This window comes from Vipera berus (assembly GCF_964194415.1).
Source record: "Vipera berus genome assembly, contig: HAP1_SCAFFOLD_88, whole genome shotgun sequence".
NCBI lineage: Eukaryota > Metazoa > Chordata > Lepidosauria > Squamata > Viperidae > Vipera > Vipera berus.
Window position 1 is genome coordinate 1 of NW_027673613.1, and position 127,773 is coordinate 127,773.

Here is a 127,773-nt window from a genome sequence, read left to right on the forward strand (position 1 = left end):
GATTACCATGGAAATAAGGTGGCTGTGAAGTGCATCAAAAATGACGCTACCGCGCAAGCCTTCCTAGCTGAAGCTTCGGTGATGACGTGAGTCGCTGCCTTCTTGAGCAGGGGAACTTAATCTGGATTAAGATGGCAGAGAAGAAAGACGTACCTGGTGTTCGGGCATCGTTAATCCAGCTTCTCGCAAAAGCTTTGGCTTAGAAAGCAGTGGAGAATATATTGGCTTGATCCTGAGTTGTCGTTCAGGAGGAGACAAGCTCAAGAGCCCACGGAAGGGACTTTAGGAGCACCACCCCCAAAGTCCGGCTTCTTCTAGATTCCGACATAAACTAGAACCCAAGGACGTTTTTGTGAACTGCTCTTATACTCCAAGGGAAGTTAGGAGAAAAAACCCTCAAAACATTTCGGACACAAACTCTTTAAGGCAGGGGTCTCCAACCTTGGCAACTTTTAAGACTTGTGGACTTCAGCTCCCAGAATTGGCTGGCTGAGGAATTCCGGGAGTTGAAGTCCACAAGTCTTAAAAGTTGCCAAGGTTGGGGACCTCTGCTTTAAGGCATGTCAAGCAAGATTGAGGTGGGACTCCATAGCCACGTGGAGTGGGCTCTTCTTTTGAGGCCAGGGGCAGGTGTGGTGTCCCTTGCATGAAGTCCTTTACTTACAATGGAAAACTCTGGTTGACCCCTCTTTGATCTTCTCCCCATCTGGTTCATCTCATTGCAGACAGCTCCGGCATAGCAATTTGGTCCAGATGTTGGGGGTGATTGTGGAGGAGAAAGGGGGCCTCTACATCGTCACAGAATTTATGGCCAAGGTAAGAACTTTTCTGTCCTTTCCAAGGGAAGGTTGGTCTGGAAGATGGGTGGTGATGAACAGCATAGCAATGGCAGACAGAATTGCCTACAACAAGGAGGATGCCTCCTTAAACTTGGCTTCTACTTTCTGATGATCCTTTGCTGGTTCATAGATTATGGGGCATCTAGTGGTTGTTGACAGACGCGGTGGCTCAGTGGGTTAGGAGGTCAGTAGGTCAGAAGGTCGGCAGTTTGGCGGGTCGAATCCCGAGTGCCGCGTAGCAGAGTGAGCGCCTGTTACTCGTCCCAGCTTCTTCCGACCTAGCAGTTCGAAAGCACGTAAAAAATGCAAGTAGAAAAATAGGGACCAGTACGGTGGGAAGGTAAAGGCGTTCCGTGAGCCTTTGGCGTCTAGTCATGCCGGCCACATGACCACGGAGACGTCCTCGGACAAGCGCTGGCTCTTCGGCTTTGAAACGGAGATGAGCACCGGCCCCTGGAGTTGGAAACGACTAGCACACATGTGCGGGGGAACCTTTACCTTTACCTAGTGGTTGTTGACTCTTCGTCCCCTCGTAGAAAGTTTCTTTCTCCAGGACATTGTGACTTAATCTGGTCCTTCGGGTCTTCTAATGGTGCACTCCTCACCTTTCATCTTGCCGCTGGTCATCCTCTTCCTCCCTCTTTTCCAGCCTCATTCCTTTTCCAGGGAGCTGGGTCTTTCTGTTAATTCATCTTCAGCCTTTAAGTTCTTTGGGACCCAATCCTTTGGAGAAGAAAAGATCATTCAGCATTTTCTTCTCCTCCTCCTCCTCCTCTTCTTGTCGGTTTCCCAGCATTGGAGCAGAAGTTGAAGTTATTTCTGCTTCCCTTTCCACATACAGTGTTTCCACCAGCATTATTTCACTAGAATTCTTTTATTTCTTGTAACACTTCCAAGCAACCCTTAGGGTTAACATCTTCCTCCCTCCCTCCATCTTCCTTCCTTCCCTTCCTTTCTCCTTTCCATTATCTCCTTCCTTCTTCCTTTCCTTTGTCTCTCTCCTTCCTCCCTTCTCTTCCTCCATCTTCTTTTCTTCCCTCCTTTTCTTTCTCCCTTCCATTATCTCCTTCCTTCTCCCTTTGTCGCTCTCCTTCCTTCCTCCTTCAATCCCTCCCTCCCTTCTCTTCCTCTACCTTCCTTCCTTCCTTCCTTCCTTCCTTCCTTCCTTCCTTCCTTCCTTCCTTCCTTCCTTCCTTCCTTCCTTCCTTCCTTCCTTCCTTCCTTCCTTCCTTCCTTCCTTCCTTCCTTCCTTCCTTCCTTCCTTCCTTCCCCCATTTATCTTGAACTGGCCCATCACTTAATGTCCACAGTTAAATGCTATTTACTGCTGAAAACCTATTTGTTTTTTCTTTGCTTCCCTGGATGGGTGTGCAATCTCTTTGTTTGTGTGTGTGTGTGTGTGTGTGTGCGTGTGCGCGCGCACACACTCTTGCTTCCTATGCCGAGAGTGCCATCTACTGGGGAGTGCCACTAACTGCACTCCTGTTCAACCACTCCTTTTTACCCATTTTGCCCATATAAATAGGGTTGCACAGTAGTCAGGGGATGAGTTTAATTCCAGATATGATGGGATTTGAAATCAGATGGTTTTCTTGGATTGCCTTAGATAATTTTGGAGGAAATCTTTGAACTGAGTTCAGGGTATGCTTCCATGTATGTATGTATCTCTATCTATCTATCATATCTATCATCTATCTATCTATCATCTATCTATCATCTATCTATCTATCATCTATCTATCTATCTATCTATCTATCTATCTATCTATCTATCTATCTATCTATCTATCTAAAGCTATCTGTATCTATCGCTGTCTGTCTATCTACCTACCTACCTACCTACCTACCTACCTATCATCTATTTAGTTTCTACACCGTCCATCCCACCTAACTGACTCTGGGCAGTTTACAACAACATAATAAAACACTTTGAACACATGACTAAAAGCACAGTTTAAAACAGAATTAAGAACATGGTTAACATTTACAGGTTCAAAAGGAAAGTCAAAGTTAAAAAAAATTCAAAAGACTGAAAAAGCTAACACACTATTAAAAATAGAGTGTGTGTGTGGGGGGGAACCACTTTTCCATATTGCTTTCTAGATTCTAGGAGATTAATTCCTTTGGGTTTCAGACTGGCCGTCTTGTCACTCCTTGCAGTCTTAATCCTTTCTCTCAATCCTTCTGGCAGGGAAGCTTAGTCGATTATCTTCGCTCGCGAGGAAGGTCTGTGCTGGGGGGCGAATGCTTGCTGAAATTTTCCTTGTAAGTATATCCTTCCCTTGCCTTTCCATGAAGACAATGCTTGGGTGTGTGTGGGGTGTGTGTGTGTGAGCTGTTCCTAGAAAAAAAGGATTGTTGAAGCTCATGATTGAAAGGGGGCGGTTTCTTAGGGGCCTTATGGCGTGGCAGCGGCGTTCCCCCCCTTTTTCTTTTTCTTTTTTTTTTTATTGAAAAGTTTTATCATACATTTTATCTTTGACAGTCCCCCCTACCCCTCCCCTATCCCTCCCTCCTTACCCCTCCCCCCCTCCCCACCCCACCCCCCCGACTTCCCAGAGCTGAGTACAAGGTATAAAAAAGAAAAAAAGAATCATAAACAACCATATGCTAACAACCATAGACTCTAAAATCTATCACTCTCTAGCTCACATAGGATAACTACAAACACTATTAATATAGAATATATAAAAAAAAAACAAAAAAAAATTTCTCCTTATTCTCCTTATAAATCTCTAGCCAAACTGGGCTATGATCAGAAATAGTTCTTGCACATATCTTCACCTTCTTAATCCTTAAAAAAAAAGTCATTAGTCATAATCCTTTTCATACGAATGTCTTTCACACCAAATATCTCGCAGTTCCAAGTCATCCTTCATTTCAAAAGAGGATTTAGGCAGTCGAGCATGACTTGGGACGCGCTTTAAAGCTCCAGCCTTGTCCATCTGAACATCCAAAACACCCCCCCTTTTTCTTGACCCTGACTCCTCGCTTGCTCTTTCCCCTTAGAGATGTTTGCGAAGCCATGGCGTACTTGGAAGCCAACAATTTTGTCCACCGGGACTTGGCGGCGAGGAACGTGTTGGTCTCGGAGGACAATATTGCCAAAGTCAGTGACTTTGGACTGACAAAGGAAGCTTCGTCCACCCAAGACACCGGCAAGCTCCCAGTGAAATGGACATCACCAGAAGCACTTAGAGAAAAGGTGAGGGGGGAACCTGGGAATGGGTGGTGACTAACCCATGGCTGAGCCAGGTAGGACTGGATAAGGTCTACAAGGACACCGTGTTGGGTTCTTCCTTTAAAGCTGAAGTCCTTTTCCTCTTGCGACTTGGTCAGGTTTAGTGTCTTAAGGCCGTAGAGCAGGGGTGTCAAACTGCCGGCCCGCGGGCCAGACGTGTCACCCGGAAGCCGTGCCCACCCCATTGCCGGCAATGGCAAAACTGTCCCAATATGTTGTGTGACATCACGTGAGGTCGCAAGTTTGACATGTCTGCCGTAGAGTCCCAGATTGGATGTAACCATCTCATATAGCCCAATATAGGCCACCCTGTAGCGAAGGTAGAGTCCTTTCCCATAGGGCGAGGAATGGGGCTGGAGGCCCAAGTGCTAGTGGCTTTGGTGGCTGTAAGCCCAAGCAAAGATCAAGCTCAAGCTTTAAGCCCAAGCCAAGGTGATCAGGGATCTGGGGTCTAAATCGTATGATGTACTGCTAAGGGAAGTAGGATTAGGGGAGACACGATAGCTGTCTTCCAATACTTGAGGGGCTGTCACAGGGAAGATGGATGGGCTTATTCTCCGAAGCATTTGAGGGTAGGACAAGAGGCAATGGGTGGAAGCGCCTCCAAAGGAGATCCAGTCTGGAACTAAGGAGGAATTTCCTGGCAGTGAGAATGATTAACCAATTGGAACAGCCTTCCTCCCATCACTGGAGGTCTTCAAGAAGATATTGGATGACCATTTATCCAGGATGGTATAAGAACTTCTGCCTTAGGCAGGGGGCTGAACTAGAAGACCACCCCCTCAAGGTCCCTTCCAGCGCTAGGATTCTATGATTTGACAATCGGTTCTCTACAGAGGAGGCTAAAAGCTGAACAGTGCCTCTTAACTCTGCTGGTGGAACATCTGACCAGCTCGATCCAGGTCTTTTGACAATGTCTATTTGTGCGTCTCTTCTTCTAACCTTGGCAGAAATTTTCAACCAAATCCGATGTGTGGAGTTTTGGAATTCTTCTCTGGGAAATCTATTCCTTTGGGCGAGTGCCTTATCCGAGAATTGTAAGTGAAAGTCTGGGGTGGGGTGGGGGTGTCCCGCAGTTTTTTTGACCCTGACTACGAGCTTATCTGGTAGTTCCCATGCAAAAGCTGCTAGTCTCGGGAGATTCCTGCATTATAGGCGGAAAACAATGAAGTAGTCAGCTTGAACCTTGCCTGTGTGGGTCGACGCTGTCCTTAAAAGCATTGCTTTCCCCCCCCTTTCCCCTCCTCCCCTGCAGCCTCTGAAGGACGTGGTCCCTCGTGTGGAAAAGGGGTACAAGATGGACTCTCCAGATGGTTGCCCCCAGATTGTCTACGAGGTGATGAAAAAATGCTGGACTTTGGATCCCGTCCACCGGCCGTCCTTCCACCAATTACGGGAACAGCTAGAGCATATCAAAGCCAACGAGCTTTACCTGTGAAGCCGACTGGAGGGCGGGGCTTCTCTTTGGACACACCCTCCCTCCCTTCTCCCCTGGGCACAGACCTGAGGGGTGAGGCTGGGTGAAGAAACCTCCCCCCCCCCACACACACACACCACCGAGCGAAGCAGGTTGTTTGTTTTTTCCAGGAATCCAAATTTCTCCACTGTGCTTAGAGAAACGTACGGACGTTGGACCTCTCTCCAGAGGCCCGGTGGGTAGGCGGGGAGCCTGGCTCCCTTCTCCCAAGTCTCTTTCTCAGCTGAATCACCCGAAGATGCCCGTGTGGGAACGATCATGGGAGATGCTCACTTCCCTTTCCTGTCCTTTAGGAAAAAAAATCCGTTTCACCGCTAAGGGTACAATCATACCATGTTTTATTTGCATGTTCTTCAACGTTTTCGAGTCCTTCTTTCTTCTCGTGGATTCCCCCCCCATTTCCTTTAATTCATCTCCGCCTCTCTCCTTCCCCTCCTTCCCACCTTTTTCAGCCTCCCTCTGGAACCAAACACACATGTTCTCGTTTCGTAGGGAAACCTAAGAAGGGCGGACCATGCCAAAAAGAGGAAAAAAAACACACACTAGAAATACAAACCAACAGTGGTAGGGACAGCTACTAAAGGCGCAAATTTTCTCGGGGGGAAAGAGAGTGACTTTTCTTAACTTTCTCAAAAAGACCCCCCTGAGTGCTGGAATTCACGATCCAGTGTCTTCTTCCTTCTGAAGACCAACTTTTTTCCCCCTTTTTTAAAAATAAAAGATCATTGGTTTTTGTTCCTTTTTTAAAAAAAAAATTCTTTTTTTTTAAAAGAAAAAAAAACTATTAACGATTTCAAACTGCACCAGAAATCCGCTGTTTGGCTGGGTTTTAAACTCAAGTTACGAGTCTTTTTATTTTTTCATGTAAGGAATAAAATGGGTTTGGTTTTTTTTTAAAGAAGAAACATCTGCGTGCAACGGGGATATATCTGCCTTACCTGAATCAGGTCCTGACCAAACCAAGGCGGAGTTTTGTTCTCCAGGAACGGGGTTTTGGATGAGTTTTGTTTAGTTCTTGCTTCCGACAGGGATTGCATGCTGCCTCCAGAATCCCTTCCCAGTCGTGTCTTTATGCTCATATTATGCTGCCAACTGTGAGATTAAGCTGCATTAAAAGAAAAGGAAAAACAAAAAAACCACACGACACTCCATAATGAAGATGTAACTTCGTCGTCTCGGCTCTCGATTTTATTTGTCTTGGGTTTGGGTTTGTGAAAAGCACGGAGGCTTTTTTACAAGAAAGTCCTCGACTTAACAAGAGTTCCATTTAGCGACCGAAGTTACAAGGGCACTGTAAAACTGACTGACGGATCACTTTTCACACTTAACAACCTTTGCAGCCTCCCTGGGGTCAAAAGTCAGCCGCCTTGGCAACCGACTCATGACGGTCACCATGTCCTGGGGTCACGTGATCTGCTTTTGCGACCTTCTGACAAGCAAAGTCAAAGGGGGGGGGGGAAATACAGATTCGCTTAATGACCGTGTTACTAACGTAATAACTGCAGTGATTCACTTTTTTTTTAATTTTTTTTTAATTCCATTTATATCCCGCCCTTCTCCGAAGACTCAGGGCGGCTTACAAGCTTAGCAGTAGCCTTCATTCTATGTATATGCCTGCTTATTAGGGCTTTCACACACCCCCCCAAGCGGCATTATTACAAAGTCAGCTTAATTGCCCCCAACAATCTGGGTCCTCATTTTATCTACCTCGGAAGGATGGAAGGCTGAGTCACAAGAAAGATCATAGAATGGGGCAAAACTCACACCTGTCTTGCTTAGCAGCAGAACATTTGGACTCAGTCATGGTAGTAGGTTGAGGACCACCTATAGTTTGGATTTTATTTGAGCCACAGCTTAGGTACGTGTGGAAATGGGAGGGATGAAATCCGGTCCTAAGGAAGGCTGTTGTGTATTTCTGCCCATCATCTTCATTTTCTATTCATCAAACTGTGTCCATGACCCTCCTCTTCGTCCCGTTTCAGCAAAGTCTTGGCAGTTAGAACAGGAGCTCCCGTAAAGTTTGGCAATCTGGAATAAAACGAAATGATCTTTGTGACCCAACAAAGCTTTTTAATAAAAATCTAGTTGGGGAAAAAGGCAAATTCACTGCCTGTAATTCATCTTAGTGCCACTAGATGGCTCTCTGCCCCCAGATTGCTACTAGACCTGCAATTTTTTTTAATTGGGAGTGGGATTACAATTCACATAAATCCCAACCAATCTGCTGGAAATGGTTCGTGGTTCTATGCCCAACACATCCAGAGAGTGGCTAGTAAGGAAAGGCTTGAGATATGGCTAGACCAGGGGTCCCCAACCTGTGGACCGTGGACCTGCATGAGTGGCAGGCCAGCGCACGTGCATCCCCCCTTGTATAAGTGGTGCTCAAAGCTTCTCTGTTGTGTGAGTGGAGTTGAGCATGCAGGTTTCCTGGCCCGCCACTTATGGGGCCCAGTTCCCCTCTACCCACCCACCCCACAGCCGGGCCACCAAGCTGCAAAGGTTGGGGACTGCTGGGTTAGACTGGTCAATTGTTAGATTTGGTATAAGAATTTGGGAAAAATTTCATAAAAGTAAACGCTTCTATGTCTTGCAAAAGATTGCAAACCCACGTCCAGCCATCTCTAGATACAAAGGGTCAAGCCTCTGATATTGGGGTGGGGGGAAAAGCTTAATATTTCTGTCTGAAGCCCTTCAGAGGTTCTGCCCTTCAAGTAGGTAATGCTGACATTTAAACGTTTCAAAAAACATGTAACGAAGGTAAAATAAAGAGGAATACACGTTTCTTAAGCACTTTAGATACCTGGGGTATAAATGGGGTGCATTAATTTGCATTGGCCAGCCTACGCATCAGCATTTGGAATGCCCTGGGTTCAAAAAAGGCTTTTGAGTTGATTGAATGGTCAACCTTAATGTTTTATATTTAGCTTGGTTCAGCTGAGCACCAAAGCTCCACTTTTCCCAAGGATAATGTGGAAGGAAAATTTAGGGTCTTCGTAAATACTTGCATGGAATAGTTAAGATGGCAGTTGCAATTACCCATTGGAGACCCAGTCTTGTCAACACATCAACGTAGATCAAACTAGGAAACTAATAAAGTTATTACTATTTTTATTCTCAAGTAAAACTGAATATGCTCGCCCCCTCCCCTTTTATCTTCAAGGAAAACCAAGGAGGGTTTCTTGAGAAAATTTCTCAAAATTCCATTTCTGGAACCAGATTCAGATTTCTTTTATCTGACTTATCCCAGTTTTGTCTCTTCCTCCTGTGCTTTAAGGTTATCCTTACACAGCCTATGACACACCATGCCTTCAAAAATCGTGGGCGCTCCATCGCTGGAGATTTTTAAGAAGAGACTAGACCAGGGGTAGGCAAACTTGGCTCTTAAATGACTGGTGGACTTCAACTCCCAGAATTCCTGAGCCAGCCATGCTGAGGGGAAAGGGAGAGGTTTCCAAGCTGAGCCATGCTGGCTGAGGAATTCTGGGAGTTGAAGTCCACCAGTCATAAAAGAGCCAAGGTTGCCTACCCCTGGACTAGACAGTCACTTGTCTTAGACAATATAGGTTCTCCTGCTTGAGCAGGGGACTGGACTAGAAGATCTCCAAGGTCCCTTCCAGATTCTATTCTATTCTATTCTATTCTATTCTATTCTATTCTATTCTATTCTATTCTATTCTATTCTATTCTATTCTATTCTATTCTATTCTATTCTATTCTATTCTATTCTATTCTATTCTATTCTATTCTATTCTTCAATCCATTCTATTCTATTCTATTCTATTCTATTCTATTCTATTCTATTCTATTCTATTCTATTCTATTCTATTCTATTCTATTCTATTCTATTCTATTCTATTCTATTCTATTCTATTCTATTCTATTCCAATATGGAAGTTTTGCACACATACAAAGGGCTTTAATCAAACAATTGTGATGATCATCTTGGGGGGCAGGGGTTGGGCTCTCTCTCCCATCTCAAAACAGCTCCTTTTAAAGGATGTCAAGTATCATTTTACAAGACAAATCACCTGCCAGGAGCTTTGCTTATCAAAACAGCTCACAAATCAGCCTCCCATCTCCTGCCCCTCAGGAAAAAAAAAACACGAAATTAATAGTCTGCAATATGGACGTTTTTATTAACTCCCCAGGAACTGAGCTCAGCATGAGGGAGCTGCCCTTATTTATTTATTAGTACTAATATTTTATGCGTTGTCATTAGGTAGCGCAATACTTCACCACTCTTTGTCCCCAATGGCTGAGGTAGATCATCATCAGGCAAAGCCACAGAACTAAATCAACTTTTGTTCCCCATAGTGTGTATTTATTAAAAAAGAAAGAAAGAAAGAAAGAAAGAAAGAAAGAAAGAAAGAAAGAAAGAAAGAAAGAAAGAAAGAAAGAAAGAAAGAAGAAATAAAAAGGGGGAAAGGGAAGTTCAGACTTTCTCTCGTGATGTTCAGTAAAATGAAAGACAATTTTGCCACAAATGAACAGCTCCCACAGACTTGACAACCTTCCTCGGAGAGTTGGAAAAGAGGCCGTGGGTGAAATCTTTGCTCCTTGCAATTTTATACAGCAACGAGAAAGAGGGACAATCTGACTGCCCAGCAAATACCTGGGATAGGAGGTGTACTGGGTATCCTCCAGGTGACCAGTATAGATAGCCCTTGAGTGACGAATCACAATTGCACCTAAAACGCCTGTTGCTAAGTAAGACATTTGTGAAGTGAACTTTGCCTCACTTTACCTCCCTACCTGCCATAGTTGTTCAGCAAAACTTTGCAGTTGTTAAGTTAGTAACGTGGCTTCCCCACTGACTTGGCTTGTTGCAAGTTTGCGGGACGCTTAAAAGACAACTTCAAGATGCGTGGACTTCAACTCTCAAGAGTTCCCCAGCCAGCATTGTTGACTGAGGAATTCTGGGAGTTGAAGTCCACCCGCTCCTAAAGCTCGACAGCATGCTGGTTGTGGAATCGGGAGCTGAAGTTCCATAGGGGAATCCTGGGAAGAGAAGTCCATAAGTCTTACCATTCAGTGGCGGGCAAGCTGGGGGATTCTGGGAATTGCAGCCCACACATCTTAACATTTGCCGAGGTTGGAAGAGACTCCTCTAGGGCAAGCCATTTCAGGGCTGCAGACTCAAGCAGCTGGTTGGGCTGACAGAAAGAGAAGGGCAGAACTGAGAGGCTGAATTTCAGCCAGCATCGGCTGCGTTTTTTCTCAAGATATACCTCAATTTGCCTCTCTGAAGAACATCTCTCGCAAGCCGCCAGAGAAGATGAAAATAGCTCCTTTTCCACTGGAGAGAATTATTCAGCGCAAATCAAATAGTCAGTGACCTAAAGCTCTTCTCTCTCTCTCTCTCTCTCTCTCTCTCTCTCTCTCTCTCTCTCTCTCTCTCTCTCTCTCTCTCTCTCTCTCTCTCTCTCTCTCTCTCTCTCTCTCTCTCTCCCTCCCTCCCTCCCTCCCTCCCTCCCTCCCTCCCTCCCTCTCTCTCTCTCTCTCTCCCTCCCTCTCTCTCTCTCTCTCTCCATCCACACATGAGTTTGTGACAACCCTCCATGGCCAACTCACTGCAGGACAACTCGCCACGGGACAAGGGTTACCCTAATATATCAAAGAAATGGTGGAATAGAATCATTCAAGAAAGGATAGCCAAAGGAGGAACAGAATGAAGTGGGAAGGAGAAAAATTAAAATCACGTTTGAATGATTTTAAATAATGAAAATTGAATGGTTGAATTGTCCCCCAACGAATTGTCCCACAGCGAGCTGGCCGTGGAGGGTTGTCGCACGCCATCCACGCATTTTGGAGGGGCAAAAGGTCAACCATCCCGTGCTTAGCTTCTCCCAAGAGGAGAGCCAGAGGACTAGAGTCAGGTCATGGAGCCGAAGGGCCACGGCTTCTTGGGAAGGAAGCCTGTTCCAGCGACCCATAAATCTCCACCATTCCCGTCTCTTGGATGAGTTTCTGGCTCAGTGTGTGCGGGCTGATCCCAGAAAACAGGGATAATTGAGCGGACTGTTGCTCCCTTAATGACAAGCAAGCAAGCAGTCATGTGAACACAGCCCAGGGAAAGAGCGCAGTCTTCCTCTGAAAGGTTCCCTCATTGAAAATAAGCCCGTTTAAATCCAAAGAAATGTATAGCTAGTTCCCGACGTACAACAGTTCATTTAGCGACCATTCGGAGTTACAAGGGCACCGAAAGAAGCGATTTATGACTTGTTTTCCCCCCATACTTACAAGCCTTGCAGCATCCCCACGGTCACGCGATTTACATTTGGGATGCTTGGCAACTGGTTCATATTTATGACGGTCACAGCGTCACCCCGGGTCACGTGATCCCCTTTTGCGCCCATCTGGCCAGCCGAGTCAATGGGGGGTGGGGTGGGGTGGGGGAAGAAAGCCAGATTCACTTAACGGCCGGGTGACTAACTTAACCCTGGCAGCGATTCGCTTAAACGACTGCGGCAAGAAAAGTCGTAAAACGGGGCAAGACTCCCTCAGCCGACTTCCCACTTAGCCTAAGAGAAAGGATCAGCTATACTGTAGGATAGCTACTCCAGTTTGGGGCAGTGGCTAAGGCAGGTGGTACGGATGCCCTGGACGGTTTCTGTCCAGCAAAGGGAAAGTGCTTTGAAAGCATCATGCAGACAGGACCTCAATCTTCCAATAATGGAAGATTGAAGGACGGTTTATGTATATGGAGAAGAGTTGCAGGATTTGGGTTTGGCTGGTCTGGTGAAAAGAGGCACTGGAGGGGGGCGGGGACATGATAGCAGTGTTCCAGTATTTGAGGTGCTGCCACCAAGAAGAAGAGGGGGTCGACTTATTTTACAAAGCACCGGAAGGCAAGACAAGAAACAACGGGTGGAAACTGATCAAGGAGAGAAACAACCTAGAACTAAGGAGAAACTTCCTAACATTGAGAACAATTAACCAGTGGAACGACCTGCCTCCAGAAGCGGTGAATGCTCCAACACTGGAGGTTTTTAACAGATTGGAGAACCATTTGTCTGAAACGGTATAGGGTCTCTTGCTTGAGCAGGGGGTTGGTCTAGAAGACCTCCAAGGCCCCTTCCAGCTCTATTCTGACACCAGGACAGCTTGTATGTTTAACGCAAGACTAGAATTCCCCAGCTCCTAGTGATTGTGTCCAGGGCCTTCAGGAATCCCATTTAAACACTTCCCCCCTGTAATTTTTTTTTTTTGCTCAGAAAAGGGTTACTTCCTTTTACTTAAACTTACTTAAATTTCCTTTAAGTTTAGCGGCTTAGGAAGATTTTTCAAAATTGCACTCAGTGGCACACAAGCGAAGATTTATATGTTTAAGATGCAAAATATCTGACTGGCATTTTGTTCGGGAGGGGGAGGATTAAAAAAAAAGACAAGCAGCTTTCTTGGTTTCCCCCACCCCCCACCTCGCCACCCCCAGGCTTCTCCACTGCTGTCTTAATTTATTTTCCTGACGTACCTCCAATGCCTTTTGCATCTGCTTTAATTTGTGCTAATTACCTCCTTTACTGGAAGTAACATTTGGAACGTCTTTCAAAAGCTGGAGAAGATCCGTATCTATGCTCAAGGATTAAAGTAGGTCACTTCTTGGTACCTTTCCTGGGCTGCCTCGTCAGTATTTGGAATCTATCAGAACCTCAAGAAAGTTGGACCTGTTGGACCATGGAAGAAAGCTAAAGAACGGGGAATTCTGGGAAGTCCACACATTGCTAGGGGTTGAGAAGTTGGAACCACCGTTCTGGCCAAGGGTTAAGCCACACCATTCTGCAGCTCCTCATTGGGTTCTCCAACACCAACAGTGCCCCCCAGCCACCATTAGAATTTTTGGAAGCTTCAACTCTTTTGGCTTCAAGATATAACAAAATTAATAATATCAAAAGAAGAGAATATTTGTAGCTCAGGGGTTGAACTCTGGGGTCCTTAGTGCGTTCTGAGCTTGGTTGTTCATTTACAGACATTTCATTACCCAACGAGGTAACATCATCAATAATAGAAGGGGGTAGGGTTCGCTCTCTGTTTATATTCAGTGGCTTGCCCTGTTGGCGTGGGTGGGAGCGGTCTCGCTGGTGCCTTGGTTAGGTTGTTGTGTATAATGAGACCTTGGTGCTCTCTGAGCTTGGTTGTTTTCTTGCAGACGTTTCATGACCCAACTAGGTAACATCATCAGGGTTGGAAGGGAGCGCTTTGTGGAGAGGAGGAGGAGGAGGAGATTAAGTGCGGATGATGTTACCTAGGTGGATAATGAAACACCTGCAAGAAAACAGCCAAACTCAGAGAGCAAGGACCACACAAAATCAATAGTAACACTACAGCTTGGTGTAAGGTAGGCGTCTCTCCTTCTCTCCTCTCTCAAGCTGCTGGAGCCCACAATTCAAGGACTGCTAAAACTGTTTCATGGATTCATAAACATGTGATACCCTGAATGTTCAAGTGACCTTCAGCTTCAGGAACAGCAGAAATGGAAGAAAAAGCAGCTGTGAGACAAATGCATTAAAAACAGACCAGCCTGACTCTTCTTCTGATTGGTCAACCTTTGTTCTTTCATGGTTTCTTGGAAGGGAGGGGAGCGTGGAAGCAGATCAAGGCATAGATCAACACCGACTCAATGTGCCAAACATTCACTCAAGACAACCAAGAAATTTGCATATATCCAGACCAGGCACTTGTATCCTGCCTGGGGCCTACCCTTGAAGACATTTTGGAAGTTGTTGTTCCAAAGATGGATGGATGATGGATGAAGAAGGTCTAGATGGTTAATGGAGCAAGTCAGTTGAGGCATATTGTAGAAGGGTCTGGAGCAGGGGTCTCCAAACTTGGCAACTTTAAGATCTGGGGACTTCAACTCCCAGAATTCTGGCTGAGGAGTTCTAGAAGCTGAAGTCCACAAGTCTTAAAGTCCATCACTTGTCCACAGGTGAGGCCCACAAGTCTTAAACTCCACAACTTTTCTACAAGTGAAGTCCGTATGTCTTAAAGTCCACAACCTATGGACTTCAACTCCCAGAATTCTGCGACAAATACAATTCCCCAAGGTATAGAGTAGTAGGTTCTTCCTGGATCTCAGCCTGGTTCCTTTAGGGCGCATAGCTGGCTGAGGAATTCTGGGAGTCAAAGTCCACAAGTTATGGACTTTAGGACTTGTGGACTTCAACTCCTAGCATTCTGGGAGTTGAAGTCCACAGGTCTTTAAAGTTGCCAAGTTTGGAACGCTGGCCTTGAGGAACACAAGCTAGGCATGTAGTCAAGAGCCCGTTTTGCAGAGGGCTCCGTGATCCTCCCATAAAAATGGCTTCTGAAGGACAGCGGTGACATTTCTTAGGAATGAACATTGCCTCTCCATGCATTTGCTGCGTCTCCCCCATCACACCTGCTCCACCTGGATATTTTATAAATAAACTCCTGTAATCCTGACTGAAAACAGCCGCCACAAACGGCAAGCTTTTCTCTTTCTCCAGTTTGTAAATGCATCGTTTGTCTGGCAGAAGAGGAGTAGAAAAATGGAGCCGGGGGTGGGCTGGTTTCCCCCCCACCCCCACCCCAGCCTCCTTCAAAATCCTGTATGCCTCTTCAGCCAAAATGCAAGGCTGTATTTAGAGCAATCAGATCCATGTCTTCCCCAACATCCGTTCCCTTTACAGAAATTCTCCCTCCTATTTCTTTTCTTTTCTTTTAAATCTCTCTCTTTTCTCCTTTCTCTTTTGCCTGCCCTTGGGCTGTGTGCGTCGTCCCTGTCTCAGTTTATGACCTCAGAGAGAGGAAGCAATGATCACAGAGGACACAGCAGGGAAAAAAAATCAACCAATGAATATCTCAAATGTGCCCAGGTTGCAGGAAAGCAAAGCAAAATAAAATAAATCTTGATTTGTACAGCTTTTCTCCCCACCACCACAACAATCCTGTGAGGTGGGTTGGAGAGAGAGAGAGAGAGAGAGAGAGAGAGAGAGAGAGAGAGAGAGAGAGAGAGAGAGAGAGAGAGAGAGAGAGAGAGAGAGAGAGAGAGAGAGAGAGAGAGAGAGAGAGAGAGAGAGAGACTGGCTCAAAGTCACTAAGGTGGCTTTCATACCTAAGGTGGAACTAGAGCTCTCCATCTCCTGGTGATTGGCCGAAAGTCACCTAGCTGGCATCCATGTGTAAGGCAGGACTAGAACTCACAATCTCCTGGTGATTGGCCCAAAGTCACCTAGCTGGTATCCATGTGTAAGGTGGGACTAGAACTCACTGTTTCCTGGTGATTAGCCCAAAGTCACCCAGCCAGCTTTCATACCTAAGGTGAAACTAGAACTCACCGTCTCCCAGTCTCCTGCCCAGCACTTTCACCATTACGACAAACTTTTTCATTCAAATAGGTGTGGCCCTCTTACAAGAGAAGCCCCAGGGCAGAGGACAGGACAGTGGCGAGGAAAACAACAACTTGGTTTTAAGATCTTTGGTGGAAGGTAAGGATTTAAATGCAAACAGGAAACACCGTTGTCAGCGGGGATGATCTAAAATAAGACACAGGCAGGTTGCACCCAAGCCTTGGGCTAAGATAACAAAAACTCTATAAAAATAACCGGCGCTGCGTTCTTGGTCCTTGCCTGGGTGGCAAAAGCTATATTAATTCTCCCGGGACTGGCAAAGTCAGGAGGATTGTGTGTCAAAGAGGAAATGGGAATTTAATCCTCAGTGAAGGGTGAGGGGAAATTGAGTTCCCGGAACAGATTTAGCTGAGCCAGGACATTGACCTCCCTGTTGCTCAGCCTGATTGATCTGCTGCCTCACTGTTTGTGAAGTGATGGGGCTGCCTGCTTAGGAGGAGGACTCTGGGGTCCTTGGTGCTCTCTGATCTTGGTGGTTTTTCTTGCAGACGTTTCATGACCCAACTAGGTAGCATCATCAGTGCTAGAAGGGAGCTGGGTTTTGTGGAGTGAAGAAAAAGAGAGGAGGAGGAGGAGGAGGAGGAGGAGGAGGAGGAGGAGGAGAATTGTGGGATCCTTAATGTTCTCTGAGCTTGGTGGTTTTTTTGCAGATGTTTCATTACCCAACTAGGTAGCATCATCAGTGCTAGAAGTGAGAGGGGTTTGTGGAGAGGAAGTGGAGGAGGACTGTGAGGTCCTTGTTGCTCTCTGAGCTTGGTTTTCTTGCAGATGTTTCATCATCCAAACTAGGAAACATCATCAGTGCTAGAAGGGAGTGGAGTTTGCTTTCATTCACACTTCTTCTTGTACTGATGATGTTACCTAGTTTGGTCATGAAATGTCTGCAAAAAACCTGCCACGCTCAGAGAGTACCAAGGACACCACAGCCCTCCTCCTCCTCCTCCTCCTCCTCCTCCTCCTCCTCCTGCTCCTCCTCTCCATAAAACCCATTCCCTCCTAGCACTGATGGTGTTACCTGGCTTGGATAATGAAATGTCTGAAAGAAAACTAAACAAGTTCAGAGAGTACCAAGGACACCACAGCCCTCCTCCTCCTCCTCCTCCTCCTCCTCCTCCTCCTCCTCCTCCTCCTCCTCCTCCTCCTTTCCATAAAACCCATTCCCTCCTAGCACTGATGGTGTTACCTGGCTTGGATAAGGAAATGTCTGCAAGAAAACTAAGCAAGCTCAGAGAGTTCCAAGGACCCTTCATTTCAACCCGGAGCTACAAATATTCTCCTTTATTGGCACCGAGACCTCCTCGGCTTGAGAACTGGAGGTGACGGAGTGTGTGTGTGGGGGGAAGCAATGAAAAGTTTTCTTCTGGTTCCCTGAAAATCTGCCACTCAAGCCCATCTCAAGTGCCCCCTTGGAGGCCATCCTAGTCAAGTAAACGTCTTTTACTCAATTGGGTGTAATCTGTCCAGATTTGGGCTGCCTGGCTCTAAGGCTACGTCTGAGCATTCCTGCCTCCTTCTGCTGCTTTTTGGTGACCCAGCGATGGGCAGAGCTGTCAACCTCCTCTTTTCACCTGCTTTTCCTAAATTTCTAGGAATGTAAATCCCGAAAAACCCTCTGAAGCGGGAGGAGGAGGAAACGTACACAGAAGCCTTGGTGAGTTTTGTTTACACACAGAGGCCTGCTTCTGAGTTGTTCCTGGCCCAGGGGCAACGGAAAGCACATGCCTTGTCCATGTGCTGATTACCAAGTCTCGTTCTGCAGCGCTGTGGGTCTGTCCATGCGTGTTTGTGTCACGGAAGGGACCTGCATTTCCCCTCTCTGCTCCATGTGTCGGGGGGATGAAGCGTGCGCATTCCTCAGCTTATGACAAGAGGCGGCCGGGATTTTATCCATGCCTGCTTAGAGGGATTTATGTTTGACTCTCTCGCTGCTGATTCAACCCCATGACAGCTTGTCCAGTGCGCTTGGGAAGATCCCCCGGGGCTGAGTGTTCACAGAGAGGCAAGCCAGGCGCATGGCAAGTAGCCACCGAGAGCAGAAGAGTCCTCTCCGAGCATAATTAGCTGCTCCGATTAAGAGTTTCCTTCTTCAGGAAGGGCGAAAAGGACCCCTGTATGGGGTTAGCCGGGGATCAGGGCAGCTGAGTGGGAAGGAAACTTCTCTAAGCAGAAATGGTGTGTGTGTGTGTGTGTGTGTGTGTGTGTGTGTGAAAAGGTGAATCGGGTTAATTAATCGGGTGATTAGAAAAATCAGTGGATTTTCAATCCGTGGATTGAAATAGCTTAATTAATCGGTGGAAAGACTTGCCTCCAGAAGTTATGTGGATGCTCCAACACTGGAGGACTTGAATGGTATATGGGGCTTCCTGCCTGAGCAGGGGGCTGGACTAGAAGACCTCCAAGGTCCCTTCCAACTCTGTAGGTAGAAGAGGATGTCCCAAAGGGGCTTTTTTTTTTTACAAAAGGCAACTGGACTTCCTTGGTTTTTTTCTCTGAAAACGCTTCTCATTCAAGAAGTTTCTTCAGCCAAGCTTCTTGGATGAGAAGCAAAAAGATTTCAAAGAAAAACAACAACAAGAAAGTCCAGTTGTTTCTTCCCCAAAAAAATGCACCTTTGGGACAGCCATAGCCTGGATGATTGAGAAACTGCACAGACATATAGAAGAGGATGCCACACCATGGAAAGGATGAGATACATCAGTCCAGGGACTTAGTTCTGGAATGTTCCTAGTCTAAAACCCCAACCAGTTTTATGTAAGTCGAAGCAGGGATTGCATGAAGACCAAGCTAAAAGGTAGTGCTTATTATCCCCTAGTCAATCAAACCTATCACTCAAAAATAATCATCTAAACAAGACTGCATCCAATCATGGCAAAAGCACACAGACTGGAGAAGTTGAGATATTGGATTAAACCAGGTTTGCTTCAATTTCTGGCTTAGTGCAACCAGGAAGCCTATCTTCCTATTTTGGAGAAGGAAGCAAAATTGTAATAAGGTGACAAAAGGTAAACAATGATTGTGGGGTATATTACCAAGGGTTAGGGATGTCCTTAGAAGACACAACCAAGCCAGTTGTCAGCCACAGCCCGTGTATGCAAAGCCCCATCTTTGTTTACTACATATATACACGTGTTGCAATCGAACAATGGGAACCTCCATCTTGAATTTTTTTTTAAATTAATCTCTACAGATTAATTTCTCTCTGGCAAAATAAAACCTGCAGTTCTGGCCTTCTGAACCACACTAAATTTGAGGACCTGGAGGTTACTTGATGGAGTGTGAGAAAAGTGAAGAAATGGTAGTGCTGAATAGTGCTAAAATTCACGAGAAGTCTTTTATTTGTAGGAAAAGCAGGCCGCTTCAGCAAAAAGACATCCTGTTTGAAAGGAATCCCCATTTCTGAAGCACACATATTCGTCCTGTTGATCCGAAAATCAGTTTCCTGTTGTTACAGGTGCAAACCACAATGGTTTTGTGTGCTAAGCTGTGCTTCGGTTCTATAGATTTTTATCTCTGAGGTTTTATGATCTTGGGGGGAAAAAACAAAACAGGTAGAAACGGATTCCTCCCCATCCCTGTTATAAAAAAATATTGACTGGAAGGCAGCCAGAAGGAAGAAAGGTATGAAAGACAATGTCCACCAGGCACCAAAGCACCTGAAGGCAGGATGAGAAGCGATGGGTGGAAAATAATCAAGCAGAGAACCAAGCTAGAAATGAAGGAGGAATTTCCTGACAGTGAGAACAATCAACCAGTGGAACGACTTGCCTCCAGAGGTTGTGGGTGCTCCATCACCGGAAGCTGTCAAGAAGAGGCTAGACAGCCATTTGTACAGAGGAGGCAGGATATTGGGTTCCCACAAGATGGCATTGTTTGATGGAAGACACCTGGAGCGTGCCCTCCCAGCTTGACCCGGAGGGGCAAGCCGAAACGGTGGGAAGACAGGCAGTCCCACAAATAGCCCTATTTTTAGTAAATGTGCTCCAGTTGGCAAGCTAAGCCAAAAAAAAAGGATGTCTAGATTCCCCCAATGGGCTCCACCACCAATTACTCAACTTTGTTTCACCTTGACCTAATGTATTTTGTGAACGTAAGCAACGGGTCCCACTAGAATTTAAAGCACTTGCTGTGGTCTCAGTTAGATGGCCAGCAGAAACAATTTCGGTTAACCTCTGCACAAAAAAAGCAGCATCTGGGTTATTTACGTGCAAAAATAGGAGGAGGTTTTTTTTTAAATCCATTTGTTCATTTGTAATAGCAATATCTATTATACTACGTTATATTCCTACTTTAGGAGCTTAGCTGCTCCTAATGGGCATTATCCATTCAAACCAGAAGCTTTGTAGCTGAGCTGTTCCTATGCTCTTTCATTCTCTTTTAAATTTTCCCATTCCCCCCATTGCAATTTCTAGGGAATCCGTTTGCCTCCTTCCTCTTTCCCTTTTCTCCTCTTTTCCCTTCCTTCCTTCCTTCCTTCCTTCCTTCCTTCCTTCCTTCCTCCCTCCCTCCCCTCCCTCCCTCTATTCCTTCCTTCCTTCCCTCTATTCCTTCCCTCCCTCCCTCCCTCCCTCCCTCCCTCCCTCCCTCCCTCCTTCCTTCCTTCCTTCCCTCTATTCCTTCCTTCCTTCTCTCCCTCCTTCCTTCATTCCTTCCTTTCCTTCCTCTCTCTATTCCTTCCTTCCTTCCCTCCCTCCCTCCTTCCTTCCCTCCCTCCTTCCTTCCCTTCCCTTATGCCAGAACTTAAAATCCCTAATGTTCCAGCCATTATTACCAAGGTCTAAAATAGCCTTGCAATCACAAACTTGCTAATGCTATGGTGTTTGATTTTAATTGCTCTACAAGTCACTTTTCGGAGTGAAAAGCGACAGGGTAAATAAAGAACTAGATCCAGTGAGACTCGATTTTGATGGGTGGGTGTGTTTGCATCAGCTGTGAATTTCAAAACGATCAGCTAGACTTTGCCCAGCCAAGTTGTGCAAACACAACTGTGAGATTAGTTTACCGACTCCTGCTCAGGCAGATCCGGAAATTTGGATTGAGTAAACACGCAGTTCAAAGACAGCTATAAAATGGAAGCTTATAGCTCATTAAACCAGCCTTTAAGAGACTAGAAACCTCTTTATGGGGCGTGTAGAAATTTAATAACTCTAGAAGATAAATATAGATTTTTTTTAATAGGCAAAGAACAAAAGGAAAAGCATGCCAGTCTAAAGAGGTAAAAATCAATCTTTTTGACCTAGTTTTCCAGAAAAGTCTTCCCACTTTACTGCCCATCACATCTGTATTTGCGTGCAGACAACAGTCTTCTTCACTTGGAAGTCCTCCAGATGTGTTGGACACAATTCCCCTAACTCTGACCCAAGGGAACGATAGGATTTGCCATCCGGCCCATCCGGTGCCAAAGCTGGTGAACACACCGGGGCCCTTACTCCCAACTCTCCTCCAATCGGATGGATTCAGACGCTGCCATCCAGAATAGCTGCTTGAGTGACAGACTTGTCTCTCCCGCACGTCCATTTTCTTTCCTTTTTTCCCTTTTTTTTTAAAAAAAATAATAAAAGTAAAGAGGAAGGTGGGGCTGGGAAGCCAGAAGGGAGGGCTCAGGGGGCGGAGTAAACTTGTCACGCGTGGAGAGTCGAGGTTAGACCAACTTAAGAGGGCTGGGGCTCCGAAGGACGGCCCTCCGCGGCGGGAGGGGAGTCTTTCTCCCGGATCAGCCCCGTCGGCACGTCGGCTCCGCAAACGCCCATCGACGGCAGTCGCTGTCCGAGCGCCGTGGTGCTGAAACGAGCGCGCCAGCCCGCGATTCTGTGAGAATCGGACCGGGGGCGCGCTGCTTCGGAGCTGTCCGCGGACACCAGGTGCTGAACTTTCGCTTGGACTCGGGTCTACTCTTCCCCTCCTGAGCCTCAATGGGAAACAACAAGGGGACGCTTCCTCCACAAGAGACAAGATGCTGATCTAAACCCGAGTCGGCAGCTGAGCTTTAAGAAGCCAGCCTACTCCACGACCCAGCTGAGCTTCTTCGGGCCATCTCCAGGGACTGCTAACTCCGCTAACTCCACTCCTGTGTCTGCTGCCGCTGCTCTTCATTCTGCCTAACTATGGCTTTCATGGTGAAGTCTATGGTCGGTGGCCAACTGAAGAATCTCACTGGCGGGTTGGGAGGAGAAGACAAAGGAGAAGGGGACAAATCCCCAGCAGAAGCCCAAGGAATGACCAGGGAAGAACATGAAGAGTATCAGAAGCAGCTGCTGGAAGAAAAGTAAGTGTCTGATATTGCATGAGACGGTGTATAAATGTAATTAATAAATAAATACTGGAAGGGAGACCTCTTTCCCTACCTCTTCCTTCGTCTTTGCTTTTCAACATGTCTTATGATAAATACAGTCCTTGTGGTGTGTCATCAGGCTAGACTTTCCCAGCTTGCTGCTGTTCAGGTGTTCTGATTTACAATGGCGTCATAGGCTGGCTGAGAATGATGACATCATAGTTCAGAACACCTGACAGGCCATCCCGATGTAGTTTAGCAATCCAGGTCATCAGGAGACTCTCTGGAGGAATGTAGCCATGTTATATACCTGAGACAGAAATGGGGGCCTGCTTGAAAAAAACCTTGATGAACTTGAGTCAAGTTTCTCCATTAATTTTTGCCCTCACTGCCGATACCTCCAGATACTCACTTGCTGTGTAGTCTTCTTGAAGTTCAATTCATCTTCTTGAAGTTCCAAAAATAATCTGGTAACAGATTTTCGCCTTTTGCAACTAAGAGTACAGCCTGTATTAACAATAGTAATGTCAAAAACATCAATTGCTCAGAAATGTATCTTGCACGTTGAGGAACAATAATAGTGCCGCAAAATATCAACTGCTCAAAGCTGTACTTTGCTGATGATGGAGGATAAAAACTGGATTCCAATACATCTCATGAGGAACAGTCTAGAAAAGTTTAGCAGTTGGTTGACAAGTACACGGTAGCCTGAGCATTATTAGATAAGAGTCCACTTCATTAATTGAACTAGACATGTCTTGTTACTGTTCGTCTTCTGAATGCCTCCTCCACAGGCCTATGCTTGAGTGCCTCTCTGGAAGATTAATAGGAAGGAGCCGGAGGACCACAACCCTTCACTCCTTTTTAATCAGAATAATCAAATAAGATGTGATGATTTCGATTTACTTAATACGAATGATAGTTCATTGTATAACAGCTCCGATCATTCAGCCCTCCATCAGGTGGTTGAGGTACATGACATTTATCGTTTAAACGAACATGGCAGGAAAGGAAGCAACTGCTCAGTCTGAACATAGATAGGGCTGTTGGCTCAAGTCTAACATGACTTATTGGTTTAGAGTGACTGAATCAATGGGAAGACAAGTACATGCACACAGAGTGAAGATTTCTCCCCTGTGATGTCCTAGGCTGAATAAAATCTTGAACTTGTTCATCCAATCAGAAATACATTCTGAGATCCATACCTTCAAAGCTAAATAAAATAAGTAGGAATTCCGGGGAAAAAAAGAGAAGCTATTTGGAAGCTCCAGATCAGGATGTTTTTAGATGGATTCTGGCAAAACGTTGGAAGGGGCTGAGCTTACACCATAAAAATAGAGCAAATTTGTGAGCTAAATTAAAAATAGCTCTCAGGAATATCTGCGCAGAAATAAATCCTTTGCTCTAAGCAGTTTTTATGCAAAGTTTGACCTCAAACCCTTCGCTCTCTAAATGCAAATGCAGGAATTCAAGGCTGTAGAACGCAGATTGTAGAAGCTGATCTTTCATTTAAGCGGTGACTGAATTAACGGGATCCTGCACCTGTTTCAGTTTTTCCTAATATGCAGAGGAGGAAACTCAGAAAGGGAACCAGGATATTCCATTTGTTACAGAGAGCAGGGAATGTCAGTAATGTATTTTCATGAAACCCTAATCTTTTAATCCTCTTTTGCTTTCAAGAGATGGGATTGTTTTCCCAGGAAGAGAAAAAAAAAACCCCACTATGTCTCATTACAGATGTATTTATATTCTGAATTATTTCTAATTTGGGGAAGAAGGAATAGACACATTATTTAAAGCTGCTTTTAGTACATAATACATTGTTCTTCTTTGGAATTACTCACTTTCTGCACTCAGCGCTCAGAGTTTTATAATACCTTAGCTACTCACTCTCACACCCCATCCCTCCCAAGCTTGATCATGAGTAAGCACCTCTGCCTGACTTTTATTATCTTTGCAGAAAGCACGGAGGAGCTACAGTCTGTATCAAAAAGATAGTCACTTAAAGCTTAAAGGTAGATTAAGGATTTGGGATAGATTTCCACCTGATTTTTATTATTATTATTATGACACTGTGTTGCAGAGAGGAGCACCGGTTCCTGAAGAGTTTTGCATAGAAATAATTTTGATAACAACTTTTCCAGACAAATAGAAGAACATCAGTGGCATGGGGAGTAAGCTCAGAAACATAAATGATGGAATTGCTTAGAGATGGCCCTTAATCTTAGCTTTTTAGCTGAAGAACTAAGGCAGCCAAAATCCTATTTCTTATCTTTGACCTATAAAAAGAATTTAATTTAATAGACCAGTTCCTGGTTTACCTGACGGTACTTAATTTTCCTCGCCCCCGAAATCTGTAAAGGCTGTCCTAACCCTCACGCTCATTTAAACTCCATCACAGAATTGTAGAATTACACCACTGAAAGGTAAATTCATCTTGCCGGACGCAAAAACTGCAAAATTGCCTCAACTTTGAAAGGCGGTGTGAGAGCTAGATCCAACAAGATTAGGAACAATCAGCTTAGACTAAACTAATCCGTTACAGTCACGAGACCCATGTATCAATGGCTCCGTGCACCGAGAACTCTTTCGTAGACCTACAAAAACAGGGGAAAAAAGAGCAGAAGAATTAAGCCTAGTTATATGACATTATAAGTAGAGTTTGGGTTTTGCACATAGTAGTGGCTGGAATTTTTTTTTCCCCTTAGTAGTTTTCTCAATTTTTGCAACCTGCATACCAAGTGTCCTCAGCTTACAGCCTCAAATGAGCCCGACGTTTCTGTTTCTAAGCGAGGCATTCGTTCGGTGAATTTTGCCACATCTTACGTCCTTTCTTGCCACGGTTTGCTAAACGAATCACTGCAGCTGTTAAGAGGGTCACACGGCTGTTCGGCTTCCCCACTGATTTGGCTGGTCAGAAGGTTCACAGAAGGGGATTCATGTGATCCCCCCGGCAGGCTGCGACTGTCATAAATACGAGTCAGTTGCCCAGCGTCCGGATTGCTATCGCAGGACCCTGAAGATAGTGCGACAGTCGTAATTGGGAAAATTTTAATTTATTGCACAGATGACTTTAATTTTAATTTTATCTTAATTTCTGTACTTACTATACGTTATTGTTGTTAGCCGCCCTGAGTCCTTCGGGAGATAGGGCGGGATATAAGTCCCATTAATAAATAAATAAAATAAATAAAAACAGTCATAAGTCACCTTTTTTCAGTGACGTTGTAACTTTGAACGGTCGCTAAACGAAGCCCAGGACTACCTGCACTTATCAGAGGGTGGGTGTCCTTGATTCACCACCTGGGATGCATTTAGTTGTAGTCCTGGCTGGAGGAAGCCTGACAGATGGCTCTCCAGCCTCTGCTTAAATACCCAGCATTTAAGGACTCCGTATTTCTTTTGTCAGTCCTGCAGTCTAACAGCTTGTGTCCCCAGCAGCTTTTGTTTAAATTTTTCCAGGACGGAGAATTAATTGAGCCACAGGACTTGGAATAAGAGTTACTTAGTTATACCGCTGAAAGGAGATATAATGGAGCCAATTAAGATGACTCTGACGTTGGGGCAAGGAGAGAATATAAGAAATTAAAGTTTTTTCTCCCCCTGTCTTATACACCACTGGAGAACAAGAATAGTATCCTAACTCCCGATCCTGGATGGCTGTGTTCACCTAACAGGATAATTTTGTGTACTAAATGAAGCCATTTTCAGGATAATATTTGCCTAGCAAATTCATCACCTTAACTGTGGGGGTAAAGGCAGACACCCACTCAGTTAATCAAGGTCATGAAGTTGTACGGTATGACTGCAACCATTGGATTTTTTAGCCTTGAGAAAGTTGTGTGAACCAAGCCTTTTTTTTTCCTAACCGCTTGGATCAAACCCATCTTAGTCCAAGCAGATTAAGGGAAGTTACAAGGATTCATTCAGATATTCTAGGATACCAACGACTAACCCTGGGTTATTCTAGGATGGCAAAAAATAAAAAACCCAGGAATTTGGGAAACCTTTTTCACTAAGTTTATTAAAATTTCACTTAAGGTTTCACATCTACTAAAGTCTTGCCTCTTTATTTCTTCATGGTTCCGTTCTACAAACTTGGGACTTTGCTCTCCATTTCTATGAAGGTTTGTTAGGGATGTGATCGTTGTACCATGTAAAAGCCCGGAGTGATGAATGAACCTCATGTGAGGTTAGATTTTCTGGATTACATAATACACAAACTGGGATTCCGTCCTGTGCATTGATAATAAGAACTGATCCTTACAATATCAGCCGAGTGGAGATTATGTAAAAATGATAGCAGTAAGCTCTTTTACAAGCAAGGTTGGATCATACCCACGTGCACGCACATTTTGACATATGTATGCAATGTGCAACACACCCATTTTCCTCCAACAATTATTGGATATAGGTAGAGAAAGAGCAGAGGCAATTATTTCACAGTAACCAAGCCAGGTTTTGTTGCTTAATTAATGTGACTTGGTCCGTATCTTTTGATTAACTTCGCACTGGCCTGGATAACCGTCTCCTTTGGGAAATTTTCTGTCTTTCTGTTCCCATGTTGTCATCCTCTGGCAATTTCGGCTTAGCTTGCCAACTGGAGCACATTTACTAATAATAGGGCCAACCTATTTGTGGGACTGCCTGTCGCCCCATCGTTTTGGCTTGCCCCTCCAGATCAAGCAGGGAGGGCACGCTCCAGGTGTCTTCCATTAAGCAATGCCATCGCATTGGAACCCAAATCCTGCCTCCTCTGGTCCAACTGTCCAGGCAGCAGGATGGCTCTGACCCTATTAGTCTCCCATAAGGCTTTAGAGACCATAGAACAGAGCAGAATAACAGAGTTTGAAGAGACCTCAGAGGTCATCTAGTCCAACCTTCTGCTCAGGCAGGAAAACGTATACCATTTCAGACAAATGGCTGTCTAGTCTCTTCTTCAAAGCCTCCAGTGATGGGGCACCCACAACGTCTGAAGGCAAGCCGTTCCACTGATTAATTGTTCTGCCTGTCTCAGTCGTTCTAATTTCTCCTTATTTCTAGGTTGAATCTCTCCTTGATCATTTTCCATCCATTAGTTCTTGTCTGGCCTCATGGTGCTTTGGAGAAGAGCTTGACTGCCTCTTCATTGTGGCAGCCCCTGAGATATTGGAAGACTGCTCTCATGTCATTCCTAGTCTTTCTTTGAATTAAACTAGACATAGTCAATTCCTGCAACCGTCCTTCATATATTTTCGCCTCCAGTCTCCTAATCATCTTTGTTGCTCTTCTCTGCACTCTTTCTAGAATCTCCATATCTTTTTTATATCATGGTGGCCAAAACTTGATGCAGTATTCCAAGTGTGGCCTTACTGTTTAGACCTGACGGTTCCTCCCGGCTTTGAGGCGATGTGTTTAGGTGAGGTTAATATGCCAGTTAATAGGCTGAGGTTATTCTTCAGCTGAATCCTGTTGATGGCCTTGGCTATTGGGGTCTATGAAGCTTGTCTCGTAGTGTTAACCCTTCTAGGCTGCCTAGAGTCAGTTTGGACAGATGAGCAGACCTATTCATGGTTGAAATCAATTTCTTTCTCCTTATGACTTTGGCAGGATGGAGCGTGATGCCCAGTTTGCCCAGAAGAAGGCTGAACGTGCTACACTGCGGACTCACTTCCGAGACAAATACAAGCTGCCCAAGGTATGGAGTGGGGCCTTCATAGAACTCAGTCTGGTTTCTTTAGGGAATTTCTCTGCCTCAGGGGCCTCCAACCTTGGGAATGTTAAGGCTTGTTGCCTTCAACTCCCAGAATTGGGAGAAATTCTAGAAACCGAAGTCCACAAGTCTTAAAGTTCCGAAGGTTGGAGATCCCTGCTCTACACAACTCTATTCTAGTGAAGCTTCACAATCAAAGTGAAGAAAGCTACTTTATGCTACAGGAGAATAGATTTCCAGCAGGTAAACAGAGTTCATCATTCCCTCCCCTCATCCTGCTCCCTCCCTCCCCATCTTTTAGTTAGGGTTGGATATTTGGGATTGCTATAGCATTTATACTGTCTGCAGATTTTGTATAGTTTTATATTTTTAATATTGTAAGCCGCCCAGAGTTACCCCATGGTAAGATGGGCAGCCAATTAATAATAATAATAATAATAATAATAATAATAATAATAATAATAATAATAATAATAACAACAACAACAACAACAACAACAACAACAACAACTGGAAAAGATAACAAAATACAAAGACCTACAAATAGAAATAGAAAGACTGTGGCAAAGGCAAGCAAGGGTAGTACCAATAGTAATAGGCGCCTTGGGTGCAATCCCAAAACAACTGGAGCACCACTTGAACACCATCATCGGCACTGACAAATTCGCCATCAGTCAATTGCAAAAGGCGGCCGTACTAGGAACTGCTTCCATCCTGCGACGATATCTGTAATACCATCAAACATCCACATCTGCCTATCCCAGGTCCTTGTTAAGGACTCGATAGGTAGACAAAAATGCCAAATCTAGTCTGAACATCTGGCTGACTGTGCGATGATCAATAATAACAATAATAATGCCCAAAATTGTTTATAGAGAACACTGACTCCAAGTTAGACCCTGCAGAAACTTCCAATTAATGCCATCCCCATCTTTTTTGTTTAAAGTTTAGACCAGTTTTTCAACCTTGGCAATTTTAAGATGTGTGGACTTCAACTCCCAGAATTTTCCAGCCATCCGGTCACCCTAAACGAATGACTTTAAGTCAAGTATTGGGACTGATTCAAAGACACTTGATTCTATTCAATAATTTGAACTGAAGGACTAATTCAGCCCAACTGCTATTGAATCAAATCATCAACCTGGCGCATTCATGGATCTCCTTTTAGAAGTTTCCCACCATTACACTTCCTTCTCTGGTTTCTTTTGATTTAATTCTGCTGGGACCCTTCAGGGGCATTTTTGCTGCTTGACTTTGATTTGGATATTAGGTGGTTTTAATTTACGCTGCAGAACACCAGAAGAAAGTCATGTTGCATGGTTTTAATTTGTCCCACAGAGCACCAAAAACGTCCTTCTTAAGTACTCTGCAAATATTGGAAATAAGTAAACAGAAATAAACACAACTTCCCAGTTCCCCAAAGCAAGTTGAAGTGGGCGTCCTCTACTGTCAGTTGAAGACAGAAAGAGGACAAGATCTTTACGAATCCCTACGCCTTACGAAGACGTCAACCAGCCAGCCACTTGCAAGAGGAATACCTTTTTTTTTTACAAAGACAGCAGCACAAGTCTCTGCAAGGGGACAAGAGGGTGGGTGCACCAACACCCATCAACACCCTGTCCCTTGGAAAACTGTAGGTCTTGGACGTGGTCCGAAGCCTCCAAAGAGATAAGAGCTTTATTGTGTAGAGATAGCTCGATGCCCCTGAACCAATAGCGTCTATTCAATAGGTTGGGTGTTGCTTGGGAATTCTGGGAAAAACACTAGGGAAATGTTTCTCCAACTTGGCCATTTGAAGACCGGTGGACTTCAACTCCCAGAAGTCCCCAGTCATTTAAGGTCATAGAGTTACCAAGTTTGAGAAACACAGTCTTGAGAACGTCTATGGAGATTCTCAGTCATCCAGGTCATAGCTGTCTCAAAAGTGTGTTTTTTTAAAAATTTAAAATAAAAGGCAAGTGGATTGTTTTTTTGAGGAGGAAGAAGAATAAGAATGTTGGGACTGGATGTTGGGGAGATGGAAGGATGGATATCCTTCCATCTCCCCACCATCCAGCCCCAACTGATGCAGCTTCTTGGATAAGAAGCGAAACGTATCCTAGGGAATCCTTCCGGCTGAACTGACCTGGTGATTTCTTCCAGTTCAAACCAGTTACATTTCTGAGGCTGCCCAATGAGTGAGAAACAGAAGTTGAGCATAGTTGGGCCATCCAGAGATTAGCCGTGAGCTACAACGTATTCAATTGTCTCCGCTGGAATCCTTTCTAGTTGAATCCGAGACCCAATATTCTGCCCGTTTGCAGACTTTTTAAGGCCAGGCATAATTAGGACAAACCAATTATGTTCAGAATTCTCTTCCTAACTGGTCCTCTTCAAATCGATGAAGCTTATGATGAATGCAGTTTGGTTCCACTCTACTTGTTTCCACTGGGATGTGGCTAACAGTATTTATTGGGTTTTTGCCCCAAGGCCGAAATCTGACAAAATGCCCTATTTTTATACCTGGCATTTAGTCATTCATCTGCAACCCTACATCTGACATTTGCAAGCATATCTTACATCATTTTCTAGGATGGCAGCAAGCTTAACCAGATCCTGGAAGTGTCCCACGTCCAAATTTGCCCAGGGGCACTAAGCCATAGAGAAGATGAAGCCTAACCAACTTGGCTGGTTGCGTGAATGCTGTCATTAAAACTTTAGCCCACTTGGTTAGCACGGCTGCGTGAATGCAGCTAATATGATTATCAATAGACCATCCAGATCCCAAAATCTGAATAATCTGAATAAGAAGAGACTGGATCGCCACCTGTCTGAAATGGTAGATAGGCTCTCCTCCTGAAGCAGGAAGTTGGACTAGAACAGATGTCCCCAAACCTTTGGGCACCGGGGACCGGTTCCGTGGAGAGAGGTTTTTCCACGAACCAGAGGGGGCGTGGTTTTATGTGCTGCCTGCATCCCACAGATGGGGCTTTGCTTGTTTGTGTGGACCAGGTATGGGTGATGGTTGCAGCATCCCGGGATCAGCTGATTGCCACTTGCAACGTTCCCAGTCAGCTGCTGACAAGCAAAGTCAACGAGGGGATCTGGATTCACTTCATGACCACGGTGATCTGCTTAATGATCCTGGCAGAAAAGGTCATCAGGCGTGACTCACATAGTGACAGACGTTTTTCGTCTCTGTTATGGCCCTAAGTCAAGACCTACCAGTATTGCCTCTTGTTTGCCGCCACTGAAATCAATGGGATATGTCCCAAAGGTTCTTTTTCAGGAGGCAACTGGACTTCCTTTGCTCTTCTTTGGAGACGTTTCGCTTCTCCTCCAAGAAGCTTCTTCAGCTCTGACTGGATGGTGGGGAGAAGAAGCGAAACGTCTTCAAAGAAGAACAAGAAAGCCCAGTTGCCTCCTGAAAAAGCACCTTTGGGACAACCAGGACCTGGATGAGGAAGAATCTCCACAGTCAATGGGATTTGCTTCTCTTAAGTCAAACCAATCGATTAACCTTCTTCTCTTTAGAATGAAACTGATGACAGCCAGATCCAACTAGCCGGGGGTGATGTGGAACTGCCTAAGGAGCTGGCCAAGATGATAGAGCAAGACAATGAGGAGGAAGAGGAAAAGGACTCTGTAATCGGACAGCTGACCAACATCCAGAACATAGACCTAGATTCCTTGAAGGACAAAGCCCAAGCCACCATAGATGATCTGAAGCAGTCTGCTGAGAAATGCACCATCATGTGACTCCATGTGCCTCTTGACCGGCACCAGATCCCAGTGGTCAATTTGGGACCCGTGTGAGTGGAGTGGGGTGGGGTGTCTGTGAGAGTGCAAGCCTGACCCTAGTTGATGAGAAGGACCCAACAGACACCCGATGAGTTTGTCTTCCTTGTTTGTGTGTGTGTGAGCTGAGTATTTTTTTTGAAGCCCAAGTCCCCTCTCTTGTAAGGTATCTTCCTTCTTCTGGCCCTCTTCAGTGGACATGAGATGTGCATACCTGTCTCAGGTTAGAATCATCAATTGTTTGACACAAGCACCCCTTCCCTCACCATGATCCACCTTGAAGTTCTACCTCTCTTCAACCTTCTCCCTTTCCTGATATATCTAGACAAACTATCTTCCATCCACCGCTTGGTGGAGAAGGATAAGAGCCATTTACTATCCCAGGAGTCATCCTGGCTGTGTAGTGAAATGAACGTGCATCACACAAACACACACACATGCACACCTACACACAACCCTCTTTACAGAAACACAATTTGAAGAGGGGACTTCTTGTAGAAAAAATGCAAAGGGTATCGTTGCCAAGAGAAGTTCCGAGCCTTGTCAAATTAGGTGGTTCGGCCACTTGTATGTCTTCCAGTTCAAGGCTTGGGGGCAAGAGGAGACTTCCCCCTCCACCTCTGCCCTAGTTTCCTACTATTAAACAGAACTTCCAGAACCTCAGAAAGCCCAAAGGCATCATCCCCATATTACAGGTCGAGAAAGCACAGCGTGGCCCCTCGTTCTATCCCCGAAGCCATACAAGGATGAAAGTCTCTCTGGTTGGTGCTTAATCAACCATAATCCCGTAGGCGTTTTGTGCTCTGTTTCAATGTCTAACAATACATCCTGGGACCTCTCACTGTCATGTTTTGAACAAGTAGCGGGAAGGGTATAATTACCTGTGTAACAAACGTGGCAATCTTTATGTTGTAATGTGACTATGCAGTATTCTTTCACCCTCGACCTTCAATGCTCCCCTTCTTTTTTTTTCCATGGTACTGTTCAATTTGGTGGAATAAAGACCAAGCTTCTATGCATTCCTTTGTCCTGTTATTCTCTTTCAGAAAAGATCAACCGTGTTGCGTATCTGGTGTCTAAACACAGGCTGTTTCTTCTCTTAGTGGCAGGGCACTACACTTGATTCCTCACTATTGACTGATGAAATTACGGTGGAATCCTATAGGCAGAAAATCTTCCCTCTGTCTCCATGTCATCAAGTGTCAGGCAGGCACAACCAGACCGTAGGTTTAGAGTTCAAACTACCTACTTTATTGTTTTCTGCCTATAATACAGGAATCTCCCCAGACTGGCAGCTTTTGCCTGGGAAAGATCAGCTAAGGCTCCAAGACGTTCAAGGTCGGGTCAGACCTTGCCTCTTGTGTTTATGGAATGAGTCCAGACTAATTCCCTACTTGACCCCTTCTCCCAACTGGGATGGCTGCTCTCCAACATCAAGTTATTGGCTATATACACCTTGCAGTAAAGAACATTGTCTTGCCCCTGAAGATCCTAGCAGAGCATAATGGGAGATATTGTGGAAAGTTTTGATATCTAGACTTCGACTCTGCATCATGAGCTTCTTGAATCTTCTCAAGCTACGCAGGGTCCAAAAATCTGGCTTCTTGCTCTTCCTCGGTGCTAACGAGTTGGTTGCCAACAGATGCTCATTTCACTGTCCTCTGAGAATGCCTTTCTTGCTTAGTGCACTAAACATAGAAATCAAATCCAGATGATGTCCTGAAAGCAACGATTAAGTTGATGGAAGGTTTATAAAACAGCTGCAAGCCTTCCCATGCAAGATGATTAATAACCCAAAGGGGAAAAGATGAAAGTCGAGTGGAAAAAAACCAAGGGGATGTGTAAAATCAGGCCTATATTGGCTTATTATAGAGAGCCAGCTTGCGGTAGTGGTGAAGGCACCAGGCTACAAACTGGGAGACCGTGAGTTCTAGTCCTGCCTTAGGCACTAAGTCAGCTGGGCCAGTCACTCTTTCTCAGCCCCAAAAAGGAGGCAAGGCCAAACCTAAAAAAAAAAATCCACAAAGTCAAACTCAATTGAACAGAAGAAAAAAAACACCCCAGGTTATAGTCTTAGATGCATCTCAAAGTTAGCAGATTCCCCAGATGAAAATAATCTAAACATTAGCAGCTGTCTTTGATATTCCCAAAGATTGGGGAAAATCTGTTTTTTTTTCTACTTTTCCTAGCAAGGACTGGAAAAATCCTTGACCCACCCCAGCACCCTTAAACACTCCTGTTTGCAAGGATGGTAAATCTTGTAATGCATTATTTAAGATTAATCTGGCCCCAGTAGGGGTTTTTTTAAGCAACCATATGCCTCCTTCCCCCCCCCCCACAACCCTGTTCCTGGATTTACAACAATCTTGCTCGATGAAATATTTCCAAGACTGCAGAGATTCTGTAAACCTGGATTTGACCCAATAAAAGTAGTACCTCGAGACAGATCTGGTGATTTTTTTTCTTTTTAATTTGTGTGTGTGTGTGTGTCTTTGTGTGTGTCTTTGTCATGATCAAGGCAGCTGCTTTGGCTCTGCGTTTTGTACAAGCCGTGCAAAGGACCTGAGGGATGCTGAGAATTCGTCTGCTCTAAAAATAAAAGTGCTACCACTTCCTGATATGAATCACTCCCAGAGCAAGTGACGGAACAAACTTGATCTGTTTTTCCTTGATCTTCCCCCCCACACACACACACTGGGCCAGATAAGGAACTCTGAGCCTCTTTTAAGATCATTCCTCCCTCCCACGAAATTGCTTTTATACATCAACCTCATGGAAACAATTCCGGTGGAAATGCAAAATCTAAAGCAAAACGATCCAGGATTGGGAACTAGCAGGATCATACTAAAGGGACAATTCATTATTACTGTTATTATTTTTGGAAGAAAGTGATATGAGTCTCCTTTTAGAAATCTTAATTTGACATATTACTTTTTGCAGAAGGCCGCCCCGTAACTCTGCTTGTCAGTGCTAGCAAAACAAGCTGGCAGAGTTTTTAAATTAATTGGGGTTGTTGTTTTTTCCTTTTTTCCAAATGAGGGGGAAAAGAAAAAGTAGCTGAAAATACTCCGGGCACCCTCTTCTAGTGCTGACATATATTTTTGATTGGTCGGTTTTTAAGATCATTCTCAGATGGGGTCTGCGGGGCAAAGGATCTCGTGGCAAGAAGGCTTGATGGGTGATAAGAGAACTTTCAAGGGAAAAGCTTAGAATGGCAAATCGGAAGGAATGGAAAGAAGACTTTTCCAAAGCCATACCCAGAAAAAGAAAAAATGATCTGGTTTGATAGCTGGTGGCTAGGTTTGCGTGACATAAAGGACCCAATCATCTACGGCCCCATTTGTTTTTTAATCAACCAGAATAGAGTTGGAGGGGAACTTGGAGGTCTTCTAGACCAGCCCCCTGCTCAGGCAGGAAACCCTATACCATTTCAGACAAATGGCTGTCTAGTCTCTTCTTAAAAAACTCCAGTGATGGAGCACCCACAACTTCTGGTGGCAAGCCGTTCCACTGGTTAATTGTCCTCACTGTTAGGAAGTTTCTCCTTAATTCCAGGTTGCTTCTCTCCTTGATTAGTTTGCATCCATTGTTTCTAATCTTGCCTTCTGGTGCTTTGGAAAATAAGTTGACCCCCCCCCTCCTCTTTGTGGCAGCCCCTCAAATACTGCAATACTGCTATATGCTACTTAATGATATCAATCCTGCCTTTGTCTCTATCTCAGAAGCATGAAGAGCTTATTAAGTTCTAGCAAGCATTCACACAACCTGGGCAACAGGAGAAAGCTCAAGTCCACTTCCCCGGAGTTAACTCTTGCCATTAAATTAACAAAAGTTAGGAAGCTTGCATGATACAACCGTCCTATCATTGGCCCATTGAAGTGTCTTCTTATGAATTGTGCACCACCGCTAAGCTAAAGGCATCTTTTACAAACCTTTTACCGGGCTTGATACGCCAGCCAGGTCAGGCCAAACGCAAAGAAAACGCACCTGACGGCGAGATATTTTTACAAACCGAACTCCTAACTTGGCATCCCTGCTGAAAAGTGAGGCAGTTATATATAAGGCAGGTGGTTCTCGGCTTACGGCCACAGCTGAGCCCAAAATTTCTGTTGCTAAGCAAGACATGGGTTGAGTGAGTTTTGCCCCATTTTAATGACCTTTCTTGTCAGTTGTCGTTAAGTGAATCGCTGCAGGTTTTAAGTTAGTAACACGGTCGTGAAGTGACTCTGGCTTTCCCCACTGACTTTGCTTGTCAGAAGGACACAAAAGGGGATCAGGTGACACCGCCCCCCAGGGACGCTGCAACGGTAATAAATATGCTTCAGCTGCCAAGTTGCAACTGTCCTAAGGGTGAAAAATGCTCATATTTTTTCAATCACATCATAACTTCGAAAGGTCAATAAACTGTTACATATGTTGAAGAGTACTTGTATTATATATGATGGTGATGACCTATAAAGCCCTAAATGGCATGGGTCCAGATTATTTACGGGAGTACCTTTTGCTGGCGTTAACTTCCCATCGTCCTGTGCGCTCCCACAGAGAGGGCCTCCTCAGGGTGCCGTCGGTCAGGGAATGCCGACTGGCGGCCCCCAGGGGGAGAGCATTCTCTGTGGGCGCGCCTGCCCTCTGGAACCAGCTCCTGGTTGAGCTCCGGATGGCTCCCGACCTTCGCTCTTTCTGCCGCGACCTGAAGACTTGGCTATTTGAACTTGCCGGCCTGGACTGAGGGACTGGGATTTTAGATTTTAAATTTTAAATTTTACATTTTAGAACGTGTTTTATTGTTTAGGGCTACTTGGTTTAATTTATTTTAATTTTTGTATATGTGTTGTATATAGTTTTAATTGCCCTGTACACCGCCCCGAGTCCTTCGGGAGAGGGGCGGTATATAAATCCAAATAATAAATAAATAAATATATGATATAGTGGAATTTTCCTACAATGGGATTTTCCCATGTATTTTACCAGGAAAGATAGATAGGGCAGGCTAGAAAAGTCAGTGCCCTCCTAACCAAACCCAAGCACTCCGAGTTTGTTGGCGATGTCCATTTTCCCCTCCGAGTTCATGGTGACCTAATCCTAACCCTATCCCTAAGTGGAATTTTCCTCCAAAAGGATTTTCCAAGGTATTTTAACAGTAAACATAGATAGGGCAGCCTAGAAAACTAAGTGCCCTCCTAACCATACCCAAGCACTCCGGGTTTGTTAGCTAAGTCCATTTTCCTGTACAAGTTCATGGTGACCAAATCCTAACCTTAAGTGGAATTTTCTTCCAATGAGATTTTCCCATGTATTTTACCAGGAAACAGATAGAAAGGTAAGTGCCCTCCTAACCATACCCAAACAGTCCGAATAACTTGGTGAAGTCCATTTTCCTGTATGAGTTCATGGTGACCTAACCCTAACCCTAAGTGGAATTTTCCTCCAATGGGATTTTCCCATGTATTTTACCAGGAAACACAGAAAGGTAAGTGCCCTCCTAACCATACCCAAGCACTCCGAGTTTGTTGGCGATGTCCATTTTGCTCTCCGAGTTCATGGTGACAGAACACTAACCCAATACATTATATTTTTCCTACTCCAGGCCAGAATCTGCCCAGACGTATGTATGAAGTCATTACTTAAACCACCCTGTTGGTTTTAGTGCTATAGATTTTGTAGTGTTTTTAACTGATCCCCACCAAGAGTCATGACTGATTGGGCAGGTGAGGTGGCCATATAAATTGAAACCAAACAAATAATGATAATGTTTTCAGCACAGTCTGAGAATTTATTTATTTATTTATTTATTTTTATTTTAATTCCATTTATATCCCGCCCTTCTCCGAAGACTCAGGGCGGCTTACAAGCTTAGCAGTAGCCTTCATTCTATGTATATGACTGCTTATTAGGGCTTTCACACACACCCCCAAGCGGCATTATTACAAAGTCAGCTTAATTGCCCCCAACAATCTGGGTCCTCATTTTACCTACCTCGGAAGGATGGGAGGCTGAGTCAACCTTGAGCCTGGTGGGATGCGAACCTGCACTAATTGCAGGCAGCTGGTGTTACTTAAGGAGGCATTAGCCCACTGCTCCACCAATGGCCAACTTCTCACCCTTAAATGATTGGTATATTTAACTGGGCAATCAACAAATTGTGAACTTGTCCAACCGTTCTGCCAAAAGCCTCTATTGTTCGAAAGAATAGCAAAGACAAATACATTAATAACAAAATCTACATAAAAACCGGAAGGACAGGAAAGCATTTTAATGAGCTCTAATAAAGTTTCGACTTTTTTTAAAACTTTTTTTTTACTCCCCCACCCTTTCTTCATTTCCTTTATTTGGCGTCCAAGTGCTCATTTAAAAACCAGATGCTTTATTCATAAAACAGGATTCCTAATAACTTGGACAAAGCCGATCCCGTTCATTAGTGGCCTATTCTTGAGAAGTTGGTGAACCAGCTGTTTGGCACGGGGGACGAGGAGGGTGGCTGGGTACGGCAGCCTCGCCGGTGCCAAAAATGGACTTGGGAATCCAATTATGAAAGGACTCAAGCCCTCGCTTTGAACACGTCGATTGTTTGGCCTTCCTCGTCCGCGATGCTCCTAAATTGGTAGTTTTCTAATTCCCCTTCCTGCTTTCTCCCCCTGATGGTTTGCAACTCCTGTGGAGTCTTTTTTTTTTAGTTATTTAGGCTCTTCTCTTCCCGAGCATCTTCCCCCCCCCCCTGCCGTTTCTGTTCACTCCCTCCCTTTTGACAACCTTGCTGCAGAGATCATGTGATGTTCCCCTGGTTTATTTTAGGAGCCAACATGACCTCAGGTTGTAAGGAAAGGAAGGCTGCACATGTTCTTCGGTCTGGAAAGATAATCTGCCCCATGGAGGCTCTCTTGCCAGCCGGGTGGCATGATCAGATGAGGCCAGCTGCAAAGGAAGCGCGCGCCTCCCCTGTCACAGCCTGCGTTTTCATGCAAGAGCTGGCAGAGAAAAACGGAGGAGACAGGCCACCAAATAGGCCAGGATCATCCCAGTTCTGCCAGGCCAGAGTGGATGTGTTGCCTCTAACCGTGATTTGAAGACAGCAGGGACCAAGACCCGGGGGGACCCCACTCCAGTCAAGGTGAACTTCACCGAAATGAAAAGAAGCATGGAATTTGGGGATTTCTCCCCTCTCGTTCTGCCTCATTCACATTGGCGAATGGGTGACGGTTCACAGAGTCAGCAGGTCGACACGTGCAACGTGGGCTCTTAAATCTGAATAATGAATAATGAAACGTCTACAAGAAAACAACCAAAGTCAGAGAGCACCAAGGATCTACCTCAAAGGTAGATTTGGGATGCAGGAGGAAACAACCTGACCCTCTGAGAATCACACCGCTGTAGTCTCACACACACACACACAAAGGGTGACTGCCCTTGGAAGACAATTCTGCAACCTGGCGCTTTTTTCCTGGTGGATGGAGGGGAAAAAAAATCAAACCTTAACAGTTTCTCAGGTCACGAATCTGAGAAATTGAAGTCCAGTCTCTTCGTTCGTCTGCTGCTTCCTGCGTTTTTTCAGACTACTGATTGCAGGAAGAGGGCAAACATTAGGCCCAGCTGTCCGTTCCAACAACCAACAACGCAGGCGAGCTATTCTTTTCCCTAACATTCAGACAATCAAGGAAGGTGACAGTCAAATGGCCTCTGAAAAGTTCAGCTCCGATTGTAACCGGAGAAGGAACGTGATGCGAAAGATTCCGTTTCAGCCCCTTGTCCCAAAAGAAGAAAGACTTAATTTCACCTTGTCCATTTTATTATCCTTCATTCAGTTATGTAACTGGAACAAACACACGTTATAATTCCAAGAGATTACAGATAGGAGAGAGAGAGAAAGAAAAAGAGAGATGGAGAGAGAGAGAGAGAGAAAGAGAAAAAGAAAGAGATGGAGAGAGAGAGAGAAAGAGAAAAAGAAAGAGATGGAGAGAGAGAGAGAGACATCGTTTTGTACAATTTAGGGATGGTATAATCCTATTTCCTTTGTTTTTTCCACTGATTGGCAGGTTAGAAGGCAGATCAGAGTAGCTATCTTGCCTTTTTTGACCTCTCTGCCCTCATCCCTTAAAGCAGGGGTCTTCAAACTTGGCCCTTTTATGACTTGTGGACTTCAACTCCCAGAATTCCTCAGCCAGCGTGCCTGGCTGAGGAATTCTGGGAGTTGAAGTCCACAAGTCATAAAAGGGCCAAGTTTGAAGACCCCTGCCTTAAAGGGCCACTGGATCACAGAAGGAAATGGAGGAAACCAAAGGCATACCGTAGTTGTCTTGAAAGTGCTTTAAGAGAAAGAAGCTTTTAAATGCTCAGTATCTGGCTATAAGATGCATACATTCTTTTATATACAAAAAATAAAAACAACTGTGGCCAAATCAGCCTCCTGCCTGGCCCCACCATAAGCTGCCTAAATGAAGATTCTGAGTTTGCAGGCTCTCTGCGTTGGGGAAAAAAAATGATTTCAAGTCCTTAACTTGCTGCTTGAAGATACGGTGATTGGTTTGCTTTGGTTCATAAGTTGCGCTAAGGCTGTGGCGTGAACCAGGCTAGATTGTAAACCCTGGTTAATGGCCATGGTGCCCTATGGCTCCAGAAAACTATGATTTAAATCATAAACAAAAACCCAATCAGGTCTTGATGCAGTGATTCTCAAACTTGGCAACTGTTAAGATGGCTGGACTTTGACTCCCAGAATTCCCCAACTAGTTTTGCACCTGGCCGGCCTTGGACACCCCCTAGTTGGTGACCCCTGCCTGATTGGGGCCTTTCCCAGTAGTGAAAGGGGGGGAGGGCTGTGCCAGCCCCCACTTCCAATGCCAATCAGATGCCCACCGTTGTATTGAATGGCACTCCTAACACACTCCCCGAGCTAATGTGGGCTGCTTGAGCCTTTGCTTCAAGCCTTGGTTTATGGAGGAACGCCACGGAGAGCATCGCTGATGGGGGAGAAGAGAGGGAGGACCACACATTGTCTCACCGTCACAGCTGAGACCGCAAGAACTTTGCAAAATAAAACTGGGGTGGCTCAGGAGTAGGGGACAAACTCTTTGTCTTACTGTGGTTGAATGGGACAGGACAGAGTGGAGCATAATTGGGGGAGGGGGGGGAATCCAGGTAGTTTTTGCATTAGTGGAACATAACCCATCTTCTACTTGGTCTAAATCAGTTTAAACATCCGAATTCAAATTTTTCCGACAGTGGGAACCAAGGGAACAGCTTGGCTCCTGGGTGCTCCATTGCTGGAGGTTTTCAAGAAAAAAAAAATTGGACAGCCATTATTATAGTCCAGGATATGATAAGGTCTCCTGCCTTGGTCAAAGGTTTGGACTAGACCAGACATGTCAAACACAAGGCCCGGGGGCCGGATCCGGCCCGTGAAGTGGTTTCATGTGGCCCGTGAAGCCATCCTGGAAACAGGGAGGGAACGGTCCCCACTGCCTTGGCCCTGGCCCAGAGACCCTCCTTCTGCCAGAGACCCTCAGATCTGTCCCACTCCTGCCCAGGCCCCCATAGGCACCCTTGATGCGAACGATGTAGAGGTGGCCACGCCCACCCAGTTGGCCATACGCACTCTGGCCACGCCCACCCAGGCCACGCCCACCCTGGCCATACCCACCCGGCCCCCTGAGGGCAACCGCAATGCTGATGCGGCCCTCAATGAAATTGAGTTTGACACCCCTGGACTAGACCAGGGGTAGGCAACCTTGGCTCTTTTATGACTCATGGACTTCAACTCCCAGAATTCCTGAGCCAGCATCCACAAGTCATAAAAGAGCCAAGGTTGCCTACCCCTGGACTGGACCTTTGAGAAGGTCCCTTCAATCTGTAGGATTCTATGGTTTGCCTTCTACCACACAGATTTTCTGAACTGGTTCAAACCTCCAGGTTGCTTTCCAAATGGATTCAAAATTTCAAACGGAATTGCTTTCCAAAACCAGTGATATGGGTTCGTTTCCGCCCCCCCCCCCGCCCCCAATGATAAATAAAAGGAACAGAATAAACACCAACTCTCTTGTAGGTGTTAGAAAATAAATTTATGAAGACATCTCCCTATAAGTTTCTCCATCTTTCCTCAGTGGGGATAATACCCAGGAGATTCATCCTGGCATCACCCACTTGTAAACATCTCGGATTGTGTACTACTGTACACAACATACCTTCAGCAAAAGTACCCTGAGCTTATTCCCTGCCCATTAAAATGCCTGGTAGCCTCTAAGGTTACTCACTTAAATTCAAGTTTTGCCAACTGGAAAAATAAATCACGCCAGGCCAAGATTGACAGCCTACAAAACCTCACGTTCCCTAGAGCATCCGCCCGCCTGAATCTGCAGCGGGACACAGCTCTATATCGGCAACAATTAGTCCCAGTCCCAAAAACAACGGGGTGTAAATTCGGATTGTCCACGGCTCGCTGGTGGAGGTATGGAAAGGCCCCAGGCCGGCTCCTGGCAACGGGTCACTGTAAAGTACAGGCTGAAAAAGGGGAGAAAGGGAAGAAAGCAATTTAGATTAAGCCTGAAATGAATCCATTAAAAAAAAAGGTAAGAGAGAGAGAGAGAGAGAGAGAGAGAGAGTGAGAGAGAGAGAGAAAAGCAATTTGGATTAAGCCTAAAATGAAATCATTAAAAAAATAACCCCAACAATGCTATTTTCAAATTAGTTTTAGCAAAGTTTAAACCTGACGTTCTAAATAGCTGGCTCAAAATTGATCTCTTGGAATCAATTTTTTCTCTCCTGGCAACAGCCTGGATCAGTCGCTAAGTTTTCTTGGCAAGGTCATTTGGAAGCGGCTTGCCTTCTTCGCTCTAAGGCAGCGAGAGGGGCTGGGCCAAGGTCGCCCAGGGGCTTCGTGCTTAAGGAGGGGCTAGAAGCCACGATCTCCCGATTCCTAGCCTGGTGCCTTCACTGCTACACCAACCTGGTTCTCTACGTCAACACTTATCCAATGTAGGGCACGGTATGGAAGGAAGGAAGGAAGGAAGGAAGGAAGGAAGGAAGGAAGGAAGGAAGGAAGGAAAAAGGGAAGGAAGGAGGGAGGGAGGGAGGGAGGGAGGGAGGGAGGGAGGGAGGGAGGAAAAAGAAACAGAAAGGAAAACGGGAAGGAAGGAGAAAGGGAGACAGTGAGAAGGGAGGGAAGGAGGGAAGAAGGAAGGAAGGAAGGAAGAGAGAAAGGAAAGAAAGAGAGAGAGAGAGAGAGAGAGAAAGGAGGGAAGAAGGAAGGAAGGAACAGAAAAGAAAAGGGGAAGGAAGGAAAAAGGGAGACAGTGAGAGAGGAAGAAAGTTGGGAGGGAGGGAGGGAAGGAGAGGGAAGGGAAGAAGGAAGGAAGGAAGGAAGGAAGGAAGGAAGGAAGGAAGGAAGGGAAGGGAAGGGAAGGGAAGGGACCAGACTTACAGTTTTTTACAGAATCCGAAAGGCCCTCATTTCCAATGGACTCAGCTTCCCACTGGGATTCCTTGATCTACAAGGAAAAGAGAGCCGGGCGTTTCCTAAGATTCCTGGCAGCTACAATCTGCCCTCCCGGGGCCTCCCCTAGTCCTCAATGCCATCATGACAGCTCGGCTAGCCCAACGGAAAGCTCCTCCTGGCAGAGCAGATGAAATTCCGGGCATCCCCAGAAAGAAGCCACAAAGGCAACGGAGCAGCCTCCGACGTCCTGCCGTCCCTTTCGGGTACCAACATTCACACGCGCACCCTTAGCCAAGCATGGGAGATAGCTAGGATTTGAATCCAGAAGCCAAAGGGAGGTGCAAGGGCCATTTCCCAGAATGCAAAGGGAGGCAAGGGATTTAACCTCAAAGGGGCGGGGGGGGGGAGAAATTCCTTAGACAGGAGAATTTACTTAGGAGCTGAGTTCAGGCCTTCCCATGTTTAAGCTCCCACACTCTTCCTTAGGCTTAGACTCCCGTGTACCACCGCACCTATTCCCACAATCGCCTCTGCTCAATGTTTGGAGGCGTCTCTTACTTTGCAGGTCGACAGAAGCCAGCTCTCTTTCCCCTCCTCGTTCTCCCCTCCCCCAACCTCTCCTACCTTGATCTGTCCTTTCAGATACTCTGCTCGGGCCATCAGTGTCTGGATCTGCCAAGACAAACACAATCTCAGGTTTTGCAATTGCCGTTTTCATGGAGTGCAAATCCTTTGGGACAGCAGGAAGGGTCCTTGAATGGTCGTCCATTCATCAGTCCTAATAGGACACCAGAAGAATCTTGTGGGACCAACCTCTGGGTCCATCAAGACAGCCCTGTCCATCTCTCAATGGCCAAGGAGCACTTGGGAAGCCCATCGGCCTGGCGTGGATGCGATTTGAGACACTTCCATTGCTAAACACATACACAAGACACGATGTCTGCGGTATCGATCATCCAGGTCATGGTTGCCCCCAAAGTGCTTTTTCCAAAAGGTTTTTCACTTTGAAAACATTTCGCTGCTCGTCTAAGCTTCTTCAGTTCTAACTAACCGGTGGGGAATGGAAGGATTTATATTCCTTGCAGTCAGCCGACATTAGCACCTTAATGACCAATTATAACGACCTGCTGACTGGAAAGAATATAAATCAGAATAACACAATTGGAAGGGACCTTGGAGGTCTTCTAGTCCAACCCCCTGCTCAAGCAGGAAGCCCTACACCCATGGTGGCGAACCTATGGCAGGCATAGCCCTTTCTGTGGGCACGCGCACTGTCGCCCCAGTCCTAGGCCTTCAGCTGGGTTTTATAAAACCTTTTTGCTTTTGGCCTCCGCCGCCGTGTGCAAAAAAAAATCAATCAATGTCAAGTTTTCACAGGAAAAAAAATCTCGCAAAGTTGGAATTGATTGAAATTTTTAGTCCCACCCAGTCTGCCGTTACCACCGCAGCCACGCCCACCCAGCATCTGACAGTACATAAGTGGGTTTTGGGTTGCAGTTTGGGCACTCGGTTTCCAAAAGGTTCGCCATCACTGCCCTACACCATTTCAGACAAGTGGCTGTCCAGTCTCTTCTTAAAACTTCCAGTGTTGGAGCATTCACCACTTCTGGAGGCAAGTAGTTCCACTGGTTAATTGTTCTCACTGTCAGGAAATTCCTCCTTAGTTCTAGGTTGCTTCTCTCCTGGATTAGTTTTCATCCATCACTCCCAATTCTCCCTTTAGGCCTTCCCATTCCTCACCAGTTAATTGGAACCGAAGAAGCTTCCTGGATGACAAGCAAAATGTTTTCAAAGAAAGAACAAACAAAAAAAATCCAGCTGCCTTTTCACAAAAGCAACTTCGCTACATGCAAGGTTTTCTTCATTCTACGGTGCGCATTCAGACGTTTGACGCCTCCCTGTTCAACCAACGATAGCAAAAGCCAGGTTTGTGCTCTTGGAAGTGTGGTTCTCCTGACTCAGAAGTTTTCCCTCGGAGGAAACAGCCCTTCCTGTTCTCTGGGACCCAGATTCCACTCCAAGGAGAGAGCCATACTCTACCTCAGCGTGTAGCAATTCCCGTCTTCTTCCGGCAGGTTCCGCTGAATTTAGGGTGTGGGGGGGGGGAAAGAGAATAAAGAGTATTTGATTGCTTAAGAAATAAAAAAAGATAATGAGTCGTAAAAGAGCCAAGGTTGCCTACCCCTGTCCTAGACCATTTCAGACAAACAGCCATTGGTCTGAAATGGTAGTCCTATGCGCTAAGATCAAGTCTGACCTCACCGCTAAGCCGATGTGCAGCAGAAGGGACGGCTGGCCACCTTCAACCCTTTTCTCCTGTCCTCCAGCCTCTTCCTGGCGTCCCTCAGCGAACTTTTCACTCACCAGCCAGCATCAGAAGCAGTTCGCCCAAGCTCTGCTGATACAACTCCAGTGTTTCACTGTCCTCCTTTCCTTCTTCTTCCTGGAGACGAGAGATAACAAGCTGAATCCCTGATGGATGCAAGGACTTCTTCAACCCCGGGTTACAAATATTCCCTCCCAGCTCTATATGAATCGACACACACACACACACACACACACCGCTTCCACTTTTAATCAAAGTAGAGGCCAGAAAATGACCCACACGGGGAGGAAGGTATGGAGAAAGAAAAATTTTCTTCCCTTCCTCACCTCTTTCCCCCCTGCCCCTCCCCTCCCCTCCCCTCCGGGAAAAATATGGGGTCATCGGATAAAATGAAAGCCAGGCGATTTTAGGAAGCGGAAAAAATAGGATCTCTTCATGCGCTGAATGCTGAGTTTACGGGGAGCGGATTCCTTTCTGAATGCAATTGAACACACTGGCACTCGAGCGGACTGCAAAGGCAAACAGGCTCTGTGTGTACATGTGTGTGTGAGCGTGTGTGTGTGTGTTGCACGGACTTGGCTGGACAGGATTGAGAGTGGAAAGAAAAAAAAAAAGTCCCGCTGAAACTCTTCTCCCATCCCAAGTGTGGTTTAGCACATCCTTCAGAGCCCTTACAATATTTGGTCCTTATTTGGCTTTTGGGACGGAGGGCCGTTTAAGGGGCTTAATTAAGGGTTAGGGTTATTCTCCAAAACGCCCGAAGGCAGGAAACTAGAAATAAGGAGAAACGTCCTGACAGTGAAAACAGTGAATCAATGGGAAGCCTTGGCTCCAGAGGTTGTGGGGACTCCGTCGCTGGAGGTTTTTGAGAAAAGACTGGACAGCCATTTGTCTGGAATGGTATAGGGTCTTCTGCCTAAGCAGGGGGTTGGACTAGAAGACCTCTGAGATCCCTTCCAACTCTGTTATCTTTCTTTCTTTCTTTCTTTCTTTCTTTCTTTCTTTCTTTCTTTCTTTCTTTCTTTCTTTCTTTCTTTCTTTCTCTCTTTCTTTCTTTCTTTCCTTTCTTTCTTTTTCTTTCTTTCTCTTCCTTCCTTCCTTTCTTTCCTTTCACTTCTTTCCTTTTTTCTTTCTCTCTTGCTTCCCCCTCTTCTCCTTTCTTTCTTTCTTTTTCTTTCTCTCTTGCTTTTTCCTCCTTTCTTTTTCTTTCTTTTCCTTCCTTTCCTGTTTCCTTTTTCTTTCTTTCTCTCTCGCTCTCTCTTTTTCTTTCTCTCTCTACTTCTTTCTTTTCCTTCCTGCCTGCCTGCCCCCTTTATCGTTAAGAGGTTTTTATGAAGAGACTGGACAGCCGCTTCTCTGAAATGGGATCAGGTTTCCTGCTTGAGGAGGGTTGGACTAGAAGACCTCCCAGGTCCTTTCCAGCTCTGTCATTCTGCTAACTCTCCCCCAGCCTTCCACAATCTCCCAGAAGTCACCACCCTGCTTGTTTGGGACTGCAGCTCGTTCTCTGCCTTCGAGCGCAGAGTCCCTGCGTGCTCCCTGGTTCAACCACGGCAACCCTCCCTGACCCCCCGCCCCCAGCAGCTGACCTTCGCCACAGCGGCAGAGGCGACCTCCAGAGCAGCATAAAGCCGAGGCTTCTTCTTGGACATCTCTGGAACAACAGAGGAAGACAAGTTTTGCAGCTGAGTAAACGTTAAGATAAAGTTCCCAGGATGCCAAGGTTGAACGGCTAGGATGCCTGCTAACTTCTACCGCTAATCAGCTTGCCATAGAAACAGGGGGGAGGGGGAGGGAGGAAAGGGGATCCCAAAGGGGACCCCAAGAAGCCGTTCAGGGAGAGGGAGAGCCCGCATGAACGCCAAAGTCGCTAAAACAGGTGCTTGGCGGAGAAGTGGACCGTTCCCATAATAAAACGAAGTTCGATGATTGGACAATGGGAACACCCGGTGGGAGCGGGTAAGGGGAAGCTATGGCTGAACTCGGGCAATTTTTCACACGGGAAAACCGGAGCCGGTTTTGCTTCTTCAATTCCGAGATGTTGTATTCAATAAAGCTTATATTTTATGGCATTCCAAAGCCTTGGAAGATTCCTTTTTAGGGTTTCGCTAGTCCAGGGGTTCCCAACCGGGGGTGCGAGACGATATTCTAGGAGGTGGGAAAACTTGGCTATTCAAAATTATGGTGTGCATGTACAATTCGTCATCATTATTTCGAACCTTTATAAGGGGTGCGAGAATATATCAGAAGCGTTCTAAGGGCGCGGGGTATAGAAAAGGTCGGGAGCCGCTGTACTAGTCGGACAGTTGACAGAGGGCAAGGTTTTCGTATGCAGGTAATTCTCGACTTATGACTGTAGCTAGGACCAGAATTTCCATTGCTAAACAAGGCGGTCATTAAGCAAGCCACGCTTGATTGTACCACCTTTTTTTGCCAAAGAAAAGATTCTTGGGCAACCACAACACACACACACACCCTAAAAAAACCCTGACCGCTGTCTTGGAAACCTACAGCAATGTAGGTAAACACAATATGCTCTTCCTTTTGCCAGCTCTGTGCAAAAATAGTATAAATAGTATAAAGCTCAGGGGGAAATATCTGGATTTTGGAGAAAGGGAAGCTGTGGAGCAGCACCCTCTGGTGGCTGACGACACTCCTGCAGGATTGGCACCCGGCATCATTTTGCAGCAGATCCTTGTTTTATCATAGAGGCATGGCGCTGGAAGGGACCTTGGGAGGTCTTCCTAGTCCAACCTTCGGCCGCTTTAAGAGAGCTGGACTTCAACTCCCAGAATTCCTCACGGCTGGCTGGGGAATTCTGGGAGTTGAAGTCCCCAAGTCTTAAAGTGGCCAAGGTTGGAGAGCCTGACTTAAGCCTTATCAACAATACGCTATTTCAGGCATTTCATGGTCTTACCTTCTTTGGCTTCTCTCCCTTAGAAATTTACCTTTTAAAATGTCCCGTGCAGGGCAGCCTTTTTGCAAAAGGGCTTTGTTGTCCGATGCTACCAGCGCCTTGAGCTGCTCGGCACGTGAGATGTAATCGCTCACCTGGGCAAGAGGGGAAACAGGACACAAAGACAAAACATCTGACGCCGACTAGGAAGCAGAAGCAGAATATATATAAAAAAATAACAATAAAAATAAAAAAGGAGAGCTTTTATGGCTTTGCACCAAAGTAGGCACCTCGCAAATGAATGGTGCCTGTTTCGCTTCTTGAAATAAAGCAATAAACTGGGGCTCGGCACAGCCAAAGGGCCCTTGAGGTGAAACACTGCTAATAAGATAGGCTGTTTCTGAGATTGACACATTGGTAAACTGCAGTGGGATCCTCGGTTTCTTAACTGTGGAGGCTTTTAAGACAGGCGGACTTCAACTCCCAGCACTCTCCAGCCAGCCATGAGGGATTATGGGAGTTGAAGTCCACCTGTCTTAAAGATGCTGAGGCTGAGAAACCTGGATTTTGGCATTGCTAAAAGCTGAAGAGGAATGAGGGGAAACTGTTGCTCCGAGTTATTCCCAGCTGGATTTAATTCTGACTACTTTGCCCGAATAAATGTGTTTGCTGTATTTTTTTGACGACTGGGGCTCCTTTATCAGTAAGACAGAATACGCATTTCCCCAAAAAAACGAATATTGGTGTGCTTATCAGGATAGCAAACTAGCCTATATTTTATTAGGAGTTTGCCTAGCAGTAAAATTTATTTTGCTGACCCTGAGTTCGCTTTCAAGGCTAACTGCTTTTCAGACATGGCTTCCCAAGAGAGGCCTATTGGGAAAAAATGCTGGTGGGTCCCACCTATCTTCTTTGCCTAAGGCAGAAATCCTGGCCTAACCCTGTTTGCAAAGGAGCACTTTCACCTACCCCAAAAGTCTGCCTGAAAAATTAGCCATCAGGTCAGTTGGAACCTGGACATTCGACTAACCTTGGATCGGATCGCTTCCTTCCGCTGGGCGTCTTGTTCATCTGAAGACAATAAGGGAGATGGAAGAAGTGGGCAAGGCAGGCTGCGTTATTACACTGAGAGGCAAAGCGGACGAAGCCTTACCATAATTTGAATACTTGCGACCGTAATGGAGCCTGCCAATCGTGACGGTCACAAAACGGGCCAATCATGCAAAAGATCTGGTTTTACAACCTGTTTTTGCAGTGCTCATTAAGGACAGGCGGCAGTCGTTAAGCGAGCCGAGGGTTTGCTAGGGAGGGGGTCTGCTGAAAACCGGACGTCAGTGCCCCCTTTTTTGGGAAAACACCTTATAAGACACAGTCACATGACCCTGGGATGCTAAACAATGGGCATAAATGTGGCCTGGTTGTGAAGCACCTGACGTTTGGTCATGTGACTCCCAGAGAGGTGTGTGTGTGTGTGTGACTGGCAGGACTTTGAATCTCGGTCGTAAGTAGCTTCCAGTAGCTCATAAGTCAAGGGCTACCTTTTGATGGCTTTGCCAGCCCCTTTTAAGGGTGGTTTTGCCAGCCAGCGTCGAAACAAGCAAAGAAGCGGATTCTGGGAAAATGAAAATCAGGTGGAGACGGACAAAATCTTGGGAGAATATGTTTGGGCAGCAAGAAATGAACAAAGTCGGGAAGAGGCTGGTCCCAAGTGAAAATAAATTGATTCCCCCAGACCCAAATTCAGGTCTTCATAGAACAAAGAATCAGAGCTGGAAGGGACCTTAAAGGTCTTCTAGTCCAATTCTCTGCCCAAGGCAGGAGATCCTATACCAGGGGTAGGCAACCTCAGCTCTTTGATGACTTGTGGACTTCAACTCCCAGAATTCCTGAGCCAGCATGAGGGAACTATGGCCCCTTCATGACTGGTGGACTTCAACTCCCAGAATTCCTGAGCCCGCATGGCTCAGCATGGAAACCTCTCCCTTTCCCCTCAGCACGGCTGGCTCAGGAATTCTGGGAGTTGAAGTCCACGAGTCATAAAAGAGCCGAGGTTGCCTACCCCTGTCCTATACCATCCTGGCCAAACGGTTGTCCAATCTCATCTTTAAACCCTCCAGTGATGGAGCACCCACAACTTCTCATTGTCAGGAAATTTCTCCTCAATTCTAGGTTTAGATGTTTTTTTTTTCATAAGCTTCCACCCATTATTTCTTGTCCTGCCCTCCGGAGCACTTTGTTTTTACTCAGAGTGGGTTGACTTACTCTAGAGGAAAGAAGGAAGGGGAAAGCAAAGAACAACTGGGCTACTCACAACGTAAGGCAGGGACAAAGTACTCCAGAGCTTTGGAGTAGAGCGAAAGGGCGCTGGTCATGTCACCTTCTTGGTCCTTCTTGACCGCCTCCGTGACAAGCTTGGTCTGTAAAGAAACAACGTTAAGAGAAGAGATTGTGGGCCAAGGGGGTCCAACCTTGGCAACTTTAAGATCTGTGGACTTCAACTCCCAGAATGCCCCAGCCAGATAACCTCTGGAGGTGGCTCAGAGGGAGGCCTCCAAAATTCACTGAACTGTGAGGAAGAGGAAGAATTGATTTTTATACTCTACGAGGGGGGGGGGCTAGTAAATAGAGACCCATCTAGATTCTGCTGTAATAGTAAGCCATCTGCCAATGCTGAACTACACCTCTCCCTCCTTCCTTCCTTCCCTTTATTTCATTCCTTCCTTCCTTCCTCTTTTCTTTCCTTCCTTCCCTCCCTCCCCTTTTCCTTCCTTCCTTCTCCTTCCTTTCCTTCCTTCCTCTTTTCCTTCCTTCCTTCCTTCCTGCTCCTTCCTTCCTTCTTTCCTTCCTTCCTCTTCCTTCCTTCCCTCCCCCCTTCCTTCCTTCCTTCCTGCTCCTTCCTTCTTTCCTTCCTTCCTTCCCTCCCCCCTTCCTTCCTTCCTTCCTTCCTTCCTTCCTTCCCTCCCTCCCTCCGTCCCCTTTCCTTCCCTTCATTCGTACACACACAAACACCACCCCCCCCCGCATACTTGGCCCTTTGCCACTACTCACTGCTTTCCCCAGACTGTCCGCACTGGGCATGTGCTCCATGTCCACAAACGGGTGTGCAAAGAAGGCCTGGAAGGAGATCCTCTGCTGGGGGTCCCTTTGCAGAAGACGCTGCAGGAGATCCCGGCACTCCGGGGAGAGTCGGGGGCGGCTGGGAAGCTGGGAAGGAAAGGTAGAAGAATCAGGGGAAGGCTTAAAGGTACCCCACTTCTAATCAGGAAGATTTTCGGTCACTCAGTGGGTAGCGTAGCTGATGAGATGTTCCGTGAAGTGGTGTGGATGGAAAGTTGTGCTTTGGGTCCCTTTGAGAATCCGGGGGAACCCGTGGATCTCTTCTCAGAAAAAAAAAATGCAGGGAGGAAGGGGTGGGAATTGAAAGCAGCTTGCAAACCCCTGCGGTAAAACTCACAGGACAACCGACAAAGTCATCCCCACCTGCGGCCTTGCAGGGTTACCTCAACAGGCTGGCTGCTCCGGATCTTCTCCTCCAGCTCAGCAAAGGATTTGGAGGCGAAAGGAGGTCGGCCAAAGAGAGCCTCTAAAAGGGGTGGTGATGGAAAAAAGGTAACCTGGTTAAGGATCGGAGGTCTTGTGGAGACGTCTGAAGGAATCCTGCAGAAGCTGCAGGGAACGAAGCCACAACCCCTGCTTTCAAATCACTTTTCCTCCACTCTGCAAGCCCCACTCCCTTCTTAGCACTGAGGATGTCCCCTAGTTGGGTAATGAAACATCCGCAAGAACACCACCTAGTCCAGACAGCATCAAAAAGCTCACAATTCTACGATCTTTAGCCGAGAGAGTTCCAATTTGCCTGGTTTTTGTGGCCTGAGCTTGCAATTCCGTTATGAAATATAGACCGTGGTGGGAAGACTGGATTAATAACACTCCCCTGTCACTGAAGATGAACTTAACAAATAACAAATGTTGGAAGGGACCCTGGAGGTCTTCTAGTCCAACCCCCTGCTCAGTCAGGAAACCCTAGACCGTTTCAGACAAATGGTTGTCCAATCTCTTCTTCAAAACTTCCAGTGTTGAAGCACCCACAACTTCTGGAGGCAAAGCTGTTCCACTGGTTAATTGTTCTAACTCTCAGGAAGTTTCTCCTTAGTTCTAGGTGACTTGTCTCCTTGACTAGTTTCCATCCGTTACTGCTTGTCTTGCCTTCAGGGGCTTTGGAGAATAGGTTGACACCCCCTTTATGGTAGCCCCTCAAATATATATATATATATATATATATATATATATATATATATATATATATATATATATATATATATATATATATATATATATATATATATATATATATATATATATATATATATATATATATATATATATATATATATATATATATATATATATATATATATATATATATATATGTTTCATTTTTAACGTGTGCCAGTGTGTCCACAGAACAAAGTGACAATACAGGTTATCTTATCTAATCATCTTATCCTTATCCTTATCTTATCTATCTTACCACATCATCTTATCTATCCTATCCTATCCTCTCATCTTATCATCTATCTTATCTATCTCATCTATATTTTCTTATCATCTATCCTCTCCTCCCATCCCATCCCATCTTATCCCATCCTATCTTACCTTATCTTATTTATCCTCTCCTCTCCTGTTCCTCTCCTGTTCCTCTCTCCTCTCCTCTCCTCTCCTCTCCTAATCATTCTATTATCCTATCCCAGTGATGGCGAACCTTCTAGAGACCGAGTGCCCAAACTGCAACCCAAAACCCACCTGTGTATCGTCGGGTGCTGGGTGGGCGTGGCCCATTGGGTGGGTGTGGCCCATTGGGTGGGCGTGGCTGCAGTGGTAATGGCAGACTGGGTGGGACTAAAAAGTTCAATCCATCAATTCCAACTTTGCGAGATCTTTTTTTCCCCGCGGAAAGTTGAAATTGATTGATTGATTGAATCTTTTTTTTTGTACACGGTGATGGAGGCCTAAAGCGAAAAGATTTTATAAAACCCAGCTGAAGGCCTAGGACTGGGGTGATGGCACACGTACCCACAGAGAGAGCTGTGCGTGCCACCTGTGGCACGGGTGCCATAGATTCGCCACCACAGTCCTATCCTATCCTCTTATTTTATCATCTTATCTTACCATAGAGGATCACGCCCACTGACCACAGGTCTACCCGAGCATCGTATTGCCGACTGCACACCATTTCTGGCGCCATATAAAGAGGCGAACCTCGCAGCACGTGCTTCTCGTCCCTGGGGGACATGTGCTGTGCAAATCCAAAATCTAGGGAGAAAGAGGGAGCGTTGATTAAATGTCTCCAAAGCAGGATTCATCCCTGCATCCCGGGGAAATCATGATGTGCGTGTGGACCTCAAGGTATGGTCATTCATTTGCCAATCATTTGGGGACTCTCGAAAAAGTGCTTTATGGCTGCTCCTCGCGTTTACGACCGACATGGTAAAGTCAAACCCTACCGATTTTGTTGCTTGTGAGCAAAATCCACGTTAAGGGATGTTAATAAGAAATTGAGCAGAGCCTTAGGCGGATGTTCCGGCCCTTCCCCCACCTGCCAGCTTGAGGTGAGATTTCTCCAAGGAACTCAATAGGATATTCTGAGGTTTGAGGTCCAGATGGCAGATATTCTTATCGTGAAGGAATTTCAAGGCACAAGCTGCTTTGAACAAAAAAGAAAGAAAATGCACTCCGTCACCGTCCATATCCTTGAGGACTAGATGCCTAAGCCAGTGCTTCTCAACTTCAGGCAACTTTCAGAGGGGTGGACTTCAGCTCCCAGAATTCCCCAGCCAGCAAGTTGAAGTTCAACCCTCTTAAAGAAACACTGCTCTAAACCAGAAGTATCCAACTTTGGCCACCTTAAGACATGTGGACTTCAACTCCCAGAATTCCCCAGCCAGCCACAGGCAATTCTGGGAGTTGAAGTCCACAAGTTTCTCTCCGTATTCCTCACCCAGTTGTTGTAGAAATATACAAGCCACCTTTTCGGGAAGAATCCTCCGGCTACGGATGAAACGGGACAGGTCACCTCCAGCACAATATTCCATGATTAAGTAGATGTATTCCTTGTCCCACTAAAAAAGAGGGGAAAAATCCATCGAGTTTATCAAAAGCACATCTACTTTCCCATTCCCATTGAGCCAACCTCTCCCCCCCCCAAGTTTCTAGTCCTTATGGAGGCAATTTGGGCGATACCTAGCCCCAGTGGGAGTTATTGCTGAGAATTGCACCGCCAGTCTTAGGAGGTGGTGCTCTAATTAACTGGGTCAAGGAAATGCCTGCAGAGCCTTAGCTAGTAGTCCTCAACTTATAACAACCGTTCCAAGTTACAACGGCACTGGAAAAAAGAGACTTACGACTAGTCCTCACACCAAAAGCCCCCCCCCTTTCTGATTTGCACCTGGAAGTCCTTTAACTCCACAATGTGAGGGTGCCGGATGTTTTTGAGGATTTCGATTTCGGTCAGCAGGTTTTCGACAGAGGCCTTGTTGAGATTCTTCTTACTCACGCATTTGATGGCCACCACTTCCCGGGAGTTTTTCTAACAAGGCAGAAAAGGGAAAGAGTTTGGAATTTTCTAGTAAGGTTTTTATTTTATATTTTTTTAGCTTTTTAAAATGCTTTTTTTTTAATTGAAAAGTTTTTCAATACATTTTATCTTTAACAACCCCTCCCCCCCTTGGGTATTTTATATTTTATATATTTTAAATATAAAATATATTTTATATTTTTTAGCTTTAATTTTTTTTTAACCTTGGTTATTTTATATCTTTTAGCTTTTAATTTTTTTTTAACCTTGGATATTTTATATTTTTTAGCTTTTAAAATGTTTTTTAGCCCTGGGTATTTTATATATTTTAGTTTTTTAAAAATTTTTTTTAACCAGGGGTACTTTATATTTCTTTAGCTTTTTAAACATTTTTTTAACCTTGGGTATTTTATATTTTTTAGCTTTGAGAATATTTTTTTAACCTACGGTACTTTATATTTTTTTTAGCTTTTTAAACATTTTTTTTAACCTTGGGTATTTTATATTTTTTAGCTTTGAGAATATTTTTTTAACCTGGGGTACTTTATATTTTTTTTAGCTTTTTAAACATTTTTTTAACCTTGGGTATTTTATATTTTTAAGCTTTTAAAACATTTTTAACCTTGGGTATTTTATATTTTAACCCTTTTGTAATGTTTTTTAACCTAGGTTATTTTATATTTGTTAGCTTTCTAAAATATTTTTTTAACCTTGGATATTTTATATTTTTTAGCTATAATTTTTTTTTAAAAAAACAAAACTCTGGGTACTTGTAGGGGAGATGGGTTGGAATAAAAATTTCATAAATAAATACATTTAATAAATAGATGCCCCTCTGCTCCTCCTTATCTTTCAGGTGCTAACAAAATAATAGGGTTTTTTTTTTGCAGGGGGGGGGCTTTCATGAAAAATGCAGCAGCCTTTCACTGCTTCCGTTGGGCCATCCTGCACCATTCCAGGCATGCGTCCACTTTCATTTCCCACCCGATCCACCCGATCATCCATGCGCTCCAGAACGCTCTCCTTTTTTTGGGGGGGCGGGGAAGGGGGTCCACCCTAATTTTCCCAAAGGGGGAAGAGACCCCCACACACACTCCACCCCAAGACCACAACCTTTAGGAAACCCCAGAAGGAAGGTGGTGTGTGTGTGTGTGTGTGTGTGGGGGTCTCCATCATCTCCCCCACCCCCACCAACTCCTGTCCGGCTGGCTTCCCTCCCTTTGCGCGCCCGCACCCCGCACAACCCAGCCAGCGCCAGGAGCGACGCGCGGCTGAGCTCCTTCCAGGTAGACTTCCCGGCGCTGGGGAGGCTCCACTTCGGAGCCCACCAAGCCGAGGCGAGAGGCAGCTCCGGCCCGGCCCCGCCTTACCTTCCGGTAGGCTTTGAAGACGGTGGCGTAGGTGCCGCTGCCCAGCCGCTCGGTCAGCAGGAAGTCTTCCAGCTGCGGAGGCGCCCAGCCGGTCCCGGCCATCGCCGCGCAGCGCCGGGCAGAGGCCAGGCGGCCGGGCCGGGCTCTCCGGGTCTCCCGCAGGAGGAGTTGGAGGAGGAGGAGGCGGCGGACGAGGCTCCTCCCGCTCCGCTTCCTGCTGGGCAGAGCCGAGCCAGCCGGGCGCCCGGGAGCGCAGCCGCCCCGCGCGCAACAACCGGCTGGCAGCCGCCGCCCCGCCGCTTCTGCGGGCTTCCCCGACGGGGTGGCGGGGTGGGGGGGAGACTTGCTCCGGGGTAGAGACGGACAGGGAGCCCCCGGCGCCGGTTTGGAGCCAGGAGAGGGAAGGCACCCGGTTAGAGGTCAGGAGAGGCAGGCGGTGAGTTCCAGTTCCACTTTCGGCATGAAAGGCGGCTAGGTGACTTTAAGCAGATCGCTAAGCAGATGGTGAGTTCTAGTTCCCCTTTAGGCATGAAAGCCGGCTGGGTGACCTTGGGCCAATCACCAGGAGACAGTGAGTTCTAGTCCCGCTTTAGGCATAAAAGGTGGCTGGGTGACTTTGGGCCAATCACCGGGAGACGGAGAGTTCTAGTCCCGCTTTAGGCATAAAAGGTGGCTGGGTGACTTTGGGCCAATCACCGGGAGACGGAGAGTTCCAGTCCCGCTTTAGGCATAAAAGGTGGCTGGGTGACTTTGGGCCAATCACCGGGAGACGGAGAGTTCCAGTCCCGCTTTAGGCATAAAAGGTGGCTGGGTGACTTTGGGCCAATCACCGGGAGACGGAGAGTTCCAGTCCCGCTTTAGGCATAAAAGGTGGCTGGGTGACTTTGGGCCAATCACCGGGAGACGGAGAGTTCCAGTCCCGCTTTAGGCATAAAAGGTGGCTGGGTGACTTTGGGCCAATCACCGGGAGACCGAGAGTTCCAGTCCCGCTTTAGGCATAAAAGGTGGCTGGGTGACTTTGGGCCAATCACCAGGAGACGGAGAGTTGTAGTCCTGCTTTAGGCATAAAAGGTGGCTGGTTGACATTGGGCCAATCACCAGGAGACGGAGAGTTCTAGTCCTGCTTTAGGCATAAAATTCGGCAGATGGTGACTTCTAGTTCCCCTTTAGGCATGAAAGCTGGCTGGGTGACCTTGGGAACAGTTCCTCTCTCTTTGCCCAACACTCCCCACAAATTCAGGGTGTTTGTAGTGGGAAAAATAGGAAGAGGGACTGTTAGGTCTGCTCTCTACCTTGAGTTATTGATAAAGGCAGATATAAATGAACAAACCTGGGCCTGGCCTTGGCCACTCTTGGGGAACAAAGCCTATGGGAGGGCATGGGGTGTCCTCTGGCAGCTCCATTTGGAGGGATCCCCCATCCCTAAATTTCTCCCACCCACTCACACAGAGCTTCTTGTGCAAACCCAGCCTGTGTTAAGTTTGTGACTTGGTGTTGCCTCACAAAGTCAAACCATTGGAGGGTGTGCAAACAAGCCACTGAGACTCCAAGTCTGTCAAATGGTCTCTTGAAGCTAAACCATCCTTGGCAGCTGCCTTTGGAAATCGGCTTGCACATCGCTGCCCTTCACCTTTTGAAGGGCATCCAACACTGGAAGTTTTTAAGAAGAGACTGGATAGCCATTTGTCTGAAATGGTATAGGGTTTCCTGCCTGAGCAGGGGGTTGGACTAGATGACCTCCAAGGTCCCTTCCAACATTATTATTATTATTATTATTACCCTCAAGATCATCAGGAAGAGAATATCACAAGGCGACGAGAAATGCAGGTGCTCCGGTGCTTAATGCCATTCAAAGAAACACAATTACAAACAAACAAAAAAAGCAGATGTTTCTACTAATTCTCGATATTTTTATTCTGCATTTAATAACAAACAAAAGTTTGACATATACATTTTTTTTACAGGGACAAAAAAAAATAGAGGTGGAAAATACATCCTAGAGGGGAAGATGCTTTTTTCTTTTTTTCTTTTTAAAAAAAATCTCATTTCTGCCATCATTACATATCTTCAAAGAATAATAAAATAAAAAAGAGACAGAAACCAAGATATACTTCCCTGGGATGCACTGGGCTACATCCGACCTCACAAGGGTTTGGAAACATCTGTTGGGAGGACGGGACCCCCCCAAACAGCTATGTATTTTGGGGGAGGGGAGAAAGAGACACCAAGTTTGCCTAAATGAGTAAAAAAGCCAGGGGAAAAAAAATTGTTTAGCGAGACTGCAGCCTCATTTAAGTTCTCTGAACATTTCCCCCTTCATCAGATCTATTCAAAGTTACTTGCAAGCCTCTGGTGTGCATTTTAGATCGCTTAAATTAGGTCGACGGAAGTAACCAGAGTATTTAGTGTTTTTTCTGAGACCTATACCCCCCATTTCTACTTATCGATCAAGCCTATCAGATGGGGGAAACTGAGCTTTTCCTTTTACACTGATTCGTTTGCAGAGAACTCAAACAGGCCTTGGAGGAGATACCGAAATGTTTTTAACAGCTGTCAATCATCGCTGGGGTTGAATAAACAGACAGTAAGAATTGGGACCTTAAGAATGGCCTGTCACCCATTCTGCCCCAAACAAGCCTTGGCTAAAACCATAGTCTTTCTCTCCAAACTGTAGTTTGAAACCACAGGTGCCGGCAACTGAAAAATCTGGTTAAAAAAATCAGGAGATGTTTCCATAGGCCAATTTTATTTTATTTATTTTTTTGGAGAAATAGGGGCTTTTGCTAACATGCTCTTTTTGAAGAACTGTTTGGCAGTTGCATTGAAGCTGGGCGAGGAAGGCAGAGAGACTAAACCAGGTACAAACCAGGTACGACAGCGTTGAGTAAAATCAAGACAGGATTACCCAAATTAGAAATATTTGCCCTCTTCGTCTCAACGTTTGCTCCCCTGTTTAACCTGAAAGCCCATCATCCCCTTTCAAAATCCAGGTTACTGGCTTCTCAGGGGCCAGTGTGGCTGGTGAAGAACAATCTTTAATGGTTCAATCCCAAATAGGAAACCTGGTTTTGGTGCCTTTAGGGAGGGGCGAAAAGGAGCAAGGCGTGTCCGCCAGACATTGTCTTTTGTCTCTCCCAGACCACACACGCTAGGGAAAAACGGCCATGCACGCCTCATCCTACGCTGGCAGTTAACGAGTCTTTTAGCTAATTAAAAACCCACCAGGACAGCAGCCGGGAAGACGAGGAAAAGGGAAGTGATTGTTCATTGACGCTTCCAGTGGGGATGGCAAAGAGTGCAAAACTGCTTTTGTCCCCCCCCCAAAACGCCGGCAACGGAAGAAATGGAAAGCGCAAGAAATATAGATGTGTAAGTCAAAAAGATGTATATTGGAAGGGAGAGAGGGAGGAAAAGGGGGGGGGGGAGGGGGAGGAAAAAAAATCACACCAAAAGTTAGACACCCGAATCTTTGCACTTTCCCACAAGACGTGGATGGAGAACAGGGCAAAGTTTTGGAGAAAGCTCCCGGTGAGTCTCTTGGGAGTTAAGACTTCCCCCCCCCTCCCCGTGGGGAGAGAAAACCGCCTGAACGTTGAGGATCAGGTACCATCTGGAAGGGAAGCAGGAGCCTCGCTCGGGAAATTCAGTTTCCCCGGAAAGCATTCTGAGCCGCCGTGGAAGCTGCTCCACTAGCGGCCGTCTGAAAGCTCCTGTTGCTGAGGATGCCTTGCGAGAATTCTTCCTGGGCTCTCTGGAAGCTGGCGCCGGTCCGGCGATAGAGCGAGTGGACCTTGGGGAGGGGACAAAGCAAGGGGAGAAATTCAGTTAAAAGCCCCGCCAGGAGGTCCAGAGCTGGCTCCGTTCATCTCGTTCCAGCGGAGAAGACCGCCGCTGCTGCCGCCCAACAGCAACATGATGGGGGTGGCACTCTGGCCAGTTGTTCAAACACTGCATGTGTCAACTTACGACCCTTTATTTAGCGACCATTTAAAAGCTATGGTGGTGTCGCAGCATTCCTCCCTGGCCAATTTTGTTCAAGAAACCACAGCTTAATACTACGAAGGAACTACTAATGGGGCAAATACCCAGCGAGTCATGACAAAAATATTCTAGAACAGAGCCCCCCCCCAACCTTTTGGGCACCGGGGACCGGTTCCATGGAGAGAGGTTTTTCCGTGGACCGGAGTGTGCGTGGTTTTGTGTGCGGCCTGCATCCCGCGGATGGGGCTTTGCTTGTTTGTGCGGACCAGTTGCTGGCATGCCGCGGACCGGTACCGGTCCATGGACCGGGGGTTGGGGACCCCTGTTCTAGAAGCATACGAGTACTCCTCATCTTACAGCACTTCAGTTAGTGACTGTTCGAAGTTACAACGGCACAGAAAAAAGTGAGTTACAGCTGTTTTTCCCATTGACAACCGTTGCAGCATCCCCATATGGAGGGGTCAGGTGATCAAACTGACCCATACTTATGACGGCTGCAGTGTCCCAGGGGTCACGTGATCCCCGTTTGTGACCTTTTGACAAAGCCAACGGGGAAGGCAGTTTCCCGTAACCATTTGGGCTACTCACTTATCAACTGCGGTGATTTTTTTTACTGAGGAACCGTGGCAACAAAGGTGGTAAAAACGGGACAAAACTCACTTAACGTCTCGCTTAGCAACCTCAATTTTGGGCTCAACAGTGGTCGTAAGTCGAGGACAGCCCGTTATCAGCGGGGCAGACAACTAGGCTCCTTTCGGATATTCGGGGAGGTGGGATCCATCAGCCTCACTTTTGGCAGAGCAAAAGGGCTGGGAGGGAGGCAGTGACCTCCAGTCGCTGCACGGTTAAAATTGGTTAAATCTGCTTTTTCTTCCGTGGGGAGGAGGAGGAGGAGGGGGGAAGGCTACTAATGGCCGCAGGGCTCTCAGCCACTGTCAATCACTTGTCTTTCGGCGGGCAACTCACTCGCTTCAGCAGGAAGAGGGAGAGCGCGGCGCAGGTTGTGAAGAACAGGGCCACCACCATCATGATAATCTTCACGGCCAAGTTTGAGGTTGCGGAGAGGGCCAAAATCCAGCCGCTGGAGGGAGGGAGAGAAAAAAAGAAGAGTGGGGGGGGGGATATTGAATGAGCAGGAATTCAAATTGCACGGAGAAGGGAGAATTGATACCGCAGAGGAAGAAGGCCGGCTGTATCAAAGGGACGCCCGGTTCCCTTGGAGGTTCCTAAGAAGCTGCTTGGAAGAACGAGCAGATGTCTCTGCTCTAAAGAGAGCGAGCTGTCTGGTCAAAAAGGTCTCATGCTCTCACTGGCGGTAGCCAGGAGACTGTCAGTCATCCAGCTGACGGCTGTCTCAAAAGGTGCTTTTTCAAAAGGCAACTCGGCTTTCTCGGCTTTTCCTGGAAGGCGTTTCGCTTCTCGTCCAAGAAGCTTCATCGGTTCTGGCAGGTTCATCCAGCCCTGGGTTTCCTCCTGGGGTAAGCCAGACTTATGCAACCAACTGAATCTGCTAAGTCCACTTTTGCCCGAAAGCTGGACTGCTCGGGGCTTCTCTGTGGTTCTGCCCCTCCCTGGCTGACTTTGTCCAGTCAAATGACTTCAGGACATACCCAAACTACCTCCTAGCCCAGATTTGGCTGAAAAAAAAGAGGGTGGTTACAGAGATGAAGGTTGAGGACCGCTAAGTCCAGAATGCCTTGGATGAGTGAGAAGTGAAAACACAGCCAGGGATGGAAAGGGGCAGAAAGAGGGGGGAAGGGGAAAGAGAGGGTGCAGGAGGGAGAGGGAGAGAAAGAGGGGGAAGGGGGAGAGGAAGAACAGGAGGGAGAATGGGAGAGGCAGAGGAAGGGAGAGGGAGAAAGAATGGGAGCGGGGGAGAAGGAGAGAAAGGGAAGGGAGGAGAGAAGGGGATTGGGTGAGAGGGAGAAGGGGAGAAAGGGAGGGGCAGAGAGGGAGAAAGAGCGGGAGGGAAAGGGAGGGGGAGAAGGGGAGAGGGAGGGCAGAGAAAGGGAGAGGCATAGAGGGAGGGAGAGAAGGGGATTGGGTGAGAGGGAGAAGGGGAGAGAGGGAGAGGCAGAAAGGGAGAAAGAGTGGGGAGGGAAAGGGAAGGGGAGAAGGAGGGCAGAGAAAGGGAGAGGCAGAGAGGGAGAAAGGGAGAGGCAGAGAGAGGGAGAAAGAGCGGGGAGGGAAAGGGAAGGGGAGAAGGGGAGAGGGAGGGCAGAGAAAGGGAGAGGCAGAGAGGGAGAAGGAGAGAAGGGGAGAGGGAGAAAGAGAGCGGAAGAGAGAGAAAGGGAGAGGCAGAGATGGGGGGAGAGAAGGGGATTGGGTGAGAGGGAGAAGGGGAGAGAGGGAGAGGCAGAGAGAGGGAGAAAGAGCGGGAGGGAAAGGGAGGGGGAGAAGGGGAGAGGGAGGGCAGAGAAAGGGAGAAAGAGAGCGGGAGGGAAAGAGAGAGAGAAAGGGAGAGGCAGAGGCAGAGAGAGCGCACACCATCCAGGGATCAGAAAACACGCAAGGCGAAGGGGCGAGCACAGCGCGGGCGGGATGTGCGTGAGAAGGTTAGAAGAAATACAGGCCTTTTGGGCGAGGACTGAGAGCAGGAAGCATGGAGTTAGAAGTGCTTCAGCTGGGATCTGTGGAAGCCGCAGACCAGGAGAAAAAAAACAGAAGAGGCTTTAGAAAAGGGTAAGTAGAGACCCCCCCACCCACCCCACCCACCCGGCAAGGCAGCAGTTCTCTTCGTCTGTCAGCAAAAGGCAGATGCCCTGTCCGTCAGGGCTTTGGGGTAGCCACGAGGCTTACCTGCTCCCCCAGTTAGGGATGCCGACAGCCTGGACGATGTGGGCGATTATTTGGCAAAAAAATATGAAGAAGAAGAAGAAGAAACTGAAGGAGCTGTCAGACCTGTGAAGAGACAGGGAGAAAGTCAAGCCGGGGGCCGTCCCGTGTGGGAATTTCACGGAAGGCCCCTTTCAACTGTGGGAAGGCAGCCCCGTCCCCCCCCCACACACACCCAGAGAAGGAAATATTAAAAGGGCAGAATATTATATTTCCTCAAAGGGTCTTAAAGAGGCAGAAAAGCAGGCCCAGTTTTTTTCTTAATTGCCCCAAGTCTCCCTCCCCCAAGCAGAAACCAGCTCTGAAGAAATGCCGATGTGATAACCCATTCAGGAAGGTTGGAGGCCTCCAGCTAGAAGCTTAGGAAGACAAAGACACCTAAAATCTACATACCCCACACCCAAACTCTAAGACGGGACATAATAGGATTAACCCACAGATGCCAAAGGGGCACACTCAGACTCAGGTCAAAGTGCATGACACAGGAAATACAAAGCAGGAAATTCAAACAGGAACAGGAAATAACCTCAAGAGCCCCAGAAGGTATAAAAACCCACTCCCTACATGTGCTTTCCCCCCCCCCCCGCCCCTTCCAGAGCCATCTTTCTGTCTGGCTCTCCTCTTCAATAAACTGCAACCTTCTTTCTAAAGCAGTCGCCGTGTTGTTTATTCCCGACTTGGACTGGACCCCGATGAAGATTTTTTTTCCTTCAACACAACATTAGATGCCGCCAGCCCTGCCCTCCGGGAGGGAACGTGCTACTTGCCTGAAAGCCTTGTAAACTGGCCGATACCAACACAGGAAAGCGCAGGGGGTGAACAAGACGAGCCACAAGATGGACAGGCCGAAATCCGATCCCGTGGTAGTGGGTTCCACTGTGAACACCGCCAAGCAGGCGAGGAGGTTTAACAGCAAGGTGACCGAATGAACTGGTTAGGAGAGCAAAATAATAATAATAATAATAAAATTGCAGTCAGCGAAAAAGCTTCGCTAAAGCGGGGGTCTGCAACCTTGACAACTTTAAGACTTGTGGACTCCAGCATAGCTGGCTGAGGAATTCTGGGAGCTGAAGTCCACAAGTCTTAAAAAGCTGTGAAGGTTGCAGACCCCTGCGCTAAAGATCCGAAATGCGTAGGGATTTCCTCGAAGCCCCTGGGAGCGACAAATATGGATGCTCTTGCACCCCCCCCCAAAGGATTTTATTTTCTGGAGTGGTAACATGTTCTGCGTTGCACGGACATGCTTCAAAGACTTTTTATTTGAAGGGACGGTCTCGCCCAAGTTCCTCCAATCGTACCTCCGCTTGATGAACCAAGCTGTCCAAAAAGTTATATATTTTTTTTGACCTAGCCTTTCCTCACTTTGGAAAATGCTTTCTAAACTCTTGTACGCTGTCACTGGCTTGGTGAAATCAATTAAAAGTGAAAATCTTTTGCGCTACTCCTAATCCAGAGGAGAGAAACTTTCCTCTGTGCCTTGGGCAAAGTGACATTAAGTTCAAGGAAGAGGTACGTTCAGGAACCAAATCCCATCTTTTAAAATCTTAATGGCATAATAATGGTAAGGCCTATGCTTTTAATATGAACTGAGGCTTCTTCCCTTAACCTTCCTCCTCCTCCCCCCCCCCCAGCCAGAAGGGACCGCTTGTCAGCTGCCACCTTATGCTGACTTGTGCTTCGCTACCATGCGGGGACAATCTGCCATGAACTCTGGGGAGAGTGGATAAAAAGGGAGATGCATGGGGGAAAGTGAAAGTAAATGCTGTATCTTCTCCAGATGCTACCTCAAGGTCACCCGGCTGGGAGAAGGAGGCAGCTGAAAACATCTTGCTTGAACCTTACTTGGTCATCGTGTGTGTGTGCGTGTGTGCGCACACACACACACGCACGCAATGGGAAACTGTTAAGGGATGGAAAAGTTGAATTTAGGGATTTGGGTGCGCAAGTCTCAATTCTGGGTATGCTTAACTGCAATACAGTTGACTTCTAATAAGACTACAGTATACCTTTCTCAACAAACTGCTAAGGGTCTTTTTTACTCAGAGGTTAAAGACCTGGAGGAAATGGAAATTGGCACCTCCAATTGGTTTTTTTTTAATTTTTACTATTTTTTTAAAATTCAAACAAAAAAATCCAATGTTTCATTATCTCGGAGAAGCTTCTCAGCCTCTCTGCTTCCCCGCTTTTACTCACGCATCCATAAGTAATACATCATTTTGCAAATGTGCTGATAGTCGGCTGGGATGTCCGCCGAGAAATCCTGATAGAAGCAAGGCTTGACAGGGCAGAACCTTGGAAGCGGGGGCCAGTTGTTCTGTTTTGCTGGAGGGGAGAAAAGAGAATGCATTTCAGGAAGGGCTTCCACCACCATGCCAGAATTTGGAAGCCTGCCCCGGGGGGGCGGGGGTATGCAGAAGATGTCTTCCTCATTTATTATTTGGGGGGGGGCTTGAACCTTAAAGAGCGGAACAACAAAGATGATTAAGGGATTGGAGGCTCAAATATATATGAAGAGTGGTTGCAGGAATTGGGTATGTCTAGTTGAAGGAAGAGGACAAGGGTTGACATGATATTCCATGATATTCCAATCTCTGAGGGGCTGGCCCAAAGAAGAGGGAGTCAAGCTATTCTCCAAAGCACCTGAAGACAGGACAAGAAGCAAGAGATAGAAACTAATCAAGGAGAGAAGCAGCCTAGAACTAAGGAGAAACTTCCTGACTGTTAGAACAATTAACCAGTGGAACTCCTTGCCTCCAGAAGCGGTGAATGCTCCCACACTGGAAGTTTTTAAGAAGAGACTGGACAGCCATTTGTCTGAAATGGCATTTCAGGGTTTCCTGCCTGAGCGGGTGGGGGGGAGGGGGGTTGGACTAGAAGACCTCCAAGGACCCTTCCAACTCTGTTATTACTCACGGTCAAAGCCTGCTGCGCTGTTCTGAAGTTCACGCTCTTTTCTATCCAATTCCGCAGCTTTCCTTTCTAATTCTTCTTGCTGCTTCAGAAGCCCAGCCTGTGCTGCTGAGGCCATCGACTTGAAGACGGGGAGAAGTAATACAAATTATTAGAAAGGGGAAGAGGAGGGTTAAAGTAAATTCTAGCTAGGGGATGGGCAAGGGTGCTAGTGAGAGAGAACCTCTACCTATCCTTCTTTTAGAGTGGAGGTTGTATCACGTGGCAGTTTTTAAAATATATGGACTTCAACTGCCAGAATTCCCCTGATTCACTGAACAACGGGGGCAAGGTAGGTGGTAAAAGTGGGGCGAAACTCAAGTGACCAATTGTCTCGCTCAACTCTAGTGGTAAGTCAAGGAACAAACACACACACACACACACACACACACACAAACATATATTTGAAAAGGGTGCTCAACTTTCTGAGGGCAGTATGCATTTCGCTCCTGAAATGTAACCCATATCTCGGATGGGCACGCACGCAGACTGGAGATGAGTCCCAAGCATTTTGATTGGGCTCAACGTGCCACCGTGTTCCTTAAAAGCTCCGTGACAAAAAAAGTCATCAAATGGGGCAAAATTCATGACAACTGTCCCACTTATTAATGGAAACTTTGGGCTCCCTCGTGGTCATTGAGGACCACCTGTAACTTCCTAGAGCAGGGGTGAGGAACCTGGGCTCTTTTATGAGCTGTGGACTTCAACTTCCAGAATTCCTGAGCCAGCATGGCTGGCTCAGGAATTCTGGGAGTTTATTTTTATTTATTTATTTATTTTTAATATTTCTATCCCGCCCTTCTCCCGAAGGACTCAGGGCGGTTCACAGGGCAAGAATAAAATACAAAGTTACAAATATTAAAAGAGATTAAATTAGTTGCCCGTTAAAACAATTAATATACTACATTTATAAAAAACCCCAAAAATACTACAATAAAAATACAAGAATAAAACCCCCACCAATCCCCCATCAGGCCAGGCCGGCTTGTACAAACAAAAACGTCTTCAGATCGCGGCGAAAGGAGCGAAGATCGGGCGCCATCCGGAGCTCTACCGGTAACTGATTCCATAGTTCTGGAGCGCCCACAGAGAAGGATCTCCCCCTGGGGGCCACCAATCGACATTCTCTGATCGGTGGCACCCTGAGGAGGCCCTCTCTGTGGGAACGCACAGGGCGCAGGGAGGTTGATGCCGGCAGCAGGTGTTCCCTCAGGTACTCCGGACCCATGCCATGTAGGGCTTTAAACACCATTACTAGTACCTTGAAGTCCACAAGGCATAAAACAGCCCAGCTGGCTCAGGAATTCTGGGAGTTGAAGTCCACAAGGCATAAAAGAAGCCAGGTTCCCCACCCCTGTCCTAGAGGAAGGGGTGCAACAGTCTTCAGGTGTTACTGGCTACCCTTTCGCGTTTTACCTGCCGGCGAGTCTGACCGCTGCTGTCCTCTAGCAACTTCTGCCTCTCTGAACCTTCTGAATTTGCTGAGATGAATTTAGGAGTCAGGTACTTGCTGGCCTGTCTAAGCAGCAGCTGCAACACACAACTAGGCTTGTTCTAAGCTTATGGGACGGGCCTGGTCTGCTAGCTTCTGCAACTGAGTAACTCGCACCCAAAACAGGTTAGACAAGTAAGGCAAAGGCAGGGGGAAAAGAAAAAAAAATTGCACATGGGAAAACAGACCGCTAGGAATGTATTGAATGCACCTCTTTCCTCATCGAAAGGAAGAAAAATTAAATATTCTTCTGATCTGAAGCTCTTTGGGGGAAGAGGTTTAGGCAAAGTCACTGTCGCCCGTGGACACGCTGATGGCTGTGAGGTTTTTGCAAAACTTGTCTTGCTGTCATTAGTTTGATCTGGGAGCCAGGAGTCTCTGCAGACTGGATGCCAAATCCCATCTGCCCCAACAAACAACTAAGGGGGTGCCTGGCAGGCAGAATACTTTGGAGAAAACAGCTAAAGAGGAAGGAAAAACTGAGGCCATGAAGGAACTAGACCATGGAATCCCCAAGGTCAAAGGAACAAGAATGCAGAAATGTGAAGGAGATACCGTAAAACAGGCAAAAGAGGGAATATTTGTAGCTCGGATATTCAGGGCTGAACTACAAGGTTCTTGGTGCTCTCCGAGCTTTTCTTACAGGTGTTTCGTAACCCAGCTAGGTAACATCATCAGTGCTAGAAGGGAATGGGGTCTGCAGAGTGGAGGAGAAGGATAACGTTACCCAGTCTGGTAATGAAACCTCTGCAAGAAAACTACCAAGCTCAGAGAGCATCAAGCAGAGAAGCAAAGAATGAACAGGGGAAACAAAATTTAGGCAAAGGGCCTTAAGTGGCCAGTGCACTTCTAAAATTAGAGAGGGATTTGGCAAGAAACATTCCAGGTTAGTGACAGTGGCAGGAGGTTAATTTAATCCACCCTGGCCCCATGTCATATTAGCCTTCTTCCTCTCGGCCCCTCCTCCAGATGGGCAGAGACCGCATCTCCCAGAATCCTCTAAGCAAGCTATGAACTCTGGGAGTTAGAATCCCAACCTTACGGGACAAGGGCGGTGGCAAAGAGTGTTCCAGATTAAATACCTGGAAGACAAGCTTGTTTTTCCCTTTAACCTTCTCTTCCTTATGAGCGGAGGCAAAAAAGTACAAAGTGCACAGAAAAGGACATTGAGATAGCTTTTCCAGGGGACCAGCACCCTGATCAGCACTTCATGGGCTCTATTATGGTATAGCATAAGTCACCGTGGTGGCGAATCTATGGCACGCGTGCCACAGGTGGCACGCAGAGCCCTCTCTGTGGGCACGTGCACCGTCGCCCCAGTCCTAGGCCTTCAGCTGGGTTTTATAAAACCTTTCCGCTTTAGGCCTCTGCTGCCGTGTGCAAAAAGAAAAAAGAGTTCAATCAATCAATTTCAACTTCTTGCAAAGTTCGAATTGATTGATTGAACTTTTTAGTCCCATCCAGTCTGCCGTTATCACCGCAGCCACGCCCACCCAATGGGCCACGCCCACCTGGCACCTGATGATATATAAGTGGGTTTTAGGTTGCAGTTTGGGCACTCGGCAGGTTTGCCATCACTGGCGTAGGATATAGGATGAAGTCCTACAGAGACAGACTCTAATAACGCAAGGAGTGAAGGGGGGAGGGGGTGCACCTGTGGGGTGGGCTCCACAGAGGTCTGCAGCACGGCTGGTTGAGAAGTGCCAGCAGGCTGTGTTGTTGGGATGGTCTGACCTGTGTTTGTCTAAAGGGAGAGAGGAAAACATCATCATCATCATCATCGAAATTTGTCTGCCACCCCACAAGGTGACTCTAGGTGGCTTACAACATTGAAATAGAATTGTAGGTAGGTAGGTATGTAAAACTGCAATAAAAATACAGGTTATAAGTAGAACTAAAAGATGTGGAGGAAGGGAGCAGATATCAGAAAGTGGGAGATAAAGAGTTATCTCCAACCAGCTCCTAATTATTTATTTTTTTTAAAAAAACATTTATGTAACTACCCGGGACCCAGATTGTTGGGGGCCATATGCTGACTCTGTAAACCCAAGAGCTGTAAAGCACTGTGAAGCGGTATATAAGTCTAAGGCAGCGGTCTTCCAACTTGGCCCTTTGATGACTTGTGGACTTCAACTCCCAGAATTCCTCACTCAGGCACGCGTGCCCGGTTGAGGAATTCTGGGAGTTGAAGTCCACAAGTCATCAAAGGGCCAAGTTGGAAGACCCCTGGTCTAAGGGCTATTGCTCTTTCAACCAACTTTGGGCAGCCCCCAATCAAAAATTTAAAAGAATAAAATCTCTGAAAACTGCACACAGCGTAGTTGTAGAGCATCCAGAATATTGCTCCAAAGGTTTCCTCCCCCCTCCAACGCCCTACCCCGGGGATCCAACCATGGTAGATCAATCAAAGCTGACTCTAACCCTGAACTTACCTGCCGAGAATTCTCCGAGAACGGATTGAACTCATCCATGTTACCTTGGTTCGCGTTGGTCAGCTGAGTGACTGAAGGATCCTTGGAAAAGAAGGAGAGAAAGAGACGAGAAGAAAGAATATTAATAGGTTTCCTGGAACATAACAGCGGTGTAGGTTTAATTTTAGATGAGGTTCTTGGACCGTTCTGTTTACAGTCTTGACTAATGTTTCTCAACCTTGTGAACGTTAAGCTGTGCGGACTTCAACTCCCAGAATTCCCCAGCCGGCCAGGGAATTCTGGGAGTTGAAGTCCGCACATCTTAAAATTGTCAAGAAACACCCCCACTCCTAATCATGATGGCTGAGAACCAATGGTAGTTTCCTGTGCTCCCAGGAAAACAGGCACATCAGTCCCAAAATGAAGACAATTCTTGCAGCCCCCCCTCTCCCCCCCCCCCCCGATCTGAGTTCCACCCAATATAGCCACACCTACTTGGCCGCCCTCAGCCCTCCCACTGTAAAAGGGGGCGCTTGGCCACCCAATGGTTGCTTATTCCTGTGCAGAGCAAAACAAAACCACCTCCATCCTAGCTTAGCTGGCTAGGTCAACTTTGCAAGCTCCATTTAATGAATAACTCCAGGCAAAGAGCCGTAGTCCTGACACTCCCATGCCAAGCAATGTTGTTATGCAGCTTTGTGAATCACTCCGGGGAGGGAGGGAGGGAAGGATACAGGGGCAAACTGCAGGTAAGGAAGCCTGAAAACCAGCACCGTGTTTTCACCGTGGAGATGGCCTGCCAAATCCAAGGTGGCTTGCCTTGAAATAATCCTGACTGCATACAGTCCTGGACTTGCAACTGTTCAACGTCAACGGGGAAGCCAGACTCATTTTACAACCGGGTTGTTCACCTAACAACGGCTGTGGTTCAGTTAACAAATGTGGCAAGGCAGGTCGTAAAATGGGGCAAAACCGACTTAACCAATGTCTCGCTTAGCGACAGAAAATCTGGGGAATTGTGAGTCGTACGCCGAGGATTACCACCTAGATTCTGCTTTTAAGTACCCGCAAAGCTTGACCCCCGCAGGAGGAGCAGCGTTCTGAAAAGATGCATCGCGGAACAGGCTGAACCAACCACCTGAAAGTCTGCCTGCCGAGTGACTGGCAGCTCCATTGAAATGACAGAAAGCCGGCTTTGCAAAAAGGAAGAAAAGCGGATTGCGAATTGCATCACTTGCTTTGTCACGCCGAGCTTGCCTAAGTGTGAAAGTCAGACTTCCTGAACAGGTTGGAACACAGGGGAAGCAGCTCAGCGCGAGGACATCAAAATGCTCCAGACCATTTTCTTAGTGACCATAGGAAGTTTTGAAATATTTTTTTTTCCAAATTAAAAAAACCAAACAAACCCCCCCCCAAAAAAAACTTTATAAAAGGAAGCTAGGCTGCAAATCAGAGCAAGATCTCCCAGTGTTGTTATAATCTGTAACTGTGTCCTCGAGGCTTCATAAAGGTGTCTTAGAGAGAAAGATCCTGAGGCTCCAGTTCCCCTCCTGGTTTTAATCGAGGTTTCGTCACTGCCTGGGCACATCCTGGTATCCTTTTGTCTCTCTCTCATTCTCTCTCTCATTCTCTCTCTCATTCTCTCTCTCATTCTCTCTCTCTCTCTCTGTAGGTAAATCTTCCACAAGAACTATGTTTGTCTCTACCACACTCTCTCTAACCTCTAGATCAGGGGTGTCTAACCTTGGCAACTTTAAGACTTGTGGACTTCAATTCCCAGAATTCCCCAGCCAGCATATATGGCTGGGGAATTCTGGGAGTTGAAATCTTTAAAGTTGCCAAGGTTGGACACCCCTGATCTAGACAGTTATCCAGCTGTGTTGTGTGCCACGGAGACTTTCCCTACAATGCTTGGGAATTATTCCGTTATGTATTACAAAACCTATGCACAACGGCACAGTGAATTAGCTTCTGCTCCAGAGTCCCACACCCAGTTCAAGCAAGCAAAACTTACAAGATTCCAGCTGCCCACTCCTTTGGCAAACAAAGACACCTTTCCAAAATGACCCAAACCACGCCCACCCCATCGCCGGCAATGGGGAAAAAGTCCTGAGACGTCACGCCATGTCACGAGTTTGAGAGAGAGAGAGATGGATAGACAGATTCAAGTTGGCTTCTAGAAAATGGAGAAGCTCCTTTTGGGGAATTACTCATCACCAAGCAGGTCTGAGGCAACAAGGACTTAACAAAAGCATTTCAAAAGTGAGGGAGAAAAAGGACTCGTGGCGACACAAGAAGGCAGCAACCTGTCAATCAACACACCGTGTGAAGCCAGCTAATTCGGGACATTTTGTTTTGAGGCTATACAGATGGGCTCTGCCAGGTACGGCTGCAAGAGGTGGGTCAGCCCCATGGCTTGCTTCCTGAGGATAGGGGCATCTCCTGCCAATCAGCTGATTGGCATTGCCAAAAAAAAAAAGAAAGAAAGAAAGAAAGAAAGAAGAGGAGCTGTTCAGAGGCCGGGAGAAAAGGCTAGATCGGTCACTGGCAATTGTGCAAATGGAGGGCATGCCTTTGGCCCCGAGTCAAGATGCCTTTAGGAGCACGGAAAAGTCTCGAAGACAATCCCATGGAGGCTGGGATTTGGGTTGGGCCATTTGGGGTTAGATAGAAACCCTAGAATCCTGAGGCTGGGATTTGGGTTGGGCCGTTTCCTTTGGGGTTAGATTGAAACCGTAGAATCCTTAGGCTGGAAGGGACCTTGGAGGTGTTCCTAGTCCCACAGCTGCATGCAAAATGCCCTTGAAGATGGGTAGCCAATTGCTGCTCTTCTTGGTACATAGAATCACAGGGCTGGAAGGGACCCCACGAGATCTTCTAGTCCACCCCCCTGCCCAAGGCAGGAGTCCTGATGGCATCCCGGAGAAATGACTGTCCAATCTTTTCTTCCAAGACCTCCAGTGATGGGGCGCCCGTAACCCCAGGAGGCAAGCTATTCCACTGATAAATTGTTCTCCCTGTCAGGAAATTTCTCATTTTCAAATTCGATCTCCCTCTGACCAGCTTCCTGACGTTGCTTCTTCTCCTGCCCTCCGGCTCTGCGGAGAACGAATCAACCTCTCTTCCCTGTGGTGTTCCTTCAGGTATTGGAAGATGCTATTCCGTCACTCCCAAACTTTCTCTTGGTTAGGTAACAAACCTAGTTCCCTTAGCCATTCATCATAGGTGAAAATTGGAACAGCACAATCCTTATTTAGGAGTATTAAGAAGACAGTGCTCATTGTATACAGTGGGACTCACTTCCTTGTGCACTTAAGAATTATGCTCAAGTCATTATCATGGCATACAAAGTACTGCTTTCCTTCTGCTAATTTTTTGTAATAATGGGTGTCATGAGTTATGAACTGGCAGCGTTGACGGTGCCGGAGTAACTGGACCAAGCAACAGTTAAAACCCTACAGGCTAATTCCAGAAGTAAAAGAACGTGAAAAGATCAGTCTATTGAAAGCCATTCAAGCAGATCCGTGCTTCTCAAAAGAATTTTGAGAACTGATTTTCCAATGGTAAAATCAGTGCTGAAGTCGACATCTCGTTAGATACAAGGTTTCCCAATGCCACAAAGTCGTTTACTTTATTATTTTTTTAACAAAAACTACTCCTAAAAGATCCTAAGCATTGTATTAAAAGTTACAGAAGTATCTTCCTTAGGAGCCAGCAAACTAGAATAAAAGGCACAGTATTTCAGAAGTGGAAATGCTACATTACACAAACATGAAAATATCTGCAGAGATAACGCGGCAGGCTAGTAAAAATTTCTTCTACAACCTATTTACTGCCAGAGCTCTCGTAAAGAAAATGCAAGTCAGCTTGGGTGCCTGTGTTAACAATTCTCCCGTCTTGTTGCGAGCAGGAGAAGTTAATGGATTAAGAAGAGTGTTACAAACAAATTCCACAGGACCAAAGCAGATTCTTTGAAAGTGAGGTTCAAACAAAAGAATCTTTTCTCCCCCAAAACAATAAAAACTAAAATTCTTCCTTCCAAGGTTGGAGTAACTAAGCGGAAGTAGGAAGACGTGGAAACCACCCTAAGCTATCTATGTGTATATAAAGGAATTTAGAGCTGAACTTAAGAAAAGAAAAAATAATTAAGGAGGGGCACAGAGAAGAGGTGACACAGTCCAGAAAAGAAAGCAACTGTGAGAAAGACGACAAAATGACTCTGTCTTAATTTAGTCTAAGATGAGATCAGTGTATATTGCAATCCTGGCAACTTGAAGACTTCTGGATTCCGCCGAGAATTCTGGAAAACAAAGTCCACACAGTTTTCAAGGCTGATAAACGCTGGATGTGGCAGAGAGAAACTAGGACAAGCTTTCAAGATTCTGAAATGCAGGAAGTCCTCAACTTACAACAGCTTGTTTAGTGACCAAAGTTACGAAGGCACTGCAAAAAAGCCACTTAGGGCTGTTTTTCACACTTAGGACCGTTGCAGCAACCCCGTGGTCAAAATTCAGCCGCTTGGCAACTGGCTATTTATGATGGTTACCGGGTCTCAGGGACATGTGACCATTTGCGACCTTCTGACAAGCAAAAATCAATGGGGAAGCCGAATTCACTTAAGAATTGGTGTTACTCACTGCAGTGATTCACTTAACAATTGTGGCAAGAATGGTTGTAAAATGGGGCCAAACTCACTTAGCAAATGTCTCAGCAACAGGAAAGTTGAACTCAATTGTGGTAGTAAGTCAAGGGCTACCTGTGTACACTAAAGTGGCATTCCTGGAATCCCTGCTGTGTCCACTTCTTGAGCTGGCCTACCTCGAAGGGCTGCCCAGATACACAGAGACAATCACACTCCGATCATCATAAGCTTTCTGTTTGTGTCCCACTTCTTTCAGGGGGCCAAAATGGGAGTCATTTACCCTCCTATCCAATCCATAAATTAAGCTAATCTAGGGGAAAGATAGGAGAAACTGGTCTTGAACAGGAAATTCCTACCCCTCTTAGGTCTAAATAAATTTAAAGTCAAGAGTTAAAACTTTATCTGGCATGGCTTCTGTTCCATTGTTAGGGACTTGGAGCAGCAAACTTCAAAGCCTTTGCGGCAGAATCCATGCTTTTCAGCAGAACTGTGAGGAAAGCAACAGGAAATGTGTCTTAAAAGCTGTGAAATCAAATAAGAGAGCAGATGGAACCTATGCCAGATTATGAATAACAACACTCCTTACAGCAGAGTTTCAGTGACTAGTCATATTTAGCTAACAGTATATATCTTGCATTTAAAAGGTCACAAGCAGGGTATCAAAAAAGATGAAGAAAACGCTTTAAAAAATAGGCCAGGAAATTATCTTAGCAAAGCACAACAAAGAACAGCAAAAGCTTGCAGAGGTTCAGCAGCACAATCCCAAAACCTAGTTAATATTTCAAGAAAAACTTGTGAAAATCACATAGCAATGGCTCTGCTCACATGTAGCTTGCTGAACAGTTATTACTCTGACCAGGAACCTCGAACTGCAGATCAGAGGGCTCCCCTACAATCCTTGTTTATTATTTACCACCCCCCCAAAAAAGCATCATTTTTGTGTTACGTTATATTAACTATACATCCAACAGAGGAAAAAGCATTTCCATACTGGAAAAATGAGAGACTTAAAATGAATCTAATGTATTTAGCACAATCATTTTTATATTTTATCTCTTTTTTCCCTCCTCTCAATCTTTCTTCAAGAAGTTCAAGACAGGAAGTGCAATTAAACCCGTCTTTTTAAGGCTTCGACTTCAACAACCCCATTGGCTTAACTCAACACAGTATACTACTGCATGCTAAAATAAGAGATGGATAGTTTGTGGCTTACAGTAATACAGGAACCAAGCTATCACGTTAAAGCATAAAATGGCTTATTTGCTCCAGCGTATTATGTGAACAGAAGCGAGTATGTTTTTATTCCTAGGGCCAGTGTTGCATTCACCCAGCTAAAAGATAGTGATCAGGAAACTGTCTAAATTAACTGAAACCACAACAAATGTTGGAGACAAACACATTTCTCACATGACTGTAAGTTATTTATATATTTGTATCTCACAGAGAGTGTATGGGGAGCGTACATAGTAAAACAAAATACACAAAAATGAGTACATAAAAAACCATTAAAACCACCATTACAAATAAAAAGAAAAAAGACAAATGGTGGCAAACATACAGTGTGCAAAAGTCATACAGTCATCTAACTGGCTCCTCCCTATCACCGGATCCCCACGTTTGTTGATAAACCCATGTTTTCAGGACCTTCTGGAAAGTTAACAGGGTTGGGACCAGCCTCACCTTGTGGGAAAATGGTGTTTCACAGGGTGGGGACTATGGAAGAAAAGGTTTTTCTCCTAAGCTCTTAAATACCACAATACCCTTAGATGCTGTTTTGGCTGTAAGAGACTGACATGGCTACTTCTTTGGAGAAACCAGTTAACACGGGGATCTCCCAACTTGATAACTTTAAGACATGTGGCCTTCAATTTCCACAATTCCCCAGTCAGTTAATTGCCATCCATGGCTCAAAAGTTGCCAAGTTTGGAGACCCCTCCCTGGATTAAAGAAGCAGATCGTCACACTTGGCCTAGAAATTAGAGTTCACTAAAAATAAGCACGTTTTATCTTTTCTTGGGGGGGGGGAGGGGAAGAGTTTCATTTATTTCCGTGTGTATTTATTTATGTAATGCATAAGCCGCCTATCTCACTCTTGAGCAACTCTTGAGTGGCTTACACCCTCATAAATCATGTTTTGCTTCCAGTTTGGCCCCTGTGAATGCCAGCTTGGGGAGAGAGAGGCGAGTTCCTGAGCAGGAGGCTCAGATCCTGACTTCACAGCCGACCTTTGCTCGGCCGCCCTTCCTACGGCTATTTTTTCCTCTGCAAAGAAAGAAGCGAAATCTAAAAGTAAAGTAGCAGCTCAGAAGCTGAAAAGGGCTACAAGATTTGGGGTGACAGGGCTGCCAGCTGGGGGAACACACACACACACACACGCAGAGACCCGTCCCACACCCACGAATCCCTCTGGAGCCCCTTCCCCCCACACTCCCCGACCCAGAATTCCCAGCCTGGGGGGGTTGGGAAGGATGGGAGTTGTAGTCCTAGCCTATTTGTGGGGCGGGGGGTACCAGGTCGGGAATGGGGTGCCTTGCAGGCCCATTGGAGTCAGGTCACTTCACTGTCCCCCCCTCCACATTCAGTATATTGGGGGGGAAGGCCAAGGTCCCCTCCCACCCACCCTTAGAGTGAGGCCTACTCCCACCCCACCCACCCCCGCCAGGCTTACCTGGAAGGGATTGACGTCCACGGGATCCGCGAAGGGGTTCGCGTCGAAGGCCGACATGGCGGCTTTTTCCTTCCTCCCCGCTCCCCGGGACGAAGACCCCCGCCGCACCTGTTCTCACCCGGGTCCGCTTCCTGCACCCTAGAAACCACACGCTTCCGGGAGAAGGCTGGTTTCCGCCCCTTTGGGCTCCGGCCGCGCCTGCGCAGTGACGCCCGGAGGGCGAGGCCCCCCCCGTGGTTTGGCACGTGACAAGGATAAGCTCCTCCCCCGCCTTGTGATCTCATCGGCCGGGCGGAGGAGGAAGAGCGAGGCGAGAAGGCGCATGCGTGCAACGTCTTTTTTTTTTTTAAATCTAGGTATGTTTTGGTCTCCGCCTGCCTTCCGGGGCGCACAGGAAAATGGAGTTGCTGAGGGAGGGTGGGGGGGAAGAAGAGACATTGTGAGCATGCGCGATCTTTTTGAGCATGCGCACAGCAGAAGGACTACTTCGGTACCGTATTATCTGGTGTAATAGCGCGGTGTTTATTCTTGTTTAAATGAGGAGCTCTGATTGAGTTACAGTCCCAACCACATTGTTCAAATGACTTGAAAAGCAATTCTGTGCTACAAGAAGGGGCAGAAAAATAATTTACGCTTGTCCTGCAAGAGTTTTCAAATTTCAAATTGTTTATTACTGTCATGGGGCCAGATTATATTTCCAGTGATAATTCATTTTAATCTCAACCTAGTCTGTCATTGCTTTATTCCTTCAAAGCACATACATTTAAACTCCATAGGTTTTGGAGGACAAGAAGAAATAATCTTTTTTTCTTAATAAAGTTCTGAATAAACTTTCAATACCTAAATAATGGTTCCAGATGTCCAACGTAAGGATTTGTATGTAAGGGTGTAGGTATATAGATATGTAGTATATAGCACGTCTATATGTGTGTTATATATGCGTACACTTTTGAAAGCGGGCAACAGAATTTCATTTTTAATGTGTGCCAGTCTGCCCACAGTAAAAAAATGACAATAAAGGTTACCTTATCTATCTTATCTAAGATTCTTGTCAAATGCTTGATGAAAACTGTTCCAGAATTAGGGAGTTCTGAAGCACAATAATATTGTGATTTGGCTAATATTTTAAGATTCCTTGGGTTCATTTATTTTCCTTTGATAAAGAAACACTCCTACATGTTCTTTCTATATTTGTTTTAAAAAAACATCTGGTTGTTCACTGGGGATCTTGAGATATTTTCTGAGGACAAGTTTTTTTTAAAAAAATCGTATTCACGGCTTTACTAAACAGAGTTACAAAGTGTCATATACACCAAGGTTTCTCAACTTTGACCATTTTCAGATGGGTGGACTTCAACTCCCAGAATTCCCCAACCAGCCATGGGGAATTCTGGGAATTGAAGTCCACTCTTCATAATGTGGTCAAGGTTAACAAATATACACTATCTCTCTCTATATATATATATCCATCTCTTATCCATGGGTGTCAAAACTTGCCACATTTTTATTTTATTTTTATTTTAATTCCATTTATATCCCGCCCTTCTCCGAAGACTCAGGGCGGCTTACAAGTTTAGCACATGATGTGTCACGACATATTGCGACTCTTTTTGGATTGCCGGCAATGGGGTGGGTGCGGCTTCGGTATGATGAAACTGGCCCGTGGGCCGGCAGTTTGACACCCCTGCTCTAATCTATGTATCTCTCTCTCTCTCCCTCTCCCTCCCTCCCTCCCTATCTATCTATCTATCTATCTATCTATCTATCTATCTCTAATCTATGTATCTCTCCCTCTCCCTCCCTCCCTCCCTATTATCTATCTATCTATCTATCTATCTATCTATCTATCTATCTATCTATCTATCTATCTATCTATCTATCTATCTCTAATCTATGTATCTTTATATCAATCTAATCTATGTATCTCTATCTTCTATCTAATCTATGTATCTATGTATCTCTATATTTAATCTATGTATCTCTCTCTCTCCATCTATCTTATTCTGCTATTTAGCATGCAGACATAATTACAACCTAGCCTTGGGAGGAAGCGGTTTATAGGAATTGCAGTCCAAATCCACGAAAGGGCAGCTGCACCGGTGGAACATCTGCCTGTCTTCTCTGCTTTGGGTTAAAATAACCTTTACTTGTCATTAACCTCTTTCCTTCCTCCCGATCTGCAGATTTGATTCTACCGGGCGCCGCTCCGGAGCGAAGAAACTACCTTTCCCAGCTCGCCCAGCCGGGGCCGGGAAGAGGCGTGGCGGCGGCGGCGACGGCGGGTCTCTTTTTTTTCGCCTCGGCTTAGGAAAAGGATCGGGACGCCGTGGAAAAAGCCCAGGATGGCGGGCGAGTTGAGAGGTGAGCTTGCCGGGGCCGGAGGAGAAAGCGCGAGCGAAGAGAGCGCAAAGCCAAGCGCAGCCCGCTCCGGGCAAAGGCAAGCCGGCGCAGCTTGCAAAGGCGAAAGCGCAGCGCCCGAATCGCTTTGCAAATGAATGAATCTCGGCGGGAAGGAAATGCCCAAAAGGGCTGCCCGGCTGGGCGGGGGTCTTGTGTGTGTGTGTTGTGTGTGTGTTGTGTGTGTGTGTGGAGGGGTGGTCTTGTGAAGGCGCTCCTGCCGAGAAGAAGCCGCCTTGCACCGGGCGGAAAAGTCCTGATGCTCGAGCAGAGCTGCGCTCGTGGACTCTTCGCCTGCCTAAGCGCTGCGCTATATACCCTTATAACCACCAGCACCACAACGAAGTTGATAGGGAACTTGGAGGTCCACTAGTCCAACCCCCTGCTCAGGCAAGAAACCCTATCCCATTTCAGACAGGATTGTCCAGTCTCTTCCTAAAAACTTCCAGTGTTGGAGCATTCACAGCTTCTGGAGGCAGGTTGTTCCACTGGTGAATTGTTCTCACTGTCAGGAAGTTTCTCCTTAGTTCCAGGTTGCTTCTCTCCATTGCATCCATTGCTACTCTGGTGGGGTGGTGGGCTGGTGGTAGTGGGGATTTGGGGCTGGTGGGTGAGCGGAAAAGCATTGATGCCCGAGCAGACGTTGCATTCACGGTCCTTAGCCTGCCTGTACAGGTAGCCCTCCGTTTAGAGTCACAATTGAGACCCAAATTTCTGTCGCTAAGCGAAACATGGTCGCTAACTGACCATTTCTTAAGTGACCGTTTGAAGTTAAACCGGCACTGAAAAAAGTGTCTTAGGACTGTATTTTACACTTACAACCAATAGAATAGAATAGAATAGAATAGAATAGAATAGAATAGAATAGAATAGAATAGAATAGAATAGAAAATAGAATAGAATAGAATAGAATAGAATAGAATAGAATAGAATAGAATAGAATAGAATAGAATAGAATAGAAAATAGAATAGAATAGAATAGAATAGAATAGAATAGAAAATAGAATAGAATAGAATAGAATAGAATAGAATAGAATATAGAATAGCTTTATTGACATTGAGTACTGTAGCTCACAACGAAATTAAGTGCTGTTCACAGTGCATACTACACACAAGTAAAAGCCACAAATAACATACATTATATGCGCACATCCTTCACATTCTATTCAAAAACAACCTTGCAAAAAAACATGGCAGCATCCCGCACGGTTGTGTGATCAAAATTCAGACACTTGGCAACCAACTTGTATTTATGACGGTTGCTGTGTCCCGGGGTGTGTGTGTGTCACGCAATCCCCTTTTGACAAGCAAAGTCCATGAAGGAAGCCAGATTCATTTAATAACCGTGATGCTGATTTAACAACTGCAGTGATTCCCTTAACCACTGTGGCAAGAAAGGTCGTTAAGTGGTGCAAAACTCACTTAACCAATGTTTCGCTTAGCAACAGAAATTTTGGGATCAATTCTGGTTGTAAATCAAGGACTACCTGTACTTCGGTGAGGTGATGGTGGTGGGGCAAGTATTTTTCCAGCCCCCTCCTGTGTCTGATCAAAGGGAATCCCTAATCTTACTTAGAGAGGCTTCATGGGGATCATGTGGTTTCCTTGCCCCCTTTCTGGTGTGTGTGTGTGTGTGTGTGTGTGTGTGTGTGTGTGTGTGTGTGTGTTTGTGGGGGGTTATGGGCCAGGGCCTGAGATTCAAAAAGGGTGGGAGGTTGAACCCGGATATTGGGTGGAAGGTGACCGAAGACCCCCCCTCTTCGCAGTAATTCACAGTTCCTGCCAAGCTTACCTGGGCTTGGAAACTAAGCTGTGTTAAGCCTGCGGGGGGGGGAGTTTGTATTCCAAATTATCCTGGGAAATAGGGGTGGTTTTTTTAAAAAATCCATCACAAATCTTGAGAAAACTCAACGTGACCATTTTCAGTCACAGCACCTTGGCTAGAAGGAGATTTCACGTGTGAAATCTCCCTGCAAAGATGGATAAACAATCCACCTTACGATTGACTATGATGCGTGAGCCTGTCTTTGGGGCAATCGGTGGGGAGATTTTTCCGGCTCTACTTGCTGATGTTGGATCTGAAACAGAGACCTTTTGGCAAGGAGAGGTGAGCTACGGCTGCTTCTAAGCCAAAGGCGATTCCAACCCTTTGCCAGGCTGGCTGATGCATAATATTTCTGCCTGGGGAGGCAAGTTCCTCCCAATCTCTCTGGATTTTGCATAGATGAATGCAGAGAAATCTGCAGAAACCCATCGCAGTTTTTCACTCTCCGTCTGCTTTGAGATGTTCCCAAAATAGCCATTTATCTCCGGTCAAGTCAGACACGCGATGCTACCCTTTAAACCTGCTGCAGCTGTTTATAGCAAATCAAGTGTCCCTGCGATCTTAATCCTTGTCATTCTTTATCCCTTTGCTTTTCTCTGCGGGAACAAATGGATAAAAATGGCCCAATTTATTATTTAAAAAAGGAGGGGGGAGATTATAATTTACACCTTGTTGCCCTACTTATTATCTTGCAGTGAAATCAACCCCTACTTACAAGCTGAGGGATTCCTGGAACCCAGCAAAATAATTAAAACTTTAATCCTCGTTTTTGGAATAAACCAAAATCGGCTGGGCTCCTAAGCCAAGGCAGACAGTTAAGTCTGGTTTTACAAATCATAATGCTGAGGTTTGCACGGCACACTTTACAGTTTGATTTAACTTGGAGGCTGAAGTGAGCAGAAAGAGCGCTGATAATTCTTTGCTAGGTCGTGTCCTGGATTCACTTCTCTCTGTCCTTAAAATTCTAAGGGAAGGAGAGGGGTTATTTTCTCGTATGAAATTATCAGCTTGGAAAAATGAGCTTTCCAGAGTTGTCTTTCAATCCAGACTGAGCAGCCTGTAATCTTGGTTATGAGAGCCATCAGATGGTCAACAAGATGGCGACGCTTGTAACATGGTGTCCTTTGGAATGACTTCTTCTCCACCTTCTTTACTCTTTCTTTTGGCTGACGCAGTGTTTTCCCTGGCCTGTGCTGTGCAGAACTACGCATGGGGCAAGCCAGGCCGGGACAGCCAAGTGGCCAGGCTCTTAGAAAGCAACGACCCAATGACACAGATTGACGCCGACAAGCCATACGCCGAGGTGAGTCTTCCTTCTTGCCGATCCACCAAATGGCGGGCATCCCTTTTTCAGAATTTCAGTCTGGTCTTCCTTCACATGAAACCGAAGAACACAGCTGTCCCCAGAGACAAGTTTAGAGAGTCGTGGCGATCTCCATGATGAGGGTGATGAGTCACGTCCAATGATGTAGTGCCCTTGAGTTGACTGCCAACCCATGATTGTGTGTGTGTGTGTGTTCACGTCAGTACTCAGTTAGTACTAGTGACTGGCTGGAAAAGTCTTTGCGGTCCTCTTGACAAGTTTTTGGAAGTGGTTTGCCCTTGCTTCCTTCCTAGGCCTGAGAGAAAGGGATTGGCCCAAGGTCGCCCAGCTGGCTTCCTGCCTAGGGCAGGACTAGAACTCCCCATGTCCTAGCTATTGGGCCACAGTCATTCTGATGGCTTTGATGCTTAAGGGGGGGGACTAGAACTCACCATCTCCTGGTGATTGGCCCAATGTCATCCAGACAGCTTTAATGCCTAATGTGGGACTAGAACTCACCGTCTCCTAGTGACTGGCCCAAAGTCACCCAGCTGGCTTTCATGCCTAATGCAGGACTAGAACTCACCGTCTCCCAGTTTATAACCCCTAGATTACGAGGGAAACAAGTATGTATGGCCCATCCCTTTACTAAGACCGGCCATGCTTCACCAACCAGGTGCACTCATTATGTGAAGCCATGATGGATCTAACCAGGATTACAACATCCATCACAATGGGCTGGGCTCACTTTTCATGTTACCCCAAACTCTGGGCTCTCTGGGATCCCCACGCCACTTTTGTCTTCCTTTCCAGCTCTGGATGGGTGCCCACCCCAAGGGAGATGCTGTCATTCTGGATAACCGCATTCCCCAAAAGACATTAAGCCAATGGATTGCAGATAACCCTTCCTGCTTGGGGTCAAAGGTGAAGGACAGCTTTCAAGGCCAGCTGCCTTTCCTCTTCAAAGTGCTGTCGGTCAACACAGCGTTGTCCATTCAGGCCCATCCCACCAAGGTAAGGAGTTTTCCTTGGATACGTGTGGGAATATTCTGCCATTTTCCCATTGCGGTTTCTCTTGGCTGATGGCTCCCAATGGGTTGATTGCCATGTCTTGGGGTTGGTGTTATTACCTGTCAGATTTTTGGGGAAGGGTGTGTGTGTGGTGTGCTCTTATTTCAGGACCTTACACATTATTTTGGTGGGTGGGGATTGAGTTTCAAAACGGACAAAAACTACACTGCATTTAGAAGGAGCTTTGGGTTTCAAGAACAGGGTGGGTATAGAGAACATGGCTTGCCGTTAGTATTGTATAAATGCAAAGTCTTCTTTGACTCAGCTGGTAGAACCCAAAACAGGTCTACGTGCTTTTCTTGTTCCCTTTATAGAAGTGATTTGTTATTGTCTTCTTCTAGGAAGACTTTTTTGACTTCACAGTTTAACCCATCATCCTAGTACTGTGTGTTCTGTTTCCCATTCCAGTGATAACCAGGTCTATACCTGCTTAGATGCTGCTCCTTAAATTGGGCTCTTCTGTTACGTATGACAAGGTCTATGATGGCATTGGAGGGTCAAAGATTGACCCGCAAGTTCATCTTGGGTTCTACAACAAGAGAGGATGGAAGCAGGAGAGAAGAGCAGAGTTAATTTCAAGGTCATCTTAGACCAGGGGTAGGCAATCTTGGCTCTTTTATGACTGGTGGACTTCAACTCCCAGAATTCCTGAGCCAGCCATGCTGAAGGGAAAGGGAGAGGTTTCCAAGCTGAGCCATGCTGGCTCAGGAATTCTGGGAGTTGAGGTCCACGAGTCATAAAAGAGCCAAGGTTGCCTACCCCTGTCTTAGACCAATTGGGTTGGATCTGGAAGCATTAACAGCTGGATCCGACAGTCAGAATGTTACGCAAGGGACCGATCGTCAGGCCAATTCAGTTGACTTCCATCTCGGTTGGGTTCCAACTCAGCTGCTTATAAAAGAAGGAACCTTTTGGATCCATCTCCAACTTTTATTGCTTCTGGGTCATTTCTGATCCTTTGGGATTGGGTTGCTACCCTTCAGTAGTCCACCTGTCTGTACATCTCAGGTTTCTCCCTGATTCTGCGATCCATCGATCAGAAAATGATCAGGTATTAGTTCAGTGATCAAAGCTGACTTGGACCCCATTTCTCCTCTCCTAGGAACTGGCAGAGAAACTGCATGCTCAATATCCAGAACACTATCCAGACACCAATCACAAGCCTGAAATGGCCATCGCCCTAACTCCCTTTGAAGGCCTATGCGGTTTCCGGCCCGTGGAAGAGATTGTAGCTTTCCTCCAGCGTAAGTCTGTAATAGGAAAGAGAGAAAGGGATCACTGGATGCAAATCCTATTAAGATAAATGATCTGGCTTAGCAGATCCTGGGAGTTTTGGAGTTTCTGACTTCGAGCGAGGCAGGGAAAATGTTGCATTGGAATTGTAGCTACCTCTCTGATTAGTTAATGACAAATGTTTTGAGTTAAAAGTAATAGTAGAGCAATATAATCTAGTAGAGCAATATAAAGGGACGCAGTGTCTCAGTGGGTTAGGACGCTGAGCTTGTCGATCAGAAGGTCGGCAGTTTGGCGGGTCGAATCCCAAGTGCTGTGTAGCAGAGCGCCTGTTACTCGTCCCAGCTTCTGCCAACCTAGCAGTTCGAAAGCACGTAAAAATGCAAGTAGAAAAATAGGGACCACTACGGTGGGAAGGTCACAGCGTTCCGTGCGCCTTTGGCGTCTAGTCATGCTGGCCACATGATCACGGAGACGTCCTCGGACAAGCGCTGGCTCTTCGGCTTTGAAACGGAGATGAGCACCGGCCCCTAGAGTTGGAAAACGACTAGCACGCATGTGCAGGGGAACCTTTACCTTTACCTTTATAATATCATGCCTATGTTGAAACTTCAGATATTCAAGAATGGGGTTTAACGTAGAAAAGGTGTGAGTTCTAGGCACGAATAGGTGGGGCACTTTTAGTACTGGTGCAGCCACCCTCTCTCCAAATAGTTTTGTTTTCTCCAATTGGTGTCAACCTCACTAAATAGACTATATCATGAGACCCATCCACCGCAAGGCTAAAGCTACTTTGATGGAAATTGGCTATCTCCACCAAGGTCCTCTCTTGTGTTCTGTACCATCCAAGAGACTAAGTGGAAGATCAGCCATCCATTGGACATCCATGTGGTGGACTCCAACCATCTCTCTTTGGCCTTTGTACAGATGTTCCTGAATTTCGAGCTTTGATCGGCAATGTAGCAGCGGAACAACTGGAGCGAAGTGGGAGAGACGACCCCCGTGGCGTGTCAGCTGCTCTGAGAGTCTGCTTCACCAGGATGATGAAGACCGAGAAGAAAGTCTTTGTTGATCACCTCAACCAGTTGGTCAAGCGGATTTCCCAGGAAGGTTAGTCATGTAGATCAGGAGAGGTTAATACAGAGGCGCAATCTGGACTCACGTTCCTGAAGTTCCAATTCTTGATAGTTCCAATGTGGCCTGAATCCTACACTAAAGAAGGATGGGTATTGTAATTCCTCTCGGTGTTTCAGTGGTTCCAAAACTGGCTTTATGAAGGATTGTAAAATTGGGCCTGGGGGATTAAGGAAAGGAGGAGTACACCATGAAGAGTGCTCATCCAAGCTATGGGTTGCTTTAAGGAGCCTTGATGGTTGATGTCCTTCAAGGTCCTTCCTCCCCCACCTGGTCTTGAGCTTTGGTGGACCTCAACAAGGTCCCCATCATCCTGCTTCCAAAGGCTGGAGACTCTCTTCACTATTCTGGGGACTTTGGGGGACTCTTTTGTAAGGTTAATCTGAACACTTACCATGTATCGGGCTGAAGGTGTTGATGGAATCAGAAAAAGCCTACCCTGGACCAGCCCTTGCTCAATTAATTCCCTGTGTCTTGTTCTCCAGCTGCTGCAGGAAAAGATATTTCAGCCAGTTGTGGTGAGCTCCTTCTCAGGTTACACTCTCAGTACCCGGGCGATATCGGTTGCTTTGTTATCTACTTCCTGAACCAGATGAAGCTGCAGCCTGGTGAATGCATGTTCCTGGGAGCAAATGAACCTCACGCCTACCTCTACGGAGGTGAGTTTCTTCAGAGGAAGCAAGTACCTGCATGGAATGGGGTGGGGGAGAGTTGGCATTTTGGATCTCTCATAACCAAGGGGCCAGGGCTGATTTCCCACATTATCTGAGTCAGCGTTCCTCAACCTTGGTCACTTTTAAGATGTGTGGACTTCAATTCCCAGAATTCCCCTGTCACCCTGATGAGTCTCTCTCCTCGTTCTGCCAGACTGCATCGAATGTATGGCTTGTTCCGACAACACGGTGCGTGCTGGTCTGACGCCCAAATACATCGACGTTCTGACCCTGTGTGAAATGCTGAACTACACACCAGCTCCTGCCAGCTCAAAGTTGTTGGCCCCTACTCAAAGCCGCCTGGATCCTTTCATCTCCCTGTATGACCCACCCATTCCAGATTTTGCTGTCATGAGGGTAGAGGTAAGGCATCCCACGCTTATAAAATCGGTTTGGTCACATAGTGACCCACTTTACAGTTTACAATTGTAACGGGGAGGCTCCGTTAGCCTCATAAGTCAAGGATTATCTTTATGCAGTTCTCCCTCTTTGGCTGAATTCCTACTTCCTGCTAAGTAACATACTGAGTTTGTTTAGCTTTGGCATCATCTGTTGGGTGACTCCTAATCATCATGGTACTATATCGTAATCCCAGTTTTAGGACGTAAAGCAATATGAGAACTCAGCCAGTTGTGTTTTATTCATTAAATCATGATTAAGCAAACCATGGCTTAATGCGACTCAAGAAATTACTAGCTAAGAGGTTAACATAACAGGTAGACCAGCTTCTCTGAGCAGAAAAGGATGATCACTTATTCTGGTAAGGTAAAGGTAAAGGTTCCCCCGCACATGCGTGCTAGTCGTTTCCGACTCTAGGGGCCGGTGCTCATCTCCGTTTCAAAGCCGAAGAGCCAGCGCTTGTCCGAGGACGTCTCCGTGGTCATGTGGCCGGCATGACTAGATGCCAAAGGCGCACGGAACGCTGTTACCTTCTGTTGTGATTCAGGGTCAGCCTGTGGGTTCGGCAGTTGGGTCGGACGACTCAGAGGAGGAGGGGAGTGTTGAAGAGCTTGCTGAGGGGGTTGAAGATCTTGCTGATGAGAGCCCTCAGCCAGGCCCCTCCCACCTGGTCACGACGGAGACCCAGCTGTGTGAACCTGACAGCGTGGATGAAGATGACCCACAGCTGGCCCTGTTCAAGGACGCCCGACGAAGGAGGCAGTCAATCAGGAGTAAACAGAGGAAGGCAATGGGGCACCTCGGAAGGAGGCAGAGAGAAGCCACGCCCTGAACTGTATAAAAGGGGAATGCGTGGGAGGGCTGGTTTGCTGAAGGCAACCGCTTGATTAGTTCCTGTTTCATAGCTCCTGTTTCATGGTTGGTGTCTTGTTTTGCTGTTTTATGTTAATAAATTTGGCAGGCTTAATTCCAGCCTCTTGCCGTTTGTAAAGGGGTTGTCCCTGCCTTTTCTGCAGGGCCGGTAGCAGGCTGGTACAGAACACCTTCCCACCGTAGTGGTCCCTATTTTTCTACTTGCATTTTTACGTGCTTTCGAACTGCTAGGTTTGCAGAAGCTGGGACGAGTAACAGGCGCTCACTCTGCTACGCGGCACTCGGGATTCGACCCGCCAAACTGCCGATCAAGAAATTCTGAATTTGGTCTGTTCCAGCTTCAGCTGCTTCCTGTTCCAGTTCCGGTTGCTTCCTGTTCCAGTAACTTCCTGTTCCAGCTTCAGCTGCTTCCTGTTCCACTTTCAACTGCTTCCTGTTCTAGCTTCAGCTGCTTCCTGTTTGTTCCTCTTGCTTGTTTGTTGCTTCCTGTTCCAGCTTCAGCTGCTTCCTGTTCAGTAACTTCCTGTTCCAGCTTCAGCTGCTTCCTGTTCCTCTCTTGTTTATTTCCTGTTCCACCAATGCAGGAAGACTGTGCCTTTTTCTTACTCCCTGTGTCGAGCAATGCCTCTGCTTTTTCTTACAGATCCCTTCCTCCATCAAGCTGTACCTCATTTCGGCCATCGACTCGGCAAGCATCCTGCTGGTGGTCCAGGGTTCGGCCGTTGGCACGTCCACGGCTGCTCTGTCTGAAATGGCTCTTCGCCCCGGCACTGTGCTGTTCATCTCTGCCAACGAGAGCCTCTCTTTGCATTTTAATTCGGCCGACGGGATGGTTCTCTTCCGGGCTTGCTGCCTCTTATAATAAGGGACACCGAGCAAGTTTCCTCCTTAGGAGTAATTTAAGATCAGTAGAAGCTACACCTCTCCCGTTTGTTTCACCCTTCAGAGACCGAGGGTCAGGCTATCTTTGAATATCCGCGGCCTTCTCTCCTGGCTTGGCTTTTGGCCTACGCTACATTTGTCCATTGCTCCAAAAATGTAAGGTTGGAAATGCTTTAGTAGCCCTGCCGCCACAAGGCTGTGGGCAATGCTTTGTTTTCTGAGTTGGCAAAGAACGCAACGTCTCAGATAGATGCTTCTCTGGTGTCAGGCTTCTTTGAATAGTAGGGTTGTGGCCTCTGTATCTTAAGACTAAAACAGTGTTGTTGTTGTTGTTGTTTTTCAATCTTGGCAACTTGGAAGGCGGGGTGGACCTCAACGCCCAGAAACCTCCCAAACTTGAGGCTTGCAAATTAATGGGGTGGTCGAAGAGGGCCACACAGCAATCAACGATAGTGTAATGTGGTTAACGACTCTGGCAGAAATTGGTCCAGTCGCGTGATGATTTGCCTAATGACCGCACTAATTCGGCTCCCAATTGTGGTCAATCGAAGTCTACTTGAAATGTTTTCACTGGACAAGCTGTGGACCCTGTACTAGCCTCTCTCTCACACACACACGCACAAACAGACCCTTAGACTGGACCCTGATAAGCATCCTAACTGTAGATGTTTTGATCAACGCATTGTACATCTCACTGAGGCTAGCCTTGAATACAGTGCCAATCCAGCCGTCACTTTAAGCTATGATGTTTGGCCCAGTGGCTAAGGCACCAGGCTAGAAACCAGGAGATTGTGAGTTCTAATCCTGCCTTAGGTGTAAAAGCTGGCTGGGTGACTTTGGGCCGCTTTCAGCCCAACCCACCTCAGAGGGTTGTTATAGGAAAAAACGGAGGAGGAAGGAATAAAAAAAATAAAGGGGGAATAAAAATCAAATAAATAAAAGTAAACAATGCTTTTGTTTACCCAGGCGTGACAAGCTTATTTCCTGGTGTGTGTGTGTTTTTTTTTACTAGCATGCGATACAAACCCGGTTTACGGATGAATAAACTGATCTAAAGTCTAGCTGGCATTCTTACCGTGATTAGAACATCGGTTTCAGAAAACAAAGGTACAAGTATGTAGAATAGAAGGTACTTTATTTGATAAGATGCTTTGCTTGGTTAGACTGTACAAAAAACAAACAAGACACACAATTAACCGAGTATACAATATTAAATATTCCATAAGATTGTCCTCTGTGCTGTTCAGTTTTTTTTTTTAAAAAAACTTCATGTAATGCATTTTAGTGCTTTAAGGCAGCTTTAAAAATGAACTCTACTGGGCAGATTTGATGGGGTCGATTCTAAAAATGCCTGTAGAATCATCCATTCCCTCAGCTTTATAATATATAGATTGGCTTTGGATTTCCTCAGGGATCTCCGGACTTGGCAACTTTTAAGACTGGTGGACTTTTTGACTCCCAGAATTCCGTGCTAGCTGAGGGATTCTGGGAGTCGAAGTCCACAAGTCTTCCAGTGGCCAGGTTTGGAGAACTCTGGACTAGATGATCTTTAAGGTCCCATCTAAGCCTTAAATTCTGAGTGTCTATGAAGATACGCCTCATTAAAGCTTATCGAACGAGCTGTGCACGAGTTAACACAGGCTCCGCTGTGAAGATCATAGTTTGATGTCCTGGACAAACCACATGTGGTGATCTGGCTAACAAAGAAGCCTTTTTTCCTAATAAATAAATGAAAGGAACAGCAGCTTTTTTTTTTTTAAGCGAAACCAGAGATATTGGCTTAGCTTAGTACGACTTTCACCACTCTACTATAATATTCGCCACTATTAGTACAACTTTTTCCGACCTAATATTTCCTTCCCCCTCGCTGGTTAAGACTTCAAGTCTGAATTTCTACCGACTGCAATCCGGCACAGATGGAGGGAGCCGATTGGGAAATGCCGAGTTTATAGCTCTAGCAAGCCAATTCTGTAAAGATTTGTACATACAAGGTCACTTGTTTAAAAATTAACTTGTTGGTGATGTGTCCCCAGCAGGGCCAAAAAAAACCCAAACCAACAAACCCCACCCCAAACCAGTGTACCTGCTAGTAACTCATGGTGGGTAGTTTGATTAAAAATAGCTGGAGAAATCAGATTTGGGATTGACAAATCAAAAGCAGCCATACTGTGTGTTTTGGCTGCCATCTAGCGCAAGCCACGTTGGGAAGCTCTTAAAAAGGACTGCATAATTTGCAGTGGCATCTCTGTGTTTCACCCCGGACCGTGTCAACCGAAGCCAGAGAAGTTGTTGACTTGGAGAGGGGTGTACGACAACTCGCCACGGCCAACTTGCCCTGGACAACTTGCTGCAGGACGAGAGTTGCTAATATCAAGGAAACGGTGGGACGGAATCATTTAAGAAAGGATGCAAAAGGAGGGGCAGAATGAAATGTGAACGGCAAAAAAAAATTAGAATTATTTTTTAAAAACTTAAAACAGTTAAACTGAGTTGTTCCCACAGAGACAATTGTCCTGCAACAAGTTGTCCTAGTCCGCTTTGAGAGTCACAAGACACAAGCCTCAAGAGCAGGTTGTGTGTACGAGGAAGAAATTGGCTTAATTGGGGGGGGGGGCTGTGACCAGGAGCAAGATATGTTTAGGATGTCCACACTGGGACATCCTCAAATTGCAGGGATGCAGCTGAAGAACTCCTGATCTTCTGTGATCAAACTGGGAGATGACATTGAGTCCCCCCCCCAAACCAATGAAGCAAAGATGGACACGTTCATGCTGATGGAACTCCACTATCCCCACGTAGAGTACAACAGCTCCCACCCAACACCCAGAAATCCCACCACACATTGTCACTAGAGATGGACATGCCAGCTGCCCCATCAACATCTTTGAGACGTCAGTTGAGGCATCTGATGGAAAATGGTCAAAGAAGAGACCATTTCTGTTCTGTGTCAGTCAGTGCTGGAGATCTAGGAAGACTAGATCTTAACTCTTTTTCCTCACTACTGCTTACCACCCGTTACACCCTTACAACAGTCTATGCAAGTGCCTAAAACCCGTCCTTTCCTAGAAGAAGGTCCAGACGCGTCCTCTTCCATGGGTTAATTTAACTCGGACTACAGTCCCTTGGTGGTCTTCCCAAGATGTTCCTAAGCATGGGGATGATAGGACCTTTCATCCATTTGAAGGACATCAGGTTTGGAGAACGTTAAAAGTCAACAGATATTTTGATAACAGGAGTGTTTTAAGTGACCTACAAAGCTGATGAGGCCAGGTATCTTAAAAAGCTTCAAGCTTCTCCTCCTCCTCGCTTAGCTTCCCCTCTTATACCTGCCCAAACAAGGAAGTGGGTCCCAAGCGACACCAAACCCCATCTAGCAAGTAAATCAACTCTTCAAAAATGGTCAACCATCGTTCCCACATTAAGGCCTATAGTTTCCCAGAACAATTGCCCAACTGCCCACCGATCTGAGAGAATCAACCTTCAAACAGAAGGGTAAGCTATTGCTATGGTTACGTGGCCTTGAGTTCCTTCAGGTCAATTAAAGGCTGAATACTAACTCAGGCATCTTCAACCTCCATTCTTTTTTTTACTTCCCAAAGAGAAGGGAATGAGCAATGCAACGGTTCTAGAAATTAAAACCGTTAACCGGGTGGCCGGAGACCAAGAAAAGGCCCGTGTCCTCAAGAAACTTGGCACGGGCTGCTCTGCCCTCTTGTGCAAGACAAAATCTCCATTCTAAGGAGGTCCCCGCAGAAACATCTCAAGAACTTCTCTCTCGTCAGAAAAAGCAACCTAGGAATAAAATCTCCTTCCTCTGTCTCTATGCAGCATTGAGGGTTTTCTTCCCCTTCGCTGTATTGACGTCGGCAGCCCCAATATATGGTAAACCTAGTATCGAAATTCCTATCGTTCGCTTTTGACATGCACACACGCACGCAGTTTTCCATTCACCTTTTATGGGGAGAAACCCTTGCCTTCTGGTTATTCCTCATGAGTGCCGAGCCTGTCCAGAGAAGCAGCTCTTTGCAAAGGGCATCCACCAGCCTCCTGAATACTTACACTTCGTACATTTCTACGTTGCACCAGAAGACGCCTGGAGCTCTAAGCAAGGTGCCAACAGCGCACTCCTTTGCCCTTCCAGGGGCTGAATCTCTAAGGTTGCCCCCCCCCCGGTCCCACCAGTTTGACCTAAGGTTCAGTGCTGGGCTCAGCAGAGATCCAACAAAAAAAAAAAAAGAGGAATTGGGAAGAAAGTGCTGAATTCTTGACCCGTGTAGTGCAGTCCTCCGACGTTTCTCCCTATTGGATGGAGCAGGAGGGAGAGTCGCCAAAGCAACAGGAGCACGGTGAGGATGAAATGGGCTTTGGGGGAATCAGATCGAGATCCTCGTCGTCAGGGATCTCATCCAGGCGGTAGCCGTCCCGCAGCAGTTGGCGACTTAGATCGTGGTTGACCTGAGGGGAGGAAAAATGGAATAAATACACATCTAACTGGTAGAATGAGGTGCTGACCAAGAAACCGGGAGACTCTTAATCCCACTTTAGGAATGAAAACCGGCTGGGTGACTTTGAGCCAATCACCAAGAGACTGTGAGTTCTAGTCCTGCCTCGGGCATGAAAGCGGCTGGGTGCCTTTGGGCCAATCACCAGGAGATGGAAAGTTGTAGTCCCATGTTAGGCATGATAGCCAGCTGGGTGGCTCACAGGAGAACCAACCCAGAGAATAATTATTAAATTAATACATTATATTATTAAATTAAGGGTCGCGGTGGCTCAGTGGGTTAGGACGCTGAGCTTGTCGATCAGAAGGTCGGCAGTTTGGCGGGTCGAATCCCGAGTGCCGCATAACAGAGTGAGCGCCTATTACTCGTCCCAGCTTCTGCCAACCTAGCAGTTCGAAAGCACGTAAAAATGCAAGTAGAAAAATAGGAACCACTACGGTGGGAAGGTAACAGCGTTCCGTGCGCCTTTGGTGTCTAGTCATGCCGGCCACATGACCACGGAGACGTCCTCGGACAAGTGCTGGCTCTTCGGCTTTGAAACGGAGATGAGCACCGGCCCCTAGAGTCAGAAACGACTAGCATGCATGTGTGGGGGAACCTTTACCTTTATTATTAAATTATAAAAGACCAGACTTGCCTCAGCTGAGGAGTAACCAGAAGAGCATCTAGATTCCAGGTCATCGCTAGGAGAAGAAAATTAAGGATCAGTTGAAAGGATATTACGAGCCCCACTTTCAGTTGCCCATTCAAAAAATAAATAAAATCAAAGGGCCTCCCACAACACTGTGAGAAGCTGTCCTGTGTTTGACCTGCATTTTTCAGTAAAAATTTGGGAGGGGTTGCTTAGGGCAAGCTATTGATTCTTGGAGCAGAGAGCTAATCCATTTTTTTTTCCAGACCCCAAAAGTCAAGCAATGCTTACATGCCTCTCACCTGTCGGAATCCAGGGCCACCAGGGTTTCATCTGAGGTCTGGCTGAGCGCAGTGTAGCCCTTGTTGAATTTCACCGTCCTGGTAAAAGGAGGAGGAATTGCCATCAAACACTGCTGTGCAGCAGCAATGGAAGAAGACAGCATAGCCTAAAATATTTCTGGTTGGAAAGACAGGATTCCCTGTGGACTTTGCGTTCCTCACTTCTGCACCTGGTCGTCCAAAGGTGCTTTTTCACGAGGCAACTGGACTTTCTTTTTTTTTTCCCTCTTCGAAAAAGGCGTTTCGCTTCTCATCTAAGAAGCTTCTTCAGCTCCGAGTATAAATCTTTCCATTCTCCACCATCTAGCCAGAGCTGAAGAAGCTTCTTGGATGAGAAGCGAAACATTTTCAAAGAGAAACAAGGAAGTCCAGTTGCCTCGTGAAAAAGCACCTTTGGGACAACCGCAACCTGAATGATCGAGAATCTCCACAGACGTTATGCACCAGGTGCTGAATAGGAAAGGGGCCAGATTCACAGGCCCCACTTTTCAAGTCTCCCCCTGCATCCTGGCCAATCCTGAAAAAATAACCATCAGCGCCATTCGAGAAGAAAAGGACATGAACTCTGACCTCACGGCTCCTGGTTTGGGCTGTTGACGGACAGCTCCGGAAAGGACCCCCTTTTTCCGCAGCATTGCCTTGGCCATCTCGCGATGTTTTTCTGCGACAGACACCACAACAACATGGGAGAGAAATTCAGCATCTGGCTGTAGACTTTGGGCTTCTGCTAAATAAACCACGGTTTGTAGCATCTCACGTTTTTGTCAAAAATCAGCATCTGCTTCCAGTTTGGGGCAAAGCAGGTCAATTGTGAACAATTGGTTCACTTAATCCTCACATAAAGCGTGATCCACTGCACGTCCATCATAACTTTATGACTTTAACGGGCAGGCTCCATGACAGTCCTGAGTTGAGGACGATTTATAAAGAGGACACTTCCGGGGAGGTGGGGAGAAAAGCCGCGCACGCTTTTACTTACGTAGCTTATCCTGAATAGAAGATGGTTTGTTCATAATGTAGGGACCTCTTTTCTCTACTGGGGGGTCTCGGCACATCCTTCGTTTGTCCATTTGCCCCTGAAAAAGGAATTTGGGGTGGGGGGGGAATGAGAAGTTGGAATAGCAGTTGCATTGGACACTGGCGACAACAGAAATAAAACACAAAAAGGGCAACATTAGCAAGAAGCTTGTCGTTGTTGCTTACATATATTGTTGTTGTTTATATATAATCTGCCCAAAAGCTGTGATTGGATTTATTACTTTTGGCTGCTGAATCCTTCCCAAGGATCTAGGGCAGGGGTCTTCAAACTTGGCCCTTTTATGACTCGTGGACTTCAACTCCCAGAATTCCTCAGCCTAGCTGAGGAATTCTGGGAGTTGAAGTCCACAAGTCATAAAAGGGCCAAGTTGGAAGACCCCTATCTAGGAATAGTATTGATGTCTCGTAAATCATTATTAATAGCTGAATGGCTAGCTGTATACTAGATCTACTGTTAGGGCACGAAGACTGCCCACCTCTGGGAAGACATACCGCTAGTCCTCGACTTACGACAGTCTGTTTAGTGACTTTTTCCAAGTTACAACGGCGCTGGGGGTGGTGGTGGGAAAAAAAAAGCGACTTAGGACCATTTTTTCCCCCCGACGTTTTTTATACCCTCCCGCACTGCGCCAGGCTGGGAAAGCCTGGATTCTCCATCCTTGCTCTTGACATCTTGGCCGTTTCTGAATGGAGCCTCCACAGCCAGGAGCAGTCTACCCCCTCTATAGCCGTCTCGGCGAATAGGAAGGCGAGAAGAACAAGAGGCTGGGGGAGGCCCGGTGTGTGTGTGTGTGTGTGTGTGGCGGGGTGTTAAGAGAAATTAAAGGACCGTACCCAGAGCGCCGCCCCCCACCCCCCACCCCGGGCCTGATCCAGCCGAGCTCCTCGGGCCGACCCAAAGCCGCCAGGCCGGCCATTAAGAGGCTTTTTCCACCGGCCGCGACTTTCCCAGCCCCGCGGTTGCCGGTGTCTTACCGGGTCGCCGCCAGGCACGAGGCGCGGCCCGGCCTCCTTTCCCCGCGGCGGATCCTCCTCGCCTCCATCTCCCGTCGCCATCGCCGCTTCTTGCCCGGAGAGTATCCCCCCGCCCCTCCAAGCCACGCCTTCTCTGACCGTCATCGCGCGCCTCAGCCAATAAGAAACGCGACGGCCAGGGTTTTGTTTTTTTCCCCCTTCCGAAATTAGCATCCGACGCTCTGCCTGATTGGTCGGTCTGTAGGGCCCCGCCCTTGCTCTCTCTCTCTCTCTCTCTCTCTCTCTCTCGAGCGCGAGCAACGCCTATGGGCGGGGTTAGCGGAGCGAGAGCCGACCAATGGGAGGTGGCCCGTTTGTTTGTTTGTTTTTTGGAAGAGCAGAGCGAAGGGGCGCTCTAGGATGCTGGAGGTCTCGCGCTCCGTGGCATCTGTCACCAGAGCCCTCCAGTTGCTGAAGTGTTGCTGCCTGCGGGAATTTTTTTAAACCGACAAACAGGGGGAAAAAAGTGGCAATTTTATCTCATTGGTGTGAAAAGGATTTTTCTCCAGCCTGTTCCAAAGGTCTTGCACTACAACTCCCATCGTGCTGCTATTTCCCTTACTTAAGTTTTGCAAAACGTTCGCATTTTGTCCTTTTAATGTTTTATGTTGTGGTTTTTATCTCGTTGTAAGTTACCTAACGTTGCTTGATGATGGTGAGTTGGGTGGCATATAAATTTAATAAATAAAAACAGGCAAGGGATTCAATTAACCCATTTCTATGAAGTGACGCGGTGGCTCAGTGGGTTAGGACGCTGAGCTTGTCGATCAGAAGATCGGCAGTTTGGCGGGTCGAATCCTGAGTGCCGCGTAGCAGAGTGAGCGCCTGTTACTCGTCCCAGCTTCTGCCAACCTAGCAGTTCGAAAGCACGTAAAAAATGCAAGTAGAAAAATAGGGACCACTACGGTGGGAAGGTAACAGCGTTCCGTGCGCCTTTGGCGTCTAGTCATGCCGGCCACATGACCACGGAGACGTCCTCGGACAAGCGCTGGCTCTTCGGCTTTGAAACGGAGATGAGCACCGGCCCCTAGAATTGGAAACGACTAGCACGCATGTACGGGGGAACCTTTACCTTTGAAGTGATAGATCAGAGGCTCCAATTGCCTCTCTGGAGGCGAGTAAAGAGAAAGCAACTCCGACAATTCTTAGCCATTATGAGAGTGTAGCTAACTTTGTTTACAACATATGCGCTTGCTTTTCCTAAGCAGCCTTGCTCATCTTTCATGGACCACAGGGACACAATTGTTTCACGTCAACATGTAATGCATCCGTGTGTTTATCCTATCCAAATATGTTCAGATTCACCACTATTCTTATTTTATGCAAGTCTCCACTTCAGTATTTATACCGTGATACAAGAAAAAGTCACTGGATCAATGGAAATTTCAGCCAGCAAACTAACAGATCTCATCAAGCACTGCCACGTATTTTCAAAAGCTTCTAAATAAAACTATTAGGACTACAAACTTGTCTGTTTTTAAGTGGCATAACTGACACATTACGTTGCTTAATGTGGAGACCTGACCTTTTTCTTTTTATGTAATAAATGCTAAGATTTGTGTAAGCGGCCAAAGTCAATCAAGCTTCTTGTCCAATTTATATTCCATGAAAGCAATATGATTCTATGCTGTTCTTAACATAAATACTTATGAAATTGTAATTTCATAATTGGGTTTAGCATGTTAATATGCTGGATTCTTTCATTTTTTGAAATGTGAAGAACTGCTTTTTGTGCAGAAAAATATAGAATTCAGTGTCTGAATAGCATCCCATGTTTGCTCAATCTTGCCTTGGAAAATACAATTTTTTTTGTGTGTGTAATCTATAACCATAGGCTAAGATCTAAAGTCAATTCAAACCATTTCCTCTTTATTAGGTCAACTTCACAATACATATCCAGGACTCAATAAAAGGAAGAAGTGATTTCAAATAAGTAATTATAATGTCTATATCCAGATAATTGTTGTACAGTCACAGAACCTTAACAGTATATTCACGGGAAGTCCGTCTGGAAAAAAACAAGATAGCTGGAATTAGTTTGGATGTATTCTTTTCAAGTTCACAAGCCTCCTGAGGAGGGAATGGATAGAAAGGTTAAGAAAAGATATTCCAACTTCAATACTAGCTTGCAGACGAATACATGCCTGCATAGAGCAATTTAAGGAATTGCTTGTAGCATTTAATTGCAAATAGAATAATCTTTATTGTCATTGTGTATCTCACAAAGAAATTAAGTGCTGTCCACAGTGCACACTACATACAAGTAAAAACCTCAAGTAAAAATATACAAAAATATACATTATATACATACATCTTTCTCAAGTCTATTCACCATTGCGCTGCCCCTAATATTGCACTTCAATGTGGCACTATACAGTAGTATTTAATATGGTTATAGCTCTGGGATAAAAACCATTTTTCAGCCTATTTTTCTTCGTTTTGACTTTTGTCTGCCCTTCGGATGCTTGGCATAGCACCCGGGCTGCTACTTCTATACCAAAACACCTCTCCTAATTTCCATCAGGCTCTAGGTTCTTTTTACATTTAAAAAAAACAGATCTGAGGAAAAACTCAGACAAGTAGAGATCAGCGCAGCATTCAAATTCCCTGGGGCTTTGCAAATAAGTGGCTACCTTGATATCACAGCCATTTTAGGAAGGGGGAAGCCCCAATCCATTCTGAGAGTGCCTGCAATGTGTCCTCAAAGGACCAAATGTGCAATCGCAACCAGTAAGTTGAGAGAGCCATGGTCTACTCTTGTGCTGTAACATGGGACTTTTTCCTCTGCATCTCCACTACACGCACTTCCAATATGCATGCAAGTTCCATAAAACTGTTTTATTTTAGCATAAATTTGCTTGTGCTAATTTCTCTAATTTTGCCTTGTTGGCAAAACGCTTTCATTATCATGCTGACTCTGTGGGTATGTCTCTGTGTATCAGAGGAAATAAATGGTGAATAAGAGCAAATAGCAGGATCACATCCAAATAGCAGGATCACATCCAAATTTTAAAAATACAGAGCTTAATTTTTTTGAATTTGAGGGACGTCTGCTGCACTTTAAAGTAGTGCCCCCCAAAAAAATAAAGTGAAGAAGTACAAGACAACTGAGGTATATTTTCATTTTTAATATTCTTTAAACCTCAGAGGTATTAGAGCCCAAGTGAGCGCCTGTTACTCGTCCCAGCTTCTGCCAACCTAGCAGTTCGAAAGCACGTAAAAAATGCAAGTAGAAAAATAGGGACCACTACGGTGGGAAGGTAACAGCGCTCCGTGCACCTTTGGCGTCTAGTCATGCCGGCTACATGACCACGGAGATGTCCTCGGACAAGCGCTGGCTCTTCGGCTTTGAAACGGAGATGAGCACCGGCCCCTAGAGTCGGAAATGACTAGCACGCATGTGCGGGGGAACCTTTACCTTTATTCTACAGAAAATTGGATTCCAGTTATTGAGAACATACCACGTGCCCCACATTTTCTGCATAGGGACAGCAATATTTTTCTCTACCTTATCAAAGTGGTAGACAAATGTATTTTCTACATTTTTAGAAGCCTTTGCTTACTTTATATGCCAAACAGACTATTAAAGAACACACGCACAAGGCAAAAAATTAAAGATGTATTTTCTTACATTTAAGTTTACGCTTTGTCCATGTCAAGTTCTTCTGGAGTTGAAATTCCCAATTCATTCAAAGTTGGTCTAAGTTCCTGGATAACGTAAGGATATATCTCCTTGTATTTCCCTGCTTTGTACTAATTCAAAGAGAACACAAAAGAAATTCAGAATTTAAAAAGTAGATTTGGCAAGACAAGGTGGGTCTACTTAAGGCCCAAGAGCTTGACCTTTCTAAGGACCGAATTTTATCCAAGAAATAGGCATAACTCACAGGCAACAGATATTTTGACTGCCAGAAAGCTGCAGTTATATTCACTCGTATGTGGTTTCACTGAACTTATTTGATTGGTTATTTCTGACCGCTGACCTTATTTCTGAAAAGTTCATGTCCAGAGAAGCTATATTACATAGGTGAAGCACATGCTTATTAAGTTCAGCGTCTTGAATTCCCTTTTAAATTGATATTTTTAATTTATTTTTATAGATAACTCGAGGCAACGATGTTGTGAGATGAGGTGGTCTGAAAGTGACTGGCCCAAGGTCACCTCGCTAGGTGGGACTAGAACTCACCATCTCCTGGTGTTTAGCCTGGTGCCTTAACCACTAGACCAAACCTGGACGAGTGTCAAATGAATGAGGAAGAGCCAGACTGCAACATGTAGAAGTAGACACTTTATCCCCGCATACTAAGCCAGCATGCTACCTATGCTGTCTCTGAGTTAAGGTAAGTGAATTCAAACAGTCTGGCCTACTAGGCCACTGGTTCCTGTCTGATTCCTCTCCCTCTCCCACTCATGGTCCTTCCTGCTCGTGCATCCGTAAAGCCAGAAACATTGTGGCTGATTACACACTCCCCTCATACACACTCTTCACTCTTTTGCCATCTGGAAAGAGGTACAGGAGCATTCGGGTTCGGACATCCAGATTGTGTTACAGTTTCTTCCTACAAGCCATTAGAATTCTCAACACGAAGAAACTGGAACTATAAATACTTGTATTTGTAGTAGTTTTTTAAGTTTTTAGTTTAGAGTTATGTGTAGTTTGTGTTCTGTTCTTTTTTTTGATTCGTGTCATCTGATGTAGCACCTTGGTCCTGGGGAAACGTTGTTTCGTTTCACTGTGTACTGTACTGTATATTGTTGAAATGACAATGAAGTCTACTACTACTACTACTACTACTACTACTACTACTACTACTAAATGCTTCACTTTAAGCCTTTCCCATATAAGGATGGAGGGGAAGGGGAGGGTGGAAGAATCCCAGAGGTTTGGTAGTGAATGCAACCGACGTGTGTAAGGGAACATTTTACCACTGTGCTCTACATTGTAGAGAAGCAAAAGGATACCTTAACTCACCTTTACCATTTCCAAGATGCGGATTGTGGTAGCCAAGTCATTTAGCCGCCTGCACGCCCTCAAAGCCGCATCAATAATTTTTGGTTCGGGAACCATGTCTGCGTCGACTAAGGTGTTAATACCTATCAAAAGAAACATACATTGAAGGAGAGGGCTGCATTTATTCGAGTCCTCCCCTTCTCGTGTTCGTGATGTATTTCACCACTTTGTGACGTAAAACTGAATTCTTTTCTCCCTTTGGGTCTCTATTGTATTTTAATCGGGCATGCATTTAATTATTTTTTTTTAATTTTTGTAAATTTCTGTGTTTTATTCTTGCCCTGTACACCGCCCTGAGTCCTTCGGGAGAAGGGCGGTATAGAAATGATAATAAATTAAATTAAATTAAATTATTCAAACCTCTCAGATTTTGCCATAGAGTATGTAACGTATAGTAACTCTGTTTATGTCCAGATACTGCAGCCAATTTTGGTCACCATATCACAAAAAAGATGTTGAGAGTTTGGAAAAGAAATCAGAGAAGAGCAACTAAGATGATCAAAGGCCTGGAGACCAAAACATATGAAGAACGACTGCAGGACTTGGGTTTGGCTAGTCTAAAGAAAAGAAGAAATAGGGGAGACATGACAGCAGCGTTCCAGTATTTGAGCGGCTGCCATAAAGAAGAGGGGGTCATGTTATTCTCCAAAGCACCAGAGGGAAGGACAAGAAACAACGGTTGGAAACTGATCAAGGAAAGAAGCAACCTGGAATTAAGGAGAAACTTCCTGACAGTGAGCACAATCAACCAGCGGAACAGCTTGCCTCCAGAAATCGTGGGCGCTCCATGACTGGAAATTTTTAAGAGGACACTGGACATTCACCTGTCTGAGATGGTGTAGGTTCTCCTGCTTGAGCAGGGGGCTGGACTAGAAGACCCCCAGGGTCCCTTCCAGCTCTGCTCTGCTCTATTCCAATTCTAACTAATTCTATTCAGATACAAAATCTAAGGCATAATTTCAGGTTAAAATCTTATTTCCCTAACATTTACTTCAATCTCAAAGTTTAACATTGTTAATCATAATATTATTATAGTTAGTTTTTGCTGTACCAATGTAGCTATTCAAACTGGGGAGGGGGGAGAACTTGAGGTCTTTGTGATTTTGGCTCTAGAATTATTCTGTCAGCTCCAGGAAAGAGACCTATATAATTCCTATTGGGTTGCACAAATCAATCCAATTTTTAGAAAACATAATTTCTCTAATGCAGGAACACGGAAGCCCACCCACCCCCACCCTGATATTTCCTGTGGGTGTTTACCTTTTCTGAGTTCCCAGTCATCAATATCTGGTTTGTTGAAAAACATCACCCAGCGAGCATCAAGTTCTTCATCTGTAATCTCTGCTTTGTGAGCATAGCAACGCAGAGGTAGTACTGGTTTGCAACAAAAATGAGAAGGAGCAAAAGGCAAAGAGGTTAAACATTCAAGGGTGAGGCTACAACACTACAAGTACAGGTAATCCTTGACTTATGACCACGACTCTGCCCTGGATGGTTGTAACACGGTTATAACCGTGATAGACATAAAACGAGTATATTATTTGACATGTATTCTTTGACTTTGGAATTTATTTGTTTCATTCTTCTTAAATAATTCAGCTCAACTCAGCAAGACAATTAAATACCATATAAGCAGGGCTTTCTTTGTCATAGAATGTCCAGATCAGAGTTCCGGCACCTTTTTTGGATGGAACCTTGTAGGGTAGGCAAGATGGGTTGTATGATGTGTGTGAGTTCCGGCACCTTTTTTTTTTAACAAAAAAAGCACTGCATATAGGCATAAAAGATACTGGGGACATTTAACACTGTATTACTTCAGAAGCTTGATTATTCCAGGCACAGGGGGAAAAAATAATACTAACATGAGAAGAGACTAAGACAGGGGTCTTCCAACGTGGCTCTTTTATGACTTGTGGACTTCAACTCCCAGAATTACTCAGTCAGGCACGTGTGCCCGGCTGAGGAATTCTGGGAGTTGAAGTCCACAAGTCATAAAAGGGCCAAGCTTGAAGACCCCTGGCCTAAGAGTCTGTATGATACCAATAAGATAGGAGAAAAGTCTTTTCAAGTCTGGGGTCCTGATCCTGTGGAACACTCTACCGTTGGAGGTGAGTCCTTCTCTCAGCCTGCTGGCCTTCTGGAAGTGTATTAAGGTTTGGTTTTGCCTTCTGGCTTGGGGTCCCAAGTGGGATAGTCACCGCTGGAGGTGCCCTATGGGATAAGAACTCATCTCTCTACTATCCACCTCTTGGCTCCTGGCTTCTGCGTAGTTTTAATTTTTCAACTGGCCTTTTTATCTTTTTATGATATGTAAGCCACCCAGAGTAGCCTTATAGGGGAGGTATGTGGCATGTAAATTTAATAATAATGAAACTGGGAAATTATTTGATATTTTTGGAATTTTGCTTCACTAAACGTAGTCTTGAAAGAGTAAATGAGGACACCTTGTAATGTTGATTGACCAACGCTAATTCTTACTTCTGCAGAAATAAAAGTCTCCGGTAACATCTTTTGCAATTAACAAATTCTTATTAAAAGGTGCATGCCTTCGTGAGCATATATAAACTGTGCTTGTTGTTGTTAGCTGCGAAGTCGTGTCCGACCCATCGCGACCCTATGGACAACATTCCTCCAGGCCTTCCTGTCCTCTACCATCTTCTGGAGTCCATTTAAGCTCACGCCTACTGCTTCAGTGACTCCATCCAGCCACCTCATTCTCTGTCGTCCCCTTCTTCTATTGCCCTCGATCTTTCCCAGCATTAGGCTCTTCTCCAGTGAGTCCTTCCTTCTCATTAGGTGGCCAAAGTACTTGAGTTTTAGCTTCAGGATCTGGCCTTCTAAAGAGCAGTCAGGATTGATCTCCTCTAGGACTGACCGGTTTGATCGCCTTGCGGTCCAAGGGACTCGCAGGAGTCTTCTCCAGCACCACAGTTCAAAGGCCTCAATTCTTTGGCGCTCAGCCTTTCTTATGGTCCAACTTTCACTGCCATACGTTGCAACTGGGAAGACCATAGCCTTGACTATACGCACTTTTGTTGACAGGGTGATGTCTCTGCTTTTTAGTGTGCTGTCTAGATTTGCCATGGCTTTCCTCCCCAGGAGCAAGCGTCTTTTAATTTCTTGGCTACAGTCCCCATCTGCAGTGATCTTGGAGCCCAGGAAAATAAAATCTGTCACTACCTCCATTTCTTCCCCATCTATTTGCCAGGAATTGAGAGGGCCAGATGCCATGATCTTGGTTTTCTTAATGTTAAGTTTCAACCCAAGTTTTGCACTCTCCTTCTTCACCTGCAACAAGAGGCTCTTTAGTTCTTCTTCACTTTCTGCCATTAGAGTGGTATCATCTGCGTATCTTAGGTTGTTGATATTTCTTCCGGCAATCTTAATTCCAACTTTTGATTCATCTAGCCCTGCCTTTCTCATGATGTGCTCTGCATATAAGTTAAATAGGCAGGGCGACAGTATACAGCCTTGCCGGACTCCTTTCCCAATTTTGAACCAATCAGTGGTTCCGTGTCCAGTTCTCACTGTTGCTTCTTGACCCGCATATAGGTTTCTCAAGAGACAAATAAGATGGTCTGGTACTCCCATCTCTTTAAGAACTTGCCACAGTTTGTTATGATCCACACAATCAAAGGCTTTAGCATAGTCAATGAAGCAGAAGTAGATGTTTTTCTGGAACTCCCTAGCTTTCTCCATGATCCAGCGTATATTGGCAATTTGATCTCTAGTTCCTCTGCCTCTTCGAAATCCTGCCTGCACTTCTGGTAGTTCTCGATCCACATACTGCTGAAGTCTAGCTTGTAGGATTTTAAGCATGACTTTACTAGCATGAGAAATGAGTGCAATGGTGCGATAGTTTGAACATTCTTTGGCACTGCCTTTCTTTGGAATTGGAATGTAAACTGATCTTTTCCAATCCTGTGGCCATTGTTGAGTTTTCCAAATTTGCTGGCAAATTGAGTGTAGCACTTTTACTGCATTGTCTTTTAAGATTTTGAATAGCTCAGCTGGAATACTGTCACTTCCACTAGCTTTGTTGTTGCTCAGCTTTTCTAAGGCCCACTTCACTTCACATAAACTGTGCTAACCGAAGGTAAAACCTTAAGAATTTAACATGCACTTTCATTTCCCTCATCTGCCCAATTCTACCAACATTGAGTAATTAAACTTTCAACATCTGTTAAGTAAATGGGCCTTTAGAGATATTAACACATCACCAATGCAATATAGCAACTGTGAAAATACTATCCTATGTGCCCTGTTTATTTATCTAGCATATGCCAATGTGCCCTGACACTAGCTAGGGATGTAAAGAACTTTAAGGCACAGCTGCATGAAATAAAATCTTGAATGCAGCAAATAGGAGTAACAGATATTCTTGAGGCAGACTCCAAGACCAATTCCTACTCTGAAATAGGAAAACGCCAAAAGGGAAGATCACTGTAAAATCTAAAGTAAAATTCAGTCACACAAGAGTGTGGACCTAAAGGTACAAAGTCCATGCGGAGAGAGGAAGGCAGGGAGGTTATAAGCAACAGGCTCCTCAACTAAAGCTTGTTCTTGGTCAAAGAAAAAAAATAAAAGGGAAAGTAAAATCACAAAGGAGTGTTCGTTCAACTTCCTTAAAATTATTAAGCTTTTGTTGCCCTGTATATAATTGCTGGGTGTGGCTTATTAATAGAAGCTATACTTTGAATTTTAAGTAATGTCATTAATAGGTAGAAATCAGAACATGTCACTGTTTGCATCTCATTTCAGAAGTCAAAGCCACTGCATATAATTTTCTTCAAACATAAAACCAGAAAAAGGGAGAACACGCTTTAGTCTACTCAAGGAGAGCAGAACAAGAGCATAATATACATTTGCATAGTGAGCGAATACATTGCCTCCCCGCAAAAATCCCCAACTCCAGATATGATCACATAAGATTAGAAATAATGGACTTTAGTTAAATAACCTCATACATGTCACTGTAATATTTGTTCATATAGTACATCATTATACAATATACACAGAGGTATAGGAGCCCAGGTCACGGCTGGGTGGGAATGAGGGAGGGACAAAGGAAGATGAGAAAGAGGAAGGAAGGAAGATGAGGAAGGAAGGAAGGATGGGAAAGAGGAAGATGAGAAAAGAGGAAGGGAAAGAGGAAGGAAGATGAGAAAAAGGAAGGAAGGGAAAGAGGAAGATGAGGAAGGAAGGAAGGGAAAGAGGAAGGAAGATGAGGAAGGAAGGAAGGAAAAGAGGAAGATGAGAAAGAGGAAGGAAGGAAGATGAGGAAGGAAGGGAAAGAGGAAGGAAGATGAGAAAAAGGAAGGAAGGAAGGAAGGGAAAGAGGGAGGAAGATGAGGAAGGAAGGAAAGGAAAGAGGAAGATGAGAAAGAGGAAGGAAGGAAGATGAGGAAGGAAGGGAAAGAGGAAGGAAGATGAGAAAAAGGAAGGAAGGAAGGAGGGAGGGAGGGAGGGAGGGAGGGAAGGAAGGAAGGAAGGAAGGAAGGAGGGAGGGAGGGAGGGAAGGAAGGAAGGAAGGAAGGAAGGAAGGAAGGAGGGAGGGAGGGAGGGAGGGAAGGAAGGAAGGAAGGAAGGAAGGAAGGAAGGAAGGAAGGAAGGAAAAAAGGGAAGGTTCCCAAGTCCATTCAGCCCCAACCCTGCTGCCCTTTTCCCAAAGCCTTAGAAGCAGCTGCTGTCCTCACACCCTTCAGCTCCTTGACCTCTTCACAAAGCTTCAGACCGTTTCTCACCCCCCCCCCCAACATTTATTCTAGAAAAACGATTTCATCGAGATGCCTTTGAGTGGACATAAAGCGTGGGGGGGGGCAGTCCTCCCTTCCTTTTCCTTCTAACCCCGGGGGGGGGGCGCGCCCAGAGGTCCCCCTTCCGCAGCCGGGCCTGGCCTTCTCCTCTCAGCCAGGGCCCCGCTCAATGTCACCTTCCCGCCCGGGCGGGGCGACCAGCGGGGACCCCACATTCGTGGTTGGCGGGGGGGGGGGGCTGCAGGAGGCCCCAGGCGGGCGGTGTGGTGGGGGGGATGAATTGGGCATGGCCGCGCAGGGCTGCCCGTCTGACAGGATCTGACAGGAGAGGTGGGGGAGGGGACGACCGGCTTCGGGCAGCGGGGGAGGATGGGAGTTGTAGTCTCTCCCCCCACCCCACCCCCGGGGAGAGCGAGAGGGCCGCGTTTCCTCTCAGGGGGGCCGGGGGGGGGCTCACCTGCCGCAGCGGGCGTCCTCAGGGCCAGGCCGCGCAGGGCGGTGGCGGCGCAGCTGCGGAGGAGCCGGGCGGCGGCCAGCATGGCTGAGGGACGGGGAAAACGGACGGAAGGGAAGGCGAAGGAGAAGCGAGGCCCCGGCGGCGGTTACAGCGCGCGACTTTGCGCCTGCTTGCCTGCTCGCTCGCCACACGCGGCCCGCTCTCCGGTCACCCGGAGGACAAAAATGGGACGAGCCGGGCGACGGCGGCGCGCGAGGGACAAAAGCCGCGCCGCGCACGCCACGCAGGCGGGAGGGGCGGCCAGGAGAGGCGGGAAGGGAGGGGATGCGCGCGCAGGAGGCCCGGCGCTCCGTTTCCAAAGGAGGAGGAGGAGGAGGAGAGAGAAAAAAAAAAGGAGGGGCGGGGTTTCTGCCGCGCGGAGGCGGGCGGGGCCGCCTGGCTGGGCAGCCAATCAGAGAGGGCGAGAAGAATCAACCAGGCACCGGCGGCTTAATCGGGGCGGCGGGGGGGGGGGGAGGGGGGAAAAGTGCAAGCTTGGCTGGCTCAGGAATTCTGGGAGTTGAAGTCCATGAGGCATAAAAGAGCCGAGGTTGCCTACCCCTGGGCTAGCCTGTCTTTTTTTTTTTCAATGACGTCCACTGCTTTGCCGTGCCACCTGGTGGCTTGGGAAGACATTTCTGGAGACTTTCCCCAAAGTTTCCAAAGCTTTTCAAAGGGGAGGGTGGCCGGTTCCCAAACTGGCCTTCTTCTGCCCTGCACTTGGCACCGCTCTTCCTCGCTCTTCCTCGCCTTCCAGGGCTAGGCTGGGGTCTTCTTGAAGTCGTCCTCGTTGCACGCTTTCTTCAAGGCTCCCTCCGCACACCTCGGCCTTGAGTCACAAATCATGTTTTACAAAGCGCCACGGCTCGGCTCGGCGTGGCGTGTTAAGGACGCTCCATTGCAGGTTCGCACCGCGGCAGTTCTGTGAGCCTCGTGGAACAAACCAGATAGGAATCGCAGCCAGATGTACTAATTAATCAATTAATTAAATAACTCATGAATTAAGAAATGTCCTGACAGTTAGAACAATTAACCAGTGGAACAACCTGCCTCCAGAAGTGGTGAATGCTCCAACACTGGAGGTTTTTAAGAAGAGACTGGGCAAGCATTTGTCTGAAATGGTATAGGGTTTCCTGCTTGAGCATGAAACTAGAAGACCTCCAATGTCCCTCCCAACCTATTCTATTCTATTCTATTCTATTCTATTCTATTCTATTCTATTCTATTCTATTCTATTCTATTCTATTCTATTCTATTCTATTCTATTCTATTCTTATTCCATCCCATATTCTATTCTATTCTATTCTATTCTATTCTATTCTATTCTATTCTATTCTATTCTATTCTATTCTATTCTATTCTATTCTATTCTATTCTATTCTATTCTATTCTATTCTATTCTATTCTATTCTATTCCTATTCTACTGTAAAGCCACAATGACGGAATCTTGCAAGACGGAAAATACAATTCTTCCCCGCTCTTCTTTACACTGGAGACACGAGGGACGTTTTCTTCTGAACTCTTGTTCCACTCACTATCTAGCTGTGGACTGTGCTGTCTCTTATTTGGACATTCCTTTGGTGGTCTTGCCACTGTGCTCATTAAAAGCTCCATCACTGAGTAAAACTCACCAGATGGTTCAGCCATAGGCCACCTTGGCATGACACATGGATCTTCTGGTGCTGGGGGCAAACCTTTTAAAGCTCTTAGCGCCTGCAGCAATCTGACAAATGAGAAACTGAGATCCTGTGGAGTATGGAGCCCTTGGGGGGTGTATAACATTTAAAAGATGGCTGGTAGAATTAATGTAAGCAGTTCCTCCTTTCCTCTACACTAAAAAATGACTGATCTGCAGCCATTAGGCATCATGGACCTAGTGCAGGGGTGGGGAACCTTGGCTCTTTTATGACTCGTGGACTTCAACTCCCAGAATTCCTGAGCCAGCCATGCTGAGGGGAAAGGGAGAGGTTTCCAAGCTGAGCCATGCTGGCTCAGGAATTCTGGGAGTTGAAGTCCAGGAGTCATGAAAGGGCCAAGGTTGCCTACCCCTGGCCTAGTGCAATCAATCAATCAATCAATCCCCTTCCCAAGATTGCAGTTCACCTTTTTTGGTGGTTTGAGTTCCTCCACACCTTCCACAGTTGATCCCAGCCTTGTCGGGAAGGAAGAGGGAGAAGAAAGTCAACAAAGGGGCGAAGCAGAACAACAGCTGAACATTAGTATTCAATCGTGCAGCAGGAAGATGAGCAAAATGAATTGATCTGTGTGACAAAGAGATAAGGGTCCACCACTAGCCCCAAGGAAGCAGCTGTTTGCTGGGAGATAAGAAGGCAATCTAACAACAGATTGTATTAGGAGCTTCCCTGCCTCTCTCTCTCTCTCTCTCTCTCTCCCTCTCTCTCTCTCTCTCTCTCTCTCTCTCCTGTAGATTTCACTGTACATACTGCCTTTCCCCCCCTTATTTTTGTTCCTGTCTTGGTTAGAACAGGGCTCTTGACAATAGGAGACAGAGAGATGGTAGGATTCCAAAATGGGAAGGTCTTTTCTCCTCTCCAAGCTTCTCTAAGGTGCCTGCATTTTTTTCATTCTGGATTTCTCATTTTCAGCAGTCAGCTGGCTGCCCTGTCACCAGATTCGAAGCCAAAGTTGGGTGATGAACAGAGAGATACACAGAATTGGAGGTTTGGAGAAACCATTACCGTATTTTGACAGCTTGCAAGTGACCGATGTGAGCTGGTGGGAATGCAAATGTGTACAAATGCTGTCGATCAAAAGCCAGGGTTGACGCCCCCTTTGCCAACCTTTTGTGGAGGGTCTTGGTAAACCGCATGACCCTCCTTCCAAAGAGCAAGAGACGAGGAAGAAGAACGTGGCGGCAGATGAACAGAAAACGGATTCTTCGCCTGAAGAGCAGGCCCTCTGCATATCTCAGAAATCCTGTAAGCTTCCTGTCGGCTAACAGTGCCTTTGTCCCTGTGGTTTGGGTCAAGTGGAGAACGTTACCCATAACGTCAGGATTTCCCAACCTCAGCAACTTTAAGATGATTGAACTTCAACTCCCAGAATTCCCCAGTCTGCTGGCTTTGGTGGCTAAGGTGAGACTAGAACGCTTAGTCTCCTGGAAATCGGTCCAAAGTCACTCAGTCCTCTTTCGTGTTTAAACCAGGACTAGAATTCTCCATCTCCTGTTTTCTGGTCCAGTGCCATAACCATTAAAGCATACTGGCTCTTGTGTCTTATTCCAAAAAGCCTGACCAAAAAGCCAGCTGCTTAAATATCTGGGTTAACCCAGCTGTGGTCCTCATCCCCAAAGATCACATCCAGCTTTGGCGTGAGCTACCTCATTTGGCGCTCTCCATGGTGCTAAAAACCAACTCGTCTTAACGATGGTATTCTTTTTTGTTGCTTAATCATGAATGCATTGATTTTAAACATAGGCATGTTTCCAGCCAACTTTCCAGCCAATCCCCCTTCCCTCAAAGTAGCCCTCAGCAATCAGGTGCATGCAATTAAAGCACATTATAATCAAACACGATCGCAGCCCATTGATAAGCAACATTAAAATTCCAGCCACAATACTTCCATCAGAGGCAATTACAGCTGAGCTACATTTTATGGAACTGGAACAAATAAATTGGGCATTAAGGCTTCCTTCAGATTTGATAGGGATCAGGCCTGGTAATTCACACATTCCCGAAAAGCCTCCATCCTCTCATTCTAGCCCAGAATAGCATTCAAAAGAGACTCTGTGAGGATTTGGGATTGTAAGATTATGTTTACTCAGAAAGTGAGTTTGGACTAGTGCCGAAGGCACCAGGCTTGAATCCAGGAGGCTGGGAGTTCTAGTCCTGCTTTAGGCATGAAAGCCAGCTGGGTGACTTTGGACCAATCACCAGGAGACTGAGAGTTCTAGACCTGCCTTGGGCCTGAAAGCCAACTGGGCAACCTTGGGACAGTCACTCCCCCTTAGCCCAACCCACCTCATCTTGTCATTATGGGGAAAATAGGATTAGAAAGGACCATTAAGTATGCTCACTGCCTTGAGTTATTTATAAAAATAAAGGAGGGGTATAAATAATAGGTAAGTAATACAAAATATCTGGGTTCACACAACTGTCTAAACCCAACTGTCAGGATTGCACCAAACCCTTCAGGGCTTAGCTCATTTCTTCTGTGATTTAAGTTTACCTAAGACTCTAATTGATGGTTTTATTCAACCAAGATCTGCAAAATAATCTATGGTTGACTGGGTTTGGACATGAGGATAAGCCAAAAGCCAGCAAGTCCCATTATTTGCAGAGACCCAGCCGGTGTATAGAATCATTCAAAGGCCAGTGAAGAGCGAATATTTCTTCTCATTTCTGTAGTGGCGAACCCAGCATATTTTTTATATCCCAACTGACACATTATTAGTCTCCAAGAAAGATTGCTTTTAATGGATATTTTTTTTCATCTGCTTCTGAAAGGCTCAGGTAACCTTATAAAGTCTCTGGTCGTGCTATTCTGTCCCTTTTATCATATTCGCTCGAGGCCTGGCAAGCTTTAAAAGCTTTTCAAACAGAAGCACCACAAACACATCGGGAAGGAGTAAAGAAGAATAAGAAGGGGGGGGGAAAAAGACTAAGGAGTAAAGCATCACCAATTCTTTTATCTTTAGGTCCAGGGCACCAGGAGATAACCCTGGCCCGCTCCCCAATCCCCTAGGATCATTTTGCTAAAATTAAATAGCAAAAATGCTAATCACGCTGGCATTATTCCCTCCTGGTGATGAGTCAAAATGGCTCAGTCCATTGACCAAGATGCATTCTGTGCCCATTTAATGTTTTGTTGAAAAGGAAAAAAAAAGATTGTTCAACCCATCAACCCCCAAATCATGCCCCATTAACGATTTCACCGTATCCATATCTTTGTACCCCTACAGCTCCTAAGGAGAGCATCCCCTGTTTGCAAAAATAGTCTAGCGATTGGGGGCAACCCATTAATCATTTTTGACCACCTAGTTACTAGTAGCAGGTGCTTTTTCGCCCCATGCAAAGGAAAGCTGCAGTCCCACGACAAACAGAACCCCGTAGGCGCAGAGATGAATCCTAGGAAGAGCGCAAAAGCTTCAAATATTTAATGGCTTCCTGTCCCTGACTTGCATCTTTCTAATCTGAGGCCTGACATGGAAGAGAAAAGCAAAATAGGTCCATCTGTCTCTCTCTCTGGGCTTCACTCAGAAGAAATCACTGGGCTGTAGCCTTAGAGCTGGCCATTAATAACCCTGACAGCTGGGGATGAAGGTGTGACTTCAGCAGAGCCTGTGTTCTTCCTAACAAGCCAAACATCTCAGTGTAGGCTTCTCAGCTTCCTATCCCTGCAAGCTGAGAACTGGCCCTTGACTGGGGGGGCTTGGGGAGGTTCCCTGCCTCCACTGGGGTCAGGTATCCCTTGACATCCAAGAACACAGTGACTGGACACCCTCAAAGCTGACACCACCCAGAGCACAGAGCAATTCGAAGAAGTAGTGCAACTTCAGAAGATGCGGAGAGACCTGGCCCACAAGAGTCAAGGATCGGACACAGCTGAAGGGTTCACATCATCAGCCTTTAAGTGACCTGGAGATCTGTCCTTCCCTGAGCTCTTGACTGAGCATCCAACATCTCTAGAAGAGTGACGTCAGGGAAAGCTCTGCCAGGACAGACTCACCATGACCATCAGTGGGAGGGTCCAATGGCTCTGGAGCCCAGCAGCTAAAGAAGATGGAACGTCATGATGAAAAAAGCATGGATGGGGGAAACCTCCCTGGCTGTTTTCCCCATAGCTGGCATAACCATCAGTCCCTTCTCAGCCATCCCCCACACAAAGGAATGGGGCCAAAAAAGAACTTTGGTAAGGTACATTCAATCATGGCTTGTTCAAACAAACTTTACTGAACCAACCGCAACTGGTGGGGTGTGCAGAAGAGTCCAACTCTGAACCCCTGTTTTACAAACCACGGTTTACAGAACCCCCTGAGCCCCAAACCAAAGAAAACCCTGCCATTACCCACAATGTGTGAATCTCCTCTTGTCTCAACCAGGGTTGTTTTTCCCCCCTACTGAGAAACAATAAGTCCTTTAGACAAGCACAGTATATTGTATTGTGTCATGGACAATGTGTTCATGCAACTTTCCATAGGAACAAAAAGTAATAAATTTCCAGGCATTCTGCAAAATGTTTTCTCGTCTGACTTCTGTGCGGTTAAAATAAGCTCCTTTGCATAAGCTTGTCTCATATGTGCTACCTATGGCTCTTCAGCACTGGGTACCTCCAATGTTTCCTTCTTTAGCTGCTCTGTCATTCTGCTGGGGGCATCTGCAAAATAAAGAGTCTCTTTCCCCCCCACCTCACCCCCCCTGCTCTCCATCTCAGCTCTATCTCACATCTACGGTCCACCTAAATTTGGCTTTGTTCACCATCCAAATCAAAGTAGTATACCTTCCATGGGCTTTAAATCACTCAGACAACCAAGTCAGCACTGGGGACAACGTAACAGTTGGATCAAGCTACGTTTTTCTTCTGCCTATGCTTGAGCAGGGGGTTGGGCTGGAAGACCTCCAAGGTCCCTTCCCTCTCTGTTATTCTGTAATTCTATAATCCCCAATCAATTGACCCGTGGAACAGCTTTCCCCTCAGAAGTTGTGGGTGCTTCATCACTGGAGGCTTTCAAGAAGAGACTGGACAGCCCCTTGTCTGAAATGGTCTAAAGTTTCCTGCCTGAGCAGCGGGGTTGGACTAGAAGACCTGCACGGTCCCTTCCAGCTCTGCTATTCTATACGCCAGTTCAATGCAAGATGAGGCGTTAAGTCAGAAGTGACACCAACTCTGTTTGCAACCCACCTTCTCTTTGCAAAGCGTCTCTAAATGTAAATTGCAAATTCAACCAGTTGTCCTTGTAAGGCCGGCAGATGGCTTGGACTATTCTTTTCACATTTGCCGAAGGCTGAAGGAACACACACATGTGCAAGTGAGTCAAAATCCCCAAGTCATGTCCTCCCAGAGTTCTTGTTGTCGGGCTGCATGGCTAAGTTAGTCCTCTTCGTGGGGCGCAATCAATCGTCTCTTGGTTGCCTTGGGGGAGATCCTGCTCTCAGCCCAGAGGCTGGCAGGAGGGCTGGGAGCTTGGTAGCCCATCTGATTGGGGTCCACCAAGTCCTTGGACAAGAGGATGTAGATGGAGGGCACATTCTTCTGGACAGTGAGGTGTTCAGGAGGACCTTCGGCCCTCGGTCCTTGGTTCTCCCACACTTCCACCAAGGTCCGGTACTGGAGTTTGGTGACCTGGTGGAGACCTCCCAACTTCCTCTTCATGATCTCCACGCAGGTGATGGTTTTGGTGACCGCCCGTCCACAGCCGCTGAAGACAATCTGACGGATCTCCTCCTTCTCCATCCTGGCCATGGCGAAGCCCATCAAGTTCCGGATTTTGCTGCCCTCCTTCACCTTCATCTCCACCACGTGGGGCTGCAAGTCGGAGAAGGGCAAGGGGCTGCCTTGCTCTGAGGTCTTCACCTTCCTGAAGTTCTCCATCCTGGACTGGACGGCCGGGGCTCCGGCGGGGAGGAGGGCGGCCGTGGCCTCCTCCGCTGCTCCAGAACTCATCCTTTGGGCCATCACCAGAGGACCCTCGGTCAGGGACGAGGTTCCCCCCGGCTCGGCATCTCCCAGCTGCATCTCAGACCCCAGGAAGAAGAGTCTCGCTGAGGACCCCAAGGCTTCTCAAGGGAAAGACTCACCGAGAAGCGGTCCAAAGCTCTGGCGATCTCCGGCGCTTTGCTCTGCCTGGAAGGCGGTGGGGAGCCCGACTTTCCGCCCGCTGCGTCTCGCCGGCCGCTCGCACCTTCCGTAGCCTTCTCGGCTTCATCCTGGACCGACTTCGGTTCCTCCAGCCGTCCAGCAACGAGGGGAGGCAGGTGTCACGGAGGGAGCCGGGGAGAGCGCGCGATCCAACTCCCACGCCTTTTCCAGCGTCCCGTTCAGCGTTCCCTGGCCGGGGAGCACAGCCGGTCCGCCCGTCCGTCCGACTTCTCTGCCTCCGTCGAGGCGCGGCTGAGCGCCAGGACGGGGGTCCCGGTCAGACTTATTCCTTCCTTCCTTCCTTCCTTCCTTCCTTCCTTCCTTCCTTCCTTCCTTCCTTCCTTCCTTCCTTCCTTCCTTCCTTCCTTCCTTCCTTCCTTCCTTCCTTCCGCGGCGCCCGGCTCCCGGCCAACGTCCCGGCGCGCTCTCGCCGCTTCGCTCGGCGGCGCCCGAGTCTGCTCCGGCTCAAGGACGAGCGGGCGGTGCGCAACTGGGAATCGTCGGTGTCAGCAAAGTGCAGGCGGCGGCGGCGGTCCCTGCCGCGGAGGCGGCGTCGCCGCGCTCTCCCCGCCTCCCGGGAGGGAGCCCTCTGCCTGGGGAGGGGGTGGCAGGGCTCCAGGAAAGGTACCCTTCCAACCAGCGGGCGACCCGGCAGGGTAGGACGAGGGCTGGTGCTGGGGGGTGGTCTGCCTAGCCGGAAGGCTGGAGGTGTCTGGCTATGTGGGGATAGGGGCTATGGGCTTGGCCAGGTGTGTGTGTGATGGTTTAGCCTTGGAGACCCACTGTCCACTTTCTCTTTGGAGCCCTTGGCTCCGAGTCGCCAGTCTGGAAAGTCGGATCCTCTGCCCTTAGGAGAAGTCCTTTGTTTCGGGCTTGGAGGTGGGACTTGTCTCCTGGCTTGGTGGCACTCTTCAAGACCTGCGTTCCCTGGAGGAGGAAGAGCTTCTCACCTTTTGAGGTCAACTGAGAGTAAATCCTCCTCCTCCTCCTCCTCCTCCTCCTCCTCCTCCTCCTCCTCCTCCTCCCCACAAACCTCACTCCCTTCTAGCCCTGATGATGCTGGGTAATGAAACACCTGCAAGAAAACAACCAAGCTCAGAAGGAGCCAAGAACCTCATTCTCCTCTGCAGACCCCTCTCCCTTCTAGCACTGATGATGTTAGCTAGTTGGGTCACGAAACGTCTGCAAGAAAAACACCCAACGCAGAAAGCACCCAGAATGCCACAGTTCCATCCTGAGCTACAAATATTTTCTCTTCTATCGGAAACCACTCAAGGCCAAATTGTAATGGTGAGGTTCCAGACAAGCTGTGATATACATTTTGTGAAAGATATCTTCTCCTCGGGCAACAAAGAGATTGATTGATCCAAGGTTATCATTGTTGTTCCTATCCCAGAAGAAAAAAAAAAGGGGGGTGGGGGGGTGGGAAATCATTCCTGTGACTAAATTTATATAAGGCTTCTTGATGGACTTGCAGCACTCCGGGCTAAGGAGAAACAGTTGAAAGATGGATAAACGGTGCAGGATATTGATTTTTCAATTGAGTATATCAGCTTCATGGAGCTCTGAGGACTGTTTTTATGCCTCCCAGAGATTGTAAATCTCTCCCCTTTGACTGCTGAGTACTAGGACGGAATTGGGGCATTTTCAGATAAATGTCAAAACAACCCACTGCTCTCCTTCATCTCCACAACATGGTTTGGCTTGACTGTTGGGTTAGCATTTTTCTGAGTTCTCAGCCAGCGTGACTTGCAAGTGATTGGCTTCAGTTTGTGTGAACCGAATCAGTCCTGATTTATTCAGCAAATCATTTTTAACCACCACTAATCAAGGAGAGAACCAGCCTAGAACTAAGGACAAATCTCCAGACAGTTAGAACAATCAGGGGGAACAACTTGCCTCCGGAAGTTATGGGTGTTCCAACACTGGCGGTTTTGAAGAACAGATTGGGCAACCATTTGTCTGAAATGGCCTCCTGCTTGATCAGGGGGCTGGGCTAGGTGACCTCCAAGGTCCCCTTCCAACTCTGTTATTCTGTTATCCATGGCCTTCTCTAATCTGATGCTTGGGAGATATGCCGGATGACAACTCCCACTGCACATAGCAAGCACAACTGTGGGCCGAGGAAGGCTGCTTTAAATGCAAAGCATTTACAATCCAAATAAATAAAAATGATATAGTCTTTGTTTTGACAAAGCACGGTGCTTGCATAGCATGCTTGACCTACATTCCAGTCAGCAGCTGAGTCTCGGAGTTCATTGGAACCATCAGAATGGCTGTGTACAAAACATCTCCAATTGGTCTCTCTATATGCGTATGCTAAGCTATTTGGGATATTACTAAATTTTACTACTGCTACTGATATTACCGCTAATCCCCATTTTTAAGACAAGCCAATACCACCGTCTTGTACACTTGCCAGTAAATTGGCTCAGCTCCTCGGCTCCTCATTCTTAAAAAATGCTCCTTTCGTCTGTGTTAGATGTAATGAGGAGAGACCAGCTGTAACATGTATAAATATATTGCACATTTTTGTTTGATGCCTCTTGATTGCGCCCTGCTTTTAATTGCTACTCTGCTTGCCAGCCCCCAGTGTCCCTTTTTGTAAAAAGGCAGCGCTATAAATTTGTTAAATAAATAATTATGCAGGGTGCACACGGAAGGGAGATGGTGAACTTGAGATTATACCAGAAGCGAATTCAATGGTTTATTGATATACCACGATCAAGGAAAGGAAGGAAGGAAGGGAGGGAGGGAGCGTGAAGCTGTCAGCTTAAACAAGAAATGTAAAGTGGTTTCCATCCGTGCCGCCGATGGAGACAAATTGCTAGGTGGATGATAGCAAAAAGGGAATTTATAAAGCAATTGCTTTTGAAAGAAGAAGTAATATCCAAGTTATCCCTCTTAAAAACAGGCGCATAAATGGCTGAGGCTGACTTTGCATCTCCTACCACCTCCAGCCGAAAAGGATCCTTTGTGGTTGTTTGAGAGGGGCACGTTTTGAGAAATGCCATGTAAAATGCTGAAGGGCAAAGGGCAAAGCTCTTTGGGGAAGACCCCACCCCACCCCACCCCCCGCTGTGTGTCTCAAGGACAAACTGAGCAAGCTCTTACAAAACACTTGGAATATTGCATCCAGTTTTGACTGCCGCAGTAATGATGATGATGATGATGATGATGATGATGATGAGACATTGAAAAGAGTGCAGAGAAGAGCAAGAAGGACGATTAGGGGACTGGAGGCTAAAACATACGAAGAACGGTTGCAGGAATTGGGGATGTCTAGTTTAACGAAGAGAAGGATGAGGGGGGACATGATAGCAGCGTTCAAGTATCTCAGGGGCTGCCCCAAAGAAGAGGGAGTCAAGCTATTCTCCAAAGCGCCCGAAGGCAGGACAAGAACAAGCAGATGGAAACTAATGAGAGAGAGAAGCAACCTAGAACTAAGGAGAAATGTCCTAACAGTTAGAACAATTAACCAGTGGAACTCCTTGCCTCCAGAAGTGGTGAATGCTCCAGCACTGGAAGTTTTTAAGAAGAGACTGGACAGCCATTTGTCTGAAGTGGTGTAGTTTCCTGCTTGAGCAGGGGGTTGGAGTCGATGACCTCCAAGGTCCCTTCCAACTCTGTTATTCTGTTAAAAACTAATTTCCAGGGAAATCTTTCTCCATCTCACGCTGCCTACAGGTTCTTTCCCCTCACCAACCGAGCAATCCTTGATGATGTGTAGGGATGACCACAGTTCTTTAATATTCCAAGGAAAATAACCACTTTGTGCAATGGCCTTCTGATTTTTTATTTTTCTTTTCTTTTCTTTTCTTTTTTTAAAAAAAAGATTGATTGAAGAATCCATTTTTAGTTTTATTGTTGCAACACAATAGACACAGAACAGATTTCAGCTGCAAAATCGCAGGCAGAGAATAGGTGGAGCTGACAGGAAACTTTTCCAGATGACATGTCTCAAGAGGGCTATGGAATCTGTCCGAGTGGGTGGGGCTAAAAAGAATGAGGGTGGGACCAGAGCCAAGGGGGTGGAGCCAAACTCTCCCTTCTTTTCTGCTGATCCCATCTACCCTCTTATCACACGCGCGCACACACACACACACACACACACACACACACCTGTACATATAGTTAAAGATTTTTAAAATGGAAGGTCAAAAGGGATGAGGATGTTATCTAGTTGCGTGACGCAATGTTTGCAAAATCAGAGAAGCAACAAGGACTCAAAAAAAAAAGAGAATCATCTTTATTTCCCGATTATATCATTGGTGAGCAGTTGAAACAGTTGAAACCCATTCAGTGTGTATCCCCATTTTGTCCCTCCTCCATTAGGCTAGCAATTTCCACCCACTCTCCACCCCACAAGGAGGCTCATTAAGCATCACCTGGCTTATTTCCCCCCCCCTTTTTTTTTGCAGCCTGCTAAAGAAGGACAACGGGCCACACTCATGTTAAACAGTTTCCACCTCACTGAATCCGACTGGTTGGGCGCTTTCCCTCCATAAGGCGAGCAATTTAGGAAGGAGGAGGAGTGGGTGTGTGTGTGTGCTAATGACAGCCAGCCTGGCTTTCCAGTCTGCTTCCCCTTCTATCTTTTTCCGCAGTGCTTAAAATGTAAATGAATTTCATTATTAGCAGCTTCATCCTCTAATTGCCATCCAGAGTCATTCATTATTCTGTCAGCTTATTGGATAGAGGACAACAGCCTAGGTCTCCCTTATCTGAGAAGGAAAAAAAGCTGAAATTAGCTCTAGCAAACCCCCCCCTCCCCCCCACAAAAAACCCTAGACAAGATTGGGGGATTGGATGGATTTGGGGGGATGCAACTGGCAGAGGGGGAGGATAAAGAGACTGGGAGAATTACTCGATTGGTTTCAATGAGGAGAGGCTAGAGAAAATGAGAGGGAGGGATTAAAATGGAGGATGGAGAGGAAATGGCTTGGTTAGCTGGCGAACCAACAGCCTCCTTCCTTCCTGACCTGGCCTAGCTTTGCCTAACCTCTGCCTTAAAAGAAAATTTGAAAAGCTGACGGTATTTTTTTTTAAAATCAAATCTCCTTGTTTGTGGCATGTTTTATCCTTCTGTTGGGGTTGCGACATAAATACTTGCATGCAAAATTTAGTATTTAGTGGGATTGCTGGTCCCCAAACTATGCCAAAAGCTGAATCTTCGTGATTTCAGGCAAGATTTGGCCTTGAAGCTGCCCTAGATTATAGGAATAGCAAGAGCCCTTAGACTTATAGACCGCTTCATGGTGCTTTGCAGCCCTCTCTAAGCGGTTTACAGAGCCAGCCTATTTGCCTCTCAACAATCTGGGTCCTATGTGGATGAAATTGTACAAAAGGGTAGCATCTCTCCTGTACACATTCTACACACACACACACACACACACACACAGAGAGAGAGAGAGAGAGAGAGAGAGAGAGAGAGAGAGAGAGAGAGAGAGAGAGAGAGAGAGAGAGAGAGAGAGAGAGACTGGAGGCAGATACAGGTTTTCTTTTTTCTTTTTAAGATGGAAACAGGAGGAATTTTGAGACAAACTGTTACTGTTCCCACCCTTGAAACAGACCAAAGTCACGCACGGAGATTCAGATGTTTCAAACTAGCTTTAACCAATAATTTTCATCACATCACTTAATGTATTTCACAGAACAACAGTGTTTTCTTTTTATCTTCCTTATAGTTAGGGTTTTTTTTTTAAAAAAATTCTTTGACCCTTCCTTCCTTCTTTCCTTCCTTCCTTCCTTCCTTCCTTCCTTCCTTCCTTCCCTCTTCTCTGCCTTCCTTTTACCCTTTCATCTCTTCCTTCCTCTTTCCCCCCTTCCTTCCTTCCTTTCTTCCATCCCTCCTTCTCTCCCTCTCCTCCACCTTTCTTTTACCCTTTCCTCCCTCCCTCCCTCCCTCCCTCCCTCCCTCCCTTCCTTCCTTCCTTCCTTCCTTCCTTCCTTCCTTCCTTCCTTCCCCTTCCTTTTACCCCTTTCTGTTGCAGCATCCCCCTGGTCACAAGATGAAAATTCAGATGCTGGGCCACTTGGCATGTATTTATGATGGTTGCAGCGTCCCCGGGGTCACGTGTGACTAACTTAACAACTGCATTGATTCACTTAACAATTGTGGCAATGAAGGTTGCAAAAGGTGGCAAAACCCATTTAACTGTCTAGTTTAGCCATGGAAATTCTGGTCCCAGTTTACTGAATAAATAATTGAGAAAGTAATGCAGAGTAAGAAAACGAATGCAGAAAGTAAAGTGTGCCACCTAGTGGTCGCGACTCAGCGACTCAGGGGTGCTTACACACACACACACACACACACACACACACAGAGAGAGAGAGAGAGAGAGAGAGAGAGAGAGAGAGAGAGATGTACATATACATATACATATACATATACATATACATATACATATACATATACATATACATATACATATACATATACATATACATATACATATACATATACATATACATATACATACACATACACATACACATATACATATACATATATGTAATCCATGACTTACAACAATTCATTTAATAACCAAAGTTACAACAGCACTGGAAAAAGTGACTCTTGACCATTTTTCATGCTTACAATCATTGCAGCATCCCAGTGGTCACATGCTCAAGATTTGGACGCCTGGCAACTGACTCATAGTTATGACGGTGGCAGCATCCCAGGGGTCATGCGATCCCCGTGTGCAACCTTCTGACACGCAAAGCCCATGGGGGAAGTCAGATTCACTTCACAACGGTGCTCCAAAAACTTAACAAGCGCAGGGATTCGTTGAACCACCCTGGCAAGAGAGGTCCTAAAATGGGGCAAAACTCACCCTGCCTAGCCAATGTCTTGCTTAGCAACAGAAACTTGGGGCTCCGTTGTGGCCGTAAGTCGAGGACTTATATACAACCACCTTAAAATTGCAGTAAAATACAAGGTATCACTAAAGATGGGAAGGAAGGGAGCAGAATATTTGGGGGTTGGGTAGCAGGCCGACCATCTCCAGTGTGACATTCTCCCATTAGGCACCCATGGCAGTTGGCAGCGCCAGGTCTTCACCCTCTTGCAGAAAGTCAAGGAGGGTGGGGGATAATAATAATAATAATAATAATAATAATAATAATAATAATAATAATAATAATAATAATAATAATAATAATAATAATAATAATATAAAGCTGGAAGGGACCTTGGAGGTCATCTAGTCCAACCCTCTGCTCAGGCAGGAAACCCTATACCATTTCAGACAAATGGTTGTCCAATCTCTTCTTAAACACTTCCAGTGTTGGTGCATTCCCCGCTTCTGGAGGCACTGGTTAATTGTTCTCACTGTCAGGAAATTCCTCCTTAGTTCTAGGTTGCTTCTCTCCTTGACTAGTTTCCATCCGTTGCTTCTTGTCCTGCCTTCGGGCGCTTTGGAGAAGAGCTTGACTCCCTCTTCTTTGGAGCAGCCCCTGACAGGCTGCTATCCTGTCTCCCCCCCCCTCCTTCTCTTCCTTAGACTAGACATCCCCAATTCCAGCCACCGTTCCTTATATGTTTCAGCCTCCAGTCCCCGGATCCTCTTTGTTGCTCTTCTCTGCGCTCTTTCTAAGAGTCTCGACATCTTTTTCACATCGTTGGTGACCCCCTCCCAGTTTTCTACTTGAAGACCACCACCACCACCACCCCCGCCCCCAAATCCCCCAGCCTTCTACATACAGTCCTTCTTATTGGAAATCGGGTAAACAAACCCACAAGCCCCGCCCTTTCCCACGGCAAGCCCCGCCCCTCCCGAGCGCGTCAGCACCTCGGACAGCGCCGACAGCTCCGCTCCGCCTCGCTCGCCCCGCCGCCCGAGAGAGAGAGAGAGAGAGAGAGAGAGAGAGAGAGAGAGAGAGAGAGAGAGCGCAGCAGCGGCGGGAGGCGACGGGCGGGTGGGCGGGGGCTGCTGACCGGGATCCCGGTGCGAGAGCGGCGTCCGGAGGTGAGTCTTTGAAGGCCTGGGCTGGGCGAGGGGGCGGAGGGAGAGAGAAGCAGGGAAGAGCCGGCCCTCCTCCGCAGAGTGCGCCCTTCCTGGAGAGCGGGAGGCGGCTGGGGAGGATGGGGCGCGAGGAGGATGGCGGAGGCTTGGCTGGCCAGGCCTGCCGGCCTTGGGGCCTTTGGGAAGGGGCCTTTGCAAAGGGGTCTTTCCCCCCCCTCTTCCCGCCCCCACTACCACCATCGCAGCCTCCTCCCTCTCCCTCTTCCTCTTCCTCTTCCCCCTCCAAACCCAACAGAAGTGATCCAGTGGCTCAGAGGATCGGCAGATCAGCTCATCTTTTCTAGGAAGCCTGGGATGGATAACCCCCCCCCCAATCTCCTCCCTGACAGTCGCAAATAATTGATGGAGGCTGCTCCCTTCCTCCTCCTCCTCCTCCTCCTCCTCCTCCCCCCCCCACTGCAATTCTTAGCCCTGATAGGATCTGAGATCATTCATACATTCATTCATTCATTCAGAAGCAGCAGAGGCTCGCAAGCGGAAGCTTTGGCTAGAGGGGAATAAGGGAAGATCTCCTTTTTCTTCTCCCTTCCTCTTCTTCCCCTGCCATTTTCCTCACTGGAGGGTGCAAAGGTGCTGAAAGCGAAACGCAAGCTAGAGTCTCCTGTCTTGCGAAAGACCAATTTCCTCCTAGAAGCGCTGGTTTCACCTAGGCCAGGGGTGGGGAACCTTGGCTTTTTTATGACTCGTGGACTTCGACTCCCAGAATTCCTGAGCTAGCAGGCCTCAGCTTGGAAACCTCTCAGCATGGCTGGCTCAGGAATTTTGGGAGTCGAAGTCCACGAGTCATAAAAGAGCCAAGGTTGCCTACCCCTGCTCTAGGCCAGCGCTTCTCAATCTTGGGCCACTTCAAGATGTGTGGACTTCAACTCCCAGAATTCTACAGATCCCAGTGTTACCACTAACCAGGCTGATCGTGAGACTGGAGGCTGGTTCATAGGCTCCAACTCGAGTGATACTTTTCCTTTGGAGACACTTGGATCGGGACTCCCTTGGGTCAGTTCATTCAAGTCACTTTGACCATCTCTGGAGACCTCAGGCCTATGTTACTGAACCAGCTGGCTTCAGGAGAAGTTTTTTTTTAAAAAAGGAAAGATTTTGCAATTTAGGAGAGAAGGACGTAGCATGTGACTCTCTTGAAATAGCTTATTTCTGATCTGCGCTGACCATCTTACTACCTAATCCACAGCAGGATAAGCAGTCTTGCCAAAGGCCTGGAATAGCTTTACTAAGAGACATATCTCATTTCTATCGAGTTACAAGCCGTGATTCCAGTTGTGTTACCTTATGCCCCCAAACCTACATTTAAAACCAGGACAGAGAATCTACCCGTTTCTAAGAGTTGCATGTGGACAATAGAATATGCAAGATAAAATATTAAATTAAGGTAAAACCATAATAAAATCACCATAATATAGTACTGGAGAACTACCATAGGATTGTTGTTATAATTCAGTAGGTTGCAATAATATAGCTGATTGCCATTGGCCAAATGGCTTTGTCTACCCAAGATCAGTCAGAGTAAAGCTGAAAGGGACCTTGGAGGTCATCCAGTCCAACCCTCTTGCTCAGGCAGGAAACCCTATACCATTTCAGACAAGTGACTGTCCAGTCACTTCTTAAAAACCTTCAGTGATGAAGCACCCACAACCTCTGGAGGCAAGCTGTTCCACTGGTTAATTGTCCTCACTGTTAGGAAGTTTCTCCTTAGTTCCAGGTTGCTCCTCTCCTTGGTTAGTTTCCATCTGTTGTTTCTTGTCCTGCCCTCTGGTGCTTTGGAGAATAATTTGTCCTCCTCTTCTTTGTGGCAGCCCCTCAAATACTGGAACACTGCTATCGTGTTACCCCAATCTTTCCTTATTTCAGATTAGCCATACCCTGTTCCTGCAATGGTTCTTCACATGTTTTAATTTCCAGGTCTTTAATCATCTTAGTTGTTCTTCTCAGCACTTTCCCCAAAGTCTCAACATCTTTTTTGTTAATGTGTTGACCAAAACTGGATGTGGTCTTATCCAGCCTTGTTTCTCTAAGAGGCCCTAAAAATATTCAGGGTTGCAAACAAAACTAATTCCCTCTAGTAGCTCAATGTTATAACGACACTGTCCACCCATTTTTTTTTCTACTTCAGCTTTGGTGGTGACCTGAGAATCCTTCTACGCAACACACAATACATTAAAGACAAGGAAACACCATGGGAGGTAAGTTAATGAAGAGTTCCTTGTACTCTAATCTCGTAAGGTTATGGGGAAATTAGGAAGAGGAAGGAGTATGAGATACATTGACTGCCTTGGGTTATTTATAAAAATAATAAAGGGAGGATTTTAAAAGAAATCTAAAAAAATTAAGGTAAACGTTGTGCAAAGGATCGAGGCTTTAAACGAAGTGTGGAAATGTGAAAGCTTTAATCTGAGCAGTGACTTTGCATGTGAAGGGCTGGCAGAACCTGGAAGTGGAGTTAAAAGAGGGTTCAGCCTAGAATCCCTACATAGCCACAAGCAGACTACACCCGACTCTTCTTGAATCCCACATAGACCCTTAGCTAACTCTAAGCGGTTGTTAATTGTGAATTGAGAAGATTCCTGCACATAAGGCTTTCAGCAATCAATCAGTTTGTCTTTCCACCTGGCAGCATACAGGTAGTCCTCGACTTACGACAGTTCGTTTAGTAACCGTTCAAAGTCACAACAGCACTGAAAAGAGGGACTTATGACCGTTTTTCAGGCTTAAGACCGTCGCAGACTCCCTGCGGTCAGGTGATCAAAATTCAGACGCTTGGCAACCGACTCGTGTTTATGACGGTCGCAGTGTCCCGGGGCGGGGTGTCACGTGATCCCCTTCTGCGGCTTTCTGACAAGCAAAGTCAATATGGGAAGCCCGATTCATTTAACAACCACGTCACTAACTTAATAAACTGCAGCGATTCACTTAACAATTGTAGCAAGGAAGGTCGTAAAACAGGACAAAGTTCGATGTCTCGCTTAGCAATGGAAATTTTGAGCTCAGTTGCGATCAATCAAATGGGTGTGGTTTTTTTCTCTCCTTATCTTAGATAACTGCTCGGGATTCACTTTTGGTTTTCAGTTTGGGAAGAGAGAACTGCAGCCGCCCCCTCCAAATAATGTATTGCTTTTTCTTGCAGAAAGAATGAACAATTTCCCCCCTCTTCCCCGATTCATCCCCCTGAAGCCATGTTTTTACCAGGATTTCGAGGAGGAAATCCCGCCCCTTCACAGAACCACGGTCAAACGTCTTTACTACCTCTGGATGTGTGAGTTAAGGGTCTCTGGGGCAACAAATTCACCAGACAAAAGCTGTAGGGGAAAAAAAAAAGATGGAATATATTGCTCTAACTCAGGGGTAGGCAACCTTGTCTCTTTTGTGACTCCTGGACTTCAACTCCCAGAATTCCTGAGCCAGCCACGCTGAGGGGAAAGGGAGAGGTTTCCAAGCTGAGCCATGGCTGGCTCAGGAATTCTGGGAGTTGAAGTCCAGGAGTCATGAGGGGGCCAAAGTTGCCTACCCCTGCTGTCTAACTAAAACTTATATACATTATTTTTCTGGGATGAAATTTCCAGCAAAAGACGCCCCGTAGTGAACAATGGATTCGCTTAACCACCACCGTGTTCACTTTACGACCACCGTGTCTGTATATGGGCCACCACAAAAAAGTTTGTAAAATCAGGGATGGTCAGGTGTGTACAGGTAGTCCTCAACTGAGAAGAGTTTGTTTAGTGACTGTTTGAAGCTACACTGGCCATGAAAAAAAATAACACGACCATTTTTCACACTTAACGGCCACTGCAGCATCCCTGGGCTGATGTCATCAAAATTCCGACGCTTGGCCACTGGCTCGTATTTACGACGGTGGCAGTGTCCAAGGGGTCAGGGGATCCCCTTTTGCGACCTTCTGACCAGCCAAGTCAACGGGGGAAGCCGGATTTGCTTAACGACCGTGTCATTAACTTAACAGCTGCGGTGGTTCACTTAACAACTGTGGTAAGAAAGGTCATAAAATGGGGCAGAATTCCCTTAACAAATGTCTCAGTTGGCAACATAAATTCTGGGCTCCGTGGGGG

At 46.4% G+C, this 127,773-nt stretch overlaps 8 protein-coding genes across 12 annotated transcripts; 3 read left to right on the forward strand and 5 right to left on the reverse strand.

Annotated features, from left to right (window-relative positions):
• Positions 1-6: 6 nt before the first annotated feature.
• Positions 7-6,682, forward strand: LOC308679253 (tyrosine-protein kinase CSK-like). Its single transcript, XM_081346846.1, has 6 exons — positions 7-86; positions 726-816; positions 3,030-3,103; positions 3,848-4,043; positions 5,030-5,116; positions 5,335-6,682. The coding sequence occupies exons 1-6, from the start codon at positions 82-84 to the stop codon at positions 5,515-5,517; spliced, it is 636 nt and encodes a 211-aa protein (XP_081202972.1). The 5' UTR covers positions 7-81; the 3' UTR covers positions 5,518-6,682.
• Positions 6,683-22,027: 15,345 nt separating this feature from the next.
• Positions 22,028-31,624, forward strand: LOC308679251 (complexin-3-like; the record flags this gene model as incomplete). Its single annotated transcript, XM_081346842.1, has 3 exons — positions 22,028-22,188; positions 27,784-27,871; positions 31,400-31,624. 3 exons carry the CDS (start codon positions 22,028-22,030, stop codon positions 31,622-31,624), a joined length of 474 nt encoding a protein of 157 aa, XP_081202968.1.
• A 10,059-nt stretch (positions 31,625-41,683) lies between these two features.
• On the reverse strand, positions 41,684-56,407 carry LOC308679252 (serine/threonine-protein kinase ULK3-like). 4 transcript variants are annotated; one of them, XM_081346844.1, is made up of 16 exons: positions 56,255-56,407; positions 54,756-54,896; positions 54,309-54,429; positions 53,907-54,011; positions 53,480-53,623; positions 51,811-51,893; positions 51,359-51,514; positions 50,622-50,727; positions 49,341-49,381; positions 48,363-48,465; positions 47,004-47,068; positions 45,453-45,531; positions 45,129-45,169; positions 43,713-43,760; positions 43,074-43,140; positions 41,684-42,154 (listed from the first exon to the last, which is right to left on the reverse strand). In XM_081346844.1, exons 1-16 carry the CDS (start codon positions 56,354-56,356, stop codon positions 42,138-42,140), a joined length of 1,419 nt encoding a protein of 472 aa, XP_081202970.1. In that variant the 5' UTR covers positions 56,357-56,407; the 3' UTR covers positions 41,684-42,137. The 4 variants fall into 4 exon arrangements, 3 of the variants coding, with proteins under 3 accessions (XP_081202970.1, XP_081202969.1, XP_081202971.1); XM_081346843.1 differs by having other exon boundaries at positions 53,907-54,014; XM_081346845.1 differs by lacking the exon at positions 56,255-56,407 and adding an exon at positions 55,529-55,840 and having other exon boundaries at positions 53,907-54,014; positions 54,756-55,487.
• Positions 56,408-58,143: 1,736 nt separating this feature from the next.
• On the reverse strand, positions 58,144-77,423 carry LOC308679254 (secretory carrier-associated membrane protein 2-like). 2 transcript variants are annotated; one of them, XM_081346848.1, is made up of 10 exons: positions 77,233-77,423; positions 69,944-70,024; positions 69,166-69,255; positions 67,436-67,549; positions 65,984-66,101; positions 65,264-65,392; positions 63,838-64,000; positions 63,035-63,136; positions 61,202-61,316; positions 58,144-60,044 (listed from the first exon to the last, which is right to left on the reverse strand). In XM_081346848.1, the coding sequence occupies exons 1-10, from the start codon at positions 77,287-77,289 to the stop codon at positions 59,898-59,900; spliced, it is 1,116 nt and encodes a 371-aa protein (XP_081202974.1). In that variant the 5' UTR covers positions 77,290-77,423; the 3' UTR covers positions 58,144-59,897. The 2 variants fall into 2 exon arrangements, with proteins under 2 accessions (XP_081202974.1, XP_081202973.1); XM_081346847.1 differs by lacking the exon at positions 67,436-67,549.
• Positions 77,424-79,422: 1,999 nt separating this feature from the next.
• Positions 79,423-90,022, forward strand: LOC308679256 (mannose-6-phosphate isomerase-like). The gene is made up of 8 exons (XM_081346850.1): positions 79,423-79,593; positions 82,630-82,757; positions 83,571-83,771; positions 84,931-85,072; positions 85,989-86,171; positions 86,681-86,854; positions 87,063-87,271; positions 88,824-90,022. Exons 1-8 carry the CDS (start codon positions 79,575-79,577, stop codon positions 89,040-89,042), a joined length of 1,275 nt encoding a protein of 424 aa, XP_081202976.1. The 5' UTR covers positions 79,423-79,574; the 3' UTR covers positions 89,043-90,022.
• Positions 90,023-90,104: 82 nt separating this feature from the next.
• Positions 90,105-96,663, reverse strand: LOC308679257 (protein FAM219B-like). Its single transcript, XM_081346851.1, has 6 exons — positions 96,550-96,663; positions 95,516-95,612; positions 95,107-95,197; positions 94,498-94,575; positions 94,202-94,247; positions 90,105-93,517 (listed from the first exon to the last, which is right to left on the reverse strand). Exons 1-6 carry the CDS (start codon positions 96,628-96,630, stop codon positions 93,362-93,364), a joined length of 549 nt encoding a protein of 182 aa, XP_081202977.1. The 5' UTR covers positions 96,631-96,663; the 3' UTR covers positions 90,105-93,361.
• Positions 96,664-98,438: 1,775 nt separating this feature from the next.
• Positions 98,439-108,070, reverse strand: LOC308679255 (cytochrome c oxidase subunit 5A, mitochondrial-like). Its single transcript, XM_081346849.1, has 5 exons — positions 107,813-108,070; positions 102,860-102,973; positions 101,561-101,682; positions 100,220-100,341; positions 98,439-98,596 (listed from the first exon to the last, which is right to left on the reverse strand). The coding sequence occupies exons 1-4, from the start codon at positions 107,892-107,894 to the stop codon at positions 100,228-100,230; spliced, it is 432 nt and encodes a 143-aa protein (XP_081202975.1). The 5' UTR covers positions 107,895-108,070; the 3' UTR covers positions 98,439-98,596; positions 100,220-100,227.
• A 6,832-nt stretch (positions 108,071-114,902) lies between these two features.
• On the reverse strand, positions 114,903-115,547 carry LOC308679250 (ribonuclease P protein subunit p25-like; the record flags this gene model as incomplete). The annotated part of the gene is made up of 1 exon (XM_081346841.1): positions 114,903-115,547. One exon carries the CDS (start codon positions 115,545-115,547, stop codon positions 114,903-114,905), a length of 645 nt encoding a protein of 214 aa, XP_081202967.1.
• Between the last annotated feature and the right edge of the window lie 12,226 nt (positions 115,548-127,773).

Bases quoted from the DNA above. Each gene is read 5' to 3' on its own strand.
- LOC308679253 (XM_081346846.1), top strand. The intron at 817-3,029 runs GTAAGAACTTTT...TCCTTCTGGCAG, and splicing joins TCACAGAATTTATGGCCAAG to GGAAGCTTAGTCGATTATCT. The intron at 3,104-3,847 runs GTAAGTATATCC...CTTTCCCCTTAG, and splicing joins TGCTTGCTGAAATTTTCCTT to AGATGTTTGCGAAGCCATGG.
- LOC308679252 (XM_081346843.1), bottom strand. From the start codon at position 56,356: ATGGCCGGGACCGGCTGGGCGCCTCCGCAGCTGGAAGACTTCCTGCTG. The intron at 54,897-56,254 runs GTAAGGCGGGGC...CTGCCTTGTTAG, and splicing joins TCTTCAAAGCCTACCGGAAG to AAAAACTCCCGGGAAGTGGT. The intron at 48,466-49,340 runs GTTAGTCGAATG...CCTCTTGCCCAG, and splicing joins AGGAAGCGATCCGATCCAAG to GTGAGCGATTACATCTCACG.
- LOC308679254 (XM_081346848.1), bottom strand. From the start codon at position 77,289: ATGTCGGCCTTCGACGCGAACCCCTTCGCGGATCCCGTGGACGTCAAT. The intron at 69,256-69,943 runs GTAAGTTCAGGG...CTCTCCCTTTAG, and splicing joins TCTCGGAGAATTCTCGGCAG to ACAAACACAGGTCAGACCAT. The intron at 60,045-61,201 runs GTGAGTTGCCCG...CCCCTCCCCAAG, and splicing joins CCCTCTTCCTGCTGAAGCGA to GTCCACTCGCTCTATCGCCG.
- LOC308679256 (XM_081346850.1), top strand. The intron at 82,758-83,570 runs GTGAGTCTTCCT...CTTCCTTTCCAG, and splicing joins CCGACAAGCCATACGCCGAG to CTCTGGATGGGTGCCCACCC. The intron at 85,073-85,988 runs GTAAGTCTGTAA...GCCTTTGTACAG, and splicing joins GATTGTAGCTTTCCTCCAGC to ATGTTCCTGAATTTCGAGCT.
- LOC308679257 (XM_081346851.1), bottom strand. From the start codon at position 96,630: ATGGCGACGGGAGATGGAGGCGAGGAGGATCCGCCGCGGGGAAAGGAG. The intron at 95,613-96,549 runs GTAAGACACCGG...TTCCTTTTTCAG, and splicing joins TCGTGCCTGGCGGCGACCCG to GGGCAAATGGACAAACGAAG. The intron at 93,518-94,201 runs GCAAGTCTGGTC...TCCTCCCCTCAG, and splicing joins CTGGTTACTCCTCAGCTGAG to GTCAACCACGATCTAAGTCG.
- LOC308679255 (XM_081346849.1), bottom strand. From the start codon at position 107,894: ATGCTGGCCGCCGCCCGGCTCCTCCGCAGCTGCGCCGCCACCGCCCTG. The intron at 102,974-107,812 runs GTGAGCCCCCCC...GTTGCAAACCAG, and splicing joins GAGGACGCCCGCTGCGGCAG to TACTACCTCTGCGTTGCTAT. The intron at 100,342-101,560 runs GTGAGTTAAGGT...TCTTTGAATTAG, and splicing joins GCATCTTGGAAATGGTAAAG to TACAAAGCAGGGAAATACAA.